The sequence below is a fragment of the Calypte anna genome, chromosome Z, assembly GCF_003957555.1.
Source record: "Calypte anna isolate BGI_N300 chromosome Z, bCalAnn1_v1.p, whole genome shotgun sequence".
Taxonomy (NCBI): Eukaryota; Metazoa; Chordata; class Aves; order Apodiformes; family Trochilidae; genus Calypte; species Calypte anna.
In genome coordinates, this window is record NC_044274.1 from 134,356 (window position 1) to 243,905 (window position 109,550).

Consider the following 109,550-nt stretch of genomic DNA (forward strand, 5'->3'; position numbering starts at 1 on the left):
TGTAACTGTTATGGGGAAGAGGAGCAGCGTTGCACCAGCAGCCAAGCTGACTGATCATGATACTCGTTTACTTTGCTATTTGATTAACCTGCACTGAAGAACTGAGGCTGAGACACTGCCTAGGAAAAGAAAAAAAAAGAAATGGAGACACTGCCTAGGAAAAGAAAAAAAAAGAAATGGCATACATGATGGGTCTTGAAGGCCTCAATCATAGGCAGTCTGGCCCCTGATCACTGAGCTCAATGCATATGAGTTTGCCTCTGGCCATAGCCTGGTATTTGATGCTTGTGCCTTGACTTTTATGAGCGTTTGGGAAGTGCTTGATAGTGCAGGAGTGGAGCACAGCCTGAGTGGGAATGTCTGGGTGGGGTAAGCCATTCAGAGCAGTGCTGGTGCTGCTTGGTGAGGAGATGTTTCTCTGCACATAAAGAATTCATCTCATTGTGCTAAAAGCAACAGTATGCTAATGCAAGGGCCAAGTGATATTTTGAGACAGAAGCTCCTCCAATTACAGCCTGACTGCATTCGTCAGGGACTGCGCTGCATTTTAACTGAGAAAGTGACAGTCACTTAAATCAGGAAATATTGTTGTACTTGACCTTCAATATTAATTTGGCACAAGAGCTATGGCAATGTTAGCCAAGTGGTGACCGGGCTGGGGGAGAGCAATACTTATAATGCAGTGCAGACATATCCCTGCATCACTGAATGCAAAATTGCAGAATTTTAGAATATAAAATACATGAAGTGGATAAAGCCTTCTGCAAAATTGCATTAGCAGGCATATCTGGGAAGGACATGATGCTCAGATTATTTTGCCTATAGTCACATTACTGCTCAAAATGCATTTTTTCCTTCAAAGTAGAAACCGGGGGGGTCAGAGATGAAAACTGTAGTGTCCAGTTCATTTTCCAGATGAATTTGGGTCATTTCCAATGCCTTGTTCTACCAGGTCTTTTCACAGCCTTATTGTGGCCTTTCAATCCCTAAAGGCCCTGTGAGAAGGTTGGGGACAAACTCCTCCCCCAAGGAGGAAAGCCATCTTTTTTCCAGCTGTGAAAGAAGTAGCATTAAAACCAGTTTTGTATGGTCACTGTTGAGGAGAAAATACATGTTTTTTTTCAAAGAGAAGAAGTGCTCAGGGAGGAGACAAGAAGTCTCCCTCTTTGTGCTCCTTCTGCATCCACTGCTGGCTGGGGAGCCCAGCTGATGTGTGAAGCCCAGGGATGTAGTTTGTGTGTGCAGTTCCTGCTGTGTTTGCCCTCTTCTCTGCTTATTTCTCTTTGCACTCCCCGTACCCACCCTCAGTCCTTCCAGGTGCCCAGACAGATAACCTTTTAGTAATAATCTGAAATTCAAATACAAAGAATTGACTCCTGAACTGCCCTAATATTTGAGAAAGGTTTTTAAATGAAATAGATTTCCTTTGTCCCATTATTAGCCTGGCAGCTGCGTGTGTATGCTGGGCATACTGAGAAAGGTAATATTAACAGAATTAAAAGGTCAGAGTCATATAAAAATCCTTTTAAAACTAAATAGACCCACAGCAATGAATTCCCCACAGAGACACAGAGGCTGAGAACTTTTTGCGCCGTTTTTTGGCACCTCAGGTTGTTCATCTGTAAATGCCCTCCGGAAATTAGAAACACCAGACAGGTGCAGCAGCCGCGGTCCCGGCCAGACCGTCCCTTCTGACCACGCTGCTCTCCCAGCCGCAGCCTCCCCATCGTTACCCTTGGGCTGGTCCAGCTGGCACGGGCCTGGGCAACCACCGCTGGCTGGAGGGCAACCAGCGCCGGCTGTTCCGTGGGGCAGCGCTGGGCTGCCCGCGGGGCTGATTGCACAGACCGCGGTGGTTCTGTCTGACCTGGGGCTCGTTGTTCCTCCCGGCCGCTCTCGCTGCCTCTCTCCAGGGCAGTTTTGTTGCTGGCAAATTGAACGCTCTGGGAGGCGGCTCAGCGCGGCCCCGTACACAATGGGCAGGGCTCCCTGCCGCCTCACCGGGCTATTGTCAGCTCCCACGCTGTTATCTGCTGTTAGTCTCCCACTGTGCGTGTCCCCATGAAGACACATTCAAAACTTTCCCAGGTGTTTTGTTTTGTTTTTGTTTTGTTTTGTTTTGTTGCCCCCCATTTTCTGCAGCCCCACTGCCTTGTTTCCGTGCCGTTTCCCAGAGCCCCCAGGTGTGCACAGCCTTGAGGACAGCCCCAGCTGCCCCTTGCCCTCACGGGTGGCTGCAGTCTTGGCCAGGCAGCTTCTCTGTATGGGGGTATTTGGGAAGAGGTCTCAGTCATCTCCCTGCCTCACTGAAGAGTGGAAGGGATTGGATGGGAAACACGCAGCATAAGGAGCATCTATAGATGAATATATACACAGACACTCAGGTACATCTGTCAGGTGCTGCCTCCACAGAGCTCAGCAATCACTGCCTTTGCACGGGGAGAGTAGAGAGAAAAAGCCAATCGTTAGCCCCAGCCCTGACACTTACATGTTCTTCTGACTGCCTAAATGCTCACTGAAGCCTTAATTAGTATTTCTGTTATAATCTGCTTGCTAGAGTCGATGTGCAATGTTAAGTACCTCTGTGTTCCACTCAGAAGAGTGGCTGCAACAAAGTGGAGGCTAAATGATCCCTTTCCTACCTCAGAGAGGTTTCATGAAATCTAGTACGTTACTGTTAAATCCTCAGAGGAGAGAAGGTGTAGAAAAGGAGTATTAATGCCATCATTGTCACTCACTGTCACTGTCACAACATTAAGGAAAAAGCAAACAATTCAAATGTCAGATCCCTTGTAATAACATTTAAATATTTTCTTTATAGTTTACAAGAGGAAATAATTACTCTAGGCATGCAAACTGTGATCTGTGCCTTTTCCCTGGTGTCTCACATTGCTGTGTAACAGGCTGTTCACCTCCTGGTCTTTGGGAAATGATCTTCCTGGCAGGAAGAGGTGACAGATCTGTAGCTGCACATACTCAGTGCAGGCTGGAGGGTGCCCAAGAGCTGGGTGACACACCTGACACACCGTGACACACCTGGACACTGGAAATCTCTCCTAGAGAGTGAGGTACCCAGCAGGCCTTTATCATTGCTGGTATCTTGGAATCTGGAATTGCTTAGAAGGAAAGAAAAGCCCCAACATCTGGAGGAGTTGGAAAGCAAAGCCAGAAACGCTGAGAAAAGCATTATGGTATTAATTGTTCCACTAAATCTCACCCTGACCCCTGGTCTGGCATTTATTTGGAAGCAGCCATAGTCCTCACAGAGCACCTCTCCCCTTCCCCCAGGAGAGTGGATTTCTGCCTGTGAAAAGGGACCATTTACCTGCAGGAAAAGCTGCACTTCCCTGACACACTCAGGTGTGTGCAAACTCTGAGCCTAGAGATTACAGGGTGGTTCACTATCCCTGAAACCTTTCAAGAGAGCACTGGAAGGACAGTTAAATCTATCTTCCAAAGGACACCAAACAGAGCTCACTGCCACCCAGCTGAGCCCCTGTCACAGGGCAAAGGCAGGGTGGGCACCTTCACATCCAGCTCAACAGCTTTCAGGGGGCTTGTCAGTAATTTTCAGTGTTTTACCTCTTGGCAGCACCAACAATGACCTAAGTTACTGGATCACAGCATCCCCTTGTGGGTACAAGAGAGCTAAAAAGGAAAATAAACAAAAGTATTAATAATCGCTGTGAAAATTCAATTTTTATTATCTGTTCACTGTATACAAAACACCATTCTGCATAGTGATAACTCATTTGTTGTACAGTTGACAGTGCACATCAACAAACAAGTGTTCAAGAGGTATACACTGAATGGGAAAGGCAGTGATGGCCAGTGTACATCACACACTACAATCCTGCCATGCCAGCTGTATGTCTTAGGATGGAGAAGTACCTCAAAACCACTCAATATGCCAGTAATATAAATGGGGTAACAAGCATTTACCAATGAACCAAATTAAGAAGGAGGATGAAGAGAGAAAGTGGAACTAATGTATCTGAAACACCATTTCTAGAGTGACTACAAAGTTTTACAGAGGTGGCTGAGAAGGATCCATATTTTTTTCCAAACACTTCAATTTTCAGAACTGTTAAAATTTAATGATAAATAACAGAATCTCACAAATCTTTAGGGGCAAAATGCTCCACATTTATTTACATATGAAATGTGTTTAATACAGTTGTGATGGACATAGTGTATAGTAACATCTGACAGCAGCAAGACTTTTAAGGAACAGAACAATTACTACTGTAATCATGCAGCTATCTATATATACACAATTTGTTTTAAAAAAAAGTACAAAAATTTTTTTTAGGGATACATACAAGGTATAAAATGCAAAACCAAACAAAAATATAACTCTCACAGAGAACTATATATGAAAGGGACAGTATGGTACCTTTTTGGACCGTGTGAAAGCGATACTCGATACGTGTTTGAAATGGCTGAACTAGCTTCGTGGGGTCTGTGCTAAAGCTGAAAGCCCCGGCTGTACTCACACAGGCTGGTGTTAGCTTCTTGACGTTTGTGGTTGTATCTGACACTGAGCACCAGAACATTTGGCATTGGCATACAGAGCTGGGAAACACCAACCCCTGCAGCAAGGGTTCACTATTTTCTCCCAATAACCAGAAATAAAGGAAAATACATAATGCCGTGTACTCGCTTCTATATAATGTTTAATAAATTACATGACAAAAAACATCATCATTATAAACCTATTCCTCTAATTACATCTTATTTGATAAATTTAGAGCAGCTCAGCCCTTTTTGTAACAATTTGAGCTTTGATCACAAGCACCTGATGGTCTAAAAAATCACTTCATGATACATAAGAGTTGTGCAATTACACTTTTTGAAAGTACTTTATCATTCTAGGGGGTCTGCACCTCTTCTGGTGTTCCCACCTAAAACCAGCACTGCATTTTATATATGCAGTGGTACTTTTTTTTTTTTAAGTACTTATTTTTTATGAGAAAGTTTAAAAGCTTCCTTACACATTTAGAAGCACAAGTTCTTGGAATTTAAAGTCTCTCCTTAGCTTGCATCCCCTCCCCACTCCCCTCCAAGTGCTGTGTTCTGATGCACCTCCTTTGGCTAATTTCTTTCAGAAGCATGCAAATAAACAGTTTCAGCAAACCTAAGGAACTGCCCCAGCATTCAGAACTCTGTTTTAAAGAAACTTACTAGAAAAAAAAACAGAAACAAAACAGAAAAACCCAAAGTTTCCACTAGATACAATACAAACACATAACAAAGAGTATAAAAGTTATTAGTTTAAATATATACAAACTCTTTTAAACTCAAATACTGCTTCAATGATTTTGAGCGTATAGACAATGAGGTGGACACTTTTATGCAGAATATATTGCAACAGCCGAACAGTACTGTTAACACTATTATACCTTGAACTTTCTGTAGCAAAAACATTATTAGTATTCCAATGTGGAGAGAGATTTCTGCGTCACAAATCCTCTGATCACTTTTCAGCTGAACTCATTCTTTTCGACTTAATGAAGGCCATGCCATGTGTTCTCATGTGAGTGTTTAAGGCTGCTTCAGTTTCAAAAGTCTTTGCACATACTTTGCACCTTCTGTCTGAGGCTGCACTGTCAGATGATTCATCCTCATGATTGGGTTTATTTTCCTGCTGATTATCCTCCCCAGACCCATTTTGTTTTGATACTGGCTGAGGCTCCTTCAGCTTATGCACAATGAAGAGGTGTCTGGAGAGGGACACGTGGGATGTGTAGCAGAGTCCACACTCCCTGCACTGGTACGATGAGCCATCAGATTTATGCTGAGGAATATGTTCATGAAACTGGAGAAGATTTTCTGTGGTAAAGCCACAAACAGCACACTTGTGAACTTTAAAAACATTTATCTTTAGCTTCTTCAGTGGCTGAGTGATTGCACCTCGTGGAGGCCTGAACTCCAGTACAGGTTCTTCCAATTTACGCTTTGGACTAGGAACCTAAAAAAAAAGCCACAAATGGTATATCCTGTGAGCATAAATGTGCAGTTCTTAAACAACTGCTTGGGACTTGGTAGATTCTTCCCCTTGTCGATTCCAGCACAACTTTAAGAAATACAATATTTGAACTAACACAAGCAATTTTATGCTGTACAGATAGGAAAGCTAGGGGTTTACCTTCTGGAACTCCATTTTAGTTATTTAATGTTATTTTATGCCTGAAATTTGACTCGACAAGAAACAAACTAACATATTGCCAAAGAATGAATCAACATGCATGATTTTTAAAACTAATTTCACAGTGAAATTAGTATCAAATAAGCTCAAGGCTGGGTATTTAGAAGAAGGTCACATGACTTCTACATAACCTGTAGCTTTCCTATAGCTACGAGAGGACTTGATTACAGAAAGGTGCTCTTAAAACAAACGTTCTCCATCATTCAGTGATCAAACCAAACACAGAGTCTTTCCAGAAACATCTCCTAGTTCAAATATGACTGAATTTGTTGCTGGAACCTCTGAGACATTTTTTTGCCTCCGCTTCACAGAAGATCAAACATTTATGGGGTCAAAATACCTTCATCTATTTAAAGATCCTGCCTGTATACCCACAAATATTCACTCTCAGTGAATGAATCTTCTAAGTGATTACCTTTGTGTCCTCTTTTACTTCCCTTTCTTCCATATTGGTTGCTTCAGTCATTTCTTTCACATCAGGGTCTTTAATGCCATGCATCAACTGAATATGTTTTTCTAACATCAACCTCTTGGTGAAAGTACGTCTGGAGTCTGGGCAGTGCCTACACAAACACAAAGAGGACATGCACATATTCAAATGCCATGCTAAGACAAGACATAGTACTCTGAAGAATGTAAAGAGGACTAAAAGTAATTCCAGAGTAGACTGCAGTTTTCCTGAAGGCAGTGACAATGTTTTCCCAATCAATTGCACAGGTGTTATAAATAAGAGCATAATTACAAAATAAAATTAGAAATGCTCAAGCAATTTATATTCAGAGCAAATGAGAAGTCCTCTAAAGATAATATTCAAAATTGTAAAAAAGTGTGAGTCTGAATAAAATCTGGGAGCACTGAATTTGTTTTTTGTGCCTCTGCTAACATCACCAAAGCATACGTTCTATTAGACCCCCAAATTCTCCTAAATTTAACTTTGCAGGGAAAGCAGTTCCTTGTAGAATGAACACTAGCTCCAAATGATACTCAGTTCTGCTTTCAAATCCGAACACTTTTATCTCCTTAGAACTAGTAATTCCTTCTCAGCTCCCTCTCCAGCCTCAAACAGAACAAACTTGTCCTTCACAATCTGCATTTTGTCCTCCCACACAGAACCAGCTGCATTACTTCTAAACCCCTCATGTGCTTTGGCAGTGTCTTTCTCCTGATATTTCCAATGTTGAAACATACTGTACTCTGGGACACTTGATTGCTTTTATGCAATCAAGAAAACAAACTCAATGAACAACATTTTTGTTGGTTTATACTCTAAGTAAATAAAAGTACAACTTACGAGCACGTATAAACCTTTCTGATGCCTTTGTGCTTGATACGGTTGTGACGACATAAACTATGGGATGAACTGAAAGATTTGTCACATTGTCGACATGGATGTTTCTTCATTTGCTTTAAAAAAAATAGGAAAAACACATTAATTTAAAAATATCAGTAAAAGAAGTGCATGTGCCAATAGGAAAGAAGCATCACTCACCAGTGCCTGGTACTGTACCTGCAACTACATACACATACCACCCTGCAGCAACACTGCAGCAGCACAGGAGCCAGACCTCTTCCCAGGCAGTGTGGCCACAGGACTCATCACCAGGGTAAAGCATCACTCATCACTCATCACCATGAACACAGACTCAGTGTAAAGCAGTGCCAGACTGTGGGGGAAGAGAACTCCTTCCACCAAAGGAGCAGGGAAGATGGGTGGGTTATGTCTGGAGAAGTAAAGGCAGTGCCATGAGATTTGCTCTCACTGTGAAGTGACCTTTCCCTTCCCATCACCAACCTATGTCTGCAGTGACTGACTGAGGAGCTCATCATACAGACCACAGCAAAACAGCACAGACACTGACACTCCAAGAGGGCTGAGAAAAGTGATGCAGAAATGAGAGGTATGGTCTGGAACCAACCTGAAGAACATCTGTTTGGGGAGTTCTGTGGGTTTATGTCACAGTTTGTTAAGTGGAAGAAGAAAGAAAAGGAAGGAAGCTGATAAGGATGGAGTAGTCTCTATCTGTGTCATTGCAGCTGAACATGGCCAAAGGAATTCAAGTATCTGCAGACTATAAAAGCCCTAAGAAAGACTGACGTTGTCCTGTTCCCTAAATTCCATCAGTCTTAGGACTCAGCTCACTCAACATCTTATCAAATGGAGCAGCTGCAGTAAGGAAATGGAAACATTCCCAATCAGACTTCCTACTTCCTTTCACAGGCAACTAGATTGTTCAAGCTTGTATCTGTAATTTTTGCTAGTTCGGCAGTAAAAAGGAATTCAAAACAGCAGCTTAGAAGTAAAATTCAAACAGTGACCAAACACATCTAATTGGAGATCTTTCCAGATTACTTTTCCAGTTTACTCTTCAAAAATCACAGTCAGGATCAGGATCCTACACTTCTCGTTCAGTGCAATGATTCCTGATAGAATCAAGGTCTCCTGGATTTGAAGAAGAAATTGACTTTATTGAAACTTCCCAGAAGAAATCCGACAGCAGGGAACCAGACTTCAAGTGTTCCAGTCTTAGGGAAAGCTCACGTCTGCTAGTCAGGAACGAGTGAAGAACAGACAGTTTCGTACAATCACTCAAGTATCTAAAAAGAAAATAACATTCCTTGGATTGCTTCTTCCTGCTCTATGAGCTGTCATAGTTTTCCTCCATGGGGTTAATAACTTTCTCTTTGCTGTATTTTGAGAAATGGAAAAAAACCCAAGTAACACAATTTTATTCTACTTTTCCAACTGAGGCCACTGAGTCATAGAAATAAATAAACGTTTGAATTTGGACCCTTCTTGACTCTTCTGGAGAATCCATCCAAGATTTGTCTCTGTTTCAAACCATTCAATAGCAAAGATAATCTTCACACAATAATATAAAGGGATGTAAAGAGATGCACAATAATCCACATGGACAATTTATTATGACATGAGTCATTCTCTGGGGCCTAGTATTAATCAAAAATAACAATTAAAAAATAAAAAAAGAATTCCCAATCCAAAATATTAACAAGTTTAAGCCACACAGAAATGCTAAAGGAACTGAAAAACATCCTTCTTATATTTGTGCTCTCAGTGCTGTGATGTGAATCATCCGTGTTGATGTCCGTATTCTCCCCAGTGGCTACATTGCTCAGGAACAGCTACAGACAAAGACAGTGGAGGTCTGCAGAAGTGATGTCATCACTGAAAATTATCCTTTTCCAAGTCTGGAGTGAATGGTAGAAGGGCTGTACAGAGGAAAAAGTGGTGTCTGGAATGGCTAGAGGTGGAAGAGCTGTTGCAGAGGGATGAGAGACCCTTTGCTAACAAGACCAAATTCACATGGAAAGTGGAGGAAGGAATGAAAAGCAGTTCTGAAAGGTCATTCATGCAAATGTGAAGCAGCCCATTAGAAAACATGATATGGTAATTTTACTGGGGCTAGTCAACATAAATGCTGTGAGAGGTGCAGTACTGTTCACTCTGAACTTCCTTTTCATGTTTAAAGGCCAATTAAAAAAAAAAATTAAAAGAAAATCAACATATTTTGCTCTTAAATTGTTAAAGGTGACAACCTTACAGTGTGTACCTCCAGTGCATACTCATTAATGCTAACACTTTAATCAGTGTGTTCTGCAGCACAGCTTAGCAGCATGCTTATGATGGCAATGCTCTGGAAAAAAATTATAAAATAAAACAGAATGTGAAGTCTGATGAGGGCTTCTGTCAGGGAGCAGCCCTGCACCAAGCTGTACAGACACGTAAGCTCAACCCAGGCAGCCCATCTGCCTTTGCCAAGGCCACTGTGAGAAAAGCTGCAGGGATGAGCTCAGCAGCACTCAGTCCCTCTCAGAGCACCAGTGGCACTACCTGAGCAACCATTCCAGACACCACACTCCTAAAGTCACAGAGAGGACTCCAGATAAATACCCAAATAAGATTCTGGATATATTAGTTTCTGCAGTAGCAGCCAAAAACAAAAGAACTGAAAAACTGGTTGTGTAATTAAGTGCAGGAGGATCTGTTGTATAGGATCTTGTCTTTACAGGAGGAAAGAGGATATTCAACTAGATGCACAGCAAGCCAGAATTAGTGAAACAATTCCTGCTTAGAAAACATCCATTCTTTTGTAGAAACCCACTCACACCCTGGTCCTAGGAAGCTCAGCATATGTGTACCTGGCCAGGTACAGACGTACACAATCCAGGTTCAAGCCAGGAGCTGCAGAGAACTGTCAGAACCAGCTTTTGTCTGGACTAACAACATTTATTTTTTTAAAAAATAGCACTTTCAGATCAGGCACAGTCACAGCAAGGTGGCTACAAATCTGCCTACCCTACAGCTGGCTTTCCATCCACCAGTTTAGGAAGAGGATGCAGAAAATGTGAGTCTATCTGTCTGGAAGCTGAAGAGTCTGTCCAAAAAGGAGATAGCTGTCAATGCTGCTCCTATGAACATCTCTGAATAATCCAGACTGGGATCAGCCAACAAGAATTACAGCTCCAGACTTTCACTCTGACCCTGCAAAAGCAGAAGTTTGAACTGATAATCTTCAAATACCTTACATGACAATGGATCTTGTGAATAGCTCATTAATTGCTTAATTAGTTTTTAAAAGATGTTTTCCACAGATAATTTTAGACCATTTAAACCACAGCTATAATTCTTAAGAAAAACAGACTGTAATTTAATTCCATTATTTACTAGACCCCTTTCTCATACTTTATTATCTTGTGCTCACTTATGTCCATCTAAGTTTAGTTTTTGAATATAGTAATTTTGAAAGCTAACAATAACTGAAAATTTCAAGAGTTCTGGAACGAGTAACAATACAGTGGCTTCTATGGACAGATGCAAAAATGATCTTTTAAAGCAAATCAAATGGAGAAATGAAATGGAGACCACATCATCTCAGATATTCGTCTACTTTCCATGCCCTCAAGCTGTAAAAGGAGAACCAGGTAAAAGAAAATGTAGTTCTTGAATCATATTCCTTTGGTTTGGTGTGTTTTGTTCCAAGGGAGACTGACTGGCAATGTAGTTACAGGACTCTACAGCAGGAAGGCTGAAGGAACAGTGTGGGAGTTCCTGTCAGCAAGGAGAAACATGGTAATAGTCTCCTGTCAGTCAGGCCTGGGTGCTATTTGCTTGAAGTTGTCATGAGAAAATCAGAGATAGTCTGGCATTTTCAGCTCTTCAAAAAAAAAAGTTTATAAGCAGAATAAAATAACTTGCACAATGGCTTTATAGATAAGCACTGTCATCTGATGGGACACAGAAGCCTCTGGCTATGTGCTGTCATTTATTACAGCACATTAGCATCCTGAAGAGGACAGACTTTCACTTAGGATGGCTCTTCTCCACTTAGTCAAAATAAGTCCTCTGTCCCTTCCCATTCTACTCTTTTTCTGCAGTGCAGCACACAACATGAGTTTAATTCCTTGCTTCCCAACTGAGGAACAAACCCATCCATATCCACCAGCACCTGGGGAAGGGCAGGAGGCAGTGTGCCAGCAGTGGGCTGCAGCCAGTGACAGTCTGTCCCAAAGGCAGCAGCGAGGGTCCACCCCAGGACCCCACCTTTGCACTGCCATTTAATTGGAAGAGCTACAGGATGCAGCAATGACATCAAGCTGTCCCTCTGCTGACTTGGATTATGACACCATTCCTCTATTTCCCTTTCAATCCATTTTAAGGAAGCTGTTTGAAGCCAGGCTGCTTTAAATACAAAATTCAACTCGTTCATCTCAGCTGACTTGTTGGCTGAACCTACAGTGTACGATAGAGCAATGGCTTGACCTTGGAATGAGCCTGCCTTTACACTGAGCTGCTGCTTGGCACTCACTGGGCCAATAAAACAAGACTCCATTCCCAGAGCAAATCTTCAAGAGAGAGAAGGCGATGAGAAGGCACAAAGGAACAAAATAAGAACCTGGATCAGATTAGATGACTTGGATGAAATACTGGAACATCTTTCACTCTTCCCATCTTGAAGAAATTTTGGCACTGGATGAACAAGCCTACAAATAAGTAGCATGTGGATTTTCTCAGTAGAACTATGTAGAAAATGACAAAAACTAAGCAGTCAAAGAGGGGAAGATAAAACAGATACAAGTACAGAGAAGAATAATGAGGAAATTAATTACAAAACCACAAGTGAATTTGGAAGAAAATGCTTTCAGATTTCACGCTTAATTCATTTATTTTGTAATTGAATATTACCCATTTACCTTTCCATGTTCTTTCCGCATGTGAGAGATGTAAACATCTCTCTGGGTGAAGAGCCTGTCACACTCCCAGCACGTCCAGCCAGGATTAGCCACTTTTTTAGCTTCTGCTTTCTTTATGGGAGAAGGAGATTTCTTCTCCAGCTTTTCTGTTCCATTGATACATTTTGTGTCCTCTTTGTTGTGGCTGGCTGAGTTCTGAGTGGTGGGTTTAGTACTGAGGGGCAGATTTATCCCCAGGTTTGGTGGCCCCTCAACACTTTTCAAAGTTCCATGCATAGACTAGAATAAAAGAGAGAGAAAAAAGTATGAAACTAACATAGACATGTACAGTTGTTTGACAAAATGCAAAGACCCTCTGAGTCAAAAGTAGGGAGGAGAAAAGGGCTCAAGAACTACTTCATGTTAAGTTTAATTCCTTGCTTTACTTACCTATCATCACTAGTTAAGCATCCTCATTTCAAACTAGGTGACTAGAGACTTGCAAGAAAGAAAAGTTTTTACTTACAAATTTTGACTTGGCACACTGGTAAATAAGACAAGGAAAGGCAGCTCTGGAGAGATCAGGCAACTATATTGTTTAGGATATATTAAGAGTTTATGTTGAGGCTGAGTTAAGCCCTATCTTACTCCATGCCCAGGCTATGAGGACCCTTAACTTAGGGCTGCACTGCTAACAGTCCTTAGAAGCAAAGGTGTGCAGGGCTGATGGGTCCCCATGACCAGGGGATAAGTAAGAGGTGTCTAACCAGCTGTCCTCCAGCTCCCTGCAGCAATTCAGTAGCGATGCTTCCTCACTGATTCATTGCTAGCCTTTCACTAAACAAGCAGTAAGAAGGGAGGAACTCTTCCACCTTCTCCTTCTCCAATTTCCTTAGCCAGTGCCACATGCTGGTGTGATACCTCAGCCTACCAAGAAAATAACTCATTTGGGAAGACCTGGGCTTCAGCTGTGTGTCTGAGTTTCACACATGCAATGGACCCAATAGGAATGGGTCAGCAGGGATCTGGGCCACAAAGATCACTGCTGAGCCTAGACTTAATGTACTGCTGAACGTGGTTCCCATTACCAAGGTCTCTTCCACAAACACAAGACAAGCCATTGCATACATAATTATTTTTCCTACAGGTAATCGTAGAAACAAAAAAACCCCATTCAATACATTCTTGGTTCTGCTACAATCACCCACTGGACACGATGCACTGAGATATTTCTTATACATCAAGATCAACGTTCCTATAGAAAAACTGCATCAGTCATTACATCACACATAGACTGCAGACCATACCAAATATAACATTTTAACACCTGAGAACCTTATTCACAGATTACTCTTTTGGAATTATTAACATGGCTCTCACTGAGCAGGTTGCTGGTTATTCTGTGCCTTTTTACAGTACTTTCTCACAGCATATATTTAATGAAAAATATTATCTACAAACAAAACAAGAGAAGACAGATGCCTACACACCTTGATATGATCCATCATAAGCTGTTTCTGTGCATACAGAAGAGAACAGTCTGGACACTTGAAAACAGACACCTTCTGGTTTTCAATGTGCTGATCAAAGTGGCGATAGAGCAAAGGTTGTAGAGTAAACACAGTGTCACACATAGAGCATTTATATATTATTCTAAAAACAGAAGTACAATAAACAATGTCAGTCATGTTGATGATCTAGTTGCAAGAATCACAATGCTAACTTTTTTTCTCAGAAGAAGTTAAGATCTGGCATGCTTAAGCAACCATTTCACACTGCTTGAAAAAAGTTAAAATTAAGCAAATTCAAAACATCCTCCAATTTCAAAATACGGGAATAGTAGGAAGGAGAAACAAACAAACAAACAAAAGGAAAGGAAAATAATTAAAAAGTGCAAACAAGAAGCCAGGAAACAACAGTTACATATGTAACACCAACATCTGCTTGGGATACTCTGAAAGTTAAATGTCTTCTGTTTCTGAACTCACATTATGGCTGAAGGACAACATACCTGTTTTGGGTTGCAAAGGCAATATGCTTTAAGGGAGAGACTGTTTGATCCTAATTGGTAATATACTTCAGGGTAAATTTACTTTAGGCAATGTACATGGCTTTGAACCTCCTGAATGCCAAGCCTAGACTTTGTTAATGCTCTGGAGCTAAGTGATGGTATTTCCCTGTTTGGAACTTATAAGCCTTTAAAAACCTGTTTGTGGAAGGAATGTAGACACCACTGAAACCACGGCTACCCATCTCAGAGTGTATGCAACTCTTGCAGTCAGCCACCTAAATCTCCCAATCTGACAGGCAATATTCCAATAAAATTGTAACAAAAGCTATTTATGTTTTAGTAGCTGTGCAACTAGTAAAGCAATGCATCTATTAATATAATTTCAAAAGTGCTTTAGAAGTAGATATACTAATTAACAAAGAACTAGGTAAGTACTGGACACTAAAAGCCTAGTCTCTGAAAATCAGTATGATAGCCACAATTCTGTATTACAAAATCCTAGGAAAGTTATTTAACAATTTGAAAATAGCTGTATTTTTAGAAGATCCTTGTCAAGTGTCTGTCCAAAAGACAAAAAAACAGGGAAACCAGAAAGATAAATCTCTGATCCAAATGATTTTACAATGAAAAGTATAGTTGAAATTGCATTCTAGGAAATTATTTACTTGATACTTTGCTTATTCGTATGTTTGATTGCATCAATAATGATTTCCCTGGCAACTCAAGGTGAGCCACAAGATTAGCCATTCAAACTGCTACTGCTTGCTACTGCTATACTTAATGTATACATCTGTAAATTCTAAATAATTATATTCTTTCAGAAATATCACACTTTTTAAGTTGGAAAGTGAATGAAAGGAAAGATATAGATAGGAATATCTAGTATCCAAAAAGATAGGAATAGCCATGAAGTCTCAGCATCTTAGCACTGTCCCTATGAAGTTACACTCTTTACTGAAAAAAAAGAAAACCACATATAAGCTGTTTTTCCATAAAACCCATGTACCATCTTTGGTACTCTACAGGAGAGAGCTTCACAGAGCCAAAAGACATGACAACCATCGATTTCCCTACATTAAGATAATCTGATTCCATCCTTTGGAAAATCACTGCACATAAACTTCATTTTTCATACAGCACATAGTTCACAGCCTCTGTTCCACATAGCCACGTGTAATGCAATTGCACATCACATGGTGCCAGGGAGTGCCCGGGGCAGGCAGCCATATACCCACCCTGTCCTGTTCCCCTAACCAGGGGGCTTAGCCCCCACAGAGCCCCCTGGGCCTGGCCCCAGCCCCTGGCAGGAGACAGCTCACCCGACCTCCCCGGCGCCCAGGACCTGGGCCTTCTCCTCTGCCCTGCCTGCAAGAACCAGGCACCTAGCTTGGCCATGCCCAGAGGGAGGGCTGAGACCAACCTCTGAAGGTCAGATGTCTTCTACACACACCATGACAACCAAAAGCTTTGCATTTCCAAGCAGAGAAGGCTGCTGTACCCGTCTTTAAATTTGTTCCAAAATTTTTACTTCAGAAGAACAAGAATCTAACTGAGATTCTGTGGTCACACCTGTAGTGCCACACAACTGCATTACATTCCTCCTTTTCAGTCATGGATTTGTTTAGCTTTCCAAACCTATGCCAGCTGCATGCACTACAGGCACTGGGTGACACCATACAGATAAACCAGCAGCAGCACACTGGTCCCATGTGAATGTCTTTCCCCAATGGTCAGTGCTGGCCAAGAGCTAAACAGATTACAAAATAAGCACAGGCAACACACTCTCTGCCTGCCCAAATTGTTTTTGTAGTTACTGTAGTGTGCAAGGTTTGAAGAACTGCTGTTGCTACGTTCACAGAAATTTAACCTCTGCCAAATAAATCACCAGTTAAAACCTCATTTAAAATGTTACATCGAGTTACAGGTCACCAACAGGGTAATCAACTGTTGGCTGTACAGAAGGTACAGGCAGGCTGTACTTCAGGCTGTCAGCACAGGACAGAATGCAATTCCACAAGTCAATGAAAGGCAGGCAAGTGCAGTAGAAGAGGAATTCTGCTTACTTTGGTTCGCCTATCTTGATACCCGGGTGCTGTGTGTAGGCGTGGGAGTGCGTGCTGGGAGCAGATTTGAACGCCATGGGACAGATGGGACACTTGTAAAAGACTTCACAGTGAGAACCTTGAATATGGGACTTGAGTGCTGCCACGTCAGAGTACACAACATTGCAGTGCACACAGCTGCAAAGAGAGCGGAGGAGAGTCAGTTCAGCCCAGCCCAAAGCAGCACTGAAAGAAATGGAATCAACACTTATTTTCAAGCAAGTGGAAGAGATAAACATAGATATATACAACCAGACAAAACTACGTTATTCTGTCAATTTCAACAACCCAGTAAGAATCAAGATCAATAGAGATTTGCATACCAGAAAGTAGGAAAAAAAGAATTCTCCCAAATTTAATTTGAACATCTAAGAGACAGAAGGGCAGAACATGTGTTTATGTCATTACAACAAAATAGGTAGAAGGGTCAACAAAGGAATATTCTATTGATTATCAAAAGAATGCTTAAATCCTCTGCAAATTTGTAGAGATTTTACAAAATGTATTTTTATTGCATGCAGTGGATTGTACAAGCTATGACACAGTGATTTAGAAACTACCACCAAAATGGAAAACCAGTTAAGAAAACATTCCCACCAGTTCCCTTGTTTAGATTCAGTGAAGACATACTGGTAACAATTTGTTTGGACAGGTCATCAAATCAGTACATGAATTTACAGAGAGTAATAATTTAAACTGAGGACAACTAAATTGAATCTCTACAATCAAATCAGTCTACCAGATTGGAATTCCAGAAATATTTTTCAAAAACATACTTCTGCTGTGCTGAAAATTTGTGAATTTTCCGCATCTATTTTAAAATGAAATTATTAAAAAGTTAGTATTAGCACATAAGAATCTCTATATACAATGCTCTCTTCTAGTGCCATACATCTCCACTACCACATGCTACATCTAAGTCCAAGAACATACTTCAACAAGCAATTACTAACTAACTGTCAAATGAACATATTTCTTACTAGTATTTTGCAGTAAGAGTTTTGCAATCTCAACACAGAAGGCCTTTCCCCTCCCAAAATTTTAATTTTGGCATCTATCATGGTAGTGTCCTTGTTGTCATATAAACATAAAATCATTTTTGATACTTTTAAAATGCTCTGATAAGAACAATAAAGTGGGAAATAGTTATATACTGCATTCAGGAGTCCCATTTTCCTTTTAAATGGGATTTTACCTTTGAATTTTATGAAATGTCATCCTTTTTTCTCTGAGCACTTAATTTACATTCTTAATATTATTAATCAAGTTTATCCTTATCTATTCTCTGCATACCAATGCATTTCTTAAAGTAAAGAGTCCATGTCTTTTTTTGATCCATTAAGATCATCTCTACTTATACAGAGATGAACATTTCTTCACAGCAGTAACAAAGCCTGATCCTCTTTAACAGACCTACAGTGTCACTTAAGGTGTCACCTCACCGGAGTTGGGTCGCATCTGTTGCCTCCCTTTCCCACCCTTTTTGACTTTACTCTATAGTGATGCAACATAATGGATGACCCTCAGCACCCACCATTGTACATTAAAACAGTCCTTAGGGACCAAGCCTTCATTCTTGGACTGCTCTAAAGCTTTCATATTTTCATCTTGGAAGAATGCAAATAAACTTCAGGTTGACTGATTTCAGACATCTAGCCTGAATCACTGAATCAAACTGAATTCTTCCAGAGTTTCTTTGGAAAGGCAGGACAGGTTCTGCTGCTCCTCAGGTGAATGCACCATGGTGATAAGGAGATGCTAAGGAGGCTGATTTTCCCAGATACTTCTTTTCTTTGCCTGGATATTTCTAATTTACTCTCACCACATACAGCAATTCTGTCTAGTGAAACATGTTTACAAGACACCTTGAAAAGTTTAGATTCACAGTGAAACATTTATAATCCTTCTGATGTTACTGGTGCAGCCCAGGAGTCCCTGAAGATGATTCTGAGCACAAATTCAAGAGAGACAGACTAGACAGAAGGAGAGTGGAGGCAGCAGATGAAAGACATGTAGGATGAGACAGACCACTGCTCGGGATAAAAGAATCAAAGAGCAGAACCCAAAGTAACAAGCTGAGAGCTGTGTCAGGCCATGAATTCAGTCTGAACACTGACTGCCACAGCGGGTGGTTTGATGCTGTAAAAAAGCTCTCTTCCCTTAGTGGAAGGTTTCACACCCTAGCAAATGAACTTGTGGCACATTAGGGGGAAGAAGCTGCCTACTGGTAAGATTTCAAATCACTCTTCTCCAGCCAGGCAGGATGAAGTGGAAATGTTTCAGGAGTGGTGGGCAAAGCTCAGCTGTACGGGTTCCTCTTCTGATCTCTGGCTGTGCTGCCTACTGTTCAGTGCAAGTAAAATTCTAAGATAAAATGATTTTTCAAGTTTTTCAAAGCTTCACATTTCCATCAAGTGCCTTCAATTCCTGTTTCTCATAAGCTGCCATTACAGGGTAACATAAGAATAAAAGGGAAACTTGAGAGTGACAAAAAAGAACCAAAAGACCAGGCTATTTGATTGAGGAACGTAGCTTTCATGTGATGCAACACTGAGGAATCCTGACCTTCCACAGGAAAAAGAGCAACTGGATAATACATTCTGGCAGTAAATACCAAAAATTACTGTTTTACTAGAGAGAACAATCTAGAATTCAATGTTTTGAAAAAGCTCAAAAGGTTTTTTTAAGAACCTGAAGTTAAGAAAATACATACTAATTCTCTAGATCTTGTAAACTGTGAAGTCCTGAATCTGACATTTAAGGGGCTGGGTGAGAGTAGCCAATATTCTCATGTAATAACACACAAAAGTAGATGCTCAAAACAAAGCAGAATCCTAATGTGGTATTTATTAAAAAATTTGTAGTACTAATAGCACTGTTGCCATGACAACCATAAACCCATGAAGCTGTAGTCTACAAACAATGCTTATGAAAATGGAAAATTACTCTTAAAAGCATAAATTACACATAAATTGACAACAAAAGTAATCATTATACTGACCGAAAACCAACTCTTCGGGTATAATGCAGGCAGTTCTTAGTGACATGAGTCTGGAAGTGGACAGATCTGCAGATTGCTCCACATTCAGGACACGTGTATGGAGATTTATGCTGATGAATTCTCTGGTGTGATGCAAAACTGCACTGGTTAGGAAGCAGCATCTGGCAGATATTGCATGTCTTCTAAACGATAAACCAAAATAGATGAAACAAAAGGTTTGGTTCAGCTATACATAACGTCTTGTGTCAAACACTGTAATATATCATATAAAAGCTTAAATGCTACGACTGATGTGAACCAAAAGTAGGCAAGCATTACATGCAGGCCCTGCTTATAGCTCTTGTAGGCAGAGCTGGCAGATATTGGCAACCAGACATAGTGGCATTCCGGGCCATCCTGGCACAACAAAGCTCTTTCTCATACACCACTGACCATGGGACACACAGGTTGGTTTATATATATTTTACTCAGGTGCCTCACAGTATTTCCTTACCGGTGCAAGTGGCCTAACTACAACCTAAGAACCAAGCTTTATGGTTTTAACTTGGTGCACCATGTGAAGAAAAAACCCAAACCCTCCAAATATACTACCTTAATTTTCTCTGATCCTTGCCTCCTGATGTATTCTTATGGCAATATCTATTATACCAAAAAAAATGGAATATTATCTGTCAGAAAGTGCACAGATGATTCCAAATTCTATTTCTCAGGATAGAATGTATCAGGATTGTATCAAGATACTGTGCATTTGAGTAAGAACTAGAGATGTACGAAATATTTACAAAGCTTTTCTTTGCAGGGCAACCTGTAATATGTAGCAGTAACTTCCTAAGTTAATTCTTTCCTCATACTGTGTTAAACAAAAATAATTCTGAAAAAATAAATCTTTGACTATATGCTGACCATAATCCAAGTATGAAACACTGAAACTCTTTGGGTGCTGTGTGCCATTCCTGGGATGAAATGCAAATGATGCAACCCAGTTGAAAAACAGGCTTAATTTTGCTCACAGTTGTTTTCTATCACTGGAGGGCACAAAGAGCCAAACTTGTAAAAGCATTCCAGAAAATGTTTCATTTCCAGTAATACTAAATACTAAATTCCCCAAGCAGAAAGCTGACTGGGGCTAAGCTTCTGTTTAACTTCAACCATGGCATCTGCTTCACTGACTTCAGCAGAAATGCTGATGGTCTCAAGACTATCAAGTACAAGACCTTGCAGTACTTTATGTCCACTTCTTCTGATTTTGCTTTGAAAAGCTTTTCAAGCTATTGCTATTATTATTATTTCCTATGACTTGAAATTTACAAATCTCCCCAGGGACTGAAAAAGACTTAAAAACAAAAACAAGACTCCTTCTTCATGACCTGGCTATTTTTTAATACAAGATCTGTGTATTTTTAGGAATGTTACCATAAGAGTCTTGCAAATGTAGTGATGTGTACATTCTGCAAGAATATAGAACAAAGCAAGATCTCCAGAGCTGCACTGTACATTTTTTTTTACTAACCTATGTGTGAAGAAATCCCAGAAAAAATAATTAAGGAATAAGCCCCTTCCTCACGGCAAAACTTTCTTACTAAAACACAGGTGCTTCACAAAAAGTAACCCCCTTCTTCCAGCTTAGGTGAGTGTCTTTACAATACCTTTTGAAAACAGTAAGCTCCAGATCATGTTATAGCAGAATCAAAGCCACCATTGTAGAAGAACTAGTAAAGTGTTAGAAATAGCCTTCACAGGAGTCTGACTTACTAGCACGGGCAACTATGCCAGTAAAAAATGGCCTGTTCTCATTTAATCAACAGGAGAGAGACACTAACTCCTCCAAAGATGGAAGGAAAAAACTTTTATGGTCACTGCAAAAAAAGGTTGTTTTTTTTCCCCTAATAAAACACTGTTTACTACAAAGGTCCAAAGTAACTTAACTGCCTTAGAACTTTTACAATATTACTGATATTATAAGAAAAAAACATTTTTTTTTATGGCAATCTGTACACTCCATTTTTATTATTTTTACAAAACAGCTTAATCTAAATGACCTTTTTTTTTTTTTTTGAGGGTGCATGCAAATACTTTGTTTCTCGTTTTAAAAAACAATAGTTTTAACTAGAAATGTTAACATGAAATATCTTGTGGTCACAGACACAGAAGCAAGAAGTGTGTTTTCATATGGGTCACTTCCAGTGTTTGCTTTGTGAACGTGGTGGCCTGATCGGTCTGAATGCAGTCTCCACACAAACAGTTCTCAAATGTCCTGACAACAGCAAGATGGCAAAATGCAAAGCATTATTAAAATAGAGGAAGTTAAGCAAAGAAAATCTACCATTACTCAGCATTAGCACAACTGCCAGGCTGCACGCTCATCAGGCACTGCCCTTGCAGAAGGCTTTGCCAGAGGTTAACTACCTGCAGGGGTTTCAAACTCTCACCCAGGGGAGACCTTTGTGACACAGCAAGTCTGAAGTTGCACTCAGACATCTATCAGTACCTCTTTGAAATGCCAAGTATTTGTCCTCAACTGAAAACCAGCCCTGACTGGACAGCTGACTCAGGCCTCCAGCAGTGACCAGAGCTGGCTGGGCTGTCACCTTTGTCTTCAGCTCAGGCTCAGAGGCAAAATACTGACTAACCACAACTCGACTTAAAACCTGCTTGCCATACTCACTTGGCTTCAGTACCACTCCTAAAACCTATCTTCTGCCCTCTATGTGTTGTTAATAAGCAGCAATAAAATACTGGAAAATCTGGGGCATTATTTGATCTCATCAGAAAACAGCAAAACAGAACAGAATCCCCAGGGTTCCCAGAATCCTTCCCAAGCCTTTGCAGCACCAGAGGAAGCCACGATGCTTAACGTTTAATTGTAACCCATTCCAGTAGAATAAGAAGAATCTACTGTGAAATTCTGAAATTCAACAGGTTTGCTTACCATTTTTATTTTGGGCTTAAGGTAGCATGAATTTCCTTTCTCTCATTCCAACCCATACCAAAATAAAACAGTTTGTGAAAATCATCACCTGCCTGTGTTTAAAGCCAAAGTTTCAGAAAAAAATAAAAGGTTAGGAGAAATATGGTGGAGATGGAAAATAAAGATACACAAGAGCTATGAGTATGAAGGGAAATGAGCTATGTAGTTTCCATGGGAGCTATAAAGTTATATCTGTAAATGAATGAACGTTAACATTAATGAGCCAAGGGTTTTGGGTTTTTTTCCCTCCAGTAGGTAGATGAGGGAAACCCATTGGTGAGTGGTCCTATTCCTTTTAACAGGAATATTAATGAAAGTAAAATATTACAGAAAGGTAACAACTTTATACGGAACACTATTTAATTGGTAGGGCTGTTTTACTGTTATTTTAAAAGCAACATTCTACTGTCATAACGGGAGTTCAAGCAGTATCAGCTCCTCACTGCTCAGACTCACTGAAAACATAAAACTGTATGATTTTCATTTCAAGAGCAACTAGGTGGGCACTACCAAGAATGGTAAGCCGCAAATAACAGCTTTCCTATTATTTGTTTGCAAAATCCAAATGCTTCTTTTTATTATCTCTTCCTTCCAAAGCTATAATATACATTTCATCTAACTTTTCTATCTCCTTCCCTCTCCAAAATAATGGTAGTGTACAACAAAAAGCCAGAGCCAAGCAAGAATGAAAACAGAAGTCAGAGTATTTATACTGAGGACAGTCAGACACTGGAATGGTCTCCCAGGGGAAGTGGTGGATTCCCCCTCTTTGTCAAGTTTTAAATCTCAGCTCAACAGGGTGACAAGACATTTCACATAGACAATTATATGAGGGGTTGGTCCTTGAGGTCCCTTCCAGCCAGACATTCTGTGATTCTCTGATTCTATTTCTCGTCCAAGCTTTTCAAGGAGTATCATATAATAAAAAAGCCCTGAAATGTTTATTAATGAATGCCTATACAGAGTCTTTCTTCAGCAAACTCTACCTTTGCAGCAATGTCTACCTTTGGACAAAAAATGGACAGAAAGGTAACAAAATGAAAGCAGGATGTATTGCTCTCACTAAAGCAACTGTTCAGTTTTTCCATGCTGGGCATTTCAATATAGCTACAACGCTACAGTATGTAATAAAATACAACTTAAATAAAAACCAGCAGAGAAACTGAAACTGCTGCTTGATATATGAAAAGGATTAAGAAAAATATTACTTTTAAAGGGGGTATTTCAACAAAACATTTAAAACTAGATTTATTAAGAGTTTTCTTTTAAAATGGAGTAACATCAAAATAGTTTATATTCCTTCTGTGCTTTGCATCCAGAAGGCTTATCTGTTGTTTCTAAATTAAAATCTGGAGCCCATCCCTAGTAGGACTAGGCAGGCATTAAAGCTCTTTATAGAGGAAGTTTCCAACAGATGACACAAACATGGTGACGGGTGGGAGGCAATGCTGTTTTCTGGACCTTCATCAGCTTTCCTCCCTGACCAGCACTACCTGCATAACTGTACTTATCTTTCCACCTAACTGCAGTGCTGCAGCTATGTTGTGACATTCTATGAAGATCTTGGTTGCTTTCCTGTAGGTAAATCACCAGGGTAAACAGCATCTGACAGGGAGCAAACGGGACACGCACAGGGAGCAAACTCAGCAGCAACAGGGCAAAAGGACCAAACAGAGGTAGCAGGAAAGGGCAAAAGATGTTTCTACACATCTGTTCAGTTTGCCTATCTGTACAAAAATGCCCCCCACAGAAAGACAGTACATAATTGTTTTGTCTTCGCATTTTTTTTCTATTTTAAATTTATTTTATCCTTACCTCACCCTCCCAAACTGTTCTCAGTACATTTGCCTGTCTCTCATCCACTTCCCTTATCTTAGTGCCTTCCTATGGCTTGATTTTACAGAACCAGGAACAAGAGGGCTTTCACAATGACTCCTGGATCTTGTAATTCTGAATGATAACTAACGAACCTATTATGGAAAAAAAAAGATCAATCTAACGCAAATGAGCACCAGCAAAGGGGTTAACTAAGAAATGATGACTGAGTATGAAGTAACTCAAGAGCTGGTCAGAATAAACGCATGGTCAGCCATTAGACACTGTTCAAAGCTGCAGAAAGAATATTTTCTGCCAACTTCTTGATGATAAGAAGTTTTAGGTAGCCACACCTGCAGTATCTTACAAGCAGAATCTCACATGGCATTTCTGTGTGAATCCAGGGACATTCAGCCTAAGTCCACTAGCCAGTTAGTAAAGGAGGAGCTGAGGTAGAGCCACACAATCCTTGTAGACAAGACTATTTCCAGATTCAGATCTCTTCACAATACTATCTGTAGTGGTAGACACAGCATAGCTGCTTCATGGCCACAACACAGGTCTTAATTTTAGTAAACAGATTCTGACAGGAACGTGTCTACTCTTCCATGACTACTGCATTTCCTCTCTTAACTGCAGGACTAACAACCTGTACAGTTGCTGTGCAGTTCCCAGGAATATTCCTGGGGCATTCCTGTCTTGATCAGTCTGAGCATGTTTGCAGGTTTTCAGCTTCCCACACATCAAGAAGCTGTAACACCCAAACTCAACTGAATGCTTTGAAACACACCAGAATCCCTTTTAATTGGCACGCCCCAACAGAAATCCAACTACATAATTTGATTAACAATCTCAGCTCTTAGAGGATTATAAAATACATCGCACACTGATTAAGATTATCTTTTATTGAATGATGTGTTTCTTTCAGATCAGGCCACATACATTAGTAAGGAATTTTTAAATGGTTTGTAAGATTAACTCTTCAGCAGTTTTAAGAGGAAAGGAAAACCAACACAAATAAACAAATGGTCACACAGCAAGAAATGCATGCTAGTGAACACCACTTTTCACCTCTGTTTGAGAAAGACCTGAAGCAAACAGCATGTGTACCCTTCTAATAGAATCAGTGTGCCATTTATTCATTGCCTGCAGTCCCTGCAGGTCAGAGGGATGCCTAGCTCACCTATGGTGCTATGCAAAAATAATAAAAACTGAAGACAAATCAAGAATGAATCGCTTGAAACTATGATTCAGATTTAATAGGTGGGCTGTTAATGAGGGTGCCAATTAAGTGGATTCCACAGGATACTCAAATTCCAAAGCACAGAAAGAATGATTAAAAATTCTTAGTAAAGACCATTCATTTCAGTACTAAAATGTTCAGCTGCAAGAAAACTAATGCTAAATTTTGACATGTACAGTGTGAATTTCAGACTTCAGGGTTTTAAAAAAGCTAAAACCCCCTCTTATTTAAAAATGCTGACTTTCACTATATATGTGCTTGCAAGATATTTTGTGGATTTTGTTTATACTTTTAATCATGGAGATTCAGATAATTAACAGCTAAACGAAAGTAAAAACATATCCATAGATGCTTTTATATCTATATCCATATAGATGAAACATTGGAATGTAAACATATGATACTCTACTTGTCCACTTGTGTCTGCAGCCTGCTGGAAGTGAGTTGCAAGAGATGTCTCATCTTGGAAAACTTCATTGCACTCCAGACACTTTAGGCTATGTCTACAGAGTTTGGATGGATCTTCATCCAGGGGCATGGCTGGAATGACAGGTGAGCTTGCTGGGGCTGATATGACTGTCCCAGTTATGCCAGACTGTATCTTTGTTACAGTATGTGTGCCAGCTCCCACAGGGCTCTGAAGCATAGAGGCAGCAGTATTGCTTGAAGGAGATGCTATCATTTGATCTGCTGGGACTGGTTTTAAAATCAGGTGTGAACACTGCATGACAACTCCTTTTTCCTTGTGCCCACGAGCATGGGAAAGAAGGCTGCATTTATTGTAGAAAACTAAATTCTTTGTGCAATGATTACACGTCACTTCAATCCTCACGCTCCTCCGGTCATAGTGCTGGGTCAGGCTCTTCTCCAGAGCAAACGAATCTCCACACTCCAAGCACTTGTAACCTCTTGTTGGCAATGTTATTCCGGCATTGGCAGGGGGACAGAGGTTTGGTATGTAAACTGGTACAGGGTTGACACTGCTCAGCACCTTATTGAATGCTTCCACGACAGAACTTTGCAGAGATGACACCACCTGCACTCGAGACACTTTTTTGGAAGGCTGTGAGGCTGCTGCAGAAATTATTGCCTGCTTGATTTGTTGCTGAGGTTTGGTTAGCACTTGGCGGAGTTCAGAGGTGGTTTGAGCACCTTGAGGCAGAAGGTTAAGGTTGGCGAGATGGACTGTCTTTGGCACGAGTTTAGCACTGGCAAGGCTGGATGCTGGCACCACAACAGTCTGCTGCTGTATGGCATTGGCAGCTTTGATGATGGCACTGCTGGCACTCTGCACTGAGGCAGCAGATATGACAGTGGCTTTCACTGTCGTGTTGTTAGCAAGCTTCAAATTAATCACTTGTGAACCTGCTGTTTTAACTGCTGAAACAGGGAGAAATGCAGTAGCCACGGGCTTGATAGTGACCTGTTTTGGTGCAAGTTCTGCAGGTGCATTGGTGACAACTGTGGACTGGAGAGGAGCTCTAGGCGGAGAAGAAAGAACAGCAGCAGAAGTTGGCGAGGACAGGAGAGATGTCATGGAAGTCACCATAGGAGCAGTCTGCTCTGGCTTTTTACCAGAGTCCAAATCAGCTTCTGGCAACACTCTAGTAACAGTTCTCTTGATCTCCCCTGAAGAAGTCTTGATGGTTTTTATGCGAACTTTAGGAATTGCTGGTGTTGACCCTGCAGGAGAAGATGGAGACCCTTTGCTACTGTTTTCACTTGACACACTTCTGGGACTATCCGGTGGTTTAATAGATGGCTTTTTAGCACCATCAATGAGACTCTGAGCTTCAGGTGATTTTTCAATAGCCCGAGGACTTTCACTTATGTCTTTTGGTAATGGAGAAGATTCTCCTGAATTAGACTGTAAATCTTTACTCGTATCTGTAGCTGCCTTTTTAGCACTCAGTGCTGCAATTGCAGCAATGCATGAAGAAAGCTTTGCTGAAGACTTTGCTTTGGACTGTGAAATGCTGCCGAGATTTGTTTCACTTTTTTCAGCACTCAGTTTTCCATCAAGTACCCTGTTTTCAAGAAGCTTCTCGGAATTCTCTTTTAGCAATTTGTCCTCATTTTTTCTAACTTTAAAAGGCTCATAGACACTTAAATTGATGGAGTTTGTCTCTGTCTCTCGTTTAGCAACTCTATTTTTATCTATACTACTTGAAATTTGGATGCTAGACTTAATCAGGTTCTCCCCTCCAAGTGCCTTCAGTTTGTCATACTCCTGCTGGGATACAGATCCTGCCAAGACATTTGCTCTGAAATTTGCACGCATCTCCTCTTTATCTGGAGGGTCATCCACCTCTATTTTTTCATCATCATCAAATTCTTCAGCACTCGATATTGGGCTAAACTGGTTGAAAGCTGAGTCCTTCAGTGCAGTCTCAGAAGCTGACCCATCATCTTTAAGTGACTTCCCTTCATCTTTACTGTAACCATCAAGTGCCGATGATGTCAGAAAGCCATTATGCAAGCCATTGCCTGTGGAATGGTGGCCATCCTTGTCCACTCCTTCAGAAGAATCAATAGAACGCACATTTTTCACAATGACGCTCACACCGACATCAGAGGATGATGGGGCATGAGAATCTTCATCCGTGTGAGCATTTTGTTTTATGTGGCTTTCATGCTCATCATGTCCAGATTCAATAGCTGCTTTTGGATCAACCATGTCTGGTATGTCAAAGGCTGCAAGAAGGTCATCGAAATCTGGGGTCTTCATATCCCCCATGGTCATGTATTTGATTGTAAGCAAATCTGTAAAACAAGCAGAAAGTCATGATCTCAGTAAAGCACAGCTTGACACAAAATAAGTGTATGTTCACATACCCCATGCAAAGCACCTCTGAAGTAGTATTTTCAGAAATTCCCCATCATAGAACAGTGTTCAAGTGCAAGTGTCCATTCCAGTTATTACAACAAGAGCTATAGCAATTCTGTGAAAGAGCCACTATTACTAAGCAGGTATCTAAGAAATACAAAAATACATGCACACATAAATATCAAAATTGCAATCAAAAGTTCTTATAAGAATTACATGGAAAAGATTCCCGAGACCAAAGCATATCAATCCATGTAAAACCACATGAAGCCTTACCTGAAGTTTTCCACTATTCCAGACACTAATTATTTGCACTCTGATTGTACATCTGTCCATAGGTTTCTTTTTACAGTTGTCATATACACTCAAAAAGAAGTAGAAAGTCTTCCCAGTCTAAAACGTCCTCTAATTACATAAGCTGGAGTTTAATTAACATCTAGCCACAGCAATGAATTATGTAAAGGCCAACGTACACAGTGTGTTTAAGAGAGAAACAGTGCAGCAGAGGAGGTGCATTTGTCCTTTTCTGAAAAACTTGGTTATGATAATTCCAAAATGGGCTATTATCTCAAAAGAATCCAGAGCTCTGCAGAGCTAAGATTATAAATTTATCCACAGAGAGCACAGCACATGAAGCTGCAACTGTCTTTCAAGTGTATGCAGAAGGAATAACTCCTGTGCTTTACCAGAGCATGGGATGGAATGGTTTCTCCTATGTTTCTTCTACCCAGAATTACTGCTGCCCTCGGGAATGCCCTCCCATTTTTCAAACTTTTCAAGAGACCTAAGTTAAACAAGAAGGGACAAAAGACATGGCCAGGCAAAGTTGTAACCTGGACATTTCATTCATCTTTTCCTTGCTATTCTATTCTATTTTAAGAGTCAGTATATAAACTATGTTTATACCACAACTTCCAGGACTCTGAAGCCAAACTTCTGCATTTTCTTTCTCTAAAAATCTTCCAGTAACTCCTTCCCTGAAAGGGTAAATCTCGGCCTTTTATCCAAGATCAAAATCAACTGACACCTTGGCTGCCAGACAAGCTGTTAGTCTGTTCCTCCTCTGAGGCATCATGATGCCCATAAATGCTTCAGAACAGGAAAGGAGGCAAGCTCCTGCTTCCCTCAGAAATTTGGATCCTCCTGGAACTGGAATTTCTTTGAAATCTGCTTTAAAGTGATAAGCAAAGCTCAGTGTCTCCAAAGACACACAAAGGTGTCAAAACTTTGTCTGAAATTAGGTTATTTTCATTGTTAGCTTCTAAGTAAGAGAATTAAAATTCACCTCAAAACAGAGGAATGCTAATTTAAAGCATGTATTATGAAGAACAATGGGATTGATGATACAATAAACAGCCCTGATTTTCAGGGCTACTCATATAAAGACTCATATAAAGATTTATTATCTATCCAAAGTATTCAGATGTCTCCCCTTGTAACACTGATCTTCTTTTCCTACTGTAACATATACCCTAAGAGCAGGCAAACATCAGCCAAATACGCAGATTATAAGCAGTCTGTCATTGATTCAACATAACTTTGTAATTATGATTAACCCTTCTGATTATTTACTCTGAAAGCTAAGCACCTGAAAAGAAGGCAAAAACAAGTTTGCTAATTCAACCACCAAACCTTTTGCAGGAAAGGAGAACCACATCTCCAGTCACTACTTGGTGTGGTTTGAAACACACTGCAGGCAACTAGGATACAAGGGGCCACTGTAACCACAATCAGCAGTGCCTCCCAGATTCACATCAAATACAGGTTCCTTTTCACTTAGCAAAGGTCCCATGGCTTGATAGTGTAGCAAAGCTCAGACAGATTCCTTCTTCCAGAAATACAGCTTTCATAATAGGTGGCATTTTGATTTCATGGCAGTCCTTGTCTAAGCCTTTGTGAAGTAAGAAAGCTCTTGTGGATGGAACTTGTAACAAGTAAACTAAGTATTTCAACATGCTACACTGTTCCTATCTGCCTTTAAACAAACAAACCAGGGAAAACCCATTTGTCTCCATGCATGATACTCAAAGACTAAGAACAATCTGAATTTGCACTTCTGGTTTTCTGAGAAAACATTCTACCAATTTTCTTTCCCCTTTGGAGAGTAAGTACTAGCTCAGTATTTCAAATATTGAAATTTTAGCTTTTCTTTTCTTTGTGTTTGTTTGTTTTTTTTTTCCAGGGCAGTAACCTCACTGGTGAGTTTTAGAAGAATTTCAAGATCTACTGTTCACTTGCCCAAAAATGTTGCAACAAGCCAACAAGCATTTCACAGAATCCCAGAGCAACTGAAATTGAAAGGGACCTCTGGAACTCGAACTTTTCTGCTCAGGGCCCTTGGGATGTTGTCCAGTCACATTTTAAGTATTTCCAAAGATGAAGACGCCAAAACCTCTCAAGGCCACAGATTCCAGTGTTTAACCAGCCTCACTGTGAAGAGGATTTAACCCATTAATTAGCATTCAGACCTACAGTGGGTCACTTGCCTGCCCACCCAGTTAGGACAACATCCAGATGCATTGTCAGAGTGCACCATGGTACTGGAACAAGCTGTGGAAGCTCACCAGACCCCCCCCACACGCTGCTGATCCCTGGCGTCGTCAAGCAGAACACTTTGGAACCAGGACAGGGATAAGCTCTGCAAAGCTCAGCTCATGGCTCTGATTTACTACGGCCTCGTTCCACAGCAGATGGAACCAGCTCACATTTGACTTTGATCTACTTTCATGTAAGCTGTAAAATTAGATGGTATAAACAACTCTGGAGGCCATCAGGAGGAAAAAAACCTTGAATGCCAATCTTTCTCAACTGCTTCTGTATATTCAGTATAACATACTCAGTATAACACACAGAAGTGGTATTGTTTTAGAGTAACTACTGAAACATTTACAAAATTATAAAAAAATTATTTAAGAAACCCCTCCCTCCATCATTTGTCTAGTTCTAGAATACCAAACCTTGTTAGTCCACACACTGCCAGCAAGAGTTGCTTAAGCCAGAAAATACTGAAAGCAAACAAGGAGAAAAAGCAGCAAAGTCAATGAACTACTGAGTGTATTTTGTTGGTTTGAACAAAAGTGCAGTTTGGCTGTAAATACACCAGAAATGAAAGCCATGGCAGCTTGGGATGGCAAAAGATGGAAGTCATGGAAAAAGTCCCCAGGAGATGGGATGGCAGCTGCATGATGTTCACAGCCTATTGCTACAACCTGGCACAGAGGTGGTGTGGAGATACAGTGCGTGTGTATGCACGTTGCCTTTCCCAGGTAAACAAAAATATGGCCATGAGGATGATGGCAGAACACAGAACAGAACACAGATGCAGTTACAGCCAGATGAAAGCTCAAGACTTCTTGTTGACTTGTTTGTTGTCAATACTGGCAAAGCTTTTCCCAGTTGGTTTGCCCAGGGATTCCAATTCTGAGCCTTCAGAATACAAGATCTCTGCAGAAGAGTCTCTTAGTCAGCCTCTGATGTGAGGCATGGAGAAGTGCTACCTGTGCTTATGACTTAGCTGAGGTTTGCAATTATGGATTACCAAGACACATCATGCCAACAAGAGTCCCCAGAAGGAGCCCAAGCTGGTAAGTACATAACCACTGTTTTCAAAACCTATCCATCTCTAGAACTGATTATAAAAGGGCAGGTAAATGTCTTTGTTTTCTTTTCTACTACATCCTGCACCTGATCATGGAACCTTCTTATCTGATCTGTTGAAAGAGAAGCCCTTTTCCCCTCCAATAGGTGTAATTAAGTAAAGACAGTTCATATGAATCTTTGTTTTGTTAAGCACATTTTCATAGGGCAGGGGTTTTTTTTGTGTTGTTTGTTTTTTTTTTAGAAGACATCTTGTTGTCTACCTCCTCCATTTTTTAACTTTCTTGGTTTTATTGCAAATGGGTATCTCAAGTTCTCTTTGTGTAGGAGGTAACAGGAAGGGAAACACAAGGTTTATCTCCTAAAGTCTGTCCATTTCCTCCTCTCACACCACCACTGAACTACCTCCAGCACGATTTAAAGAGAACCACATGTGACTGGTTCAAAGTTCACATTGTCAGACTTTAGCTGACAAAAAGAACAGGGATACTGCAGCTCAGGGGCAGGGTGTCTCCTTTCCCATGCCACATGGTGCTGAACAAACCATCTCTATCTACAGCTGGACAAAGGAGAACCTCCTACATTTATCAAGAGACCATGTTAAGGTCTTGGGCCTAGCAACTCCCCAGATTTCTCCCAAGATGAAGATGAATTCATAAAAAGCAGGTAAATCCCCATACCATTCTTTTTGCACTCTACTTAAAAATGAATTATAGAAATGGTTTAATTTTGTACTTCTGTATGCAAAATGGGCTGGGATAATAACAGGTGAATAATCTGGATGTACAACAATCATGAAAAGAATTCTGATATTCCCAATTTAATGCAAATTCAAATCTCACTCTAAATAGCACTTGCTTCCAGCCTATTTCCTTCAATGATTTTTTTTTAAATGGATGGCAATTCCTGCTCAGAACCAGTGTGAAGCTGCAGCAGACAATCTCAGTAACAGCACTCCAAGTCAGGCAGGGTCTGCCTGTGCAACACTAGCAACAAACAGGTCCTAAAACATTCAGGTCAAATTATATGGTTTTTTTTTTTTAACAATTCCCCACAATCTGTATGCATATTTGTATTCTAACTCACATCCATACTTCTAAAAAAACCCAAAGTTAGTTAATTCACCAGGAGAGGCTTGGAACTTGAGAAATAATTTCTCTTGTTCTCAAGATCACATACCCGAGACAAGCCTCAATGCAAAATGAGATCATGATAGCTGATACAGAGGATCAGCCCTCCAGCATTAAGCAGCATTTTCTGCTGAAAAGCTGGCCTACGTGCAAAATCAGAATCTCCTGATGAAGAGCATTTCCAAATACTATTAGTCTAAAAAAATAAAACTCACCAAGAGCACTGCAGACTCCAGCATCTATTCAGGTTTCTCATCTTACAGCCTACAAAAATCCCTGCAAATGCAAAACCTCCTTTGCTAAAAATGAAAATTCATAATACAGATTGTGTTCAAAATTCCAAACAAAACAGATACATTGAATTTTGAGGCAACTCAAGAACTTAAAATTTTAAAACTGCTACTATTCTGGTAGAAAGAAAATAAATCTACAAGGTGGTCCCCAGGTAGCATGAATTTTGTCTGACACTTGGAAAAGAACATCAGCAATGGATACAATTCCTGAATTCACGTTTGCAAACGTATTTTGGCTACAGATATCTCCAACCAAATATAGAACCTCTGCATCCAACTACAAAAAATCAGAGCAGAGATCAGCACAGCAGTCTGTCAGGCATTCTGATCCACCACAAAAGCTATTTAACTGCCCTATCAAATCTGAGCAACAATACATTGCAGCTGCATTAAGAACCACAACACCATAATCTCAGGCTAAACATTAGCATGCTCTTTGCACTTTTCTACAATTAATATATAAATACCTTGCATAACTCACTGCAGTCAGAAATAAAAAGGTTCCCCTGTATTGTCACTCTGATGCAGGCACCCTGCCTATCAGCCACCATACAACTTACCCAATATCCACAACCTCTCACAGCATTTAAGACTCTCTACCTTATTCTGCTGAGCACAGAGGAAAAGACCCCCATTTCACACTAGAACAGAACATCTTCAGTGTTTTGCCTCCACATTTATCTTGACTGTAGATTACCAAAACAGCTAACACAGAAAGGACTGGCCAGGTATTTTAGAAAATCATCCTTTTAAGACACTAGAGTTGCTGATTTCCTGTCATAGGAAGCAACAGTTCTAGCAAAAAAAAAAAAATCCCCAAGGCAAAATGTTTAGTGTTCCAATGTGCAAGCTCTAACAGCCTTTGTTCTTCCCTTTGCTAAATTCGTTTCTTCTCTCTCCCCCTCTCTTCCTCTCTGAATCCCTCAGCTTTCACTGCAAGATACAACTGCCAGCTCAAATCTAAGTACACACATTTATTTTTAAGATGAGAACAAAAAATATATAAAAAAAAATACTGTCCATTATCCATTGCATTGAGTTAAAAGTAGTCACCCCTCAGGAGCTGATGGACTGCCCATCCGGTTTCCTATTCTTATTTCATTACTGCACAATATTATAATTCATGCCACTAGTAACCCACTAGAGCTCCATCAGACCTCTAAAATGCATCTTTCCACTTGGCTGCTGCAAAATTGTCCCCGAGTTACATCAGTTTTAGGAACACCACCCATGCTATTTATTTGTTTATTTCTATGTAGACTGTATCAAGTACATGTTTAACACTTAAGATCTTCATTCAGAATTAAGTATCAGGTTACTCTGATACGGCCAAACAAGCAACCTTTAAATAATCAGACAGCAAATTCTGAATGTGTAATGCTGTAACACAACACTGAACAGTTAACTGCCATGTGGTCCACAATTTATGACTGTCACTCAGAGGCCTATTCTGTATCACTACCTTGTGAAAAAACGTATAGCTGGATGAAAGATATTTCAATGGAAATACTGTATTTAGCTAAGATATCAGTAAGCCTTTACAAATAATAGCTTTAATCCTATTAAAACTAGAGGAGGTTAATAGCATTTCTTTAGTAACACTTAAACAATTGTCTCCTTACTACTGTGCCAAGTGTGCAATCAGGAGGCAGATTCACTTTTCACATACATGTACCTTCATGCTATTGTTAGATTCATACCCAGAACACCACATCTCACCTTGTGAACCTTGACCCTTGTAAGATTTTTAGCCAATGCTCAGTTGCTGCCACAGATGCATTACCTCTGCAAATATGAAAGGGTTAAAGGCAGCCCCAATCAATAGGCCTACAAGGAAAAGAAGACAAAAAAAAAAAAAAAAGAAAAAAAAAAAGGAAAACGAGTATGCCTTACAGCATCTTTGCAATGCTTTTATGCACAATTCTACAACAAGAATGTTTCCTTTTGGCCTTACAGAAAGGCACAGCACCCCCCCTTAACGTCTCCTAAAGAAAACCACAAGACAGCACCCTGTAAATAAAACAGCATGCAAAGCAGCATTCTTCAGTCACAAGCATAACTACAATTACAAATAATCCAATCAATTTTATTTAGTTTAGTTTTAAAATAGACTGCATAACCAAGTGTCCCACCCTTGCAAAGCAAAAAATTTTTAATAAGGGTCATAAATCTCAGCTCTTGCCCATTCCTTAAGCATAAAAAGGCACGAAAAGCCAAAGTAATCTCAGCTACTGCAAATATGTACATTTACATACAGAATCCTTTATGACTATATTAGCCACATACCAGTGCTGTGTGTCTAAAGTGTGCATTCACATACTGTTTTGGGATGGTATCTTTCTGCAAGCTCCTCTGCTTTTGGCTGCCATGAAGGGAGGAAGCTATCCCACTGTAGTAGCTCAGTGACTGCATTGTGTTCAGGAGCTGATCTGCCTCAAACCAGTTCCAGCCGGTTCTGGTCACCCTACATAAAAAGCTATGGCAACCCTCGCTGGGTTGCCAACAAGTCCCTGAAAATCGTAGGGGCCAGTTCTGCGGTGGTGGCGGGGCCGGTGGCTCCCTGTCCCCCGGCTGCCCTCCTGCCCGGCCCCTTTGCTCCCCTTGCTCCCCAGAGCCGCCCCGCCGCTCCCTTCCTCTCCTCCCCCACTTACCTCCCACAACCTGGCTGAAAGCTGGGAGTGTGTGCGTGCCTGTCTGTAGCTAACAAAGAGACCGCAATAAAAATCCTCACAGGATCTCTCTTGCAGCACCAGGCAGGCTTGGCCACAGCCCTGGGAGACAGGCAGAGCTAACCCGGGGCTGCTCCCCCCTGCTCCCCACAGCACACGGAGGGCCTGCTCGGCAGCTGCCCCCTCATGCCCACGGCCGTGGGGTGGTTGAGCCAGGTCTTCTCCCGTCCACCCTGCCCACTCCTCGCTGCCTCTGGGGCCGCTCGGGTGGCATTTTCTCCTCTCTGTACGGCGTTACTACAGAGATTACCCACACACGCACCTCCCTCCCCTCAAGAAATCCATTTCCGCAGCAGCAAGATGCCTGCAAAATAGTCCCCTTGCCCCCTCCTAGCATCACCGGCTTGGCGGCTGAGATTTTTTTTTTTTTTTCCCTCTGTTCAACTCTCCTTGAGGAACGCAAACTGCAGAGCCCCCCGCCTGGCCGCCCCCCCCCCGGCTCCCACACCCAGGGCTGCGGGGGAGGCCAAGACACAGCCCTGCATAGCCCGCAGAGGTGGCTCCTGGCTGATCAGAGCCCCTCGCTCCGTCCCGCATCTCCCTCCTGGGCCATTCCTCATCAAGGTCACGACTCCCTGCGGTGCTCCAGTCCCTCCAGAGCAGGGCCGAGCACCCAGCTTGGCCCATGGCAGCCCTGCTCCTGGCCCGCTCCCCCTTTTGTCTTTGCCACCCAGGGCCTTCCTGCTGCCTGGCTGACAGGCACCCCGAATCCAGACATTATTCACCCCGCTCCTCCTTTGGCTACTCACCCTTGCACTGGTACAACCAGTAACTACCTCCGCCTACGCGCCAAGCCCCATCCTCTCCGGGGTCTGCCGTGAGATGGCTCTTCAGCACGGCTTTCCTCCGAGCCAGCTGCCAGGCTGGGCTACACCAGACAGCCCCTCTGCTCTCCGGGCTGCACCTGTAACTGTTAGCAGAGGTCTCGGGCACAACCCTTCACCCCCCCTTCCCCTGCGGAGAGAGCTGAGATCTGGCACTTTCTCCACATCCCTCATCCCCACCCCATTCTGGGGAAAACGACCATGTTCTTCCGCTGCTTCAGCCCCGTCTTCTCCGCACAGGCGGCTCCAGCTGGCCCTCCCTCAGACCCTCAGCCCAGGCGAGCTGCTCCCGCCTCTGCGGGCCGCCGCGGGCACCTCTCTGGCGGACCGCGGCCCCCTCCCCTCAGCGCGGCGCCCGCAACCCCCCCCGCCGGGCCCGGGGTCAGCCCTACCCGAGCGGGCCCAGCCGAGGCCGGCCCGGTCCTGAGCACCGGGCTGCTGGAACGGCCTCGGCTACACACAGGGGAACGCCTGGGGAGGGGAGGCCGCGGCCCCTCCGGCGGCAAGGGAGAGCCGCCGGGGGAGGAGGGAGAGGGGGGAGGACGGCGAGCCGGCCACGTCCGAGCGATGCTCCCCCCCCTCACCTTGCCTAGCCGGCCAGAAGCCGCCGGCCGTGGCGACCCCGGAGCTCGGGTGACCGCGGGGCTCCGGCAGCCGCCGCCCTGGCAGCGTCCCGGCCCAGCAGCAGCCCGAGCCGCGCCGAGCAGGCCGGGCAGGCCGCTCCGCCGCAGAATACCCGCGGCACGGCGGGGCCTGCTGGCAGGCGAGGCGGGAGCCGGGCCGGCATGAAGGCGAATCCCCACCGCATGCAAACTGCGCACCCCCATGCAAACACACCTGCTGCGGGCCCGCCGCCCGCCCGGCCGCGTCGGCTCCGGCCGGCGGGCTCAGGCAGGCATGGCTAAGGTCGGCGCTGCCTCGGCCGCCCGCCGAGCGGCCTGGCTAAGAGATGGTGGAACATAATGGCAGGGAGGCTCTGCCGGGACTGAGGAGACGGTGGGGGTGGGGGTGCCTCGGCTTGCACAGATGGGGGAGACGCTCCCGTGTGATTCCGTGTGAAACGGCTCCCTGGAGTGTGCCGGGGGCGGGGAGGGCTGCGCTGCCTCCGAGCGAGCCGCGGGCAGGCGCCTGGGCCGGGCAGGTCGCGGCCTCCCGCACCGGGGAGGGGGGGTCCCCGCGCTGCCGAGCCTGGGGTTCCGGCAGGAGACGAGTCGCTGCCGGCGAGGCTGGGCAGGGCAGAGCCAGTGGCCCGGTTCCGATCGCTCCCCCGGCTCTCTACCGCGGCCCCGCCGGCGGGGACAGGACAGGCCCGGTGACGATGCCAACGGCGGTCCCGGCTCGCGGCTTGGCGGGTCGGGCCGGGCCGGGCCGCTCTCCCGCCTGTGGAGGGAGGGGCCCCTCGCCTCAGCGCCTCGCGCCTCGCCTCAGCGGCAGCGCGGGACTGCCGCCCGCCCGCGGGGATCCGTGGCCTGCGAGCCGGTTCCAGAAGAATGAAGGACAGGAAAAAGGGGACACTGTTCAGTCAGAAGTTCGTTTGGTGCCCAGGTGGGGCTCTGCTACGCCATCCCCCTGAAGGCTGAGGGACCAGGACCCTGCTCTGGCTGCTGGTGCAGGTGTGATGGTGGGGCCTCCATGAGGGATGGGCTGTGAGGGGACTGTGGGCCAAGGTGTGATGGTGGGGCCTCCATGAGGGATGGGCTGTGAGGGGACTGTGGGCCAAGGTGTGATGGTGGGGCCTCCATGAGGGATGGGCTTTGAGGGGACTGTGGGCCAAGGTGTGATGGTGGGGCCTCCATGAGGGATGGGCTGTGAGGGGATTGTGGGCCAAGGTGTGATGGTGGGTTGTGGTGGCACCTCAGGCCATGGTAGGAACATGGGCTGTTGTGGGATGGCAAGTCATGGTGGGCTGGCAGGCTGTGGTGGGACCATGGGCTGTGGTGGGATGGCAAAGATGTTGATCACCACACACTGCATCCCTGTGAGGCAGGTGAACACACTTGTGACACTTGAAAACATCACTGCCTTGAACTTTGTCCTGTGTCCATGCTACCATACCTCACAGAAGTAGATTAACATGGAATTACTTGGTCCTTCTTGGAGACAGTGTGGAGATTTTGATTGTTGCCTCTTGTGACAAGATGGATTTGGTAACAGCCTTTGGTGTTGTGGGAGGATGCCTCACCATAAGCTGTGTTTACGGGATTATTCAGGCAGGGTTATACCTCAGCACAAGGGACTCCACCAGGGACAAATTCTGACGTGTTCCAGTTAACCAAAGCAGCAAACTGGTCCATTGCCAACTGTGACCATCAGTGAGTCTGACAGGTTTATAGAATTTGGACTAGATGATCCCTAGAGGTCCTCTCCAACCCAACGATTCTGTGTGAATCTGAATATCATACATTGATTTGGTAATTTATATAATGAATAAGTGGCTTTATGTTTTGCACTGGTTTTAATGTTCAAGAAGGTCTGTGGAAGCTTGCACAAACCTAGGGCTAATCCTGCATTTGACTTGTAGAATCAGGTTGTAGTATTTATCATTTCCTATTTATTCCGAATTCACTAGTAAACGGATGTGTTTTTAAAAAATTGAAAACTACAGTCTGTTTACTTAGTTTGGATTTCTGTGCTTGGCTTGCAGAATACTATAAAGAAGATGGCAGCTGCTGCTAATGCTTTTGTATTAATATCTGAAGTGTTAATTGATTTCACAGATTATACATGGCATAAAGATTTGTGCATGCTGTCTTTCAGACAAGATATACTTGTTTTCTTTTCAGGCAGGTGTCCTTGACATCTCCATGGCAGAAAAAGTCTGTCACCCTAAGTAGTTGACTTTTAAAAAGTAAACTGAAGAGAATGTGAAGTATCATTTACAAGTGGTGTCAGCCTGACAGCTCTTCTCCAATGGCTTTCTAACTCAAACACAAAATAACAGGCAATTGCAATGCAAGTGTCCCTACAGTATCAGCTCTGCTTTGTGAGGCTGTGGTAGGTTTTTTAGCATGTTGCTCTTGCATCTTAGATCTGAGATGTAGTCCTTAAGTCATGACAGGAGTGACTCCACAGGTGTTTTGGTTAGCTGCTGGAGAACCAGTGGGTGGTTCTGAGTTACTCCAGGGTTTCCAGAGTTGGGAAGCAGCTTTGTACTGTCTCAGCAGCTGGGCCTGTACAGGGACATAACTTAGGTAGTCCATTAGGGGAGTTCTGGTTCCCCATAGCTGCTTAATCTCCACCCCTGACATTCCACCTGAACACTAAATGTGCTGCACCACAGCCCCTCTTGCAGGTGGGGAAGAAGAAGTCCCCAAGGGTGGTCTGGAAGGAGGGTGGGCTGGAAGAGCTGGTGCTCACAGCAGTGAGATGCTCACAGAGTTGACAACCCAGATCAGACAAGGGCTTGCTCTTCCCTATCAGATATCAAGTCCCCAGAACAGAGGCCCTGTTCAGGCACTACACATCATCATCTTTAGAACCAGTGGTGTCTTCAGAGAGCATTCTGCTTTCTCCACTGGCTTGGCCGTGGCCAGGAACAAAGCCTCCACTGCGGTGCTTGTGGGGAAGAGTCTCAATCAAACCCAACAGAACCACCAGTGTCTCCCTTCCACTTAGACTCCTGAGCAGCAGCAGGCTGGGTCACCTGCCGACTGTGCTGGCAGAGCAGTGATCCCTGGCACCTCACCTCAGGCTCCAGGAACTGTGGGTCTTTAACCACACCTTCCCTTTTTCCTGAAGACCGACCCCCAGCTCAGCCATCTATTGCTTCTCAGCAATCAGCAAGGAGTGCTGCCAATTCAAAACATGTTCCTTCTGGTGCTACAGTGAAGGCTTAACTTGTGTGCAGTAATAACTTCTTAATTACTTCTTAAGGGTTTTAAGGCCCTTGAAAGCCACCACTCTAGAATGTGGTGTATTCATTGCACTCTTCCCGCATAGGAATCAAATAGCTACAAACATAGCTTTTACACACTAAAAATGTGCTGGGGCCAAAGATAATTTTGCAGGTGGATTGACCTGTAAATTTCCTATGTCTTCTCCCAGCTTTGTTTGTTGTTTTTACTCAATAAACAAAACATTTCCTTTCTGGCTACTGAAAGAAACATCCTGAGCTTAAGCAGCAAGGGTAAAATACAGATTCCATATTTCCAGTCCTAAGTTTCTTTTTTAGGCCATCAGCTTTACAACTTTGGGCAAAAACGTGATACTCTCCATTGCTTTAGTTGTATTTATAAGGTTTTCACCTTAAAATTTCTGGTGTCCTGTTATCCATAAGAGCAGAGCAGAAGCCTGCATTTCTATTAGAATACTTGTATTTTTATCAGTGTTTAGAATGCAATGGTACTTTCTTTTAGCCTCTGCATTTAAACATTGAGTATATTAAAAAAAAAAGCTTACAACTAAACTTTCCCTTTTCTCCTATTACTATTCTCTAGATATTTTCTTGGCAAAAAAAAAAAAAAAAAAAAAAAAAAATCCATTTCCTTTCCTGGTTGTTAAAATAACTCTCCTATTATATTTTGGACTAAAAGCTCTAGGATTGCTTTTAGAAAGATGAGATTTATTAAAAGAATCTCATATGAGATAAGATGGAGGGCCTTGGTGGACAGAAATCTATAACCAGACTCAAAATACATCTTAACTACTATTGAGGTCAAGTAAAAATTAAAATTTAGGATGATGTGGAATGGAAAATGTCTCATCCTAGTGAGCAGAGAAACAGATGACAGGCACACACAGACTTGCACCTCTAACTCCAAATTGGGGTTTTCTTCTGTCAAGATGGTGCCTGGCCCAGCGGGGCGTTAACCCTGAGAGCTGCCAAGTGTGAGCACTGTGGCTCCTGGACATCTGGGAGGCTCCAGAGCTCTGGTTTGTAGCCAGGGCTCGACACCCAGGCGCATGGGGGAGTTGAAATCCACCTGGTTCTCACTCTGGATGCCTGAATCTGATCTGCACTTTGGGCTGGCAGGACATTCTGGTAGATGGCTCTTTGCTTCCGTGTTTATAATCCTGTATGGGGCAGAGCAAGGCCAGAAGGAAATAAATAAACTGAGGACTGATGACCTATTTTTTTTACTTTCATTTTTAAAACAAAAATAATTAAAATGTGTGCCAGTTCTGGACTTTTGGAGCATGGTTTGGTAATCCTTGTGGAGAATATTCTGCAGAAGCAAGGCAGTTTTCATTTTCCACTGGGATTAGCTCAGAAAAAAGAGCATGAAATTGTCAGTAAGAGCAAAAATGCAGTGGTAGAAGGTGTCTGCAGACCATGTACAGATGCATTCCCACTCCTAAGCCCTGCAGTGTGAGTTATAGTCTGAGAAGAGAGGTCTTAATACAAGCTAGTTTTAAATTTGGTGGGTAGTGAAATGACTTTCACTCCATTCATTAGAGGTTAGTGAAGAACATATGTAAATGTCTGAATAACTGCTTAGTTTAGGAAGCAAGAGGATTTTTAATAAGCAAATTGTTCAGGTCTCTGATAATTTTGTGTCAGTGCCTACACTGCAACATAAAAGTGAGTGCCATTTTTCCACTGGGGAAGATAAGCCACTGGATCCATTGATGGACACCTCCAGGGTCTGGTTACACTATGAAAACAACCAAGCATGGGTGTTCAGGGTCTCTCCTAGGTATTGGACAGTCATCTGCTGCTTTTAGGACCACAGCCCTCGGTCACTACGCCCTGGAAGTGGAGGGTCCCAGAGAGGAGCAGGAGAGAGGTGCAGGGAGCAGGCAGAGTCCCTCCTGCTCTGCCTGTCTGAGGGGGCTGTTTCTCACAGCAGGGGAGAATGCCAAAATATAAATGTTAGGGCAGTCTCCCTGGGGCAGAAAGCATTCAGATGATGAATGCTGCATAACCTGTGCTTGTGCCTCCAGCAAACGCTGCCCATAGCTAGGGAGCAACAACTCCACAACAGGGAATATCCCCAGACCTAAAGAACGTATTGGACAAAGGCCAATGGCTGCACAGAAATTGTTAACTCTTGTTATCCATCTGCAGGAAAGACTCTCTCAGTACAAAGTGAACATTTGCAGTGCTCAGACAGCATGAAGAGTGAGAAATCCCAATGACTCTCAGGATGTTAAATGCTGTAAAAAACAGCATATGGTTACGTCTTGAACAAGAGACTCGGATTTTTAATCATCTGTAGAAGAGATGCTGAGTTCAGATTTACTACAAAGGCAGAAGGATTTGATGGGGCTTAATAATTCTTTTTATTTTCTGACTATTATCAAGCCAAAGCAAACTAACCATTATCCAAAGACATAATGCTTAGTTATCAAGGGTTGTGGGCTTAAAGGGGTTTTGTAAGTTCTGGGCTTGGGGTCCCAGAACTGGACACAGTCCTCCAGAGCAGAGCAGACCACACCACACAGTGTCCTGCAGCCAGACAAGCAGTTCAGTGATAAATGGCTCCAGGGGAGGTGTGTGTTTGTGTGACAGGAGCTGTGTGAGGGGCACACACCTGGTCACTGCAGCTTGCCCAGCAGCACAGGGGAGCACTGCAGAAGGCCAGACCCAGACCTGAGTTTTCCCCACCATCTCCTCACCAACAGGTCCCAGAGCAGGACCACGTGAGACTAATGGATGTTCCCATGGGCACTCTGGTTTTTTCCGCTTATGAACACCTTCCAGAGGCTGGGCCAGAAACCTCTCAGTCAGCTTCTCCTCAGTTAGCCACCTGCATGATTAACATCCAGCATGACAAAGCTCATCAGCCGGGACATTGAAAAATGTTTTGTTCCCATAACGTGCCATATGTATGGGGCTTTTTCCTTCCTTCTCCTGATATTTATTCAAGTATACGAGGATTATTTCTGAATTATTCATCATATGGTATCTGATTAGACGGTGGCTGCGCAGGCTCCCGCTGCTTAATGAATGAGCCATTAGCCTTTTTGCAGATGGTGCTATCAGCAGCTATTGGAGTGCTGCGTGTTCACCTGCATTTACACAGCACCGCCAGCAAAAAGCAGAGAGCTGAGCTCATCACAGAGCCAGGAGATGATTTCTCACTCTAATATCCTTCAAGTGTTGTCTCATGCACGATAGCCCCGGGCTCAGGGGTGAGCCGGAGTCCATCCATGGGATGTCCTCACCAGGCACTCCCTACAGGAGTTACAGGTGGAGTTTCCATGGGCATATCCTTCGTCTGTCGGCACCTCCTGTCAGGGCTGCAACCCTACAAACCAGGCAGGGAGAGGAAGTGTTTTAGCAACACTTAAATTTTGCTTTAGAAGGTACCAAATGTAATTTTCTTGGAACAGAGAATCTTTGTGTAGCTAAATAGACATCCTGCCCAACTATTCATTACATCACTTCAGCCACCGAAGTAAGTACATAAAAAGAAATTGCTAGCAGTTCTGATCACTTACGTACTCACTGTCTTTCTACACCAACACATCCTGTGGTGGTGTTAGGTCATTGGCTGGACTTGGTTAACTCAGTGGTCCTTTCCAGCCTCAATGATTCTGTGATCCTCTATATACCACCTTTAGCTAAAGTCTGAAGCTAAGAAGTGAAAGATAGCACTGTACTAGAGAACCCCAGCAGTGGATTGAGAGGGGACATCATTGGCACAGGCACAGCCTTGCTTTGGGGAGGTCTTTGGCAGATCTTGGAAGCCTTTTTCTTTATCTGTTGAGCAGGGCAACACTGCATGGCTCATGGTGCCATTGAGCTGGGGAAATATAGGATACCTGGTGTGTAGACCCTCTGGAGCACAGCTTTCACCTCTGTAACCTGCCCCCTTAAATGGAATAAGTGCATAATAAAATAGGGATAAAGGGAATCCAAAGCATCCAGAGTTGGACTCTGAGCAAGGCATCTCAAGAACTAGGCAAAAGCCACTAGCTGCCAATTGAGAAACCTTTGCAGGTGGAAGCAGCTCAGTAAGCTGCAGCACTGTTTCCAGGAAAAGCAATTTTTGTGCTACTTCTGTTCACCTCAGGTAATGCTGTCCTCACAGACAAGGATGTCAGCAGCAGCTTAGCCTGGCTGTGGTTGCTGATTTCGAGCTGCCTATGATGTTCATTCTACAATTGATGGAAAAATAAAAATAAAGGCAGCTTGCTGACTCGTGGCCAACACAGCCTGGGAGTCTTTCAAGCAATCTCAGGTTTTCAGTGCTGATGGTCAGTATCTCCTGCTGGAGGAAGGACATCTGATTCATCACCACCAAAGGCTACAAAAGATGAGTCAGGATTACACAAATTCCATTTAGTTTGTGTAACAACACTACTTTCTGTCTTGAAAACTTCCTTTTCTGCATCCATGAGGAAAACAAAACCCTAAGTATGCAGCAATTAGCAAACTGTCAGCCAAAACTGGGTCTGGACACTGTCTGACCTGTTTTTTGGTTTTTGTGGGGTCTGAGGGAGCCTCAGGGGGGGGCTGGTGCAGAGAAAAGCCAACTGAAACTCAGGGGTCAGAAAAGTTTCTTGGCAGAGAAGTGTGTTGGGTTCTATGAAAAGCCTTTGTAGAGCAGTCACAGACACCCGAACCCTGTGATGAGCTAAACCAAAACCAGAGAGAACTTTGATGTCAACTTTTGATAAGATGTGGGAGGAATGCACGCAGAGTTTGCATTTGAGTATTACACTTTGTATATATTGATTTAAAACCCTGGGTTAAATCCAGAATATTTAAAATATCTGTAAGCTTATATTTATGTTAAACTGTTAGCAATAATGAAAAAATACTCCCCCAAGCCCCTTCACACAATTTTCTCTAGTGAACGTTTTAAGAAAATACATTTTTACAAATGGCTGGGAGCATATAAGTTCCTCAAAATGCTGTGCTGACTGTTGATTGCTCTGCTTAATTCCCCTCTTCTGTGCAAGTGGGCAGGTGGTGAGGCTTTTTTTTTTTTTTTTTTTGGTTTCACATAAAAGGAACAGATACTGGGTAGCTTTGTCACTGGAAGGGTCCCTGGGTGACCACATTTCCCCGTGGTCCATGTGGTGACCTCCCCGTAAACCTGGGGGTGTTTCTCCATTGCTGCCCGAACTGGTGACAGGCATGAGTCTGGCACCACGATTAGACCGAGTTTCGGGGCAGGCTGCTGGTGCGGATTAGAGCCACCAGGAAGGCATCGGCTCCTCCTGCAACACGTCCTGAGGTGGCTGGTGTCACCTGGGGCAGGAGGGATGCAGTGACCCGGGGGCAGCAGTCCCGAGGGGACTCTGGGAGGTTCTGGAGACCTTCTTTTCACAGTGAAGTTCTCAGAAACACTCCTTGCACGGCATGAACTGAACAGTCCCGTGTGAGAAATTCACATCCTAATCCAAACTCTTGCCAGGAAGAGAAAATCAGTGCCTTGCTCTGCGCAGGGATGGGCGAGCAGGTACCAGCTGGGTCGGGGGTTGCAGGGAGGGAGCAGGAGGCATTTGTGCAGCAGAACGTTGACACCTGGTGGTTGGTCCTGCCAACTGCTGCGGTGGGAGCCCTGCAGAGGGTGTCCAGCCTCCCCGACCAAGGGATTTTAAAAACGGAACTGAAAGATGAAAGAATTACCAGTGCTGTGCTGGCACTGGGCATGCGTTGTCCTGTGCGTGTCTGGGCGTCTGTGTAGACACTTGGTGGAACACCAGCACCAGGGTGTCTGTCACTGCGTCCCCAGCCTCGACAGGCACAAAGTGTTCAGCAAGCACGCGTGGAAACCAGAGCCTCGGTCCTAAAAAGCCTCCTCTAGGACTGAATAACTAACTGCTAAAAATATATATTGCTGGCTTCCTTCTTGACAAAAAATATCACTCGTTTTATGTCTTCTTAGAGCTGTCCAAAATGTCCATCTTACATAATTAAAATGCACACCAGTTTGTGGTACATCAAAATTCTAATTATATCTTTTGTACCTTCTATATACCATAGGTTTGAACATCTTCATTATGGCAGGCAGATGGCGTTTAAGAGGAAATATTACACCAACAGATGCTCCTACCTAGTTATTTTTGCTCAGTCTGGGCATACATTGAGAGGTAAGGCATGAAAGCATATTTTCTTATTGGGCCACCATCTGCTAATTTGAGAAGCTGCTGTCACTGATGACTCAGTAGCACTTGCATATGTAAAGATATTACTGAAACAATACTCAAAATAGCTATTATTATATATTAATTTCATTAAAACTGTTGACTAGCACCAACACAAAGCAATAAGAAAATACTGTAATTAATGAGTCCAAAAGGAGAGGAAGTTTAAATAGAATTAGTTGAACACAGGTTATTTCTCTTGGGAATTTTTAGATCAGTTATAATGAGTAAGAGCAATGAGAACTGGCAACACAGCAGTGAGCAGATCTCCCAAAACGCCACCATCTCCTGGCCACACAAGCTTAGGCTCTCTCTGCATGATCCTCCCTCCAGGCATCTTCTTAGAGAGCTGGAGTCAGACTGTCTGCTCAACCTGAGCTACCCTATCACTGTTCAGAAAATTGATTTGGGTTGAAGATATTAATGGCAGTTTTTCATCATAAGCAGTATATTTTTTGGCAGAACACAGCTGTAGGCAGAGATGTCTTTTTGATAGAAAAGCTTCCTGCTAAATGATTTTTTAATCCTAGCTCTTCTCTTCAGCATAAGTAACTTCAGAAGCATCAAAATAAAGTCTCAACCTTAGCAATACAGTCTGAAGTTCCCCAGTTTATTGGTTCAGGGGGTGTTTTAATAGCAGTAACTTTCTCACATGACAGCTGACATAAAAACATGGCATGCAAAGTAAAATTTGCATTCTAGACATGTCTTTCTACATGCCAGAGAATGAATAACCTCCCAAACAGCTGTAAAATTGAATGGAAGCCAAACTCCCCAGAAATTCAGCTGAGGAACTCCAGTCCAAAGCTAGAGGCCAATGGGAGAATCACCAGTGAGTGGAAATGGGTAGATCCACATACATTTCAGAGTTTAATTTATTGCAGATTAGCTAGTGCTGAAGATCTGAGCTGAATATGCTCAAATCAAAAGCAAGGGGCATCTGATTCTCTGATATCATTAAGTAAAGCAGCACAACAGCTGGAAGAGGGTGCCAAAAATGAGGTGCAGATGGGCTTTGACCTCTCTTATCCATCCACCCATCCGTGATCCAAAGTTTAATGAATACACCTACTTCAGTCAAGTGCTTCCTTTACACTAGAAGACCATAAGCCAACAACCTTTTTCAGCTAAAGTTTATATAGGAAAGTCCTATGGAAGCAGGAGTGTTGTAAATGCCCTTTATTGTGAAATTAAATGGTTGAGTTCAATATTAACATTAAACACAAAGCAGACTAGGAAGTCTTGTAACCTCTCATTAACTGCATTAAGAGGAGCCTAGATAAAACCCTCTGTCTCCCAGGGGACTTAGGACAAGGGGTTGCACTGCCAAATTTCCACATGTCCACCAGAAACAGAGGATGCCATACAGACTCTCCAGGGGGAGTCTGGATGTGTTCCAGTGTGCTGGACTCCCAGAGTTACGGATGGAGAAGTACTGTCAAAAAGAACTTGGAAACTCAGAGGATAAGCAGATCACCTAAAGGTGTCCTGGGGCTTTTCCAAAGGTGCTTGCCAAATCCAGGAATGCTCAGGCAGCAGTGACAAACTTGGGTGAACAGATGTGGATTCTGTAAAAGGATTTGAATTAAAAACTATCCACAATGGAAAAGAGGATGAGAGTTCAGTGGTTGTTTGCAATACCCTTCTAATGCTCTACACCTTGTATTACATCTTCCATGCTTCCATGAAGAGAAAATATTGCACTGTGTTAAGGCCCATTTAAAACAATAAAAATCATAGGTATGTGCATGTTTAACTTACTATATTTAAAAAAAAACACAGTATGCAGAATCTAAGAGTAAGCATCCTTAGAATTTATGGATTTAGGTGGTACCAGGAGATTTATCATTTTGGCTCATCAGGTAAAAGCATTCCTGACCTAATTAGCTCTGTGCACTTGAACAAGTATTTAATTATGCAGTTCTGCTGGCATTTTTTCCCTACTGTTTGAGAAAAAGTAGATCCCAGCAAGCAGGCAAGTTCTAGTCTAGCACTTGCCATTTCTGTGCCCTTCCTTGCATGGCAGCAGTTACAGTGGGGAAGCATTCAGTTCCTGTTTCTGCAGGGCTCTGCAGGCTGCCCCAGGCAAAGGCCAGGAGGGGCAGAGGGTGCTGGCAGTGACCCCCAGAGCTCAGCTTCCCCAGGAGAGGTCGGGTGGTGGCAGCTGGCACCGGGCTGGGTTCATCATCTGGGTGCCATCTGGGTGTTGCCATTGTTCCCTGAAGGGCTACAGAAACAGTTTTCTTTCTCTTTTCTTTCATCCAGTTTAATGTGGGTTTCACTGATGTTTATAGCATAGTTCTGCTGGGCTCACAGCTGTCTCATCTGACCCCACCTCTCAATACAGAGAAGCCAAACCACATCCATTGCATGCAGCTAGTGGGTGGTTTGCTCCCGATATCCCTAAGACAGGCCTAAAGCAAAGCCTATAAAACTTTGAGAATCAGCTAATCAGGATCTTACAGTTAACTCTGTACTTGTTTGAAAGATTGCAGTGCTTCTTACAGCCAAGAGAAGTATCACATCTGGTACATTCTGACAGTCTCAAAGCAGTTCTTAAAAACTTCCAGACTGATGCCCAATTGGTCCTGTGAGGCTGGTATTGTGGGCAGCACTGGCAGTCAACAGAAGGGAAAAGAAAGGAGAAGAGCTGACAGACATGAAGAAGACATGATGTGAAGAGAGAATAATTCTGGGACCACTTTAGATACATATAGTACTGAAAACCATCACATTAAGGGTAGAATTAATCTGTGGCTTGATCCGAGCTGTCTCGGGCCTGCAGAAACTGGTAGGTCTCCAGGCTGCCTGATGGTAATCAAGAGGAAAGAGGTGCCTTCCTCCACAGGAGAACTTGTGCTGTCTTACCTGGCATGCCCAACATACATCCTCTTACAGATGTCAGAAGTAAAGCTGCCTCACCTTTAGAGAGGTGAAATAAACCCTGGAGACCATGCTAAGCCAGAAGAGAGCCCAGGAAACACCTGGGAATAGTTGGACCTTGTGTGTAGTGAAGCCACTTGCACAACAGGCTGAAGTCTTTTCATGCTGAATGCAATAGACTTGGAAAAATGAAAGCAGGGTGCTGGCAAATGCCTGCAATGTTTCTGCCTGAAGAAGGGCTGGGGAAGTCCTGTCCCTTCCTCCTACATCCAGTGCAGATGCAGGTGCCAGGGCTGGTTGCTGTGCTAACACCACCCACGTGCATCCTGGGCTCATGCTCACTGTGCACGCCCATAAAAAAGGATGGGAGACAGAATTTTTTCCTGATAGCTCTTAAAATAAGCCTGGTATGACTAAACTGGAACACTGGTAACCTTAGAAAATAAGTAACTGCTTCATTTCCACAACATGGAGGTGTTCTTACTTAATTCCTACTGCCATTACTAAAAGGGTAATGAGTAATCAAAGGGTAAACCCAACAAAAAACCCCAACCAAAATTCCCAACCCCTTCTCTCATACCCTAAACCTATTTCCAGCTCATAGCAAACAACTTGGACCTCAAAATGCCACACTTTAGTGAGCAGATCTTACTGTTTGCATTAAAACTCTGTGCAAGGCAGGAGTAAACCTGAGATGCATTGTAGTTAGTCAGGAGCATTTGTCAAGGGAAACAGGGCCCTGAAGCTTAATGCACATGAGAGCTGCCAAAGCTACTAATTGGCTGACAGAGAATGAGGAAAAATAGTTGATGCATGAACAAAAGCAACAACTAGAAATAGCAAAACCAGCCCTGAAATCTCTTAGTGAAGAGCTAGGTAGTGCAGATGGCTTTCTGCAGCCACAGATAGATAAGGGATGCTAAAGATAAGTTGTGTTAGGGAAAAGGTAGCTTGCAGAGCTTTGTGTAGATATAGAAGGCAAATTCTGAGCCTGAGCTTATTTGCATCACCTTAATGCACTTCTTCCAAACCTAGTCAACATCCCAAACCGAGTAACATGTAAGTAACTTAGCCTAGCAGGTATTTCAAGCAAAAAATAAATTCTGTACCCAAACAATTGCACTTCAGGAAAACAAAAGCCCAAGGCTTCAGTCCAGAAAGGGCATCCACCACAAACCAAAGAGAGCTTTAACAAATGCCTAGGTTTAGTCATGTGTTTTAATCCCACTGATTTCACTGGGATTTAAATGTTGTCTTAATTTATGCATGTTGAACTTTTAAAATGCTTTACTGGATATGGGCCAAAGGAAACGGGTGCCTCTTGCAGCTTGTGCTTAAGAACCAGAATATTTCACAACACCAACAATTAAAACAGTTAAAGCAGTTCCTAAAGGCAGGGATACAGTAAGAAAACCCTTTTCACAGTTCTGTTTTTAAGTAGAGCTCAGAATGAGTTTTCCTCCCCAGAACCTGCTGCCACAGGCAGAGCTGCCAGGCACTTGGCATAGGTCCCTCTCCAGTTCTGTGATGTTCTCCTCACCATGTTTGAATACATTTACAGATGAAGCATACCTAAGTATGAATCCTCAAAGGTTGCTCAGTTCCTATGTGGGCTGGCAGAGCCTGAGGGCTGAATCTGAGGAGGAATTGTGAGATGTTGGAGCTGTTTGGCTGGGGGAACTCTGCAGCTCCTTCACATCATGCCAGGAGAGATAGGCTCTCACACCAGGGCTGCTGCTGCAGAAGCCATGAAGGAGCCTGCCAGCAGACAAGCAGAACCAGTCACTGACTTCTCCTGCCCTTCTCTGGACAACCTTTAAGGCTTAATAATTGGCTTCTTTCTCTATCCACATTTCTCAAGGAAACTACCCAAATATTACTGACACTCATTTGGTACCTTTGTGAGGCAGTGGAGAAAGATCAGGTAGGGTTAGGCACCACTACAGATGGGGTGCCTGTGCCTCCACCAGCAAGATCCTGGGGTTCAGAGGCTGAAGGCCCTGGGGAGATGGAACTTCATCTCTGAGGCCCAAGCAAACACATACACATGGGGCTACACACCAAGTGTCAGGTTGTGACATGAAGCAAGTGTCTCACTTGATGTCACTTTATCCTTTCTAAGCTTGTGTGTGCTGGAACCTTTATCTTAAGATTTCCAGTGTTAGGGTAGACTTTTAGCTTTTTTACTTCAGTGAGTATATGTCAATTTGGTTTGGAAAACAACTGAGTAGGTCTGTTTTAGTTTTTTTTTTGTTTTCTTAAATGATCACAGAAAAGCAATGGCTGGTGTCCAGGAACACCATTGCTGTGCTTCAGCCTGAAGAACCCCAAAGTTTTTACTAACTATACAATATTCTTATTGCTACAAACAGGCTCTTTTCCCTCACATTCCATGTAGTGTTCTTCCAGAACATTAAGATCACCTTTCCAGAAGTCAGATCAACAAAAATCCCAAGTGTGTTACAGAGAAGAGTTACCTTAACAATCCACCACAGTATGAATCTGTGGCTTTACTCCCTCTGACAACTTGGAATTCAGTTTTTTTTGTTTTTTTGTTTTTTTTTTTAAAGAAGATGATAAAAAACCTGATGATGTTAGTTCACTAGCTTAGTTCAGGTCTTGTTTGTCCTTACACAGCTCTTCATTCACCTGTCAGCTGCTGCCTGGCATTGGACATCTGACCACAAAAACCTCTCTGAAAACAGAATGTATCTAGAACATACATTTACAGTAAATCTTATAACTCCAGCAGGTCCTGGAGAAGCAGCTGGGAAGATTCAAGGCTTTACTATGACAAGAGAAACTCTGACACCAGTGCCAGGCTTTTTTGCATTCATCCCCTACCAGAGGTAGGCAGCTTATCCCAGAAATGCATGTCTGCCTGTTTGTTAGCTGCCAGAGAATGGAATAGAGAACTCTGACCCATTCAGGTTTTTCCCTGTATCAAACATCAAATAGAGTAAAAAAAACCCCAAACAATCATGTCTTTTTCATTCCTAAATCTGTCACTCCAGTTTTGTCTCTCTGGATGTGAAAAACTCTGCTCATAACCGTAGCAGCTCTAGACTCCCCAGTCCCTTTGTCCTGAAGCCCCCAAACTGCAGGTGATGGGTGAGCAGTGTGGAAGGTCCCTGCCCAAAGCTGGTACTCCCTTCTGTTCTGAGCACACCATGGCTACTGCTGTGAAGAGACTCTGAGGCTCTCAGAGAGAAGGAATTCCAGCTCAACAGTATCATCAGTCGTCTCTACTGGTACGTTGCTCTCTTCCACAGGGGCTGAGTAATTCTGTAGTTCATGTTCTGAAGCCAGCACCCTCGAAGCCCCATTGCAAGAACCTGTCTCTGTTTGTCTGGTGCTGTCTGAACAGGCATGGTTTCGATGGTAAAGGCCTGGACAGGAATTTGGTTGGCAATGACTAGGGACATAGTATTTAGTTACCACTGGACTCGATGCTATTTGATTCTGAAAAGGATTATTAGCCATGAAACTGGTCTGGAGACAGTTACTGGTTTTGAATCCATGATGAAGGCCTAATTTAGCAATAAGGGGTTTCCCAACGTTAACTTCCTTTCTTTCATCCATTGTATCTTCTATTCCTGGATACTCATAGTGCAAGCAAACAGTGAAGATCAAGTGTTCCTGCAAAAGAGGAAAGAGGAGGAGGGAAAAAAACATTAAGAAAAGTTACACTTCCTCCCCATGTAAACAGTATAGGAAACACTTAAGGAGACTTTTCAGGAACTAAAGCCATACATTAGGAAAGACTTGTTTACTGAGGACCTCTTTTGGTTAACACTTGCTCACCTGATAGTCTTTATTTCTAGAACAACTTATATTAGAACAGCTGCCAAAGCATGGAAGAAGAGATAGCAAGTAATGTCCAGCAGATATTCATGACATCATGATACAGACATAAATTTAATGCTACATTATGCTGAAGTGAGAATCTTTCAAAAACTGCATGCCCAAGAGCACAGGAGATGTGTAACACTTTCATCTCCTAATGAGCTCTGCTTCAGGTCATACTCTTATTGTACTGTAGGGCACAGGAACATCATCATAGTGAGGAAAAGAAGATTTTCACAAAAATAATCATCTCGTCAAATTTGGTAGGGGCCTAGAAAACAAAGTACCATAACAGTATCAGGACTGCAAAATGATTCCCTGGCTTTTATTTTTCTGGTAAAGTCACTAAATTGTGCTATTAGCCATTTTTTCCCTCCAGAGAATGTGTTACTTACTATGCTGACAATACACAGCTACTTCAACAGAACTGCAAAGCAACATGACTAATCTAAAAACAAACTTCTGAGGAATAATGTATATTAACCCTTAGTTTTTGCAGTGAAGTTAGCCTGGTGTAGAGGCAGTGTTTGGGAAGGTCCTTTGATACTAAGTAGCTTCCAGTTTCCTCAGGAGTTCCTTTATTGGCCTCTTTAGGATCCACATCCAGGTCCTGTTGCAAGAAAGAAATAAGAAAAAAGCAGTGTTTCTTTTTATCAGGTCAGCATTTTGTTCTTCTTAAAAGGAAAGAAGACAGTGGTTGGAAGCACTTACGAGTGGGAAGTCTGTAACATAGGCTCTGCAAACCACTATCTCGGGTGGCTGCTTCACTACCCGCATGTAGATGATCATCACGTTGGAAAACTCGGCTGCAAACCCCAGCTGAATCTGGACACCACATCTGAATTCAAGATACATACTTTCTGGAAGTTCTGCAAATAAGTAACACCTCATTACATTCTAAACCTCTGTAATTTCCATTTCTTAAGTTTTGTTTTTAAGTTATAAAGTCTAAAGATATCGATGTTTTCTTCCTGCCCTCCCTCTACCTATCACTCACAGATCTACACGGGAGTGAAACAGGTTAGAAGGAACATCAGCACCTGCCAGTGTCACAGGGTGCCTAGCAGGCACTGCCTGAGCTGGCTCAGCTCCTGCTTTGCAGGTCTACTTCCAATCCCTGTGCAACCAGCAAGGCAGCAGCTCCTGTCACTGGGATGGAGCTTACATCTACCTGTCTTTAATCACACCAGTAAGGTTAATAGGGTCTATATCCAATGTACAGGAGGCACAGTTAAAGCACTATAAGAACCTTTGAATCTGACAGAATAAGGCTCAGGAGGAATTCTGCATGTCACCTTGTATATTATGCTCTAACATAGAGGTAAACTCAACACAGAAATTTCCAAGACCTGAACATATTAATGGAAATCCAGCTATGAACTTGACTTACTTCCATTCACATCCAATATCACAACCCACAGCCCAGAGATTACTAAGGAAGTACAGCCTCTTGTTCTTCCCATCGTGCCAGCAGGATCATCTAAAGATAGATTATACCATACCATGAGCTTTGGCCCACTGTAGGTTCCGTGCCAGAGACTCTGCAGAAGACAGAGTTTGTTGAATGGGATCAGTTAATGCCCTTTTCTCAGACAAACTGCTGCGGATCTCCAAAGCTTGCTTGCCTTTGGTAAGGTGACACTTGCCCATATCTGAAAAAAAAAAAAAGCATACAGTTTCTCTTAAAATCTGCTTAAATCTTAAAATCTTAAATCTTAAAATCTTAAAAACTGAAGTAAGTACATCACTGCAGTGCTGTCTGGTTGCTATGGTTATGCCCGAGTCTGCACTTCCATAAAAACTTGCTGTTTCAGAAGTATTCATTCAGTATTCATTCAGCTATTCAGAAATTAAGGCTAAACCAGCATGCCAGATGCCTGCAGAGGACCCGGGGGCTTTGCATGTGTGCTGGTCAACATGCTCACGTATTCTGCACTACTAAGGAAGCTCCAAACCCTTTATAATATCATACTCTTTGTTAATGTCCTGCCCAGCAGCACCTGCTTCTGGATAAATGCTGCTAATTTAACAAAATGCAGCAAGAAAGAGCTTCAAGTGGTGCAAAATGTTCCCCATGATCACATTTAAGCGTGTTAGTGCAGTAAGTTGGAATTCACCTTCTGCAACCTCATCCAGCAGTACAGTAATCTTCTTGTCTTCTAACAAACGGTCCTTCAAGAACTTAATGAAGATTCCATTGGCCAACCCCAACTGCTGAATTTCAAAGGCTTCTGCTCCTTGGCACCTATCAGATCACCAATATCAGACAAGTAAAAAACACTGTAACGTCTGCATGGTGAAGATCACCTTGAAGAAAAAAGGAGTAAAAATACGTTGGGAACAGGGGAAAGAAACCCTACAATTCGAGAACCATGTTGTGTCCATGGCCAACCTGCTTCTCATGTTCATTTGTAAGCAACTCATCCTGGGAAGGTTTCACTTTCGGTCAAGGCACAGACACAGCTGATGTCAAACTGTTTATATGTGGAGCTCAGATTTCTCAAATAAGATTTCTTTAAGGTTCTTGACTACTTCTGTTCTACAGCATTTGCACTTGACTTGATGGGGAGAGGCTGTTTAGCTTTCTAAGTAACCTCTTCAAACAGTTTCAGTTTCAGTTGTATTCTTGACACCTAGAGTAACAAACACAGGGGCCAAGGGATATGCTACCCCTCCAATAATTCATTCATCTATATTTCTAACATATTTTTTCTAGAAATTTAAGTGGTATTAACAGAGGAGACACATGATTGAAAAGGGCACAGTGTGGGGATAGTTCATCAACTGCCCCACAGTACCTGACCTTCTCTACAAGCTCACAGTGCAGCAGGTACCATTAGAAACACACAGGACCTAACTCCCCTTCCCCATCAGCTCAAAGAAATGCAATATTATGTGTCTGGGGGTAAAATTTGCTTTTTTCTTCCCTGCTTTTTTTACATCTTCACTAAATGATACTTGGAGGAGTACAGCACTACTACAAGTAATCATTAGAGACAGATCAGGACCACTGTCCAGCAGTTTCTGGTTTGCTGAATGCAGTTCCCTCTCTGGCGTTACCCTGTACACAGCGAGACTGTGGAATGATTCAAAGAATGAAGTAAAAAATATGAGGATGTGGATAAAAATTAGTGGTCCTTCAACACCACAGTTTGCATCTTTCTGTAAACAATTATCTATACAACTTCAGTGGTCACTTCTGGCTTCAAAACCTGTATGGTACAGCAGGAGAAAAATTTCCTTACGTTGCATATCCAAAAACAATGTTGGCCGTAACCTTCAGAGCATCTAAGATAAGAATTGTGTCATCGTATTCATTTCTGCAATAAATGAAAACACAGAAAAGTAAAACAATAATTTGAGTACTAATAATGGTAACAAACTCTATATATTTGTTCATTTTTAAAACAGGCTGTTTAACTTGTTGCTGCACTCAATACTCTCAGTTTCACAGCTGGTTCCCCAAACTGTTATCCCCTCTCCCCTGTATCAGGAAGCAAAAACCCCTCTTTCAGACATTTATTGCTAGTTGTCACTATTCAGGAATGATGAGACTGTACCTTTTCCGACACATATCCAGTAGGAATACGTTAAGTCCTGTCTCTTTTTCCTGCATTAGTTTGAGGATGTTCTGCACACACAGACAGTTTGCAGACCGGTAGGGATTTGGAGCATCAATAGGAACCATGAAGCTGTTTCCATAGTTTTCGTAGCCATGGCCAGCATAGTATAACAAGCCTGAGAGTTCAAAATACATGTGACTGAAAACGTATTGCACCATTTCTATACATTTTAGCATGGTCATAAACTTTATGCAGTATGTCCACACTACATATTCATGGGAGATGAAGATAATTCAAGCTACTCCAAGCCATTTTTTTAAAATATCAACAGGCCTTTGTCAATACATGAAGGAAGGGAAGGTGGGGAGGGGAGAACAACTTTAACTTCACATTAAGCAGACACAAAAAATTATTAAAAAAAATAAATTACTCATGCAACAGAATCAGTTAGATATTTGCTTCAAACACACGAAGTGAAACATTCTTAAAAATGCTTTATGACCCCTAGCATGTTATGTATGATGTGTAACTTGCAGATACATGCCAGCTGTAAAACATCACCACACATGCAGTTACAAAGCTCCAAGTAGCAGTGAGTCACTGTAGATTTTTTAGATAAAAAAATCCACAACACTGAACAGTTTGGAAGGAGTTTTTGGTTTTAATGAGAGATGCTTTCATCTTCGAAAGCTGTCCTCTAATTTTTTATTTATTTTTTTTTACTTACCTTAATCACTGGCAACTATTAAAAGTACTTTAACTAGGAAAAAAAAACAGAGAAAAATCTTGCTTACACTGTGAGAGCACTTTGCAGGTTGTAAGTTTTAATACTTCCTCTGCATAGTCAGTTTCTCCATTTGGCTTTCTTGTTTTGTTTTGTTTTTATTTTTTTTGTTTTTTGGGGGATAGTAAATACTTTTACATTTAGAGGAAAAAAAATATTCCCTGATTGTGTTTGGCTGGACATTCCCATTTCTGAACAACTAGTTTTTAGTAGATTGCATCTACATCTCTTTACAGTTACAGACTCATGACTGTTGCAGGTCTACCAAACAAATTCTTTGCATGCTTACCTAGACATAAAAGATTGCCCTTCCTCACATGTCAGTATGTAACAACCTGCAAGACTTTAAAATCTTCAATACAACATGGAATAGCTTTGTATAAGGAAAAGCTGCCATGGAACTAAAAAAGCATTTCTTAACCCTGAGGAAGGGAACTACAGTTTAGGACTTACATTTTACTTCTGTGAATAAAAATGTCAGATTTTAAATTTATATCAATTTGCAATAAAATTAGGTGATCTTAGCATTAACAACCATCACTGCCATAAAATACAGTTACCACAAGCTTGTATGATTAAATGGAATTTTCCCACTGTTTATTCCCAGTATTGATTATGATTATATGTGGCAAGTTACCTCTTCTAAAAATAATTTTTATCTACACAAAGCAGTCTAAGGATCAGATCTCCAAACAGTATGTAGTACTGCAGCTGAATGTAAGTCAGAGATATCACAATTTCTGCTAACTGCAGATATGGTCCTCTTATGTCTTCATTCTTACTAAAAATGGCTGCCAAATGTGTGTCACTACAAAACTTGTATATTCAGAGTGAACAGTTACACCTTGCCCTAACCCCCTAAACTGATCTTCATTGAAGGCAGCTGGTGCAGGCAGGTATTGCTGGCTGCTTTTACCTGCTCACTGAATTTACCTACAACAAATGAAAACTCTGCTCTCACTCAGCCCTGCTCTTTCTGACACAACTAGAGCCCTCCAAACTAAGCCTTCACTTCTCTTTTACTTACAGGCTCTCAAGTCATTAACAACTATTCCAAGACCTTGCAAAGGGCTCCATTCAATCACCCGTGCTCCGTGGCTTTTTATGGGAAACAGGCAGAGCCAGGACAAGCAGCCAGCAAGGGCATACAAGGTAAGCTCCAGATGCAAGGTGTCACACAAAGAGCCTGGTGGTTATTTATCTGCCAGAGTCTTGGAAAATGGCAACAGCTTGATTCAATCAAAAGTTAGATTTCTAAGGGCACAAAATTTAAAATCTATGATTAAAAACCTAAACAAATAAAGGTACTACTTGGGCTATTTATAGGATTCCAATGGTTACCTGAGACCAGGTATTTTGAAGAGTTAAAAGCTAAGTTGTGTCAAGTGCATGACTCCACGTCAGGTCCTAATGTTAAAGGAAACTCTTAATATTTATTTCCACACAATTCGGATCTGTACCTAAATCACATTTACATATTCATATATATATATATATATATATATATATATATATATATATATATATCTGTGTGTGCCTGCTAGAAAAGTAATTGGAGTGACTGAAGGAAAGCAGGATTTATCCAAGTATTTCCTCAATGAATAGAAATATCTCAGAAATAACAACTACATTTCTTCATGTCCTTGAGCAGATGATGGTGCTAAGCTTATATGATGAGTACCTGCAACAGTTAACACGATGAGCTCAAGATCAGAAATAAATCTCTGCATACCCAGAGTAAGCAGAGCAAACATTCAGAGGGCCTCACCAGACACTTCAACACAACAATTTTAAGTAGGCTCAAGTTCCTCATAGACGTCAGCATTTAAGTGATATCTCTGTGTGTCTCTCTCTCACTTTCTCTCTTTTTCATTTTTTAAAGAAAGCAGCCTAACTATTTTTAGCCTTTAAAAGATATGGGTCTATGCTGTTACCTTTTGGCAGTTGGGTGGAATACAGTATTAATGGCACCCTACATTTAGAACAACACAAACTAAGACATTAGAGCAGACAATCATCATGACTCTGTTTACTACTTCTGTTGTTAATGAACAGTTTCTGAAATGCCACTTTCCTGGCAGCAAGCAGGTATTACACAATGCCACAATTGGCATCATGAATATGTGTAACAAGGAATAAACAGAAATAGCCACCATGTCTCTTCTATTTGGAGCTGTGCCCACTGAAACCACAGTAAATCATTATCTATTTGTGTACTGACAGCATTTTCTATGTGTTTTAAGTCATTCATAGCCACTCTTCAGCAAGAAGAAAGTGACCATTTAAATCAAAGTAGTTATGGCCAGACACGAGTGAAAGAAAGCTCTGCTTACCTTCAGAAATATCAACTTGCTGGAAAAACAGAACTGCAAAAATTGCATTATAAGAGCCTTTATAGGGTGCTGGAGAGAAACTGATTGAAGTCTTTCATTACTTTATTTTCTAAATTCATGTCAACAATTATAGAAAAAGATTGAGAAGGTGCAAGAATCATAAAGCTCACTCAAAAGGGGAAGTGCATCTATTTCCCAGGGAACAAAAAAAAAGGAAACTCCTATCATAAAGTCTATTAGACTTTACTGCCATAATTAGTCTTAATGTCGTGCAAGTTTTGGCTCTGACATAAATGCCCAAATGTCAGATCAGCCAGTTCTGTGCAGACAGAGCATCAGGTAACACACCATTAAAAATGTCATGCTAAGAAATAATCTGACCCTGTGTTCTAAAAAAGAATCAAATAATGTTCTCCTGGGTAAGCATTACTATTGGAGTTCTGCAATTTAAATAGAACAATGAGCAGAACCTTTTGGTCTCTGCTCTAAATAATTTCTGCAGTCTTTTATGCAATCTTAGCTTCTAAAAAAAAAAAAAAAAGACTAAAATAATGTCAGTCAGCAGCAAAATCCTCAAAGCCCACAGCAGAACTTTTCTTTCACTCCAAGCCACATCATTCTAGGCCTTTTCTGTGCAAGACATGAAGGTGTTTGCTCTGTGCATTAACTCCACCATGCCCTTCTCTAGCTACCACAGCCACCAATTCTGCTTTGTCCCTCAAGATCAAGTTTATGCAAGACAAGGCATCTCAATATATCAGTAATTGTCTAAGAATCAACATGTATCAGCAGCAGCAATGATGAGTCAGTCATTATCCCAGCAGAAGGCACCTCCTCTGCAGTATCTGGAGGAGAGCTTAGAATTATTAATATTCTATTACAAGTATCTCAAAAATAGATGCGTCACTCAAAAAATTTGGTTAAGAAAGGGAAATGAGGTAAACACACACCTTTTAGCTTGCATACTTTGCTTAATTTGTGCACTATAACTTAAACTAATACTGATGAGATGATGCAGTACAATTATTAAAGTGATGCTGTCATTTAGAGGTGAGAGCCTTGGGTTTTTTGGGTGTTATTTTACATCTGAAGAGTTTAAGAAAAAGGTAAAAAATAAAACAAGGGCTGCTGCCTCAGAGACACACAGAAATAATACATTTAGAACTCTATTCAGATCTTCCACAGAGCTGTGAAACAACAGCTGTACCCAAGTTCTGCCCAAGTGGAAACTTAGGGTTCAGCTCAGTGAAAAGTCCTTTATTATTACTGACAACTGCACAAAGTCAGAACTTGAAGTCGAAGCTCGCCAGTTTCTCAGTTAACACCTTGCCTTATGCAAGGTATATTCAGCAAAGGATACTGTGAATTCTTTTTTACTTTTACTTCTTTGAAGTACATAGGCAGAACTGTATTTTTGTTTCTGCAGAACTTGCTTTCACTGCCTGTCAAAAACATTATGAAAAACTCTGTGCTTGCCAGGACAGTATCACAATAACTAGAAGGAACTTGCAATTCAACACAGGGATTTCTACTTAACCTGAAAACTTGGCAAAAAAGATTGCATCCAATCTGTTGAGTGTTGTGCCTTAAAGCACCATGTTTTTCTCTTGTTTCTGTACTGCATGTTTTACTTGGTAACACCATCTTCCTGAGGGATAGGCTTTGCTACCATGTCCCACTCTCCCTCCTGCCCCAACACACCTGGCAGCAGAGTGCAGGTCACTGCAGCCCTGGTTCTGAGATCGGCACCGAGCTGGCGAGGGGGGGCTGAGGGAGCACAGCAGCCCCTCAGGGCTGAAATCCATAAGGAAAGAGCATTCTGCAGACAGCCAGCAAAAAGACAGAGGGTGAACAGAGGGGTCCCAATAGCAAGCCCACAATATATTCCATGCTGTGCCTGGGGCTGTTTCCCACCTCCCCACAGCAGTGCAGCAAAGGGACTGCCCAGCCCCTGCATGGCATCAGTGTGCCAGCACAGGAAGAGAGAAGGGGAATGGAACAGAAATTAATGAAGAACAGATTGAAGAGGTCACCTAAAGGCAGCAAGAACTGCTGCCCAGCACTTCACATAGTCTTGTATGCTGCAGTTACACAGTTTTCAACTACTCTGCTATGAGCTGGTTTCCATAATGCACTCCTATGGGTGTCTGAGCAGACTGTTCTTGCTGTTGCTTAAAAGACTACCACAAACCAGAACTAATGACTTTGTAGGGCAAATGTGCACCTTCTGTGGAACATGTGGTCAAATATGCTATGCAGATGCAGCAGCTTTCAGCAAACACATCAGTATAAACAAACAAAAAGTAGCTCTAGGTATAGTTAAAGAAAAAAATTCAGACTTTCATCTGTTCTAAGCTTAAAAAACCCAGTATTTTTTAACCAAAGTCAAAGGATATGCTAGTGGGTGTTTTTAACTTAATTGCTCCATTCTACATACACTGTCTACCAGGAAGCTTGTTTTGCCATTACACCTAGTGAGCTGGAAGAAACAAACATCAGATGTTTCTGTGCATCACTAAATCAACCTACTTCAGAAGGGACAGCACATGCTCTTACCATAGACACCTTTGTCCAGGAGAAGCAAAAATTCATCCACTGCATTTCGCATCTCGGACTCAGTGAGATCCAGCAAAGAAACAACTTTGAAATCCAGCTGTCTTAGCAAATTGGTCAATTCATAGACATCTACCATGGGAGCCTTGAGTTGGGGGTGATTCCAGTAGCTCATATTTCCTATCAGCAGAGCTACCTTGTCTGTGGCTGCAAAGACATAGGAAACACAACCACAGCACATTTAGGCATTCCATGGGTTCAGCACCTTTAATTTCTTCCCCAGTGATACCAGTATTCACTTTCACTTTAGGCACAATATTTTGTACGATTTTAAGTCATCCTTCATCAACAATACAGCTCGACTCTCTTCTCATATGAAGAGAATCATTTGAGCATGGTCTCACAGTTATCATACCTGAACTGTGATGCACCTTAGACCAGATAATCTGTCAAGAAGTGAATCATTAAGGCTATATCTCATTTCTTTGATTTTTCTGAAAGTACACATTAATTATTGAATTCCTGCAAGCAAGAAGAAATTTAATAAAACTGAAAACTCTAATGGCAACTTGCCAAAACTATGGCCTGTATACTTTACCCAAACCAGCAAATTTTCATACGCTTCTTAAAAATCCCAAAAAACCCCTTCCACATCTCATCTCTCTAAAAACCCATTCAGATGGGTTTCTTTTTCATGTTGCTCTGGTTATAAAAAAATATACAGAGACTTGAGAAATTCACAGAACTTGGAGGAAGTCAGCTGGTATTTTCATAGCTTGAGATATGCTCGTGTTGATTTTCATGAAGTCCTAAGTAATTCTGTCATAAGTAAAGAAATCAGTAATGAAAGGGGAAAGAAGTCACATTGACAGAAATCCTTTAGAGACTACTAGTCTGATTTTTGTCCCAAAACAGCACGCTAAGTTACAGAAAGGCACATATTCAAAGCAAGGTACTTCCTCCCTGGTCTGTAACTTCTCCTCTCCAACAGAAATTACAGTTCCACTGCTCTGGTGGCAAATGGGATCATGTGAATGCCCCAAACCAGTTTCAGAGTCAGTACAGAGCCAGAGCCAGAAGAGAAGCTTTGCCTGCAGCCTTGGTGTCTAACATCCCACCTCCACCCAACAAGATGTTTTCCATGTTCTTGCAGCTGGAAAACCTCCAAGGTCTTGAGCAGTGTAAACTATTTTAAACAGCAGAGACTGAGTGACAGTGGCATACTGTCATGGAAAAGCACTTTTGAAAGTACAAGCTTTCTAATTAATTCAGAAAAGATGAACTGGGGAGCATTTACACTCCCTCTCACATTGACAAACCCTGAAAGAGCAGTAAAATTTTGACAGAGGCCATCAGCCTGGTTTAGCATCAGTGAGACAACACGCCTGACCAGCTGAGTCTACCATACAAATTTAAGAATTCAATTTACAAAAACCCAGCAACTACTCTTTGTAATGCACATATGGCACACACCTGTCTTGAGGAGCTTCAGCTCAGGACCATAGCATGCACACACAGCACACAGGAAGAGCTGAGCTTGCAGGGACAGCATTACCTTTGACTAATTCTTTTTGTCACACGTCATCCTAATGCCATCATCTCCAACTGCCAAGGATTCAAAGTAAGGGACTAACACATTGGCTAAGGTTGGGGACAGAGGAATTTGAAACACTAAACTGAAACAGATGAGAAGTTGTAGATGCTCCACCAAGTCACTAAAAATACTGCTGCCCTCACCACAGTTTACTACTGAAAGGGCATGCAAGCATTGTAGAGAGCTATAACAATACACAGAAGTCTCCTTCCTTGTAGCTACTTACATGCACTGCAGTTACTTCACTAGCAGTGGCAGAAGAAGCAGTATTCAGAAGAAGCAAGATCTATTTCCTAGATATGAAATACATATGTTTATTACAGCTACAAACCTACTTACCAACAGGTCTGTGGCTTGACTGTTCTTGTAGATCTGCTTGAAACATTAAAAGAGGAGATGGTCAGTAACTGCAGTCATAGTTGCCAATGTCAGAAAATGAACTGCCTGGCCCTGAGTAACAAATAAGGGATGTGCCAAAGTGGTACACTTGGGATAACGTGTTACACACCATGACAGTACCGCTTCAGTGACTTCAGTCTTGGCAAAAGTAAACGTATCTTTGATGTCCTCCCCAGGAAATTACATGACCTTTGTGATGTGAGAGTTTGAGAACACTGTATCAGGGATATACCCCTGTGGAGCACTGCTCCAGACCTATGTTTCTAGAATAAACACAACAGGCTTCAAATCACATTAGCTCACCCCAACATGAATTTAAGGAACACGGCAATTCACTGTATCATGGGTGACACACAGACACCTTGTGTCTTTTTCAGCTTAATCATTTGGAAAAGCAGCAGCATCCTAAAACCTAAGAGTCCAAAGAAGCCACAGACAGGAAAGCAAAATGTAATTCCTTCTGTATTTGTGCTAAGTATACATGCAGTATAAAAAACCAGCTTTCCGTGATTTTTGCAAAGATAGCAGCCCTGTGATTCCCTATATTCTTCTAGATTATATGTTGGAACCAGGAAGCTGTGCTGCTCTTAACATGACATCTGCCCCTACTGAATCCCCAGTTATAAATACATCCAAATAATGTAAACCAGAAGTTGCTACCCAGCTAGGCTTCAGTGATTTGGATCATAAGATGAAGATGTGAAATTAAAGTTTTTCAAAACTTATCACTTACCTGGGTTTTGAAGATCTCTTAGTTCTTCTGTGAAGAAATACACCAATAAAATCATAGTTTAAACAAGAAGCAAAAAATATATTTCTTTATTAATAAAAATATACTTAAGTGCCATGCCAATATTCATAGAAGGCAAACAGTAGAAAACAAGCTACCTTCCCAAAATACTTTTGGGCTTGCATTTCTGTAAATGTAACCTTTCATATATTTATTCTGCATGCAGAGGAGATAAATCCTACATCAATATTCTAATCTGTGGTTGACACAGCATTAGAATATAGTAGATCTCAAAGAAACACAAACTATGCCTCAATCCCACAGGCATGCAAGTAGCTTCAATGAATAAAGAACAAGATGTCAGAATCACCCATTAGAGAAACAGATGTTTGAAGGACTGACTGCTGAGAAAGCAACATCCTGAGCAAGAAGTCCTACTTTGCCAAGCCATGTGCGTCCAGAAAGACTTCAGAGACAGCTTTCAAACACTGTAAACTACCACAGGTTTCACCTGTTCTGACAACAATGGAAACCATGGGAAAGAAAAATCCTCTACAAGACACTTCTTCCTCACCATTGCAGCAATGCAAAGAACAGAAATTCTCCTAATGAGGTTGCTGGAAACACCTCTTGCAGGCACAAAGCCAACAGTAAAACCATCTCTGACCAGCTCTCTGAGGTCACCCGGGTTCCTAAACATCTTCAGCTTCTCTTGCAAGGATGTTGCCTCCTCTGCACAGCCAAAGAAATCTCAAGATCTTTACATTTCACTAAAAACTAAGCACAGGATACAAAACCAGTGCAAAAAATCAAGCAACTCTGAATACTTGGTAGCTTGGGTTTTCTTCTGTGTTCACCACAGCATGGTATCAAGGCAAAATAGAGACCAGCACATGCAGAAGGAACACTGCATCACAAGTCAGTGTTTTCAGACTGAAGCTCTTAACCCACATGCACTTCAGCCACACACTCAACAATCCCGTCACCCTTGTCATTAGATTTTAAATAATGTTTCACAACTGAAGATTTACTTTACCTTCTGTGCACTCCACTGCCATAGCTTTCCTTCCTTGTGTTTTAAGGGGGGGGGGAAAATTGGAAGACAATTGCTCTCAGTTATGAGAGTTAGCACACAAAGTGGAACACACAGGTCACCTCCAAGCTTCTCTGCAACCTGACTCATTTTACAGCAGTATAAACCAGCATTGACCCCACCACTGTCTAGTAGTTGTTACTAAAACTCTAGACTAGAATATTTCTTAGGATAGGAAAGAACTTTTCATATGAATTATGCAACAGTATTCCCAGATAGATCTGGAAGCTACGCAAACAGATCTTTTCCTCTTTAGTTTACTGCAAATAAATGTGCACACACTAAACCATGTAACATTCATTTATTGTGCTTGCTATGAATAATCTCACATGTCCTGATTGCTGAAGGACTCAGTGTAACAAAGTCTGTCAAACTGACAAGGGCTAAACTATTTTTTACTTGTCAAAAAACAAAGAAATGAGATTGCAAACTGCTGACAAACCACATACTGCTTGCAACACCAAAAAGTGGTAGCATTTCTGTGCTGGTTACCATAAAAGTCCAGGGCACTTTATAACTGATAAAGTTCTAAAATTGCTGCAAGCAAGCACAGCTATTTTTAACAGTGGATAAACTAAAAATACAGAAAGCATGTGCTCAGCTTAGCACTGAAAGCTTCAAAACCAAATTCTAATGATAGGGCAGAAATTGATCAATCAGATGAGCTGTATTAAACAGAAAAACTCCTTACCTATAACAACTTCTATCTTCTTGCTGTCTTGACTTTCCTGATCATTGAACACATGACACCAATATGTCCCTTGATGTTCCACATCCACATAAGCTACCTGTGCAAGCATCATCACTGTCATCCCACCAGAATACCTGAAGCAGTTTCATTTAAGCCCACATGCAACAAAGTGCAAAAACTAAAAGCCAAGACTAAACAAATCCAAAAGCTGCTGACACCCTCATTGCTGAGTAAGCTGGACAGTAAATGTTTTCTAGAAACTCTTTCAAGAATTCCAGAAATAATACAAATCCACCTCACAGGCTTGAGATGCCATAAGCACGGAATGCAACAGCTTGTACAAATCAGAGTGCTTTGCAGGAGAAAGGGAGGCTTTTCCTCTAACTGACACTTCATCTGTCTTATGTCAATATGTCAAAAATGCACTACAGCCTTACATCCCATGGTTACCAGCTGAAACAGGTAAAAAATTAAAATCATGCACCTGAGAGACTCAGAGCAGTATGGGCAAGTGAGTAACAGAACAGGAAAACAACTCACAGTGAGCACTTCACGAGAGGTTATCAAGGCTGTGAAGAAGTTATTTTCTTCAAGGAAGCTTTATGTGATAACTCAAAGGTGGTCCCCCAGGGCTGGCACTCTTCAGTGACTTACCATGTAGACATTTTTGCTCCCATTTGCCAAGGGCAGTCCATTTCTGAACCACTGGTAATTAGGAATTGGGTTTCCAACAGCTCCACATTCTAGTACCAAAGCGTCCCCCACGGTCAAGTTTTTTGGCTGAGGCTGAATACAAATGTGCAACTTGTTTTCAGACAAATTAATTGGGCTCCCTTTAAAAAAAAAAAAAAAAAGAAAAAAAGAGTACACTAAAAATGAGTAGCAATGTCTTTCCAGCTCTTCAGTTGAAAAGTAAAGTTAAAAGGTCTCTAACACCTGTGCAGGAGAGCAACATGGACTCAAGTTCCTCTAGGAAGTGTGAAGACAGAATTTCTTAAGTCAGTGTTCTTGCCACTCACCATGAGATGTACTCTGGAGATCACAAACCTCAAGCTGTGCCCACCGACTGAACACAAAGGAAGAGTCGCTGTTCACTCGACAGATGTAAAAGCCAGAGTCATTTACACTCACTGGATTCAAAACCAGCTCTGGAGAATTACCATGGGGAAGCTGAAATACAAGTGAACAAAGAAATATTTCAATTGCATTCCTCTAAAGCAGGATCAAACACTGGAATTCTTATGTCAATGTCCATAACACCATCCTCCACTCCTTTACTTACTTGAAACTGTTGGATGATGAATTTGTGTTCTGCATATTTAGTAGCTCAGAGACAAGCTTTCTTCCAAGAATAATTCATATACCTCTATTTAAGACATTTCTGAGCTTTTAAACCATTTAAACCAGTTTAAAAACTCTTCTTGAAATTAATAATTTTTACCTTTCTCCACAAATAGCTCCAAATAATTTCTTAAGCACTGCTCCTACCAGCATGTGTTACATTCAGCTCTGATCTTCAGACACATTAGAGTAGGATCAGGAAACTGTGATATTATTTCACACACACAAAAAATATTTACTACATCCATATTTTAACTGTAACAAGAAGGAAATCACTGTAGTCATATTTTTATGTCATGTTTTGGATGATCTAGATAAGCTTTTAGAAAGGAGTAGAAAGTGAGAAAGAAAGTTTTTAAAATTTCAGTCCCAACAGCAATTTAAAATACCATAAACTTATTGATTTTTTAAAATAGTACTTGCAACAAAATAACATTAAGAAAAGATTGCATTCACCTTGTAGAGGGATAATCAGGGTCAGAAATATGGGTGTAAATGCTGCTGTTGAAATTGCAGAGGTAACAGCTCACATGCACTCCAGTGTTTTGCTGAGGAGCTGGCAGCAGCACTGAGTTCAGGCTTTCATTCCTAGGAAACCAGATCCAGCTGTCCCAGACCAACAGCAGCTGGCCTTTATTCCATTGTGGCACTTCTTCAGCACTAAACCTCTTGGTAGGATGAGAGACAACTAAACTAAGTTTCCTTACAGTCACAATCAAGGATGAATTGGTCTGAGTGTAAGGAACCACCTTATTCTTTTACCACCTTCACAGGGTCGTTACGCAGCATTTCCTAAACTTTTATTTTGTCAGTGTATAAGGCAATCTTCTCTCGTTGTAAGTAAGAGTAATGGTCTTAAAAAAAAAATATCCCAAATCATTACGTATTACTTTCACCATTTGAAAAAAATTAAGTTCTGTATCACCCATTACCTCTTTTTCCTGCTTGAACCACTGGTAATGCACAAATGGGTGTCCTGTTGCCCAACAACACAGCTTGACAACCTGACCAGAGAGCACGGCTTGAGAATCTGGCTGTACAACAATCTTTATACCTTTAAAAAAGAATTTACACATAGGAAAATTTATACGTTTAAATTTGCATTTAAATTGTCCTTTGAGCAAAGAAAGCTTCTGTGATTAAATATACCTGAAAACAATTTGTACTGTGTATACATGCAGTTCCTTTTAGTTAAATCACTTTAAGACATTCAAGATTTTTTTCCATTACACAAAGTTCAGTCTGTAATTGATCATTACTCTACAAAATTTATCAAAGATTTAAAATAGATTATTCAGATATTTTAATTTTAGGTTACTTCAATCCCTCTTACTCTCTACTGACTAAAGCAATACTTCTTCCAATGGCATCACAGATCCCTTCTGGGAAAGGTATGCCCAGTTTTAAGGGCTTGCTGACCTCCAACAATTTGAGCTGTTAATCTTCAGATTAAGATTAAGTACAGCATGAGGGGTGTAAAACTTGTTTAACTACAAACAGGCCTTTTTCTACTCTTGTGCAAGCTTGTTAGCTAAAACATTGGTTTTAGTTTTATGCCTTTGACTCCTGTAGAACACAGGGCTGTGGTTTTCTTTTGCCAGTATTCAAGGTAAAGTTTTCCACTTCAAATTTTAGCTGGCAGGAAATAGCATGACACCAGTCATGCGAGAGTCTGACACCGGGCTGATATGATCCAGTTGTTTTCTTAACCTAGACTGTTCCAGAGATCTTGTTACAGCATGACTCCAGACACTGATCTGGTATAACCAAGGTCATCAGAAGAGAAGGAGAGAGGGGAAAAAAAAAAAGTCAACTGCAGAAGAGAAAGCTTAACCTCACATTGCTGTCATAAAATATATGAACTGATGACCAAAGTGTTCAGCAACTCTGACCTGAAGTGCCATAAAAAATATTAAGTTTAAAGCATTATTTGCTATGGATGGTAAAATAAATTTAACAAAGCCAGTGGACCACAAGCAATACTACACATTAATGACTGATTGCTACAGAAGTAGTGTTGTGGGCACTACACAGCCCCCCACCCCCAGTGGGTTAGGGGGAGAGGGGAAGGAAGAATAAAGCCCAAGAAAGCTTGGAGGTCAAAATAAACCAAACAAACATAAATAACAGTAATTGTCTAATAAGTTAAAAAAATTAACTCAAATGACTTAATGAACAGGTTAAGAAAAAACAAGTGATGCCGAGGCAACCAAACTCTTACCACCTCTTGTGGGTGGAGCAATGCCCAACTAGCTCCCAAGGAGATGGCTAAGACCAACAAAGCTCCCTCCTTTCCTTTCTACTGCTGAGCATGATGTCATATGGCATGGAATATCTCTTTGATTAGTCGGGGTCACCTGCCTGGTACAGTGTCACTTCACTGTTTCAGTACTCACAGAAATGAAATAATCAGGTACAGACTAATTTTTTTTTTTCTAGAGCGAGTCTTATTTCCCTGGTTTGGGTGAAAGCACTTCCTTCCTTACAGTTTAATGAAAACATACTGCAAAAGCTTCAAGTGTAGGCTGGTGCAGAAGCAGTATTCCAGATTACTGGGGGAATAATCTTACAGTGAAGAGTAATCCAGGAGCTGTGTGAAGAAATAGCTGCAAAGAGATTGCAAATATCCCAGTGCAAGACTCAAGATTGTAATTAGCTCCAACCATTCTTAATACATTCTGCCAAGAGTTTTTTTTCTGTCTGCTTTTTTCAGCCCCATCATTTATTTAATGGCTTAGCTGCACATCAACACAGAATGTTTGAGGGAAAAAACCATAACAATGTGATCAGCTGTCTGAGCAAAACCCCGTGTGGTCAACAGACTGAATCAGATTATATAACATCTGGAAATCCCATCTTTGTCTAGCAGGGAAGTAGCATGTATCAACTTCCTCCACACACAATCTCACTCTCAAATAGTTTATCACACAGGCAGCTACTCCAAAGTAGCTACAGGACTTGAAAATTCCCTTTCTTTCTCTAAAATAATTGCACTCTATACCCCAGTGCTGACAATGGCTACCTCAGTCCCTCATCTGACACTTTCTTTGATGTTTTTCATAGTTAAGAGTGTGTTAAATACAGTTTTTGAGCACCATAACCACCTAACATTAACCAAGACAAACAGGAATTATTTCAGTTTAAAGAACAGAAATATTAAGACAAACTTGCTCTTTCCAAAGACCTTTTTTAAAAAATCCTTTCTGATTAAAAGATTAGTATTTTGAACTTCTTGGAAGTAATGCAAGCAAGTTCTAAGAAATCTGATTCATAATTTATTCACAGTTTTCTTTATTTGCCTGCAATTCATTCAGCACTGTACAACTACTTCCTGCAAGCATCAGTGAATTTAATGATTCAAGAAGAAAACCTTCTGGCTTAGTTTTCTGAATTATTACAAAGATACACAAATACTTCTTTGAGTTCCCACAGAAAAAACAAAGCTGGCATTTTACCTTTGAGGAAGGCAAATTGACATTTATGGTTACCAGCTCTGAAACATACATTTCAAATTAAGTACTCCTTAACTATAATCCAACTGTTACGTTCTCAGCTCACCCAACTGGCAAATATTTTCAGTCATTTCTGGAAACTCAGCCTCAGTTACTCACACTCAGACCGAAGTGCCTAAATTGCTGCAGTTTTCAGTACTCCCTCAGTAAGCAATGGTTCTCAGCCCGTGACTGTTTTTCTCACACTGTCCATGGGATAGGACAGCTACCAGTATGGAAAGGTGCTTGCTAGTCTCATTTCCACTCCCTGCTCTGAAAAGAAGCTTTTGCAGCTTCCTAGCAAGCTGAGTTTCACCACATCCTGCAGGAGGAGGACATAAAGAAGGGCCCTGGGTTTGTCCTGCAGCAAGAAGCACTCGTTCTTACCTGTGCATCCCCGTGCATTGCCCCACTTCTAGGCTTTCTGTAAAGAAGCAAGCTGAATGTGTTAGCAGGAATTAATCTAGCTCTACACCAAGTCAGTCTGTTTCTCTGTCCAATCAGCAAGCTGGACCGGATCCAACATGCACCAGAACTGACACTAATGGGACCCTTCCCTTTCAATTAGGGTAAGCTATGAAATGCAGTGAACAAAACCAGTACCCCGAGCAGATGGCTGGCAACACGAGTGGTCTTTTTAGCTCAAGCATTTCACTTGTGTAAGGCTCTCCCAAAGGCATCCCTTGACACAGCAGCCAAGCCAGCAGAGGCAATGACAGCACCTGCAGTATCTGTGCAGCCCAGCCCAAGCCTACAATACTACATTAAGTCTGCTTATCTACTTGGCTAACATTTCATCTCAAAGTTACAAGCACCAATTACTATGCTCATCATATGAATAACAACTGCTAGAATCCGACCACTAAAGATCTTCCTACTTCGTGCAGAAACCAAGTACTTCAGTGTTTCCAGAATAAAACACACCACTGTGGTGAAAGCATGAACCAGAACTGACCTGAATAGCTGAGACACTGGAGAGCCTCTGTATGCTCCAGGGCTTGTAGGAACTCCACAAGCTCCACCACAGTGCAGCCTCGATCTCCCAGCAACTTCAGGAGACTCCAGCTGGGACTTCCTTCTGGCTCCAACACTTTGAGGGAACACTGTTCCAAATCCAGAGGGCTACAAAATCAGTAAGAGAAAGTCATGGCATATACTTATTACTAGTTTTCTCAGAAAGGAGAAAGCTTAAAAAAAGAGAGATAGGAAATTCCTAGCAGATTTGGACATATTTGCAGTATTTCCTTCTAGTTCAAGGAGTTCAGAGGTTACATAGTGACACCTCTACAGAGAGTGGTACTAGTGAGCTGCATGCTACAAAATCAGACATTCCTGCACCTAACAATTCTGACCAAATCCATTACAAGATCTTCTAATTTTCACTTTTTAAAGTGTCAGGAGAGAAACAAATACAGCACCTTTCATTTTCATGTGCCTCATTCAGAAGCAGTAAGGAATATGTCACAGTCTAACTTGAAAGGCCAGGAAGACTTTGATTTTTAGAGCAGTTGTTAAAAACAAGTGACTGCTGCAGCTTAACTGATACACACACCTACAGCAACACTGCAGTTGACTGCTCCAATAAATTCAGCCCCAAGTATAAATACATAAAGTTTTGCATTTTGATGTTAAGTCTTCATGCACTTAACCCCAACCCATCACAGCAGATTAAAATAACACAGATAATGAGGAAATGATACAGTTATGGTAAAGGAATGCAAGTTTATGTATTTCCACTGAAAGGATTCATCAGTATCTCTTTCATTAAATGGCAGGGCCACGCAAAGTTGAAGATGTTTTTGCTTGTCCTGTAGACTTCCCAAGTATTTTACTGGATAATACAGAAATACAAACACAGCAACAGGCCCTACAGAGGGGTCACATTGTAGTCCTCAGGTTCTAGCTCCCTATATTAATAAATTCACTAATAACAGAGAAAGGACACATCTTCATAAGGTATACCCAGTGCTGCACTTGGAATGTTTGTGTTTTTTTTTTAATCTACTACCCTCCAAACAAGAACCTGAAACCCCACAGGAAGTAAAACAATGAGGAAACGATCTAGAGAATGTGACTCAGGTGGAAAGAGTTGAAGAAAATAAATGTTTTCACCCGAATGTAGACAAGAGGAGCCTTGGGGAGCAACCTAACAGCACCCACGTTCTCTGCCCAGAGCCAGCAGCCGGCAGCACCCCCGTTGGGGCAGGTCAGGGGAGGTGCGAGGGGATGGATACTTCCCAAAGCAGAAAACCCCAGGACCTGCATCCCGTTACTTTTTCCCAGGAAACCCTCAGGTTGGACTGCGCAAACACCTAGAGATGGGCTCCGTGTCCTCACGGGGTTCGCGGAGGGGGATGCTCCGTTCCCGTCCCCAGAGGCGATGCAGGCTGTCGGGGGACAGCACCGTGAGGACTCCGGCTCAGGGAGAAGCAGCAGCAAACCAAGCATTCGGCCGCAGTCCGCCCCGGCACAGGCCGGTAACGTGTCTGCCGAGCGGAGCCGCGCCCGCCGCTGCCCGCAGCTCCTCGGCCCCACGGGCACGGCTCGGGGGCTGCCAGCAGCGGGTGCGCTGGGGCGCGGCCTCCGGGAATGCCCCGGGAGGGACCCGGCGCCGTCGCGTCCCCAACCTCGACCCCGACCCTCAACCCTCGACCCCGAGGGAGCACCAGACACCCCGTCCCTCCGGAGGTGGTCCCTCCGCCCGCCCCCGGCCCGCTCCCGCAGGCAGCCCTCACCTCAGCCGCAGCCTGCCGCGGCTCACCGCTCGCTGCGCCAGGTCCCGCCAGCCCTTGCCGGGCGCTGCCCGGTCCAGCAGCTCGCTGAGTCTCCGGAGCAGCGGCTCGGCGAGGCGGCTGAGGGGCAGGGACCCCGGCGTGCTCCGCACCGGCTCCGACATCGCCCCGGCTCTCGCCGGCGCAGCTGCTGCCAGGCACGGGCCGCCCGGGGCGGTGCTCCCCCCCGGAAGGACGCGCCGAGCGCAGCCGCACCGTGCAGCATGGCTGGGCTGACAGCGGCATGGGGCGGCTGAGTGCAGCATGGGCCGGTGCAGCGCAGCCCGGTCCGGCCCGGCCGGCTCCGGCTCTAGCTCCGTGCAGGGCAGGGCAGTGCTGCTGTCTCGCGCCCGCGCGCTGTCTCGCGCCCCCTCATCCCACCGCCGCCATGTTTGTGCCTCAGAGCCCCGCCGTCTCTTTGGAAGGAGAAGGACTCCCTTCCCTCGGAGCGGGAGCTGGCACTGCTCACAGCGAAAGGGAAACGGTCAGGGTTCTGTTTTCACCATTTTGAAAGGGAAAGCTTGAGTGTCTGACTCGGAGGCTGAGACCAGCATGGGCAGCTGGAGCTGAGGAGGCCGGAGGTGGCTGGATGGCTGGGAGCAGTGCTCCTGTGTGAGGCAGAGAGGTTAGGTGAGGGGGAGAAAACAGACAAAAATCATAAAACACGAGAGGACAACCAACGGTCTCCCTTTGAGGAGAAGCATATTTATTTATCTACAGTCATGGAGTCTTCTCTGACACTCGTCTCCTCAGTCTGCTGTCAGTTCTCTGACAAGCTCAGGGAGTGAAGTGCAGTGAGTTCGAGGAGGCAGTTGCTCTGGAAGAACCTCCCAGGAGAGATGTTTCCAGGTTGGTCTCTACCACTGCTAAAGGACAGATAAGTGTGGCCGTGACCTAGGGAATTCTCATCTTTGTAATTACAACTTTCTCAAAGTGAGCTGAAAGCAACTTTACTAACAATGGAACACATGTACAGCATGCAATATGTGCATGAGGGTGGTGGTAGGTGCTGTATTTGTTGCTGCACACACCAGTTTCGTATCTGGGTCTAGATAACACTGGGAGCAAGAAGTATTTATATGGTCGTATTTCATAACCAGCTTTATCTGCACTTTCGGTGAAATGCTCAAGAAAATTTAGGTGCAAACTTGCTTTTCAGCCTTTGCTGGATCCCTTGAGTTCAGAGCAGTTAGTGCAATCCATTCAAGTTCCTCCTGTGTGAGACTTGGCTTCTTGGGTATCAGGAGCAGGAATACTTTCTTACTTCAGGATTCAATTATTTGCCATTCAGAAATGTGAATAATTAGGTGAATTTTTATGTAGTGATTTTTCACTATCTGCCTCAGGTTTCCTCAGCCTACTTAGGGATTGCAGATTTCTCACATTCTGCAGAACGTTTATGTGCTTAACTTCAAGCAAGTGAGAACTTCCCTACGTTCCTAGCAAAGCAGTTCATCATACTTATCTGTGTGATTAAAAATAAACAACCCAATGCTTTATTATGAAAAGCTAAGGCCAACACTTCCTCTCTGTCAAGGCCATGAGGAAATTCCCACAGACTTGTTTGGAAGTAGGATGTACCCTCTCGTCACTGCCAGCTCTCGCTCGCGCGCCCGCTCTGGCTGAGGTTTTCCCAGGAAGAGCCATCTGCTGCATGTAATGAAATAGTCCCTCTTAAAAGTCATACTGTTCTGTGGTCAGACCCACTATGCTAAGGTCACTCTAGCAAAACAACACTGAAGCTTTCAGCTAGCTGAAACAACATGCATAAAATGAATGTCTTCTGTTGTGTAACACAGAGTCAAACCACAGGCCTGGCCTACTGCTAGAATTTAAAGAAAGAGCACTCAAGGGTAAGTGCACATTTATGGTTTGAGCGATCAGATTGTTATTACTTTTTAAATTACCTGGGTCCTTTTTTCTCCTGTGCAAATAGAATGCATATCATTATCGTTGTGGATAAATAAACAAAGAAAAGCAAGTTAGCTTATCCTTGATGCACTACATGAATATAGTGATTTAGACTGTTAATAAACAGGAAATATGGTTTGTTATTTGCTTCTGCTAAAATAAGGTAACTTTTGCTTATCTGGATAGATTATTTTTTAAAAACATGTTGCATTTAGAATTTTTCTAGGAGTTTCTTGTACCATTTCCGCAAGATAAACAAAACAGCAAAAACTGTATAAAAAAGCAAGCTAACTTCCCTAAAAAACATGCAAATGAGTCTACGTATCCTGAAATACACATCTGATTCTTTTAAAGTATATATTGCATAGTCTAATATTCATAAGGCAAGAATTTCCTTCATACATGATAAAAAAGTTTGTCACTTGGTAGCATGTAGAATATTTATTAGGCGAGTTGCATGGATTGCTCATGCTAACAGTGCCAGATTCTTGACAAATGTTAAAAATAGATTAAGACAGATCAGTGTTACAAATTGTACTGTGATTGCTTATTTTAATTACTCTATATTAAGGACATTGTTAGATGTATGCAGAGACAGTCATTTATCCTTCTCACATGTAGCTATCAAATTCCAGATGTGATGTTTTCTTTATCAGGTGGTGCTGTTTGCAGTGAGTAGTACACTAATGTCATAAAGTTGTCCAAAAAACATGGATGCAGGAAGCAGAAGGAGCACAACACATCCCAGTATGCTTTGCAAGGACGTATTTCCCAAACATCTGCTTTCTGAATAGCCAAAACTTCTCTGATGTTTTTCTTAGGCAAATTTTGTTAATACAATAGATGTGTGAGAACAGCTTTAGACAATACAGGATTTTGGTAGTTTAATTTCAGACATTGCATGTTCCTTCACCAGTATGCTGCTCTGAATGTTTGCTTTGAGTGTAGTGTCCTGAAGGTTGGATTTATAGAAAAATAACATAGTTATGGCTGATGTTTGTGTTCCAGCATTAGGGGTACCAAACAGAACCAAGTCAGGCAGAGCTACTGTGAGGCACAGAAACAAATAAAAAACAGTCTTGGTAAATCCTTGCATGCATGAGCGTGAAAGAGTGTGCACTGCTCTTGCACCACCAAATGTTAGACTCCATAGTGAGCAAACTGCCATTTAAATACTTACTATAGCCCTGCCTTATAAATGGAATACATGAAGTTTAATTGAGTCTAGAATTCCAGTTTTTGTTGTCTTGGAGATTGTAACTTTTACAGCATAACAGCATTTCACAAGGTAGGCATGGTCACAGCACTTCTGGAAAAGGTTTTTATGGCTTTCTGGCACAATTACTTTGAAAGCTTCTGTAGACTAGGAGTGGAGGAAAGCAAGTAAGAAATTTCATGTGGAATTTGATTCTATCAGTGCTGATGGATGCATGGGGAAAAAAAAAGATTCACTGGAGCAAGACAGTGTTGTAACTTTTAAAGAAAAACCTTTAATAAAAGCTTTGATTTCTTCTAAAGGAAAAATTTAAAAGATAACATGAAAAATAAGCATTTAAACAGGGCAAACCATGCCTGGCAACATTTTTGAAAAACTTGTATGTTTCCAGTAATAAACATAAACATATTGTTTATATTTTTGTGCAGAGGATATAATGGAAAGCGAAGTTGGTATGTAATGTCTGTGTTATTATGTAACAGGAAAAGTCTATGTTTGTTTTGTGTTGGAAGAAGAAAAATACTAAACTTACGGAGTTTGCTACAAAGTAAAAAATCTCAGTTGTGAGAGGCCCTGGATAAGGTAGTGAAAAAATGTGTGCATTCCCAAATGTGAAACAGGTGTCAGGCTGTGAAGGAGGAGTGGATGGAGTTATGGCTAATGATTTATTAGGGGAACACTCAGCTATACAAACTGTATGCAGACTTTGCAAGAAAGTTAGGGTATATTTGAGAAGTATTTCCAGGGAGAATGGAAAAGGAATTAGCTTTAACCTTGGAATATAACTGTGCTTAAGTAGGACACTAAGGTTTCACAGAGGTTGACAAGGTGTGTACTGTCCATATGGTGCCATAGCTTGTCATTCTGGGAAGGATCTGTGAGGTTATTTGGGTAATCTGGTCTATGATGTTTTTCTGCAACCCAAGAGTCAGGGTCATAAAAACACAAGTGTTGTTAGCAGGAATATTTCATTTTAAGCTACATTTGCTACACACATTATTTACTATGCATGCTGTTGCAGTTAATGTTGCTGTTTTGGTTCTCATGTACATGTTAGGGATTGCTATGAATTTCTGCCTGTGGTATGTGGCTTTCCATGCCTCATGTTACACAGCACAGTCATATTTTTTGACAGAAATGCAGACAAGGTCCTCTTTTCCCTGAGCACTCAAGAAATCAGTAACTCTATGTTCAAGCCTTCCTGCAGCCAGCAGTTCATCCCAGACTTTCCTGTTTACATCTAGGTGTTCCCTCAGGACTGCCCAGAGTTCTTGGTCATGCGGACCAAGAACGTGGCCAGGCTGCAGCAGGATCCTGTTCTGCCCCACGTGCTTGTGTTGTCTGTCTGTGCCAAACACAGGGACAGGGAGGACCAGGGTGTGCACAGAGGGGGCAGGGGCATGGGAACAGACCATCTGGCTTTCTGATTGGATCTGCAGAGAATATGATTATTTCTGTACACCATAACAAAAGATTTTGTGGTTATTAATGTTTCGGTTTGGAGATCTTTCACTTTTATCTTAAACGAGGTCTAATTATATCCACTGGCTTTATTTGTGGTTAAGCCACTTGGCAGTGTAATATCTCTATGAAGAGATGTATGAAAATTTATACAGTGTGCCCAGACAAGCCGGGAAGTAGCTGTTGATAGCTCTAAAGTTTAGCAGGGTAATCTAGGGGGTAATAATAGTTTTTCAAAAGGAGAAATCCAGATCCAGTAGTCTGACCTGTGAGATGGAGGTGTTAGTAGGGAACTGCTGGCATGTGAGGAGTTTGTTGTCTCAGACCAAGTCTCTGAGAGCAGTAAAGCAGAGAAGCAAATACAGCACTGACTTTCTAAATGAGAGCAGCCTGATGAAGAAGTGTTAAAATAGTGGGTGTTCTGCATGCATCCACATCTTCCTCAGAGACACATTCATAGAAGGGAGAGAGGTTGTGCTTTCTGCATGTAGGTGTGTGTGCAAAAATTCAGTGGAAGTTCACCCTTGATCAGCTGAGCAACAAGCATCTGCCAGATTTTGTGTGGCCATGCAAGTGTGGACAGTGGCAGATAAATTACTGGAGACATGGTCTGTGTGATCTCAGGTTATTACAAACCCACATGATTTATGTAGCTATCCATTTTTCTTTGTTTTGGGGTAACCAGAACCCGTATCAACACGGTATAAAGAGACAAAAGCCTCAGTTGATGGAAGGGTGTTTCTTAATGTGAAACACGGGAGGAGGGGGGGGTAGGATATTATCAGTTTAATTCCACCTGTGTGTTAAGCTGAGATAACTCTTTGTGTGGGCTCATGCATGTGGTTCTTGCCCACTCCTTTGCACTGTAGTGGGTGTAAACTGGGTCATTTGCAGAACACCTACATCTGCACAGGGGTGTTTATGCACTGATGTGGAGCTTTTAACCTACCTAGACAATGCTTTGGTCATCAAGGTGTGTTCACAGATAGTGGCTGTGCTGCAGTACTGCACAAGGTTTAGGCATAGATCAGGTGAGTGTTGTGCCAGGCAGCACAGGAGTGACAGAATGATCCCTGACCCAAAGTGCTGGAGTGATGCTGATAAGGAGGGAGACAACACATGGGTAGAGTCCTGTGAGAGATCCTGTGAAAGGGAGGTAGGAGCAAGTGCACCCCAAAGATAGGAGTAAATCCCATTGAGTAAGGGTGTGGGCTGAGTAGGACTGCACAAAGTACAGAGATTACATGATGAATAGGTAGTAAATGAGAATAAAAACTTCAGAGAGGTAGGGGGGGAAATTCTTTTCCACTGACTCTAAAGGACATGAATTCTCTCCTGGACTAAAATGCATAAGTTTTCTGTAGAAACTTATGTAGTAACTTCTGTGAATGTAAAATTGCTTACAAATAAGATTTCCATTTTTGTAACTAAAAAGATTAGGTTATGACCAAATAAAGTAGAAAAAAATATGATGCAAGAGAGGAAAATGAATATCCACTTGTCAAGATTAATCAAATCTGTATATTTTTGTCACTTAAAAAATTTCTTTGCTGACATTAGGATTAAGTCCACAGTTCCTTCTGAAATCATTTAGAAGTGGCTTTGGTTCCAAAACCACCTGCTAAGTGACTGTTTTAGCCATTTTGATGATTTTTTCCAGCCATCTTTTTGCATAATGTTCTTTGAAACAGATTCTTTTTTGTGAACACATTGATTACTTCCTGCTATAAATGGATTTTGATGAACCATCTACAAATGTCTTTACTGCCTACTGCTGCCTTGTTCATCTGACTATTCCAGTTTTTAATCAATTTCTCCTAACTCCTACCAGCCATAGTTCTCAGGTTACTGTTTCCTGATTTGTTTTCCCTTATCCATAGTTCCGAGGTCATTGAGCTGAGGCAGCATTGGACCCTGGTGGCATTTCTTCATAGGATTTGAAGACAGACCTAAGATATGGGTGGAGGAAGGCCAAAGGATTGGCCAGCATGGGCAGGGGTAGTGAAGGGGAAATTCAAATTTTAGCTGCTCAGCAGCAGTTATTTGTGACTGAGGAATGATCTGTTATGGAGGGCAAGAAGGCCCAGCTGCAGAAGGGGTTAAGCTGGCTTTTTATTTATATAAAGTACCAGGAAAACTCCCCAAGAGTCTGATCAGTAAGAGGTGGAAAATATGTTTACAGATCACTGGAAAACCAAAGTAGGCATCTTTCTTACTGTTACCTGCTAAAATCTGGTGGTGCTAATTTTTCCTACATGGCTCTGCTTCACTGTGCTCCTGTCGTTTGCTTGTACCTGACTGAGCAAGTAGCATCAAGAGCAAGAGGTGAGACAAACATCCAGGAGACCCTTGTACATTTAAATGCTCTCTCTTCTCTTCTTTTCACCAAGTGTTCAAAACCCATTTAATTAGGAACTGAGTTTATTTTCAGCTGAGTAGTCAATAGCTGATGATGAACCATCATCTTCTCCCATTCATCTTTTCTCAGTGAATTTCATTAAGCATCTTCTGTCACAAGTTTTCTTGAGGAACTGATATGGTGTTATACTAACAGTTCTCTTTCCAGTTTCTATTTAAATTCATTAACTGAAATTGCAGTTTTATCTAGTATCTTCTACTTTCTCCCTGGATTAAAAAAAAAAAAAAAATCTCTTTATCTTGTGTGGAAAACCACCGTTTATTGCAGTTTTCCTTATGGAACATTATTTTGCTTTAAATTCCATTGTTGGATCTGACAGAATGTAATCTAATCTAATTTTCATATTGAGAAATTTGACAGCTTTTTTCTCCTTGATGTCAAAATGCAGCTGAACTAAGATAATGATAACTGTGTAGTGCAATTGGTTTAGTAAAGAGTATTCATGAAGCAATCTGCATTTAAAAAAAATGTTGCCAAGGCTCATTTCAGCTGGGAAAATTACCATGCTTTTAAAATAACTTATACCCTCCACAAAAGGAGAGGGAGGCATCTGGTCTTCTGAAAAGCAGAGATGAAAGCAGATTTGAGAAAATGCAACAGGGAACATTAGGCAAATACATATTTAAGAGGAGATGGGTGAATGCTGGGGGGTAATTCCATGGCACTGTAATAAAATGGGTGAGGAAAAGATTAATCTCAACTGCTCCATTTCTTTTCCTGTTAAATATTTATATTCCTTAGAGTTGAAATGGAAAGGAAAACATGAACAGAGATCTGAAAGGCTGAAAATAATGGGACCCAATTCCATTTTTCTTCCAGGCTTTTGTTGCAGGCAAGGTCTAGATTGTACTTCAAAGGCCTGCATGAAGCAAGCATAGAGTATTGGCCCTGGGCCAGTGACAGGTGTCAACATTATTTAAAACCACTGCAGTTTGCACTAATTGTTCTCTTTTGTCCTCTTTTGCAGAGAAGCCACTATTATGTTGGGTTTTGAACTAGACTGCCCCTCAGGCTCGATGATGGTTGTCTGAGGAAGCCTGCACACTGGTTTCCTGCCCTGTACCCCCTGCCTGCATAGTTGTAGAATGGTTTGGGCTGGAAGGGACCTAAAGGCCACCTCGTCCACCCCTCCCTGCAGTGAGCAGGTACTACCTGCAACTAGATCAGTCTGCTCAGAGCCCTGTCCACGCTGACCTGGAAAGTTTCCAGGGATAGGGCATCCCACCACCTCTAGCCAACCTGGTCTGCTTTCTCATCACCCTCAGCATAAACAATTTCTTCCTTATATCAGCTCTAAATCTGCCCTCTTTCAGCCATCACCCCTTGCCCTGTCACAACAGACTCTACTAAAAAGTAACCTGAAACCTTCTACATACAGCAGTGCATGTTTCCCTCTCTTAGCTGTGTGCTGCACAGCATCTCTGGCCTGGTCACTGAGACCAGGATGGCTTGCACTACTGTAAAGCTTTTTGATATCTTCTGTGCCTTCTGACAACTTCATGTCTACAGCTCTGAGGCAGCAATATACTTTTGTGGCACATCAGCCTTGCTCTTCAAACTACCCTTTCATGTCAGCCTCCACTTCTCTGTATGCTGAACCAGTGCTGAATTACTCCAAGACTAAACTGACAAAATATGTTGCCTCTCTCCTGCCTTTTCCATGCCTCCTCCCACTCCTCCTTCTCACTTCTCGTATCAAACCCACTGAAATCTTTCCCCTGTCCTGTCCTGTCCTGTCCTCTCCTCTGGGCAAGACTACCACAGCTTCATGGTCCAAGTCTAACCAGAGAGGCTGTGCAGGTGTGCTCAGCATGCACAGGAACACACACAGATATTCTGTGCTGGGGGAGGGTGCTGCTCTGGGTGCCCCATCTGCTGTTGTTTGTCTGCAATCCTTTGTGTGCTTCTAGTCAAACTGATTGTCACAAAACCTGACGCTGTCCCTTCTAGTAACCTTCCAGCTAACCACCTTCTCTTCCTGCTTTTGCCTTCCAGGTAACTGTGGAAAGGTGTCTGTGGTGGGGTTTGCCCAAAGGGAATGAAAGTGCACCAAGCTGCTTTCTGCTCTTTCCATGAGAGGCAGATTCCAAGCAAGCCATGCAGGCCCCTTGCTATTTAGCCATTAAGCTCTAATGTAGCTCCCACATATTTTCTTGCTGACTTTGATCGGTGTCTGCAGTGGACTGTGACACAAAGCTGGGTGCTGACAAGTCCAATGACTGCTCAAAAGGGCATCAGGAAAGGTTGCTGTGCAGGGCTGCTTGTGGCTGGTGATCTTGCAGCCAGGAGAGAGACACGAGCTAAAAAAGGTCACAGTGGGAGAAGCAGAGAGTAAGGAAAAGCAGAATGAATAGAGGTGTCTTTAAATGTCTTCAGATTAGCAGAATGGCAAGAAAATTTTTGCTCTTGTTCTTCATGTTGAACCAGATCTGTGAATAAAAATAGGTTACTATTTTTCAGAACTTTTAGTCTGGCATTCTTCATGAGATCAGATTTGCTTGAGATTCACTTCTGCAACACTGTTTTCCCTGATGAATGGATCCCTCAATAGTGGAAGAGTCATGCTGTGATGAGTGTACATTTTGAGTATCTAATATTCAAAGATCTGGTAATGCTTAGGAAACAAGTTTTGGGGTTTTGTGTGTGGTGGTTTGTTTTGTTTGGTGGGGTTTTTTTGTTTGTTTTTTTACAAGAAGAGAGAGAGAATTCCGTATTTATTTAGAGTCAGCTAAGGGAAGCCTTTTGGTGTGTTTCACTTTATGTAAATTCTGCATTGCCACATCATTTTGCTCCTGCACACTTTTTTGAAAGTAGGAGTCAGTAGGAACAGGAATCTGAAGCCAGCCAACCTCCTTTCATTATTCTCTCATCACAGAAATTACAAGCATCAGCCCAAAATCCTATAGACTTGATCTGAACAGAAAGAGCCAGTAAAATCTAACTCAGCTTATTGCTCCAGGTATTTCTACAAACAGATTTTGAAATTCATGCCCCTGTGATACTTATTTAAGGAACAGCCTATTCTTTTGCCAGTGTGACTGCCCAAATAGTAGGTGCCTGGTACCTGTAGAAGTCAATGCACCTGTGAAAATCTATGTTGTCTGAAGGTTGCTGTTGTCATTTAGTGATGTCTAAATGATGTGTGCTAAAGCCTCTTCTGTACTGCTACGTGTATGTGCAGATATATCTAAGAATTTGTTTTCCTAGCAGACATTACTCCAGTTACAAGGTCCTGCCATTAAATGTGGTTGCATTGATAGCTGGGTTACAGTTACTGCTTTATTGTTTGGTCTTGATTTTTAACAAATGATGTCTTTTTGTTTGAAAGTGCTTGCAACTATGTGTCAATTGACCACCTTTTAGAAAATACATGTGCCCATTTTAGAAGTAATTTTAAACTTTAGGTTTCTTTGATTTTCAGGTGCACAGAGCAAGATCTGCACTTCATTAACAGTACTTGGAAATAGTGACAGCTAGAATGACCTGCTGTTCAACGTTTGTTGAACTGGAATTAGATACAAACCTCAAGGCTTCCATGGAATTAATTGTTGGCTTAAATGACAATGTGGGAGACTTCAGGGTAAAATGAGTGGAACGAGAAACATTTAGACTTACAGCTGACAGTGTGACCCCCTGATGATTTCAGCGGATTCTGACTCTTCAGTGAGCAGTGGTTTGCTGCTTGAGAAGCTCAGAGAAGCAGAGGTAGTGTCCCCGTTTGAGAAATCCCACAGACACTTGCCAGATAACATGGATGTAAAAACTGTATTTAAAACCCAGGAAAGCCTGAGGGATTTCTCGGAGAATGGTGATGACTTAATTCCTTTTAACAGTGTGGTCAGTGTCACTGCTGGAGAAGCAGAGAAATGCTGCAGCAGACAGGTGCATTCCCACCCCACAAATGTGATCACTTCACACAAGGACAACTGTTGCCTTAGCACGGAAGACTCTGAATCTGGTCAGTCTCTGGCAGATGTCCAGGCTTATAAAAAGACTGGGCTCTGGAGACCTCCAGCCACGGATAGCCTGTTCAGTGAGCAGACAGATACTCCCACAATAAATAATTATCTTGTAAAAGATGATTCTGAAAATTCTGCCACTATTCTGGATGTTTATGCAGAGGAAATTCCAAGTGTAAGCGATGACTTTTCTGATGATGACCTGGAGTATTTTGAATGTTCAGATGTACTGACAGAGCTTGAAAATGAAATCTGGAAAAAGAAGTTAGAATTGTTATTAGAAAATGATGATGAAGATGATTTAAAACTGTATAAGGATTGTGATGGGTATGCTTACTTCCTCAGTGAAATGCCTTGTCTGTTCCAAGTGTCAGATAACACTACGCCTATGGATACCACCATTGGCTTCTGTAGTGATCACTCAAAATTTGAAGGAGTAAATGTAAGGAGAGACCCCTCTATGTACAGCCAGTCAACTGTGCAGGCAGAGATGACTCTCACCGTTGGACACCACCGAGATAAAAGTGCCAGTCTGAAAGACAAAGAGAAGTGTAAAGTGCCTGTTGTATCTACAGCCGTTGGAAATGACCATCCTAGAACTGAAAAAGAAAACAGTGGAAGTGTCCACTCAGCTGCAGGTTTCTCAAGTGATGAATCAAAGAACAAGGATTATGTACCTGCCAAGGTGGACTCTTCTGCTGGTGGCATAGGAGCTTCTTCCACAAATCAGGCTTCAGAGACAATGTCAGAAAGCAGTGTGGACAAGGACGCGCTGGGTGAAAGCTCATTGCTGCTAGAGGAGGAGGCAAGAAGTCTGCCAGAGGAAAATGTAAAGCATGCTGTCTGTACCTTAACAGAAAGTCTAAGAAGAAACATTTTAAAGTTGTTAAACCCTAAAGAACTTTGCAGATATGTAAGCAGTATAGGACAGTCTTTTCAGACTGCAGCAGAGGTTAGGAAATCCACTGCTCTGTGTCCCAGTCAGGAAGGTGGCATTTCAACACAAATCCCTGAGGAGCCAGAAAGCTTGCAAGAGCAGGCTGGTTTGTGTCATACAGAAGGGGCAGATAAAGACTCTGATTGGGAAAGGAAAAGGACTTGGGGCCTCTCTGAGCAGAATCAGATGCCAAATGGAAACATCTCACCCAGGGTAAGTGTTTATCCTTTAATAGAAAGAGCTGTTCTACTGATTTGAATGCATGTTATTCTTGTTTGTCACAAAATAATCTGAAATTTAAATTTCTTTGAAAGATTCTATTCGTGTACTTCTGAATGACAGCTACGGCTGGGAAGGAAATCTGGATTTGAAAAAGGCCCAAATAAACCATAAGCTCTTCTAATTATAGAGTGAGACTGATAATAGTAAGAGGCACCAATGGGACTCTGGACAGCTGGATAGGGAAATCTGATATGTAGGCTATTGCACAGGTCTCATCAAAGCAATGTTTCTTTCAACTCAGAAACTTTCTCAAATGCCTATTCTGAGCAGAGAATGTTTTAATTTATTTTCAGCTTATACTCAAAGAATAAAATTGTCATCCACTTTGGTGCTGGAAATCTAAAACAAATCCAGAGAAGATTGCTGTGAATAATAACAAGGAGGGGAATGTAATTCAGAGAGTTCATGTTTCAAAGGTGGATGGAGCTTTGCTTTTTACAAATAAAACAATGAAAGAGTAGGATATCCCAGTTTAAATGTAAAAAAACATGTAAAACCCCTCAAAACTCTAAAGTGGTACTCTTCATGTCTTTGCATATTTTATGCTGTTGGTAGGAAATCAACGGGAGAAATTGATACAGTTGTACAGACTGAGGTGATGCCACACCAGGTTTCATAAGTGGGAGAACTCGATCACACTTTTTACTTCACAGAATAAATACTCAAGGTATATAAATAAAATTAAATCATAAGTAATCTTACTAGCAGAACTAATGATGGGGAATATCTTATGATGGGGAATACGCTCTATTGAAATCAACTTGCTGAGACTTCCCTGATGGTATGCACTACCATGGGGTGCAAGAGGGATTGTTTAATCTTTTTCCAAGTGCAGTACTATAATTTAAATCCCAGAACCCTCTCAGCAAAGAGCAGCTGCTCTGTTACTGTAAGTGCTGCTGCCAGATTTCATATTGACCAGCATATTGATCTTGCTACCTGCAGTCAGTATATATTTCTGCTGTTTGTGTCTCCATGACCAAAACTGTACATGAGATTAAAGCTCAATAGGAAAAAGATATCAGTGTACACAGAAGAGATAGAGGTGAGCACAAACCAAACTCCCAGTTTTAAAGACACATGAATGAAGATGACATTCAAAATGATGTGGTCTTGAAAATGGGTCCAACACAGGCATCCCATCTGGAAACTAATTTTTATAGCACAAGGAAAATGTGAACAGCTTCTCATAGCTCCCATATCATAAGCCTGAAACCTCTCAGCAGTCTGCCATGTAACCTAAGAAAGGCAAGAAAGAATCATCTCTGGCTACACAGGTTGATGTAGAAGTGCCCCGTGGTATGAGCTGGAGCTCAGCATTGGAGACAGCTCTGCTAGGAACAAGGTGAGGGGCTTGTAGAAAACCCTCACCTGACCACTTTGGAAGGGCATTGCATTTTCCCTCTCCATGTGGTGAATCAGGTCTGCTGAGAGGTACATAGCAGCCCCAAGAACCACAGCACTGATTACCCAAGTATTTACACTTCCCCTTAGTGCCAAGTTGCCTTTAGCTGGAACAACCTTTGCAGTCTTGTGCAGCAACTGCTGTTCTGGGTGACTTCTCCTTCTGTTAGATGGTTAAGGTGGGAAGCTCCTGACTCCTTTCTTGACCTCATGGTCTAGCCACAGGTGAAATTCTTTCATTTATCTAATGCTTCAAAGCAACTTCATTAATAATAGGTCCTAAAAGCCAACTGTGGCAGCTGTATGACATTTCATACTGTACAAAGAGCCAGGAGACTTCAAGTATGCAGCGTGTCATTCAAGAGCCACTCTCTGTTCAGTAGGCACCCTCAGCACAAGGAACTGGTGTCACTCCAGAATTGCACAGACCATGTCTATGGCCTGCTGAATGCCAGTGGTGTTGGTGGAGTGATGTCCTGCTGGAACTAGCAGGTTCAGAGGGGTTCCAGGACATAAGCAAAATGCTTAATGTTTACACTGACACCCCAGGAACAGTGGCATGTGTTGTATGTATATTTCTAGAGCTTTTTTCCTTGTGCTGATTAGATTTACTGATCTTCTTGCCACTATTTTGTTTTCAGTCATGTCAGAAAAATCTGTTCTTGTAAAATCTGAGAAGTCCTTGGTTTGACCTTCCTGAGAAATTTACGTCAGTTCTAGATAATTTTAGATTTCATTGTACAAAAAGGAGAGAGGTAGAACTGACACAGAACTTCCAAGAAGTCAGTAATCTGGTTTCACCCAAGAAGCATTTGTGTCCATCACATAGTACCTCTGCTTTGTTAGATTTCAGGGTATCCAAAATTGCAAGGACTGCCCAGGACAGTGAAACTGTTTGTTCATTGGGCTGTGGGCCCTGTTCATTGTTGAGCTGGCAGCTGTCTGCTGTTGGGTGTCATGTCCCAGGAGCTGCTATCTGTAATGGACAGCTGTGATTTAGTGTTCCATTGCTGGGGCAGGCAAGTTAAAGCCAGCAGGGTTTCCTAAAAAATGTTTGAAGGATTTGGATATAAGTGCTTTCAAACAAAAATAACATGGAACTGATTACCACATACCCTAGGAGCAAATATCGCTGTTAAATATAAATAAAAAATCAGTAAATGTGCTACTAGAAGGCTTCAAATGGTATTCTGCTTCTAGATATACTTCTGTGAAATGCAGGGCAAGGCACTCTATTACAAGCCCTATTTTGCCACTGTATTAATTTCCCAGCCATCCAAATGTGTGTTGAGACTCTGCACTGCTGCATGTCTCTAAGTGCTTGAGACAGACAGATGCCAGCAGGGACAGACACACAGATTAGATAGATAAAAGGGTCCTTGAAATAATCAGCCCACTTTCCAGAGGTCATAAGAGCTACCTATTTTCTGTTTCATACCACCAGCAGTTAGAGACTGACTGATCATACTTAGCAAGAATTCCACAGTTTTTACTAAAAACTGTGATAGAAGCTGCTGGGATGCATACTCTGCAGTTTTTAAGAAAGCATTTTTGTGAAACTTAAGATAATGCTCACCATGGAAGCAAAGGGGAATGAAAGCTCCCGAAATACTGATCTTGGTAGTTCTGCAAAATCACCAGTTTATAGTGTGTAATAATAGGTATGGTGGGGCACTCTGGTAGCCAAAGACATAGACATGACCATTTTAGTTTGTTTTGTTGTGGTTTATTTTATTTTATTTTATTTGTTTTTTCCTAGCTGGACTATGTCAGTCATTGCTCTTCATCTTGATTAAATTTTATACTTTCCAGCATTTGGATCCAGATCTGAAACTTACCAGACCAAGACATTTGACTGTTGACAAATACTTAAAAAACAAAACAAAACAAAACAATTGGTGTATTCCAAGCCAGGACTCTAGTTCAGGCCTGTGTCAAGAAGCAGTTCTAATTTTAAATTACGTTTCTCTTTTTTCTTCCTTATAGAATCAAGGTGCTAGTCTCAAAGTCTTTACCCAGAATTGTGAGAGGCTATGTACGGAGCCTGAAATGGAAAAGGAAGACAACTTCATGGCTTGTGAGGGTGCAGGAGTCATCCAGGCAGCCTCAGAAATGCTCTGTACCGAAAAGATACTAGAAGCAAAATATGCAAATTCACAGACCTATTCTCAACAGCATGTTCCTTGTGGTAAGAGAGAAGGTTGTCACCACCAAGTCGACTGTGAACAAGGAATTAATACTATTAGTAACAGCAATGTAGCAAAGAATGATGTTTCACCTTTTCCTTTATGGGATACAGACTGTGCTCCTGATAAACAAGAATGTTTATGTGCTGTCCTCTCATCTGCAAAGCTATGTGATGAGCCACGGGAGGGGGAGCAGGGATATAGTTTTGATTCCCATGACAGCAACAACACAGATCCTCTCTGCAGTGTACTATGTGATGAGTCTGTGTTTCAAGATAATCCCAAGTCAGCCTTGGAATCTGGAGAACCTGAGTGCAAAGGAGATGCTGATACATCTGCAGTGCATGACAAGCTGTGCAAACTTCTTCATGAGGATGACTCAGACTATCAAATCCCATCTGAGAACTGGGGGATCACTAGTTTAGAAGTTAGGCCAGCAGATATTAAAGTCACGGATCTGACCTTTGTACAGGAGACCTGTTCTGATCATGCTTTGCCAGTAAGTGTGACAGAAGAGCAGGAACTGATTCCACAATCTGCTGGTAGCCAAGGAACAGAGAAAGATGACTGCAGGATTTCCTATATCCTACTTGAAGCAGATGAAGCATGTAGCAGTGTATCCATAGGAAACATTTGTCTTGCACAAGTGGTAGAAACAGATGGTGTATGTCTAGATTCTAGCACTGGAAAGGAAACCGAAACACCATCCATTTGTGTTTCAGCAAATAGTATCATCTTAAATACAGGGGAGCACTTGGGGCAGGAGCCAAATCAAACATTAACTGGCAGTAATGGGTCCAGTCAAATGACTGTTGCTTGGGAAGGAAAGCTTTCCATGGAGAGTGCTACCCAAACATGTGATGCAGATTCTCTTCAAAGATTAAGAAATGCACAGAGTGGTAATTTAGCATGTGACAAAGAAAACACAGCTTACATGTCAGATAAGTCACATGGGACACTTGGACAATTACTCTGTACTGAGCACAACAAATCCTTCATAAATGAGCCTGTAACTGGCAATGGGTGTCATTTTGCAGACTGTTATCCAGCAAAAGAACTGGTTTGTGTCCCTGAAGAGAAATATGTTTTTCCCAGTGAAAACATCAGTCAGTTTACACATGAAGAACACTCTTCTGTTGACACCATACGTGGAAGTTACGAAGATAATTTACAAAGTAAAGGAAATCACTCAGATGCTAAGGCACAAAACGAGACTAATTCTGACAGTTATCTTTCAAAAAGTAATGACTGTCAAGATTATCAAGGTGTTTCTAATACACAGAAATACGGTTATGTAATGCAATTGCCTAATTTAATTGAGGCTCCTGAAAACGTAACATGGAAGAATCTACCCCAAAATATAGAACTGACAGAAATAGAAAAACAAGAAGTGGCATTCTCTTCCTCTTCTGGGGATCCATTTTTAAGAGGTCTTTATGTAGAAGTGCACAGATACGAACCATGTGAAACAGGAGAAGAACAGAGAGAAATCTGTATAGGTGATGAACCAAGGGCTGAAACTTCCTGTGACTCAGGGATTAGTCATGTTTCAGAGAGTCAGCCAGCAGTTTCCTCTCATAATACTTCACAATTTTTTGTTGAATGCAGCTTCAAGTCTGATGAAGAGTTAAATCCAGATTCTTCAAAAAATCAGAGATGCACATTTGGAAGTGTACCATCAGTTAGTACCCCGCTGCCTGGAGAGGCTCAAGATGAGTACCTCAGCACAACAGGTGAGAATTACAGAGACACCAATGATCAGTTAGATAGCCAGCAACTGTCTGTAGAGGAAACATTACCATTCTTCACACCTGAAAGCCAGTCAGGGGGCCTTCTCCCCAGTCTGTCAGCAATGGGGTGTCCTGGCACAGGAAATCACGTAAAAAATGAATCCACACAAAACGCAGACAAAGCAGGTGACAGTTTGAGTATGCTGCAAACTTTCTTCAAAGCATTGCAGGATCGGTTTCGTGGGGTACCTGAAGAAAACAAGGGGGAAGCAGTCTTGTGTGAAAACGAACAAGAGATTCAAAGAGCTACTGAATATAACCCAGATGAAGCTGAAATGAAGCTTCCTTTGCACACTTTAATTGGCTCCGAGGCTCAGAGGCCACCGATGAATATTAGCACTAAGCAGCCCTGTCCTGAATTTATCTCTTCCAGCAAGCTAACTGAGATTGGTAATTCAATTAAGTCTACTGAGTATGCTAAAGATGAAGAAGTCATGACACCAGAGAGTGTGGTAAGTGCTTTAGTTAATTTGCCACAAGTTGATTCAGGGAACAACCAGTGTTTTCAAGAGCAACCACCCTGCAGCAGCACTCAGCCATTCTCCCTAGCATTGACCACGTATGATCCATTCCCAGTCAATGCAGAAAGGCTAAGAAATCAAGAAGGGTCAAAATCCTACCAGGCCTCACCAACTGTTGCTGAGCCTGAGCCCATCAAATGTAAACAAGACACAGCAAAGAGTGGGCATTTAGCTGTTGGAGCTAAGAAGAAATTACCACCAGCAACGCTGTCAAAAAAGCCCCGACTGGAGGAGAGAGGAAATGCAAGCAAGGATCCTAGCTGTGTTAAAAAGTCTGTGAAGAGTGAGGCAGGAATGATTCATAAAGAAGATAGAAAAGAGCAAAGGAAACTAGTTTTGAAAAAGGATGACAAAGGTAAGAGAAAACTAATTTTAATTTCTGTCCTTTCCCATTGTTCTGGCTACAGTATGAAATTCAAATTTGTTAAACACACTGCAAGCCTCCTTTAGTCTCAGTCATGTCACCTAAAGGTTTCCTGCCCTCACTCATTTTCATTTCCACTTATGAGAAGTTAGTAACAAGAGCTGTGCCCATGCCACAGAGCTGAACCCTCCCCAGCATCCTTTTCCTAGCTGGCAGTTATATTAATTTATGAATGTTTTAACCTGTTTGAAATAGTTACTTTTTCATTTGTCTCCTCATGTAACTTTTCAGGGATGCATGGCAAAATGGTGCCACGTAGCTACACACAATATAGCAACTGCAAGCCCAGGGCTTGGAGCTGGTCTTGTTCTCACAGGGCTGCATTCCCAGTCCTGCTTCTGTACTGTGGCTCCCTGAGGCAGTTACCTTCTCTTGGTTAACAAATCCTTTTATTACTAGCAAAGTAGTATTGTTGCTAGTAGGGTGTCACTGGTAAAACTAATGTTTTGCAGTCCTGTCTGATGACTGAAGGCTCGTTCTACATTACCTGTTCACCACTGCTGGGTCACAGATGACATCAATGAAATTAGCAATGTTAAACTGACAGAGAAAACACATAATGGAATTGAGATTCAGGTTGCTTGTCAGAGGCTCTAGGAGGTTGCTAACAGGTAAAACACAGTGCAGAGAGAAGTAATGGGTAGACAGATGAGGTATTTGTGATTTCTGTGGGTACTTTGCAAGGACAAAGGTCTTATTTCTGCTTTTTAACATGACATTTCATGTTGACGTAATAAAATAATGTAGTAGATCAGAGCAAGACTAAACACTAAAGTAGCTGCACAACTGTGAAGCTTTTCGTAGATTTTAATTACTGTGCAATCTGGCGAGAGTTCTGCTTTTCATTTCACATTCAATCACATTTAAAAAAACCCAACTTTTCTCTGTTCAAACATGTGTCCTTTACCAGAGAACCAGATGTGTGGGAGGAGAGACATGTTCCTTCAAAGCACAGCAAGCAAACTGCAGTTACTGAGAAATGCCTGATCATTTTCAATGTACCTGAGGCTGTGCTTGAAAAACATTATAGACGTTCAGGTTTGCATCAGATACGACTGAATTTTCTTAGCCAGCTTCTGATCTGCTTCAGACCAAAGTGAATGCATGTTTGTACTGCAGAGAAGTGTGTGGACCTTTGCCCAGCATTATGGGCAGGTTGGTATGGTTAGTCTGGTATATACTCAGTGTTCTCTTTTGTATTATTTTCAGCTGCAGGAGGGACAGGGACAACTTTGTGGTTGGGGCAGGGAGTCTGGAGCCTTTAATTCTATTTGCAGTTCTGTCACATACTGTCTGTGTCACTTTAGCCCTGATTCAGCGAGATTCTTAGTCCTAAGGACTTAAGTGACTACAAGTTAAACATAGGAGTGAATCCCAGGTGCCTGACCCTTTGGGTTGGATCCGGCATTCCTTCAGCATTAGACAGGGAAAGTTAGACTGCAGGAATGGGATCCCCTGGGGGGATGTGTCTTGCCAGCTCATTCAGAGTGCAGCAGCACAGAATTACTGAAGGATGGATAACATCTTGCATTTTACACCCCTTACATCTGGCAGGGGTGGCTCATGTGAGCATGGGGATGTGTCACTATCCTAAAATCTTTCCCTTTCCTTCCAGTTACCCTCCATCCTCTCTCATGCCATGCCCATATGCAAAGACATTGGCGTGTTCTGTGAGCCAGTAAACAAGTCTCTCTCTGTAACCTGAGTGATTCTTAGGTTTGCTCTGCCTGGTGGTCAAAGAACCGTGCTCTGTGGCTGGAAATGTTGGGGCTTTCTGTAGAGACTGGCAGTCTGAGTTAGGTGTATTCCAAGAACACCCTGGAGACTGAGCATCTCCTGGGACTTAAAGTCTCTTCTCTCAAGGGCTATTATTGGCTAAAAATGTCTACTAAGTACAAGTATTCAGTTAATATGAATTCTTAATATGTACCCATATTGTATGCTCTACCTTTCTGTTTCTTTTTTTTTACTGATAAAACCATTTGGTCGTTTAGTATTTTGGTTAGGAAATAATTTTATGCTGATGCCTCTTCAGGCTAGAACTTTCCTTGGATCCTATTCCATACATTCAAAATCCATATGCATTGAAAACATTTACATTGACTGTGTGGGGTACTGAATCAGTCCTCTAAAACCTCAGTTTCTGCATCAGAAGAAATCATAATTAATTACCAGTGTTGTTAGATTCATATTCTTAACATCCAGATAATTCTGAGATTGATCTAAAAGGACAGAATTATATCATTACCTTCTAATCCTAACCTGTGGCTCTTCTTTCAAGCTCCCAAGCTGCTGAAGCAAATCCAAGCAGAGTTGTTCCCAGACTGCTCTGGAAATATTAAGCTATGCTGTCAATTTGGTGACATTCATGGTGACTCCACCATTACATGGACTAAAGATTCCAAGTTACTAGCTCGACTCCAGAGAAGGTGAGTGAATGTTTCTGAAGGAGCAGAAATAAAGCAAAGGAACAGAGAAAGCTGAGTGACAAGTCAATACTGAGGAACAGCACACAATGCTTTGGGCTTTCATGTGTTCATACTTCATGTATTTGGCCCTGATATTGATGGGAATATTAGAATGCCTTTTGATTTGTGTGTGATTTGATTATTTTTTAATTTAGCTGAGGTAGTTTTCTTTCTGAATGTGTTAGGATCACCTATTGTGAAACACATAAGAAAATATTCTGTCTGCTTGCATGGCATTTGAATCAGTCTTTGCAGTGAGGACAGAAATTCCAGGGACAGGAAGAGAGCTATATGGGATAGTTGGGAAAGATCTTTTAAAAGTATTCATGTGGAAAATTAACTTTTTTTTTCCAGTGCCCAGGATGACTCTCCTGTCTCTTTGGCTATAGCTAAAGCCAGTAACAAAGACCAAGGAATGTATTATTGCTGCTTGAGCAATATCTATGGAAAGGTGACTGCTGAGTTTAATCTGACTTCTCGAGGTAACTTCCAGTTTCTAATTTTGATAAATCATCACAATGGCAGTTGCCATTCCTTCTTCTTTTTTTTTTTTTTTAACTAAAAAAATATCTGTTTGTTTTCTTGTAGTACTGGAACATCTCTCAAGTTTTCAGAATTGTGAAGGTGAGTACACACATCTGCTTGAATGTGTGCTGAGATCTTTTTTTCTTCTGATTTCCAAATAGAACAAAGAGTGGAAAAATACAACCAGGCTGAGACATTTTGACAGTTATCCCATGGCAAACTATGGGAATCCACTGAATTACTATTGTGGTTTTCTGAGCTGTGTTTCCCATTTTGCACTCACCTTTTCTGTACCATCAAAGGTGAAATTCACTTTAATTCATGGGAGTTTCATTGGTGAAATACCCTCACATCAGGTGGAATGGTTTGTCCAGGCTGATGGAGTACTCACCATGACAAACTATTGATTGGAACTTGACATTTAACTTCGTGTTAGCTTGGTCCTTAGCACAGTGCACCAGTGGACATTGAAACAGCATCACATCACAGGGAGGCACAGACAGACACAGTACTGAGAGCAGGAAAACTTGCCAGTGGTGGGTGAACACATGGCCTTGGCAAGTTGCCTGCCACGTAACTTTATTCCAGGAGAAAAACAGGCATGAAGATTTGGAATCCTTTCCCCATATGTTAACTTGTGTTTAATCACACAGCACGTCTTGCTGTGCTGCAGCTAAAGATAGCGCATTGCACATTGGCTTATCAGTTCTGGACACACTGTACTGATAGAGTTCTTCAGTTGGCCAAATTGATTTTTCTTCTTTTTCTAGAAGAATAAAAGTAAATGTTTAGTTCCTTGCAAAAATAAATACAGGAGTTTTTGTGTAACAGCACTGAATAATTTTGGATCAACAGAATTTTCGGTGGAGTTAAGGAGCCTTCTGTTCCTAGCTTTAAATGTGCAGTTTCCTCTGTGCTTCAAAGAGGCAATAGCATACAGAATCTAAACCAGAGGAAGCTACAAAGGGAGCTGGAAGGAATTCACTGCTGCATAATAGATACTTTTCATTCTCTCACGTATGTTTTTCTCTGGTGTTCCTTGAAAGGTTATGATTAGAGAGTCTTGAAGTGCAGTTAGAATTTTTTGGTTTCTCTCAATGCTTATCCTTATTTACATCTTTTTCCCCTTTATTCCAGTGATCAACTAAAAGGGTGAAATCCATAATCCTGATTGAGTTTAGGCATAACAAACCTAGGCACACATTCTTATGCTACTGGCACTTCAAAATCCATAAGTAGGGGGATAAGAGGAATATTACTGCATCAGTTTCTCCTGAATATAAAGATCACTAAAATGAATGTATTTACTTTTAGCTTGGAACTTCACATGGTCATTTATACAAATGTGGTTCTTATTCAAAGTTACCAATGAAATAAAAATCTTGCTGTTTTCTTCTGTCTTTGCTAATGAACCTGTTCTTAAGGTGGTGTTTGCCAGATTGAAAAGAAACAGTTTACCATGCCTGCCTGCAGCACTGGAGCTGATGCAGTGAATGTGGCTGGTGCTGGGAAAGGCATGTGTCCCTTGTGGTCATACTGGATAAGGACCAAGACCTCTTTCAGTTGAGTGCCTCTATGAACACATTGGCATAATCTTTCCTGGAAAACATTCCAAGCTGAAAGCTAAAACAAGCTGTGGTTAAACCAGTGACTTGTGGCTTTTCTGAAAAGAGAGTCTAGCTTCAGAAGAATGTTCTCTGAGCACACTGGGCACAGAGCTATGTTCTACATTTTAATTCCTATCTACATACACAGCTGCACAGTAGCTTATTACTCTCTCTGTCTTCCCAAAAATGCAGAGTTGGCAGGATCTCTTTATTCCTGTAATGCCTCTTTAGTTCTCAGTCAGTTTGCCTTCATGTTAATGAAGCTGCAGTTTACAAGAACAGATTTTGTGATCTGTACCTCTGTTTTTGGTGTGTTGCACTCTGAGTTCTCTCCTTATGAGCCTGCCTGGCTTTAAGCAGCAGGGGCAACAAGGTGCATTTGGAGGAGCAGAGTCCCAGCCCCACGTGAGGCACACATTCAATTTCCAGTGAGCATTTTCTCTATGGAGAAATGCATTTGTGTAGAACAAAGTGGTATTGTATTTCAGGTGTGGAAGAAATTGAATTCAAGCAGCTCATGTTTGGAGAAGATTTCATCAGTGACAGCTATTTTGGTGGGAACCTGCATGGAATAATAGCCACAGAAGAGCTTCACTTTGGGGAAGGCATGCACCGGAAAGCTTTCCGGACTAAAGTGATGCAGGGCCTTGTGCCAGTGTTCAGCCCTGGCCACCTCTGTGTTCTCAAGGTGCACAATGCTGTCACATATGGGACCAAAAGTAAGGATGATCTAGTCCAAAAGAACTACAAGCTAGCACTGCAGGTAAGCTTGCCTTGCCCTTTGTGAACAAGAATCATGGGGAAAAGCTGTATTGCAAATATTTGAACTGATGATCTGTTAAATGTTTTAAGTAATGTTCTATAAGTATGTTTGGTTTTAACACAGGAATGCTATGTCCAGAATACTGCAAGAGAGTATGCAAAGAGATATGCAGCTGAAGCTGAATCTTTGGAAGGCTTTGGGGAAGTACCAGAGTAAGTATATACATATAATACATATCATATACATGTACATATATGCACATATATATTGTACAATGGCACAGCTGCTCACTGACTTATAGGAGTAATTACTGAAGAGGGAGGAATCCTGAGAATGGTGTTACAGCTGGGGTCATGACCTAAATAATGAGTATCAAGGTGGTGAGAGAAATTCCGTTTCCATTACAGAAGGATAGTAAGGAGTAAAGACAGTAAATAGCAGGCAGAAGGCATGATTTTGATATAAATTCAGAGGCAATTAGTGACGTTACTGAAGTAACACCAGGAGGTGATACTACTGGTATTATCTAGTAACAGCAGGAGTGAATAAGTCAGGCCTTCTAACTTTCTATTAAAAATGAAATCTTGAGAGAAAGCATGATTATTCTGAAGCTGGTATTAAGTCACTCCTGAGGCAAGTTTTCTACGTACAGAGAAGCTTAGGCCAGAAGGCTCAGTCCTCATTGAGCTTTGTATTTTCATTATCAAAAGTGTTTGCTAGTTTTGGACATGTCAGCTTTTAGAAATGTTGTTTGAGAGACCCTCCCCTTGTATTGCTCTTTGGCAAAGCTCTTTCTGGGGTGGGTCAGGTTTGCAGGTGCTTAGTGTCTCCCAAAGACTGAATCCTGTATCAGTCAGCCTGAGCAGCTAAAGCAGTGGTACTCCCAGGTAAGCAAGCACCCTGTATTGTGCAGAGTTTTTGGGAGGTAGCAAGCATACTTTGAAAAAGTTTATGTCTGAATAAGTAATCCAAAGAAATAATCACATAGAAGATAATGTGATTATATTCTAGAACTACTTAGAAGATCCTGGTCTTTTTCCAGGTGTCTCCTGTCTTGGTTTAGACTTGATATCTGTTCATTCAGTCTCAGATCACTGCCTGCTTTATCTGTTTCTTGCTCCTTCATTGACAGAACTTTCTTGATCTTATTAGTTTTTATCCCTTGCTTTCAGGATCATTCCTATTTTTCTTGTTCATCGCCCTGCTAATAACATCCCCTATGCGACAGTGGAGGAGGAGCTGATTGGGGAATTTGTGAAATACTCTGTCAGGGATGGCAAGGAAGTAACTTTACTGAGAAGAGACTCAGAGGCTGGCCAGAAGTGTTGCACCTTCCAGCACTGGGTCTATGAGAAGACCAATGGGAACTTGCTTGTCACTGACCTGCAAGGTGAGTTGTCTGAATGGGGGCAGTATGGGGGCAGTGTATTTCCTATGATAGAGGCTGGTGAGCACTCACAGTCAATCCCTGCAACTGCAGAACTTCAAGAGCCTTAGTTCTGAGCAGTGTGCTTGGCTTTCTGTGTGCTGCTCCTTCCCTCACCTTGGGATGGGCAGAGTCTTCTCCAGAAGAGCAGACAATTCCCTGGCCCTCTGCCTGTTTTATGCTCTGTCTCATACAGGTCAGAATAAAATATAGGAGAATTAGAATATTTTATGAATAGCCTCTTTTAAGTGCACTGTACTTATTTGTGGGAATAAATAGGGGACAGAAAGACATTAATTAAATGCCTACCATGGCAGCAGGGCATAAAACATAAACCTATGCAGTATTACCCTTACCTAATCAGCAGAGAAAGGTAGTTTTTACCTAGTTTATTATAAGAAGACAGTTCATAAAAGCAAAAATAAATCTAACACTCTTCACTGGAGAGTTATTCTTCTGAATGCCTCCCTGGTAAATCAGGGCACGCTCTATGAGTCTGGTTTATTGGTCCACCTCCCAGAGGTTTATGAAATGTCTTGAGAATTAAAGACCCCAGTTGTTAATCCTAGTTTTTCACTTTTTCTTATATTTAAGTCCTTATCAAGAAGCTCTCAGCAGTGGAATGCTCCACATTCAGGCTAGGGCTGGAGAAGTACATTTCTTCAAAAAAAGAATGGGAATTAAATGCCTTCATTGCATTTACTAAATGCTGCCCCTCTGCTCCCATGGGTGTGACTCCCCCTCACTGCTGAGATGCTGGCCTGCACCCAACACAGCCTGCACAGATGTATTTGAGACAGCAAGGCAGGGCCTTGTTAAAAGAAACCAAATAAAGGTGGAGTCTTAGAAAATACTCCATATTCTTTAACAAGAGAAGACAGGAAAATTACCAACAACACATCTCAGCAAGACCCCTAGAGTAATTTAAAGGGAGAAAACCCCCCAGAATCATACCCTGAGGGAAGCACAAAAGCAAAAACGGTATCTGAGCCCCTGTTAATTTTTGCTGCCACAAAGGACAATATACCTGCTGCTGCTGAAGAGAAACATCCTTCCTCTTCTGATCGTCTTCTCATTTGGCTGCATTTTTCGGGGATACCAGTTGAGATTTCTGAAGATATTCTCCAAGGAAAATGGTCTTGAGACCATAATTGTCCTGTACAGAAAAAAACTGAACACACAGGAATGGGTTTTGCTTATAAACAAGACAACAAAGGGACAGGTCAAAACCCCCAAGTTTTTGGAAATACTGAGTGAGAAAGAGATTTTGAATCTCTCACCCAAAAATTAACAGGAAATTTGACTGACCTGTTGCTATTTGATTAGCAAAGCAGATATGGGATTCCTACTGATACACATTGTAGTCCAAGTTTGCAAAGCACTGAAACCATGAGGCCCGTTAATCAATATACCCATCTCTGGGCAGGTGCATACACAAAAATGTTGTGTGTTTCTCAATATGCAGTCATCTAAGGGTAACTCCTCCTTTCCCTCTACTGGCTGTCTACACAGGAAGCAAACGATGCTCTCATTCATCACCTTGCTGTCTGTGAACTGCTGGTGTGAGGCTGACTTGTAGAGACTGCTAGTGACACAGAGCATAAATGTCTTGGTTTTGACTGGGGCACTTTAAGATATGTTGAAAAAATGTTGACAAATAATTAAAATTGTGAATCAATAAATAATATTTAATGTCTCTATATGTAGAAATCTTGAATATTGAAGGTATTCTTAGAAATTCTAGTATAATATAAGCTCTCTGTTTCCTTCCTGCCTTGTAGGTGTAGGAATGAAGTTAACTGACGTTGGCATAGCAACACTGGCCAAGGGGTGAGTGAAAAATTGTTTCTCAACAGCATGGCTCTGCTTTACTCATCTGTCTCTTCACCGTGTAAATATGCTGGGGGAGGGTGCACTGGAAATTTATTCTTGTTTTAACTTTGCAAGGAAACAATCCTTATCTGACTCCTTTAACTTATTTTGTTCATATCTATGGGAGCCTGCCTATAAGGGAAACATATTTATTTTGCTCTGAAAGAATGAGGTTATGGCAGACTGGGCTTTGATTTTCCTTTGTGCCTCCCTTTAAAAAGGCTTAGTCAGAGGGCATTTCATGAGTGAAATCAAAGTCTCTGGTGACCTACAAGCAAATAAGGCACTTCCCTTGGTGCTACGTTAGCTGGAGGAAGGTAGGGCTGAAAATGCAGGGCCAACACTGGTTCTAGGCTGGGTTGCAATGAGAGGCAAGGTGTTTGTGCTGTCCAGAGCTTCTAACCATGGAGGAAATCTCAAAGCCAGGATGCTGCTGGAGCCAGAGTTCCAGATGGGCTTGCACTCACTAGCACCTGCCCAGCAAATGCAAAGGCAATGTCAGTACCAATACCTATCTGTCCCTACCACAAGATCCTGCTGCCAGTAGCTGAGGTGACCCTTCTCCCCTCTTACTCTTCCACTGGAAGAAGAGAGGTTGTCTACCACAGTCCTCTGGGAAGAAGATGTTCTGAAAGGGGACGGAGTTTATATTGCCCTTTTTGCAAGGAATTTAAAGGGATGGTGCAGGGACTGCATGAGAGAACACACCTGAAATCTCCTGCAGCCAGCAAAAGTACCACAGCTTTGGAGTATGCATTTATGACACAAGCTTTTATAAAGACTCTTTTCTCAGTTTGGAATGATGTGAGTTAGCTTTATAGCAGGCAATGACCATAAGCTTTTCTTGAGCTTGTGTTCTTGTTAGCTGCATGGATAGCAGGAAGATGTTTGTTTAGCTTTGTATAGGCCCCTTACCTGATAAAAAGGAAATATGTTCAGGGATTTGATTGTATCTCTTTCCCATTTCTCTCAAAAGCAGAAATTCTGAGCTATAGCAAAGGATCTGTTTATAATATTTATAGAGGCCTATTTCCTAGTAGTTTTGCCATGGCTTCAGGTCTTTCTTGGGAGACTTAAGTGTGTGTGTAAAGAAACAAGCCCTTAATGGTCTCACTTTCTTCCATTTCTAGATTTCTGTTAATTAAAGCTTCTAGTTATACCCTAGTATGGACCTACTTAAGTAAATAATATATTATGCAATTTTTATGATTTTAACTCTATTTTTAGGGAAGGTACAACACTGATTTTTTTGTGTAATTGGCTGTAGAAATTCCCAGTTTCCTGCCCCAGTCTTTGCAGTGGTGATGATCCCACTGATGACAGACAAGTCCTCTGCCTCCAGTTCTTCTGAGCCTGGGCCAGTCATATCAGGGCACACCAAAATGTACTTGGGAAATGCTTCTGTAATCCTTGATGAATGGAAGAACATCCATGTTGTTCCTGGTTGGAACAAATAGAATCCTAATTTCACTCTATGATTGAACTTGTGATCACAGAGAAAAAAAAAAGAACTGAGAAAGAATCCATCTCCCCCCTCACCCTTGCCATGCTCTGTATAGTATCATTGAGTGTTCAAATAACCTAGTGACATAGTACAGGCTGTTACTGATGAATCTGCAAAAGCAAATATGGCAACTGTCATCAATTATTCATGGCCATTATTTATCCTCCAGTGTTTCTTACAAAGCAGGCACAATAACCACTATATATTAAAATTTTGTAACTATATTCAGCCTTGCTTATAGCTGTTAATGATTTGTTGGGAGTCCAGGCTCGTATTCTGAGCCTGAACAAACATGCCTGGATGAGTATTTATGTATCCTTTGTCCTCAGATTTCTCCTCCTTCCTGTAGAGGCTGTGGAGAGATTGATGTATTCAACAGTTAATACTCTCCAGAGCAATTCTTATCTTTTATCCTTTCCATGTCTGTTCTGCCGGTGAATTAGAAACCAAACGGACCCAAAGCAGGAGGTCATTTATTCTATGTGCTGAAGTGTCTGCAGTGCAGTTTCTGTCAGTAGAGGGCGAAGCCTAACCAGAAACCGAAAAGCCTAGCAAGTAATTTTAGTGTAGCCACTGGGGTGCACCAGAGTCAGGCGAGCTAACTTTTACATGAGGGATTGAGAAGATTCTTCGAAGAACGTAAACAAAAATAACACAGCACAGTGACTAACTTCTGAGTGCAAGCAGTGAGCCAGCTCAGCAGCTGTGCCCAGGTGCCCAGGTGTTTATAAAACATGCTAAAAACAGAGATGAAGGAATCAGCAGCATAGTGCCCCACAGTCATGATGATAACAGGAGTGCTGTTTGCCAGATGTGGATCTGAAATTTTGTGTGGCCTCAGGGCACTGAAAGATTTCTTACTCAACACGGCAGCAAGAGGCATTGGGGAGTTAAAGTGTGGGGAAAAACCCAACATTCCCTATTCAGAGTGAAGGAAGATATAGTTTGGGTCAACCCCTAAGCTGTCCAGTTTGGGGATGGAATTCTGTCTGAGTGTTATTTATCAGCCATCTATGTAGTCAGCGAATGAATAGTGCCTGCTGTGCAAGGTAGCAGACTGGTGTTTTTCAGGGCTTGGAATGGTCAATAGTTGTGTGTTACTGAACACAAAACAAAGGAGATCCATGGTGGACTGCACAGTTTAGAATCCATTCACTCAGGGAGACCTTTGCCCCGTTACAGATAACACAAGCTAAAGCAGTGCAGGTCTCTCATTAGGTCTCTCCAGAACAAATGATGCCATCTGGAAGCACACAAGGGAGCTATATGGAAGCAGTGAGTAGCTGGGAGAACTCATCTGGAAACTTTGGTCTCACACCTGTAGATCAGTTTTTCTATGGGCAGCTCTGAGGCTCAGGGCTGTCTGCACACTGCAGAGCCAAACGAGGCTCATTCCTGCCTCTCAGCTTCCAAACTGGACAAGGAGTGTTACCTAGGCCACATCTGTAGCCACAGGACCAAATGCAAACCTATTATTTTAAGAGAAGTGAAATGAGGATTGCTTGGCTTAGGAGCAAAGCTAGCGTAATAAAAAATACGTTTTTAATATAAATGTTCTGTCTCCTGTTCACAAAATATCTATCTTCTTTTATTGCAAATATTTCTGGCATTTATTGAATTCCAAAGGTAAAATTAGTAAGCAGAGCATTCAGTTGTTCATGTCTCTAACTCATAGGATCCTCTGAGTAAATACTACTGTTTAGATGTTTAGATCTTTGTTTAGATGTTCCTTTAAAGAAGTACAGGAAGTGACAAATACCAAATACAGGTAGGAGAGCCCTTTAGGCAGACTTTTGTTTACTTCATATAGAAAAGTAGATTTTTTTTCATAGCTCAATTTATTAATTCCAAGATTATTTCCACAAAGAAGTGAGTATTATCAGACTTCTATAGCATGAGAAAGACGTATGAAGAACTTTCCTTTAGCTGCAGCAAAACGGCTACCTAAGAATAAAAAAGGAGAAGAAGAGAAAGAGCACACAGTCATTTTGCAGCTGAAATTAAAATAATCAGCAGTCGGTGCAACTTCTCATCTAGTTGATAGCTCTGGAGATAACATTAATATTTCTGCTGGAAGACACCTACACACAGTGCAGGAGAAACAAAGCCTCTCAATCAGTCTTGCAGCAGAAATGGAGAATATCAGATACCAGAGGAAGCACATGCTCCCTGGAGGCTGCCTGCACAGAGCCTCCTCACCTCTTCTCACCTCAGCAGCTCGCTCTGTGTGACACACACTGCTGTGGCATCCAGGGGTGACACACCAGGACAGTGGAAGGTGACAACAACAGTTGCTGCATCGGCACTCACAGGAAAGACCCAACACTTAATTATTATTAATGATAAAGTAATAGAAACATTCCAGTCTTAAGTTACTGCTCTTTGCTGGCTGTGCATTACTCTGCTTTAATGCATTTCTGGAATCAGGATCAATGCTTGATACAGAGAGATTCTCCTGCTGAGCAGAGCCATGTTTCCCTGTGGAACTTAGTTCTGTGGCTGTGTCTGGAGCGCTCCCCTGTTGGCTCGAGTGAAGGAGTGCAGGTATAAATTCTCAAGTGTTATTTCTATAAAGAAGAGAGAGAAAATGTCGTTGTATTGCAGAGCTCCAGGGTATAGTCCTGAAGGACCAATGACACTCCTCTTGAGCTTCCTTTGGGTAAACAAACACACACCGTCAAAAAAACCTTAACCCTTTGAGGTCCATCTGGCTTTTTCCAGCAAGCTAGCTGAGTGCCTTCTCTAGATAAGGGCAGACTTACTGCCTGTTCAGCTTAGAGAGTAACCTTCTCTGGTATGAACAGCTTCACATGACAAATCATGTCGAAGTACATTTGGAGCTTTATTTCATTGAAATACATATTTAACATCCAAAACCTCTGACCTCAGAAGAATCTGAAAATAAAATATTGGTATGAGAAGACAAAAAGGACTCCTAAATGCTTGTGATGAGAAAATTGAACTCCAAAGTTTTTCTCATTGGCATTAATCACCAGCAGAAATTTCATTCCTTAGAAGATTATGATCTGTTGTTCACCTTACAATTATCTGCAAAGTCTTCCTCATCATGGCTTCAGTAGCTTATCTGAAATGATTTAGGATCCATCCTCCATGGGTAGGCAATTGTGACAGTGTTAAAAAGCAGCAGCAAAATGTATAGATGACTTTCTGGTGGCTGTAAAGGGGACTTCCAATATGCTTTACCATTTTGGTATGTGTCTCAATAAGCCATAAATGTAATTTTTAACATGCACTAGAGAAACTTCCAGATTTGCATTATCCACCCAAGATATTTCTGTTCTCCTGGGGTGGAATTACAGATGCTAGGAGAGCATCTGAAGTTTCAACTTTTCCATTTGTCCTCTGTAGAGGAACACTTGAAATGCAAAATAGGACAGCTAGATACAAATGGTGGCAGATACCATCCCCTTTTGTTGAAAGGTATTTTGTTATATTTTTCACCACTGGCACCATTTTTTTTTTTTTTTTTTGTAGAAGAAATTTTCCAAGCTATGTTGAAATAAAGGTGCTTGTCCATCAGAAAGAGCTTGACCTTGTCAGAGCAGCAGTGTTTCCTATGCAATCTGCATGAAGAAAGAAGTTCTTTGGAGCAGTGTGTGATGAGCATGTTGTTTTAATTTCAGTGCTGAATCTTGTTTGCTTGCTTTTCATACAGTGATAAGTCACAGCTCAACACCTTAGGACATTGCATGTCCAGGGAACCAAGAGAGAGGGGTAGAACATGCACTTATTAAGATTGTTGAAAAAGGAGGGGAGCACCCTGGTCTTTCATCTCCCTTCTTCATCCTGGTAGCTAGACAAGAAAAACAACAAAACAAACAAAAACAAACAAACAAACAAAACCCCTGATGAAGCTTAAAAACCAGGCACCAGAAGGGATGTCAGCAGCCACGGCAGGGTGAGGAGAAGAGGAATGTACACGTCCTGCCTACTCGTGGGCTTTGCTTGTCTCAGTAGGAGACAGGGTGGTATCTTGGGAGCGGTGAAGGCTGGCTGAAACTGCCTTCCACAGGAATGCTTCTTGCATCCTTCTTCCCCAAGGGGCCTGGCTCCTGGGATCTTGTAGTCAAGCCTAGGGGAGGGAGGAGCATAGCACAGAAGTTGTGTTCATGTTTGGATAAAAACAGATTCCAGTTCTGACAACACCTTGTGTGGCAACCTTGCCTCTTCGGGTGGTTGAAAGAACTGTTAATGGAGGATGAGGTAGTGTGCATTTCATTTAGATATTCCTGAGACAAAGTCAGCCAGCAGACAATTATAGTCTCAGCTAAAAGAAATTAAAAATAATAGCAAGGACACAGGCCACTGAAACTATGCCTCTTTAACCCTTTTCCCTCTCTGCCACTACTTATTACCTGGTTTCCTTCACCTCTCAATGGCTTCGTTTGATTTTGTGTCACAGTCAGTGCTTAAAGCAGCATGAGTGGAAGAGACTTGCTTGATGTTTTCAAATTGCTTATGAGTCAACAATCATACTCTGCTTCCCTGTGCTGAAAATGCATCTTGAAATCCCATTTGGCTTTGTCTTTTCTTTGTTGCTACAGATACAAAGGTTTTAAAGGCAACTGCTCCATTTCCTTCATTGAGCAGTTCAGAGCCCTCCACCAGTGCAATAAGTACTGTGAGATGCTGGGGCTGAAATCTCTCCGAACCACTCATCAAAAACAGAGGAAAACAACAGCCATGAAAAGCAAAAATCTACCAAACTCATCAACTGTAAAGAAAACAGTGCCCAAGAAAGCAAGAGAATCTAGAGACTTCATTTCTTCAGAGCACTGAGTTGCACTGTCCCATCTTGTGAACTCTTCTCTCCAGGATATGTAGTAGTGATGGGCACCAGTGCCCTGGTGGGGAATAACTTTAGCCTTTTGCTTTTTCACATTATTTTGAAGTCATGTTGATGCTGATGCCAACAACAAAGAAAGGAGCTGATTCTATGGTCTTGGTACCTGAGACTTAACACCTGGGCAAGGTTTTGAAGACAAACTAAGCCATCTGCCTGGATTATCTTACAACCCATTGGTGTGTACACATTCTGAATCTTGGACATTGAGTGCACCACAGGTCACTGGAGTACATCTTCCCTTCTACCTGTCTGTGCCAGTGACCCTGTGGGTTCAGCTGCTATGTAAATGTCAATACATTTAAGATACAACTTCATAGAAGTTTTGTACAGCTTTGTTGCTCAGGCTGCTATAGAAAAACTGTTTTCCTTCCCAGATCTTTGCATATTGTAACCCTAGTATAATCCTATTTTTTAAGCTTTTTTTCTCTCACTTATGTGTCTTTTAATACAAGACTAAGCCATTCATGTTTGGATGTATCTGCCTTCTGCCCTCCCCTAGTTTAGATAGCATCTGTAAGGTTCTCACAAAAGTTCTCACATCAGCTTAAAGACATGCAGTCTTTCAATTCTCCATAGAATTCCTGGCTTTCTATGCAAGCTTCCTTGAATCTACAGTTAACCCCATGGCACAGTACTGTTATGTTTGCACCAGTCCTGTTGTGGGATGTTTGGAATCTGCGTGTTGCCGAACAGCCACTCTCTGAAATAAACCATTACACTGGGGAGCAGTTCAGTGCCTTGCAACATTTTCAACTAGAATACATACAGTGACTTTTCTTGGTCTCACAGAGTTGTTTTGTGAAGGAACAGGAACACTGCGGCTGCAGAGGGCCAGTACCTGTCTGCTAAAGTGTTATATTTTGTGCAAAATGCCTTGGCAGGGCCAGAACTGAAAAAAGGTAGTGGACCCCCATAGGGGGTAACTATGCATGTCAGAGGGCTGCAACAAGTTTCCTGG

General features: G+C 42.0%; 3 protein-coding genes across 10 annotated transcripts; 1 reads left to right on the forward strand and 2 right to left on the reverse strand.

Annotated features, from left to right (window-relative positions):
• Positions 1-3,682: 3,682 nt before the first annotated feature.
• Positions 3,683-38,095, reverse strand: ZNF532 (zinc finger protein 532). 4 transcript variants are annotated; one of them, XM_030468059.1, is made up of 10 exons: positions 37,330-37,368; positions 36,863-37,023; positions 25,947-28,300; positions 19,512-19,693; positions 16,472-16,648; positions 13,888-14,050; positions 12,419-12,697; positions 7,500-7,612; positions 6,624-6,771; positions 3,684-5,971 (listed from the first exon to the last, which is right to left on the reverse strand). In XM_030468059.1, the coding sequence occupies exons 3-10, from the start codon at positions 28,278-28,280 to the stop codon at positions 5,477-5,479; spliced, it is 3,891 nt and encodes a 1,296-aa protein (XP_030323919.1). In that variant the 5' UTR covers positions 28,281-28,300; positions 36,863-37,023; positions 37,330-37,368; the 3' UTR covers positions 3,684-5,476. The 4 variants fall into 4 exon arrangements, with proteins under 4 accessions (XP_030323915.1, XP_030323919.1, XP_030323916.1 ...); XM_030468056.1 differs by lacking the exon at positions 37,330-37,368 and adding an exon at positions 35,104-35,211 and having other exon boundaries at positions 36,863-36,942; XM_030468055.1 differs by lacking the exons at positions 36,863-37,023; positions 37,330-37,368 and adding an exon at positions 37,522-37,632 and having other exon boundaries at positions 3,683-5,971.
• On the forward strand, positions 31,892-109,345 carry ALPK2 (alpha kinase 2). Of its 2 annotated transcripts, XM_030468053.1 has the most exons (15): positions 31,892-31,948; positions 32,521-32,627; positions 46,818-46,924; positions 59,084-59,206; positions 84,933-85,016; positions 85,479-87,166; positions 90,626-93,491; positions 95,842-95,989; positions 96,383-96,510; positions 96,617-96,652; positions 98,649-98,923; positions 99,047-99,135; positions 100,096-100,313; positions 102,131-102,179; positions 108,291-109,345. In XM_030468053.1, the coding sequence occupies exons 6-15, from the start codon at positions 85,694-85,696 to the stop codon at positions 108,523-108,525; spliced, it is 5,517 nt and encodes a 1,838-aa protein (XP_030323913.1). In that variant the 5' UTR covers positions 31,892-31,948; positions 32,521-32,627; positions 46,818-46,924; positions 59,084-59,206; positions 84,933-85,016; positions 85,479-85,693; the 3' UTR covers positions 108,526-109,345. The 2 variants fall into 2 exon arrangements, with proteins under 2 accessions (XP_030323913.1, XP_030323912.1); XM_030468052.1 differs by lacking the exons at positions 31,892-31,948; positions 32,521-32,627; positions 84,933-85,016 and adding an exon at positions 38,228-38,550.
• Positions 48,143-75,222, reverse strand: MALT1 (MALT1 paracaspase). Of its 4 annotated transcripts, none has more exons than XM_030468068.1 (17): positions 75,015-75,222; positions 73,235-73,401; positions 69,721-69,842; positions 68,467-68,617; positions 68,102-68,280; positions 67,448-67,544; positions 66,700-66,732; positions 65,667-65,693; positions 64,874-64,906; positions 62,944-63,147; positions 57,268-57,445; positions 56,953-57,027; positions 55,825-55,952; positions 55,210-55,359; positions 54,419-54,576; positions 54,192-54,317; positions 48,143-53,500 (listed from the first exon to the last, which is right to left on the reverse strand). In XM_030468068.1, the coding sequence occupies exons 1-17, from the start codon at positions 75,173-75,175 to the stop codon at positions 53,036-53,038; spliced, it is 2,454 nt and encodes an 817-aa protein (XP_030323928.1). In that variant the 5' UTR covers positions 75,176-75,222; the 3' UTR covers positions 48,143-53,035. The 4 variants fall into 4 exon arrangements, with proteins under 4 accessions (XP_030323928.1, XP_030323926.1, XP_030323927.1 ...); XM_030468066.1 differs by having other exon boundaries at positions 64,874-64,909; XM_030468067.1 differs by having other exon boundaries at positions 64,874-64,909; positions 67,448-67,540; positions 68,098-68,280.
• Positions 109,346-109,550: the final 205 nt, after the last annotated feature.

Excerpts from the sequence above, each read along its gene's own strand:
- ALPK2 (XM_030468053.1), top strand. The coding sequence starts at position 85,694 with ATGATTTCAGCGGATTCTGACTCTTCAGTGAGCAGTGGTTTGCTGCTT. Across the intron at positions 98,924-99,046 it reads ACTACAAGCTAGCACTGCAG|GAATGCTATGTCCAGAATAC; the intron begins GTAAGCTTGCCT and ends GTTTTAACACAG. Across the intron at positions 102,180-108,290 it reads ATAGCAACACTGGCCAAGGG|ATACAAAGGTTTTAAAGGCA; the intron begins GTGAGTGAAAAA and ends TTGTTGCTACAG.
- MALT1 (XM_030468066.1), bottom strand. The coding sequence starts at position 75,175 with ATGTCGGAGCCGGTGCGGAGCACGCCGGGGTCCCTGCCCCTCAGCCGC. Across the intron at positions 69,843-73,234 it reads CCAGTGTCTCAGCTATTCAG|GTATAAAGATTGTTGTACAG; the intron begins GTCAGTTCTGGT and ends TCTTTTTTAAAG. Across the intron at positions 57,028-57,267 it reads CTGGATATGTGTCGGAAAAG|AAATGAATACGATGACACAA; the intron begins GTACAGTCTCAT and ends CATTTATTGCAG.
- ZNF532 (XM_030468055.1), bottom strand. The coding sequence starts at position 28,280 with ATGACCATGGGGGATATGAAGACCCCAGATTTCGATGACCTTCTTGCA. Across the intron at positions 16,649-19,511 it reads ACCCGAAGAGTTGGTTTTCG|CTGTGTGCACTGCAATGTTG; the intron begins GTCAGTATAATG and ends CTCTCTTTGCAG. Across the intron at positions 14,051-16,471 it reads ATCAAGATAGGCGAACCAAA|AATAATATATAAATGCTCTA; the intron begins GTAAGCAGAATT and ends TTCTGTTTTTAG.